The sequence below is a fragment of the Phlebotomus papatasi genome, chromosome 2 (assembly GCF_024763615.1).
Source record: "Phlebotomus papatasi isolate M1 chromosome 2, Ppap_2.1, whole genome shotgun sequence".
Lineage (NCBI taxonomy): Eukaryota > Metazoa > Arthropoda > Insecta > Diptera > Psychodidae > Phlebotomus > Phlebotomus papatasi.
The window spans coordinates 58,273,127-58,405,525 of record NC_077223.1 but is presented as its reverse complement, the minus strand read 5'-3'; the positions used below and the strand labels follow the sequence as shown (position 1 = coordinate 58,405,525).

Sequence of the window (132,399 nt, the reverse complement as noted above, 5' to 3'; positions counted from 1 at the left end):
GAACATTCTAGACTACTACAGAAGAGCATAGATTTTATAAAGAATTCTGTATTCTGCATGAATGTTTTATTTGATATCCTGAGTAAGCTCCGCCTAAAAGTGGAAAAGTATTTTTAGGCCACGCCTCTTTTTACTTTTCCATAAACATTGTTTTCCAGCGAGCACAGTTAGCTAAAAAAGGCAGTGTTTTCAGCAATAATACGCTAAAAATGCTGTCTTTTTAGCTAATTGTGCTAGCTGGGTTGTAACTTGATTAGGGGAAAGTGGGGCACCTTTGAAATTGGAATTTTTGACCTATTTTTAAATAAAATTGAGCTTTATCGTGATATAATTTAGCTGCACGAACAAATTGAGAAGCTAAATTATATTATGGCTCAGATCCACTTAAACATAGGAGAAAATTCCCAATTTCAAAGGTGCCCCACTTCACCCTATTTGTCGAGCACTTTTTGTGGTTTTACAAACATTTGTAAATGTACGTAAACATAAAGAAAAATGTTCGTAAAATTTTGTCATTAGTTCGTAAAGTTTTGTCAGATGAACAAAAATGTACTAACAAATGTTTGTAAAAGAATAAAAAAAATATATTCGTCAAGTGTTCATGATACGAACAATGTTTGAGAAAAATTACAAACTTTTACGAACTTTTTTTAGTGGGTTAGACGATTTACAAGCCTTTTATAAGTCTCCAGTAGGAATTCACAAATTACCAACAATTTTACAATTTTTTTTCCATTGTAGAGCAAAATGATCCAAAAAAAATTGTAGAGGCATAAATTTGCTTTCAAAATTAATTTATTGTCAAACGTCACGCATCACTGCATGGCGTTTGTAATAAATTCAAACACAAAGCAAATGCAGTTAGCACAGTTGCTGATCCAACCAATGATAAGTCAAATAATCATCTTAGAAAATGGCTTGAAAATCAGATTTCGAGATAAAGAAAAAAGGGCCTGGTGTAGATTTGTAGAGCGATGAATTTTCCATTAAAATGCCTTGATAAGAAATCTCCGAAGTCTTATGTAGCTCGTAAATAAAAAATAATTATTCGTTTTGTCACATATTGCCCCACGTCTTCTTAGCGTTATTTCACCCCTTTCACTCTATCCAACTGCTTCACAGTCGCCAGGTCCTGGATGAGGACAGCTGCCCCTGATTTTCTCAGTACTTTATACTGGGTTCTCCCGAAGACTGTTTGTAACTTGTTGCCTGGTTGAAGGTTTCCTGCCAACACTACATCTCCTATGACTATTTCCGACGTTTTGGCCTTACGCTTGGCGTCCTCTCTCTCTGTCCCTTTTTCTTTTCCGATCTGTCTTTATCACGATAATCTGTACTGGGTGGAGCAGTCTCAACATCCCCTAGTGATGGAATTTTTCCTCTGATCGTGCGACCATAACACAACTCTGTGGCTGTTTTTCCTGTAGTAGTGTGTGGAGTTGTGTAATACATCACTAGGTAGTCTTGCAGATCTTTCTTTCAATCGCGATTAAGATTGTGGCTGATTCCGATTCTTTTCAGGAGTGATCGGTTCTGCCTTTTCTACTTCTCCATTTTGTTGAGGCCAATAGGGAATTGAGTTATTCAGGAAGATTCCCTTTTCCCTACAATATTCCTCCAATTCGTTACTCACAAACTGCTTTGCATTGTCGAGTGTAATTGTTCTTACAGATATCCCATCCTCGTCGCCATTTTATGGTACTCACCAGTTCATTTAATTACTTTTTTCCAATACTTTATTCTCCCGACACTTCACTCTTCACCACAGCCACACAATACTACTACAGTCACTTCTTCTCTGTCACTCACTTTCCACCAGTTGGCGCCGTCATCGATTTGCGTACAACTTCATGTCTACCACAGCGTGGATGAGTGCATTGGCCGCCAGAGGTTTCTCCAGAACCCTCAGCGTTCTTTTCCTAACGATCTACAGTTCTGTCTCTTTATATGCACACTCTCTATATGCACAGCTTTTGTGTCGGTTGCATTCAAAATCAATTTGTTTACATTTTGACAAAGTAATAAAGAAAATTATTTTCTTGGTAACTAATTTTTCTCGTTTTTAATTATCTTAATTTTATTTTTTCTGTCTCATATTATAGTTAAAATAACACGGGGAATTCAAGAACAATAACAAAATAATAATGTTTTAAAAGAAAGAAAAAAACCGTTGGGAATTTCAAAAAAAGTTGTGCATATTCAGAGAGAGAACTGTCAAAAAAAGTACCCAAACTGTGCATATAGCGAGACAGCACTGTATTCCCTACGACGATCCAACATAAACTAACTCTCAAGATACTGATCGTTTCTATGATACCCCTCCCTACTGATACTTAGGAGAAATCGGCGCCGCCCTGAGAGACATCTATGATGTCAAATTCAAATACCAACGGGGGGTTTAACCGTTGCACAGTGGGGCCAAGACGGCCAAAACCTATTTTTTCAACCATTTTTATTCCAACCAAAATTATGTTTATTTCATTTAGTGATAAATGAAGAATATTTTCCCAAATTTTCATTAATATCTGCTTTAGAGATCGTTTAAGATTAGTATGTTTTAGAGATTATTTTAGGATTATATATGTGCATAAGAATTACTTCTATTAACGATTTTTCAAAGTATAGAAGTTTAAAAAAAAGCCCTAGAGAGCGTATTTCTTTACCGCATGGTATCATGTTTGGACTCGTGAGAAAGATTTTGGAATTTCTGACAAGCCTGAAGCGGTTTTAATCGGTTATGAACCGGTAATGAATCGATTCATAAATCACTCAAAAGATCCCCCAAATATAGTTTAAGAGTAATAGAATTGATTTTTGGACCAAAATTACTTATCGGGTATGAATCGGTTTATTACTAGTTCATAACCAATTGAAGTCGGTACAGGCTTGTCAAGAATTCCAAGGCCTTTCCAACAAGCCCAAACATGATACCATTCGGTTGAAAAATACGCTCTCTCGGGTCTTTTTCCCCTTTGACCTTGAAAAACCGTTATTGGGAATGACTCAAGGGTATTGTCGTTTAACAACGAAATGTCCGCCTGGGTAATCTCTAAAACATATCCAAAAATTAAAAAAAAAATCGTACCACATGTTTTCGAGCAATCACAAAAATACATGGTTTTGGAGGCGAAAGGGAGGAGTGGGGGGAAAATCGAAGGTATCATAACAGTCCTTGGGTCGCCTTATGGGGAGTCCTTCGAAGATTCCAAGTCTCTATCTCTAACCGTTTGCCTTACTAAATATGATTTGTTGGTGTTCGTGCGCCCTGTGTACGTGTTACCCCCCTTTCCCCTATGATTTTTAAATTTTTATGGTCAAAAATGAATTCAGGGACCCCAAATTACCCATATATGACCTTCTTGCCTCAGAGTTAGAGTTTTGGCCGCAATTTGTATGGAGTGGCTCCACTGTGCGTTGGGGAGAAGCTAGTGCTAACAATTTAAACAATAATGACTCGCCAAGGACGAGTTTCATTCACGAATTCTCTGAAATTTATACTATTTTGTTTTCTTCAAAATAAGCGACACCCACAAATTTCACCAGAAAGATACAAGTAAAGAGTAAAAGGGTCTTTTCCTGTTTAAGATTTGAGCCACTCCCCTTGAAATTTTTTTTATCCAAAAGATTGGATACTTCGGAATTATTAGTGTAAAATTTTACAACGGTGACATCTGTGCATGAAGAGAAGAAAATAATGCAGCTACGCCCCTTCTGTAAACCCGCCCATTTCTTTGACTATCCTCACCCAAAAGTCCGAATTTTTATCTCATCCCTCGTAAAATTTTATGAAATATTAAAATATGCAAAAATTTTCAAAGAATTTTTGTGAAATATCCACTATTTGTTCATGCAGGTGCTACACTGAGAAAAAAATAGGGGTGCGATTAACTTTTTTTCCTCATAACTTTAACACTTTTTAGGTGTAAAAATATATCAACATTTTTAATGTTAATTTTACACCTTGTTAAAGGTAGAATTAACATGAAAAAGGGTAACTTTAACCCATAATACACCTAAAAGGCATAATATTTACACCGATTTCGGATCAATAATGCAGGGTAAAATTAACATTTCCGGAATGTTATTTTAACTTTTTCGGATTTCTCTCAGTGTATAGGAGGAGGGGACTATCTTTTAGTGGGGCGTGACACTTAACAAATTAACAAGTGGTTTCTACAATACAATTGGACATGATCTCTGAAGAGGCGTGACTTAAAAACATATTTTCTTTGGAAGTTTAATATTGCCTACATGCAAAATTATGCTCTTCTGCAGTTTTTATCTAGAAGTCTAGCGAAATGCTCGAATTCTTGTTACTAAATTTTATCTCATCTCTTTACTTCATAACAATTGATTTTTATGCTCTACAGCTCTGTGTAAAGCCAGCTACTTTCGAGTTGAAACAGTTCACAATTCTTCTCGCTGAGATATGAAAATTACTTGATAAAAATAAACAAAAATAATAGTAATACTTTGGTGAAAATATCCGAGTAACTATCTTTTAAATCGCTTACTTGCATTTATTATTTATTAATATTGAGAAAGAAGGAACTCTCCGAAGGCAGAAGGGTTAATGGAAATTTTAAAAAGAAGAAAAAAAATCAGTAATAAAATTACGTAAAATTAAAAAAAAGAAAAAAAAATCTCAAAATATGAAATTACAAAGAAATATTTAAAGAGATTTTTCATAAATGGAGATTTTTATTTAAAAACAAAAATCTATCTAATTAGTTTTCTTTTAGTCTTTTAGAAGAGGAATAATTTTTGTAAATTTTCGTTGTTATCCCCCTTTTTTTATATTTTTTCTTCTTCATCCCATTCTCAAATTATTTTTCTTGTCTAAGTGTGTATAAATTTTTTTTTATTAAGGCAAAGAACTTGTTGAAAAATTTGTTAAATCATTTTTTATTATTAACTTTTTTTTAAAAAAAAACTGTATATTATTATTTTTTGCTTATTGAAAGTAGAAAACAAAAAGAAATACAAATTGGGAGGTATTGCAAAAAAGAAGAAAAAATCTTCTTTTATTAGTTTTTTTTTGTGTAAAAAGAATTACATAAGTAAAAAGATACAAGAAAAAATTGACTGATTCGTTTAATGAGAGGAAAGATTAAGAAAAAAAGTACACAATTAATTTAATTAATACAAAGAAGAAGAAGAAAGTCAAAGACATTTTTCTTAATTTGTTCATTTTTTTTATGTATAATTGGTCAGTACTCACAAGTTTTAATATTTCTTCTTTTTTTTTGTAAGAAAATAAGTGCGAGGGAAACGTATAAAAAAAATCTAGTATTTAGAAAAAAAAGAATACAAAAAAATATTTACGATAATTGTAACAAGCGGAAGCAGAAAAATGCCATTTTTAAGTGTTGCAACATTAATATTTAAGCAGGAGAAGAATAGAATGAAGAAATAAGCGAAGAAAATTTAGCTAAAATAGTGGGTTTTAAAGTAAATTGAACGGGGGAATGTGAGTTCTAATTAAAGAGAAAAAAAAGAAACAAGAATAAGAATGGGAGGGAGTGAAAGAGTTAAAAAAAAATAGTAAGTAAATGTAATCAATTATTAATGTATTTTCATATAACATAAAGGATAATATAAAATTAGACTGATTAATATACAAAAAAAATCGTCTTTTTATTTATTTTTTCAACTTTCACCAAAGGAAAATCTTGTTTTTCAGAAACTCTCCAGTTTTTCTTGCAAGCACAAACTTCTGAAGCATGAAGAGAAAGTTTTACACAATTCCGAATTTTGGTTCAAGGATATTTGAATTTAAAAAAAAATAAGAAAAGTGTTTCCACCTTCGAATAGCTTGGGAATAACAGCAGGTAAGTTATAAACATTTATAAACACTTTAAATATTTTTCTTAGCAGAAATATAAAACAAAATCAAATATAAAAAAGCATTAAAATATTTGAAGAATCAAAGTTTAAAATTTGATTCTATAATTCTATAATTCAAAATCGGAAATCTAGAATTTTTACACTAATAACCTCTGGTAGACCTTTTTTTAGACCAGGAAAATTTCATGAAGTCGAGATTAAAATAACTTTCTCATATGCTTTGCATATGTCTATGTCATTCTTTCGCACTCTTCTTCTTCTTTTAAACATTACTCCAAATTCAATTTAGCTCAATTGAATTTGGAATGCGAAAGAATGAAATAACTATTTGCAAAACGCGTGAGAAAGAAAGGGATGTGAATTATAATTTAACGAAATTTTCCTGATCTAAAAGATGCGTCGGAGCCATAAGCACTCTCTCAAATTGAACTGGACTAAATTAAATTTGTTGTGACGGTCAATAGAAGAAGAAGAGTGGGATAGACATATACAAAACTGGGAAAAGGAATTTGAATTTTATGAAATCAAAATTAGTAGGGGAAAGTACTCTCCCTTCGAACGTTCGTGCCTTCGAATATTGTGAATTTTCTTTTAGTTTTCCTAAGAGACTTACACATTTCTATTAAATATTAGTTTGCCTATCATCAATTGTTGATAATTCCGTGATAATTTAGTATAAATCTCTTACGAAAAACAAAAGAAATGCACATTATTCGAAGGCATGATCGTTCTAAAGGCCTCTACACATTGGGAGCAATTTTTGTCAAAAATTGCATTTTTGACAGAATTTTGACGTTTCTGCCTACAGCACTGCAGTCAATTTCCTTCAAAAAAGCAATTTTTGACAAAAATTGTGCTCAATGTGTAGACACCTTAAGGGAGAGCACTTTCCCCTACTAAAGAGTAACAACGTGACAAACAAAAGTGTTTGTCACGCGTTTTGTATTGTTTCCCATTCAATTTACTTCAATACAATTTTAAATGCAAAAAAAACGGGATAGACAAATGTATGAAAAACGTATTAAAAAGATGTGAATTTTGATTTCTTGAAATTTTCATGATCCATAACATTTTCTGTCCAAACACTGAGAAAAAAAGAGACTGCAATTAACTTTTTCCGTCATAACTTTAACACTTTTTGGGTGCAAAAATATATCAAAATTTTTTAATGTTAATTTTACACCTTTTAAGGGTAAAATCAACATGAAAGAAGGGTAACTTTAACCCATAATAAACCTAAAAAGGGTAATATTTACACCGTTTTCGGATCAATACTGCAGGGTAAAATTGATATTTCCGGAATGTTATTTTAACTTTTTCGGATTTCTCTCATCAGTGAAGGAGTGGCAAAGCGTCCGAGGATTTTCGAGCTGCTTGAACCTCGATATCTCTTATTCTTTTTCGTAATATTTTTAGGTGCATAGGATTAGATGGGATAATGCGGAATCATGTCTATTTTAGAATTTTGTGATTTTCTCACTATTTCATATGGTCAAAGTGGAAAAGAAGTACAAGACTTTATATTATTCAAGTGTAATTCTTCATTGTTTTTTTTTCCTTTTGCCATCTAAAATTCTTAGGAAAATTCAAAATTCCAAATTAGACATGATTCCGAATTACCTCATTTTTTTATTTTATAAGATTAATATAGGTTTAAATTTGTTTATAGATCATCATAAAAACAGCTTCACTGGTAAAAATGAATGGATCACCAGGGATCATTTCCAAAGAATCATGGCCTAAAAGGTTCATTTTCATCAAATCACTTGAATTGAATTGATTCTTTTTTAATGAATCACTTCAGTGATCCAAGTAAAGGATCACATTCAATGATACATTGAAAGGTTCCTCGAATCGATCATTTCAGAAAAATCAATGTTCAAGAATATTTTTCTGCCAACTAATAAAAGGAAAACAGCGAAAATTACTGTTTTAGGTTTAATAGGAATATGTAGTAAGGCAGAATGTGACATTTTTAAGATAACTATTTTCAATCTTCAGGATATTACGCCAAAAAATATCGAAAATATGGGATACATTCAAATGGATCAAATTTGATCATTTCAATTGGATCACTTTTGCGATTATTTTCCATGAATTTTCTTACTAAATAAAACCATTAAAACAGTAAAAACTGTGTTTACTGTATTTGCTCATATAAGGGGAACATGTCTAAACTAATAAATTGATAGCTTTAAAGTTTTAACCGTGATACTTCAGTGATTGAAAATTTGGTACGATATGTCAAAAGTGATACATTTGAATGGATCACTTGGATAATCACGCCACTTTTAGTGACGTCAGTGACAGTCACTGAGACTCTCTGAGCGCATAAATAAACGGAGGGCTCTTGTCGTGGAATTTGTGTCCTTTTAGATATTCAGTGGCGCTTTTCTACAAATTATAATGTTTAAGGTAAAAAAGGATTAAGTTTGGAGACTTAGACTTAGACTTAGATTTTCATTGTGTAAAATGTGTTTTTTTTTGTCTATGTTCTCGCTTCGGAAGATTTAGAAGCCCATATCTTGAAATATTTCATAGTTTTTCATTTTTTTTAGGGATCCATAAAAAAAGAGAATGTACAGAATATCGGTTGAAAAAAATCTTTTGAAAAATGGTTATAATTTCCAGAATTTCTATTTAAACTAAAAATATACGTCAATTTGAATTAAAATTTTTAAATAATTCAAATTTGCCAAATTAACTGAAAATATCAGTAACTTAATATTTAACAAAAAAAATCTCTTGTCAAAAATGTATTAACGAGTAAAAAAAATTGATGTAATAACTGTAAATGGTAAAAACATATAAGTATAAAAAATTCATTTGCAGGACAATAATAATATGTTTTTTTTTTTAATTTGTTTTGAAGGGCGAATGCATTACATTAAAAAAAAAGATTAAAAAGTCATCATTTTACAAGTTCCATTTCATCTATTTTAGAGTATCACATTGATTCATTGAAAAGCTCCTCAAAGTGAACCATTCAAAGTATTAAAATTTTATTCTTTTGCAATGGATCAAAATGATCTTTCAAAGAAGGATCGAAATGAAACATTTGAAATGATGGATCATATTTGATTCACCAAAAGGATCGCGAATGAATCAAAATGATCCACCTTTTTTTACCAGTGTTGAAATTAAAAGTTACTTAAGAAGAAGGAACGTAAAAAATTATTAACATTTTAATTTATCATACCAAATCGAATTAAAAATGATCGGTCTTTTGACCTTGAATACAGTAGACTCTTAAATTCGGGCATTTGGGACCGAAATGTCATCCGAATTAGAGAGAAATTCGGGCGACAAAGTTTTTGAAATGCAACGATTTTTTTATTCATCTTCACACTCATTAAGTTTACTTACTCATATTTATAGTAAATGTCATAAAAATCCCTTAATAATGCAAAATCACATCATAAGTAAGGCAAACCCATGCAAATTTAAGCATATTTCCTTCATTTAATTACCAAGATCAAACTTGAAAAATGTCAACAATTACTAGGGATGAAGCAATTTTTTAGACCTTCACCAAAGTATTTTAAAATGCTACTAGTATCCCTGTATCAAGTTGTGTTTCGAAAAAACGGAAAGTTTAATTACGTTCCGGTTTTGAAGAGCCCCAACGATAGCTGCTTCCGCATTTCTTGCAAAATATAACGACATTAAATTGTCACGTTTTAGTTCCATTACAGTTTAAAAAAGTTTTACAAAATATTATCGAAAATGCTTTCGTAAACTTTTAGCCAATAAAATGAACTACCACTATGCATAATATGAAACCGCTATCACAAGCGGTTTGACAGCTATGCGCTCTGAAAGTTGTTGCATTTTTTTCAGCCACCCTGTATTTTATTAGATATTAAATCCTTTCAACTTCAAATATAATTCTAATCTAGCATCTATAATTTATTTACTAACTTCCATTTCATTTTGGCGAAATTTGCATGACACTGCTTTAAAAGTAAAAAGTAAAAGTAGAAAATAAAAATAAATAAAATTTATTGCAAACAATAAATATTTCAAGCAAAATAAAAGTTCATTATTAATATTAATTAGGGAGAAGTGGGGCATCTTTGTAAACGTGTACTTTTTAAATTATGCCCTTTATTCTATTTTTAAAATTAATTGAAGCTTATCATGATGTTACGATTCACGTTACGGTTCACGATTAGTTTATTAAACTAAATTATATGATGGTATGGTCCAGATCCATGTAAAAATAGAAAAAAGTCCTATTTCAAAGGTACCCCAGTTTAAAGATGATCCATTTCCCCCTAAGAATATTTCTTTAATGTTAATTAAACTGTCTTGCAATGCAGATTTTCGTAATACCTTCTAAATTTTTCATAGACTTTATACTTTGACTAATTATGCTTCTTTACCTTCAAAAACATTAAATCATAAAAAGAAATTTCTACAGCCTGAAATTTTATTGCTTAAAAAATTTCAAAGAGACCGAAAGTTGTAAAATATATTATTGCAATTATCGAGCTTAACTTACCTGAGTTTTACCTGAGTTTTGCAGTACCTAATAGTGCTTTAAAACATCATGAAGAATAACAATAGCCCAGTCTTTAAAAAGAGTAATAAAATGAATTTCAATAATCAAAATCTACTAAGCTGTAGGGGAGACCGGGGTACTTTTAGCCAGCAAATGAAGCTTTTTTCGCGCGTGATTTGTGAAAAAATGATAAGGTTTGTGTAATGTTTTTATGTTTCATAAGTAGCATTAGCATATTGGCTGTATGAAACAGTGTAGTCCAAAGCTCTAAAATCCTTTCCTTTTTTTAGCGAGGATAATGAAAAAAGTATGACTCATTGGCTACACTTTCCCCGGCCTGGGTAGATATAGCCACTTTTGGGGTGCTAATTGCCACCAGTTTCCAGACGAAATTTTAAACTGGAGATACCAAATAATATTTCGCTTGATACACTGAAGCCCACTGATGCTAAATATGTCATTTACACCTAAGAAAAAGGCTTTAGCCGACTTTTTTTTATAACATTTTTGTAATTGCGGCAAAATTGATGTAAACATCCTGAAAAAGTCTATTTCTCAAGTTGCTCATCCAAATGGCAATATTGTTTGGAATATCAATAGTACTTTTTCGTCTAACAATTATCCATGTATTAGTGAAAAATCATTGATGGTTTTATCCCGCCACGGAAGAGTGACTACACGGTAAAAACTTTTGGACACTGACCAAAATATTGGAACAAGTTTTCCTTGGAACAAATTTCTTTGGAATCAATTTGTACCTAGAAAAGATATTTGTTTGTTCCAAAAAGTTTTCTTTACAGTTTCGTTACAAAATACAGTTACAATTTTGTTAGAGTTGTTTTTGGAACCGTTTTGATACAGTGGAATGTCTACAAATTTGAGTTGATTTCGTTTTATACAAATTTGTTCCCGAAATTTGGAACAGAATTTGTTGCATTCGGCTGTTTTGTTCCCACTGTCAGGAACAAATTGGTACATATTAGGTGAGATTCTTAACAATCTCACCTACTATAATCCTAACAAAATTTCATGTCGTCCGATCGACCTCAAATTTGGCCAAAATGTGTTTCGCCACTTCCTGATTCCGAATATATATGTGGCTAAGTTACGTCCCGGCCGGCCGGCCGGCCGGCCGGGAACGTAAATTAGCCACATATATATTCGTGATCAGGAAGTGCTGAAACACATTTTGGCCAAATTTGAGGTCGATCGGACGACATGAAATTTTGTTAGGATTATAGTAGGTGAGATTGTTAAGAATCTCACCTAATACAACAATTCTTTGATGTAGTTGAAGTTCAACAAATGAACACTTGGGGCACTCTGGATGAAAAAACGAGTTAAGAAACAAAAAACCTCGCTTATCTTGGCTTCTGAGCAATCGATGAGATCATGTTCTATGGGAAAATTATAGAGAACATTCTGGTCTACATTTCACCCATATAACACTTTTCTGTCAGTTCATCCAAATCCTTGACATTTTGGTTCAAATACAAAACTTGTATAATTTCACGAATTTGATTCAAGATAACTGAATGGCGTCTCCCTCCTTCAGCATCAAATCGAATATGCATGCACTCCGAGTTAGCTCACGTTAAGAATCTCACCTACATAAGCCGGTTAGGATTATCTGTCCCTTTTTTATAACAATATTATTCCTACATCTGTAACATATTTGTTCCAAAAATTTTCGATGTCCATGGACGAGGTAATTTTTGAAACGAAATTGTTACTCATATGGGGAATCTTTTTGTTCCCATTGTCGGGAACAAATCTGTGTAAGTGATTTCGCCTTACAGTTAAGGCCTATACTTCAGTCGAGATAGATTTCGGTAGCGAAAGTTCATAAGGAACATCAAATAAGAATCAACTTAAAAGTGTTTTATACAGACGCGTGCATGACGAAATCATATGCGAGTGCTGGCAGCAGGAGGGGAAGGGAATCTCGAATTTAAAAAGTGAAACCATGTAGCACGAAAATTGCCACAGATTTGGCGTCCTCTTCCCTTCGGTGACGGGTGACTGAGTGTGAGAGGAGGGATACGCTTTTATACTAGACGAGCCATTTATTGGAACAAATTCGTTACTAATATTGGGTATCTTTTTGTTCCTCCTAGAAGGTACAAATTTGTTCCAAAAATTTTCGGTGTCCGTGGACGAGCTACTTTTTGGAACAAATTCGTTACTAATATTGGGTATCTTTTTGTTCCTCCTAGAAGGTACAAATTTGTTCCAAAAATTATGGTGTCCGTGGACGAGCTACAATTTGGAACAAATTCATTACTAATATTGGGTATCTTTTTGAGTCTCATAAAATGAACAAGATTATGCCAAAAATTATGGTGTCCGTGGACGAGCTAATTTTTGGAACAAATACGTGCCGAAATTTTTTACCGTGTACAACTGCCCCGAGGGCTGTTTATCATCTTATATAAAAAAAATTGGATAATTATTATCCAAGTGAAAAATATTTTTTAATTAGGTTTATTAAACCAGAAACGAGGTAAAACTATGAAATCTTGACTAGAAACTCAGAAAACCAAATACTGGTCCAAAAACTGTAACATCAAAATTACAATTTTATACCCATTTTATAAAAATGCTTCTAAATTGTACGATAACAGGATTAGACTTATAAATATTTCTGGCAATATGGGGATGTGTTTCTACTTTCATTAAAAAAATACTTTGCTACATGTACATTTTAAGAAAAACGAGAAAAATCCACTGACTAATTCTACCCCTGGCTATAGGTACCCAGGTCTCCCCTACACATTTTTCTGAGTGCATATTTTTTGCTCAGCTAATTCTTTAACGCTTTGTATACAGTAAAACACTGCTCATTGACTCATAAAAACTGTGGAAGTATAGATAAGAAAATATTGAGACTTTTCGAAGTATTTTGTATTAAAAGTCTTGACAAAAATTCTCTCTGAATTCCTACATTGTTCAGTAAATTTGCAGAAATTGCATTCGCACAGAATTGTCCTAAATAGAAAAAAAATCCTACAGGAGAGCAATGAGTCATCGTCCTGATGACTCATTTGATTTGCGAGGGAAAATCATTGAGCTTTTAAGATCCTCCAGCTCCTCCCACCAATTTTCGCGCCAGAAAAAGCCCTCTCTCAGCAAGAGAGAAGCCCGAGAGAGTACACGAGAGATTGCGGAGCTTTCCGAGGGAACTTTTTGGTGGGCAAAACAGAGAGGAATCTCTCATCATAGTCTCAGTCTAATCATCAACATCCTCCTGATTGGAATTTTCTGCGACACTCTACTTTTTTTCTCTTGCTAAATCAAACAAGATTCTGTGTGGCAGGATAATTTGGAAATAGAATTCCCTTAAAGAAAAGCATCGTCTCGTGTGGAGCATTCTTAGAGGTGCGTGAGTGAATTTATTTCTTCTGAAAATCACTTTTTTTTGGAGGGCTTTTCTGCTATTGGAATTGTTTTTCTGGGAGAATCTCAATGGGAAGACGGGATAGTGCGAGACATTGGATCGATAAATTCATGCGCTTTCCCTCCAAAAAAAAAAGAATATCCCAAGAGATGAATTACACAAAGAATCCTGCACACAGCAATTTTCCATTGAGGAAGAGACTCTTGGAAAAGAAGAACAAAAGACGTGAAAATTGTGATATGAGTGACATCATGGCTAAAAATAATGAATTTGATGATGTGCGTGAAAAATTGATTTGGGGAACACTCCCTTTCAAATTCTCTTTTGCCCATAAATTGACTCAATGGATGCCCCAATTGGAGCCCCTCAGTAAATCTCAGAGGGGGACCCCCAATCACATAAATTCATCTTCAGCAATTGATCTCAAAAATGTTCAGTGATACAATAAATAAAATTTCAATGAAAAACTCATCAAGACCTACCCTCAATTTTGTCACACAAAAAAAAAACATTAACTGCGGGGAAAAGTAGAACATGCAAAAGTGGAGGGAAATATTCTCAGGAAAATTAATTATTAATGCAAAATAACAGTGCGACACACATTTTCCCTTATGATATTTCGATAAACAATCGGTTATTTTGTTGATGATTCAGGAAGAATTATATTATGTAATTTTGTTGAGTGAGAAAAAATCTCTTTGCATTTGCTAATACTCTCTAAATATTTCAGTGGCATCATTGAAAGCGTCAGAAGATACTCAAATCACTGTTTATATTCGCTAATTGTGAGTGAAGAACATTTTCAAGGGGCTTCTAAGTAATCACAAAGACTTTTTAAGCGGAATATTCTGACAAAATCTTTAGACAATGCAGTTCTGTAATCAATTAAGAGGCTACCAAGCAAACCCTTTACTAATAGAACTAGGAAACAGAATTTAAAGCGAAATCCTGAAATTATTATTTCCTTATTATCATTAACCCATTCAGTCAATGTACCAGAAATAATTGAGATAGAATGTTCATATTTTGGAATTAGATTCATACAGATTAATAGATGATTTTCTTGAAAAGAAAGAATGCGCGGGGAGCCCCTGTCAAACACACGTCTTAACGGTCACTGAATTTAAATTCTGTGTATTAATTCATTACATATTCTATTGCTTTAGATTAGATAGAGTAGCTATCTAAGAAAACAAATTGGCAACTAGAATTCCAATCAGAAAAGAGGAAAAAGACCAATTTTAACAAATTTGACGGGATGTCGAATTTTCCGTCCGCCATTTTGGACAAACATTTTGCATGACCTTCCGCGAAGCAAGAAAACAATAACAAAACGTATTTTCATCTCTGTCGAACTATTTTTCCCAAGTAATTAAGAAACTAAAGTTACTAAAAATTCATTTCCGATAGCAATTCGGATCGCAATTGCCCAGGAATAAATCAGCTAAAATCACTCAATTTGCGTATGATGTATAATACCATGGTAAGGAATGGGTTAACGATATTAATTAGAAAGAGTATGAAAGTTGCACGCAACACATGCAAACTTTTAGAAATTACTAATCGTATCTATTCTAAAAAAAAGGTTTTGTGAAAGTTTCTCAAAAGGATGTTCTTCCATAAAAATATAGGAATGTTTTGTCAATCGGAGGCCAATTGGATTTTGTTAAAAGTTTGTCAAAGGGTTGTTTTCTATAAAAAACATGAGAAAAAGTTTTGTCAAACTGGTAAACAACATCCTTTTGGCAAAATTTTAACAAGATTCACTTGTTTTGTTAACTTAATACTTTTTTTTATAGAAAAAGAATTGGACCTCATATTTTCAGGTAGTTAAAACTCAATTTAAACAAATAGGAATTTAATTCGTTTATTTGGAAAGGAAAACACATGAGAAACACTTTACTGCTTGAAACTGCCCCATACTCTCTTGTATTCTATTATTAAAACAAAAGCTTCGAAAATCGTTTAGGTAATGGGATAAACTTTTATTTTACTTTTACTTTAGGTTTTACTTAACCAATTCTATATACTAATTCTTATCATTAAACTATAACTAGGGGAGACTGGGGCAAAATTTGTCAAAACGAAAATTTCAATATTCACTATTTTCTAAAATAAAAGAGACTGAGGCTTGAAATTGTTATTATAGATAGCCTTCATGAACCTTCTTAAACTTACAAAGTTTCAAGAGATTCGAAGAAGGATTATGTAAAATAAAAAATGGTGAAATTTTGAGCCCTATTTTTGGAATATTTGACTTATAGAAAATATCAATACTGATTAGCTCAATTTAAGGACATTTCTTGTTAAAAAATATCTTCGACAAAGTTGTAGAGGAATAAATTTCCAATAAAAATATGTCTATTTGATATTTTTAACGTTTGCGAGAATAAAACGTCACAAATTATCCGAAGACTGACAAAATTTGCGCCAGCAATTTTGAGAATCTCCACAAAATCGACTTTTAGAAAATGATTCGAAAATCACATTTCTTTCGAGATAGAGGAAAATAGTCTTCTGCAATGTTGTAGAGCAGTAAATTTACTATAAGAATATGTTTATTATAAAACGTTTAAGTTTTCTCAGAGCTCGTGAAAGAATTAAATATGAGTATTGCCCCTACTTTGGGCACCAAGCCAAACAAAACAAAAAAATGATATTTCTTTGGCTTTCATAAATAACCGATCATCGAATATCTGTTCTTTTGAGGAAATTCCGACTATGAGTACTCGAAATACTTTTATTCGAATACTCTCTACGAATAGTTTCTTCTATTACACAGTATTTTTATGTTTTTCAATCTTTCGATATGAATCTAAGAAATATAATTTGGAAGAATTCCAAATTAATTCATGATTAAGTGATTATTCTTTCAAAGTGGACACATAAGGGATGAAGCACAAGAACACCCGATCTTTGATGGAAGTATTCCAAGATGCTTTTTTGTCACTTGAAATTTTCTGGAATTCAATTCTAGTATTCACTTAATTCCATTGGGATTGGAGTTGGAAATCCCAGCCGTGTGTAAGGAATAATAGCATTTCTTGTCCCCTGGAGTTATAATATTCAATACACAATTGGTGAAAAATCTTAGAAAATTGGTGTGATTGTGAATTAATCATACCTAAAGGTGTCTACACATTGAGAATAATTTTCGTCAAAAATTGCTTTTTTGAAGGAAATTGGCTGCAGTGCTGTAGGCAGAAACGTCAAAATGTGTAGAGGCCTTAAAGGCGTCTACACATTGGAAGCAATTTTCGTCAAAAATTGCGTTTTTGACAGAAATTTGACATTTCCCCCTACAACCCAGCAACGAAAGAGTTCCCTGTTCGACCTGTCGCGACGGTGGCGGCCTCCCAAATGTTCAGAAAGTGGTGGCCATCAAAGAGAACTATTGCTTCAACCGCGTTCACTTTTTCCCAGCCCGTAAGGATTTCCGAACGCGTTTGCTGAACGATGTTCAAACAGGGAACTTTCGTTGCTGGGAACGCTGCAAGGAATTTCCTTCAAAAAAGCAATTTTTGACAAAAATTGCTCCCAATGTGTAGAGGCCATAATACACATTTCGAAAAGGTTATTATGACATGTTTATGCAGATCTAATGAGCTTAGCGTATTTCCCTACCTCGTTTCAATCGTTTTGTCTAAACTATAATTCGATTGTATATGCAGGTTTTTTTGATTTTCGGATTTCAGATTAAAAAATTATTTAAATTGTTATATTTAACCGAAAAAATCCGATATTTTGCTTTATTTTCCAAAAATAAAAGCATAAATCTTGCAGCGTATAACAGCTCTGTCTCCGGAACCAAATATCTATAGGAAATTATCTAAATTTTATTTTTTTATTTTTACATATTTTTCTTTTGAGTTAAAAACTTTTAAAAGATTAAAAATAAGTTTAAAAATTTACGAAATAAAATACGATGAAAACTTTAAACCAAAAACTAAACCTAAATATCCAACTTAGAGCCTTAAATTGAGTTATTGCATAAATTAAGCTTATAAAATCATGCATAAAGGTACTTATCCGCCCCTCGTCTATCACGACCATCATGACACCTTTCCCCTTTCCCAATTTATTGATTTGCCAGTTAGAATTCCCTCCATTTTCCGCTCCTTTTTCCGCTTTTTAGACAGAATTAAGAGGTAAAAGTGAGGGTTAACCATGAAATGGACGTGGATGACAAGCCAAAAGTAGATTTAGGGCCCCCTTAATTCATTTCCACGCCCTGAAATTCAATTGCACGCGCGATAAAAGGCCTTCGGAAAGGTCAAGAATTACTGGTATAGGACACAATATCACTTTATCTATCGAGCGGAAGACATTGATAACACTGTGATAAGTAGAGAATTTTCTTTAAGTATGAAAATTGACCTCAATTCTGCACCTCTAGAATGTAATAATTGCAGAGCTTTTTGCTTCAAGCACGCAAGGAATAAATAGAAGGAATTGTCCTATTTCTGCATGAAAATCGATTTTTCCCTTTTTAATTGAATTGCCACATTTCTACCGGATCATTTTTCACAGTAATGAATGTTCATGCAAAAGAATAATTTCGTATTCTTCCACACTTCCACTAGTGAAATCATAAAAGGTTATTTTTAGAGCATGAGAGAGTGAGTTTAAATGACAGAAAAAAATCACATGGAAAAGACAGGATAGACCATAATTTTAACGCGAGAACATCATAAGAGACTTCATATGATTTTTTCACACGAAAGATCGACAATCATTTAGTTGTTAATTAATTGAAGTAGAATAAAATTCTTCTTTATATGACAATGAGACACGAAGTAATTTTCATTCCATGCAGAATAATCTTGCCTATCAACAAGTGTCTATCTCGTGTAACATTTTGAAGACGGAAAAAAAACAAACAGAGAAGTTCTATTTGAAGCGGTGCCAACCAATTTATCAATGAAAATATAGTAAAAATTTTATGATGTAAAGAAAAAGGCGGAAATTGTGGTAGGATAATTGAATAAATTGAATATATTGATTCGGAAGTGAATAGAAAGGACAAGGGAAAATAGAAAGAAAGGGGCGTAAAAACTTGGCGCCAAGTTGTTCTATTTACATTAGAACAATGTTGTCTTTATTCATTGGAAATTGTTCTGTCGGCAAATTGAAATGTCTTATTGAATCAATTGTGAAGAAATTAAATGTGGATAAAAGTACAAAGATTTAGAAGAAAAAGTTATTTCAATTCATTTTGAATAGTGTTTAGAACTTTTGGGATTAAAAAAATGACTAAACATCTCAACTTTGTGGAATACTCGAACTTTCTTTGCTACGGCATAAAAATTATGTCCATGAATAAGTTTTATAATAAGAACTTTAGTTGTAGTATTTTTTAGGAACTAAAAAATCTACTATAATATAGTTAAAGTAGTTTTTTTATAAAAACTATAAATAAAGGCAAATGTTCTTCCATGATACAATTAGTTTTTTAATTTTTTTTAATGTAATTATTTTGAAAAGCACAAAGTAAGACAAAAAGATTAATTCTTCTTAGAAGAAATTTGTTTTTGTTTATTTTTTATTCAAACTAGGTTGCATGAAGTACTGAAGAAATAATGTTTATATTTCAAAATTAGCTACAAACAGAATAATAATATATGATATCGTGAAAACAAAAAAAAACTTCTATTATGCCCAGCGCACAATAACATTTGTTTTGTAAATATGTTTCTACCATTTTAGTGAGAGAGAAAGAGATCTAAATCTAGTCATCTCGCTCACTCTCATAGAAAATTTTGAAAACATGTTTACAAAACAAAACTTATTGTGCGTTATGACCAGTGCACAATAACTTTTGTTTGTGAATATGTTTTCAAAATTTCCCATAAAAATGAGCGAGATGAATAGATTTATGTTTCATTCACTCTCATTGAAATGTCAAAAACATGTTTACAAACAAAAGTTATTGTGCGTTGGGCATTAGTCATTAAGGAGGTGCAGAGGGATATTATTATTATTAAGCGCCTGGCAAGTTGGCCTTTTTATATGGAGCTACTCGAAGCCAATTTCCTAAATTGATCTCGGACTCAGCTCACAGTGTTCCGAGGAAAAAATGTATTTAAACAAAAATTTAGTATATTATCGCTTCATACGGAAAGGTATCTTATAATACGGTAAAACTTCTCACTTCTCACTCATTTAAATTCTAAGTATGAGAAAGTGACTTCAAATTTCAGGCAACTTGCCAGGGGGTTGATTATTATTAATGATCAGTGACTTTATGTGTTTTTTTTTATTTTTAAACTCTCTCAAATAGCATTTATTTATGGGGGTAGCTATTTAATAAATTTGCTACTCAGAATACAAATTAGGAAAGAAAATGAAGAAAAATATTATCAAAATCGATGCAATGACAAAATTTCCGCATATCACTTCAAGCAAAATCTTTACATGACTTTTTGCGAAGCCAGTATTTGTACCTTTACCTGAATTTTTCCACGTCTTTTAAAAACTGAAGAACAATAAAAATCTTTTCCCGGTAGAGATTTGTAATTAGTATATTATTAATTGTGCGATATTATCAATATGCGATAGATACAATTGGTATCAAAAGTTTGTTGCGTAATGTATGTTTGAGAAACCAGGCGCAAAAATTATGGAATACTTTTTAAAAATTTTCCTTTTGAAAATGTATTGCCTGTATTTCGTAGATTCTATTTATGTGCTTAAAAAACATTTTTTTTTATACAAAAAATATTTATTTTCCAAGCAAAAGTTGATTATTATGCCCGATGCACAATAATTTTTGTTTTGTAAACATGTTTTTGACATTTCAATGAGAGTGAATGAAATCGAGATCTAGTCATCTCGCTCTCTCTCATATGAAATTTTGAAAACATGTTTACAAACAAAATTTATTGTGCGTTGGGCATTATTTGTCATGAGTCAAAAGTTTGTTGCTTCATTTTATAAATTACTCAAAATGCAAAACATACAACTAACTTAATGAAACTGACTGATACTTAATTGAAAACTTCAAAAATGTGCAAATCCACCATTTGCCTCCTAAAATTAAATACAGTGGGACCTCGATAGAGTCAACCCCTGATAGAGTCAATCTCCAATAAAGTCAACAGCTATTTTTTTTACTCTACGGACTCCAATAGAGTCAACTTGGACCCAAATTGATTCCGATGGAGTAAACTTTTCCATTATTATTGAACTAATAATATTGTGTGATTTTTTCGAAATTAAAATCAGTGTTTTGGTGTATCAATGTAACGTTTTTAACACAAGGAAAACAATATTATAATAAAATTCGTATATTAACCGTGTAATCAATTTACGACAAAATAATTTTCTTTTGGTGATTTTAATCGTTTTGACCGATTGAAAGTTCTCTTGCCTTTTCTCTCTTAAGATTTTTTAATGAAACCCTATGATCCCGTATGGCGTGTTTTCCTGTAATCACAAAAAAGAACGATTTTGGTGGTGAAACTGAGGGTAGGGAGGAAATGAGGGTCATAATAATAAACCCCAGGTTGACTCATTAGGGGGTGTCATCTGAAGACTCCAAGTAGATATCTCTAACCATTTAGCGCCCATTTTTCAGAATAAGAAGAAAACGAGAAAAATTAGTTTTATTACTCTTTTTATGAAGTTTAGAGCCATAGTTATGTCATAACGAAAAGAACAACTATCAATCTCTTCTTTCATAGAATAAAAAATTAAAAATTAAATTCTAATTAATAACGTTAATTGCATTAGAATTTTCAAAAATTAAATATCTACCGGAGCTCTTCTAAAAAAGTGAAAAAAGAAATCTTTAAGACACCATTTAATATTTTCAACATCGTGGGTGGACCTCAATATTATCACATGGATAGTAATTTTCACTTAAGATACTTACGAATAATGAAAATAGTCTATTAAATCATTCCTTAATCTCCAGTTTTTGCTCAAACATACTTTTATCAGATGGTGCAAAATTTATGGGTTAATTAAATAAAATATTGTACTATCGTGTTAAATTTATCAATTATCTTGTGCGAACATAAAATAATTCCCCATTTATATCAAAATTTCACATTTTAATTGATTTTTTCGGACTCCGATAGAGTCACCGAATGCAATGGAGTCAACAGGCCTGAAAATAATTAGTTGACTCTATCGAGGTCCCACTGTAATTTCAAATCGAATTACCAGAATAATCGGATTACATTAAGTTAGTTGGATATTTTTGACCATTTTGAGTAACTTTTTCAAATGAGGCAACAAACTTTTGACACGTCAAAAAATCAACTTTTGGAAAACAATTTATTTGTATATGAAAAAAAAGAATTATTTTTATTAAATGTATAAATAAGATCTACGGATAGGCAATGCATTTTTAAAAAGAAAAATTTTAAAAAGTACTTTTTCCTATCATTTTTTCCACCTGATTTCTTAAACATATATTACGAAACAGACTTTTGACACACACTGTATAAATGAGTTGAGTGACTCCAAAACAAGTGAAATTGGCTAAAAATATTTTTAAAATTGACTTAATTGTGATGTGAACCCCGCCGTATTAATGTCGATTCCTACTTCCAGGACCAAGCTATGGGAAACTTCCTTTGCCAATTTAGTATTTCTTCACCGTAAAAAATGAAACTTAAATCTATGCTAGTTGTCCTCCTCTGTATCATGTCGGTCTTTAAGAAAAGTTTTATCAAACTTAAATTTTCTTCCCAATCAGTCAAAACAGTCGAAATTCATTTGAAGAAAAATTATCAGCAGTTCAGGTTATCTTATCATAGTATTTTATGATGATTCTTCATACGATCATTAAGATTACCACCCAAAAATAAAACAATAAAGCTACAAAAATTCATTGCAGCCACTACACTCGCAAATTTTAATCAAAGAGCGATAAAAACGCGAATCCGCTCTAAACATTAATACAAACAGAACTTCCTCCACATAGAAAAAATCCATGACATCATCTCATTTGGATAAGAAGTTAAAGCAGTGTGGCTATTGCTAATTTTTTGCGAGTTTAATATGAATTTCTATACGAAAACCTCTTCTATACAGAAACCCATCCACGAATTTCGTTTCCATACCTCAAAACGCGACTGTAGTCAAGATCAGTTTGAAGAGGAACCCCAAAATTTCCCTCTCTTTGAATTCTCTATCTATAATCACCAAAACGATTCTCGGCTCTGCGCAGTTGTGGCCGCGAATGAGGAGAAAATAGATGCTGACTGGGGAGCAGTCGAGCAATCTGCCGGTCGGATTATTCCCAAGAAGATCAATTTTTCAGTAAATCTCAATGAACTGTGTGAAATAAAATACCGCAAGTCTGAAAAGTGATTTTTTGAAAAGAAATTCATCGAAATTTAAAGTGATCTTGACCCTCAAATTAACAGTGGTACATCTTAACTAAGAGATGAGAGTGACGTGATAATTGATCTGGTGGCGATCTATTTGCTCACACTGTTGATCTTAGTTGGTAATTCTGTGAAGTCACACATATTCCCTCCCAAACATTGCTCTTTGTCTTCCAAGATGTTCAGTCATGTTGCAATTTATAGGCAAGTTTTGTAATGAATTTTATTTAATGTAATAGTTTCTCATAAAAAGTGAAATTTTCCAATCAATTTGTTAAGCAAATATAATTCGAGAGAGCCTCTCAATAGCTTTCAATAGCTTTGCCGAACGTTGAAGCACATAAAAGCTTCGATGAACTATGGAAATTTCATGAAAATTTTATTGTTCGACCACTATTTATCGTGATAAGACAATCAAATTGTATTCTGATTCAGTATCTTCTAAAACTCAATTTTTAAAATATGCAATATTTTTTTTTTAACAGAGGAGTAACCATGTCGAAGGAAGAAAGTACCAAGGAAGCCTCAAAAGACGCGCCAACAGTAGAAATGGCGGCAATGGCACTTGAGGAGAATGGAAAGAATGGAAGTGCTCCAACGGGTGGCACTACCTTCAAGGAAGCCTTCAAGGCCTTCTCCAAGTTCGGAGACACCAAGAGCGATGGGAAGCACATCACACTGTCCCAGAGTGACAAGTGGATGAAGCAGGCAAAGGTGATTGACAAGAAGATCACAACCACGGACACTGCCATCCACTTCAAGAAGCTCAAGAGTCTCAAAGTCGGCCTCGAGGACTACAACAAGTTCCTAGACGATCTGGCCAAGACGAAAGGGGTCAGTGTGGAGGAGATTAAAGGAAAGATGAGCAATTGTGGTCAGCCAGGGGTAGCACAACTTACGGTGAGCTAATAAAAATAATTGTAAAGACTTTGGAAATCAAATAATTATTATGCAAAATTCACAAAAATTAATGTAAAACTTTATGAAAAGGATTATGATTTAATAATAATTAGGTTAAAAATTAATTTATTAAAAAAATATTAACTCTAATTTGTCAAAAATAAATACCCTAGCGCCAAAATTATTGAGTGAAATTATATTTAATTCCAGCTTAAAAACCTGTGATAAGCCCAGATAAGCTTATAGTAGCTGAAATTCTTTACAGGTGACCTCGAAATGCGTGAAACTTGGGATGCTTGCAACTCGGAATGCGTGAAAATTCGATTATGAATTAAATTTTGGGGGTAAAGAATCGCGTCGAGTAAACTGTTCTCGGCGATCGAAATAGATAAAATTGGTTCGATTAAAAATGGTTTCACGCATTTTGAGTTGCAAGCACACCGAGTTATACGCATTTCAAGGTCACCTGTAAAGAATCTCGGCTACCATAAGCTTATCTGGGCTTATCACTGGTCATTTTCTATTTTAAAAAGTCTGAGTGGGGAAGGCCTACACAAGAAAGAAAAGTTCATTGAAATCGGTTAATAAAAATTAGAAATAAACATTTGAATTTAGAAAGGGTCGGGGTACACAGTGGGTTGGAGTAGAGACAAATGGGATCCACCATTGGAAAGGTCTCGATTTTTAATATAATATACTAAAATTTTATCGAAATCGCTTCATAATGTCTCTGACACACCTTTTAGATCATGAAAAATTCAAGAAATCAAAATTCACACTCCTTTCTTTCTCAATGTTGCATATGTCTATCCCACTCTGTCACACTCTTCTTCTTTGTTTAGCATCACACCAAATTCAAATTTAGTTCAATCTAATTTGAGGATAGATTTGCTCAAAATGTTTGAGAAAGAAAATGATGTGAATTTTGATTTCATGAAATTTTCCTGATCTAAAAGGTATGCCTGAGCTATAAAACACTGAAAATTAAAAATTAAAATTTGAGATCGGTCAATGCCATAGGGGCGGAGCTATTGAGAAAACAAAATATTTGGGATACTCAAAATGACGGCAAAGGAGGGGGGTTTGATATCATCAACTTGTAGCGGGTCAACGACATTTAGCCTTTGCCGAAAACCGCTTGTTCATATCTCTCTCCGTTCTCTCTCCAGAAGTGGTTATACGACGGACGGACAGGACGTCCACGAAAAATCGATTTTTAGCGTATATGATATTCCTGATCTTGAAGTGTCACGAAGTCGGATTTCACCTCGGACAACAAAAGCTTAGATTGTAAAGAATCTTAGCTAAAACAATATTCTATTAATTCTAAAAATAATAAGACTAAAATGCCGATTTTTTATGTTGGTATGACAAGACATTATACTCTACGTTTTTTCTTTTATTTTTAGCTGAGATTCTTTACAATCTCAGCTTTTATGGTCACAGGTGAAATCTGACCTCGTCAGATCTGGCGCAAATTTCGGATTTACACTCACTCAGTCCCGGGATTATGCACATTTTCGGGATTAAAAAAATCTAAAAATCTAAAATCGATTTTCGTGGATGGTCCGGTCATCCCATCCCGTCCGTCGTATAACCACTTCTGGAGAGAGAACGGAGAGACATCTATAAGCTATTTTGGTTTTCTTCATCACTATAGGGGAAAGTGCCCATGCTTTACACAGTCCCAAGCTTTACAATAGCTCAATTTTTCGTATGTTTTTTAATAAATGTGGCTCATCTCTTCTATACAGTAGACTCTCGCAAATTCGGCTCTTTTAAGATCGGGCTACTTTTTAATTCGGGCAGCAGTTAAATTTGAAAAAAGTTTGTTGACATTTTTCAAGTTTGATTATGATTATCAAATGAAGCAAATATGCTCAAATTTGGCATGGTTTGACTTAGTTTTGATGTGTTTTTGCATTATTGAGGGATTTTCATGCAATTTACATTATATATGAGTGTGTAAACTCAATATCTATATGCACATGAATAAAAAATCGTTGCATTTCAAAAAGTTTGTCGCCCGAATTTCTGTCTAATTCGGCTGACATTTCGGTCCCATATGCCCGAATTTGAGAGAGTCTACTGTATCTTAAAAACTAGGGGAAAGTGTCTTATTTTTAAAATATATTGCAGAGTCGTATGTATTCAGAAACATAGAAGAAAATTAGTCATTGTAAAGCTTGAGACCGTGCAAAGCATGTACACTTTTCCCTACATCATATTCATCATGTTACACTCAGTCCTGGCATTATGCACTTCGGGATTATGCACATAAAATTCTTGAAATCGGAGCTTTGATTTCTAGTTCTTCTTAGTTGGGCTCAGGGAGGTCGGGGGTCTTAGGTTTTTTTTATTATAATCGGAAACTTTATAATGCCCATCTATAACATACTAAAATTTGAGCCCGATCGATGCCATAGGGCTCAAATTATTAAGAATACAAAAAAAGGAGGGTCTTCAAAATGGTGGAAGCACGGATGGGGGAGTGAAGGGTCAATCAAGCGGCCAGATTGGGAAGACCCCCATGGGGGTTAGCATTCCAACCATAAGGTCTATTCCTTCCTCCCAATTAGTCACAAATACACCCACAGACCCGCGATTATGCACATTTTTGGGACCGAAAAAAACACGCAAAATGGCTTTATGCATCGAGAAAATTTGCATAAACGCAGGCGAATTCTTTTGAATGAATCTTCCGTAGAACAAATTTTGCGCGAAGTAAAAGTAGTCAGAACAAAAATATTCAACTGTTTAAAAGAAATTCATCAACAAACAATACCTTTTGGTCAGAGTTCATCAATAAATTGTTAGAATATTTAAAATTTTTCTTTAATAAAAGAATTTGTGGTTTTATACTGAAAAAGAAGCATAGTGTTTTCAAATTTTCTGCGTCACAAAATAGTATACATTCAGGCGTATTTCAAAAATGATTTCACAAATTGATCCCCAATGGTAGGCAAATTTGCATAACTGTATGTATGTGCATAATTTCGTCAGGTGCATAATCCGGAAGTGTATAATGCCGGGACTGAGTGTACATCAGGGAGTCCCGGCTTAAGAGAAAACGGATTGAAAGAATTTGATATGAAGTGCCCCTACTATTGGGAGCTCATTTATAAAATATTTTTTGAAATGTCCTTAAATGTAGGGGAGACTGAGGCAAAAAGTCACAAAACGGATATTTAATTTTTTTACAAACTACTCGAATGCCTCAGAAATTTCTAATTAGCGCAGTTTTATAGGAAATTTAGCGCTATATAACTTTGTGAAAGTAATTTTTTTCTATTTTGTAAGGAAATACATTTATAGAGCCGTTTTATAAAACGTAATTTTGTGATCATTCTCAAAAATGCTGGGGCAAATAGTACCAGGTATAGGATATTATCATATTTTGATTCGCTTTGTTACGGGATTCCATGGGATTCCGTAAATTAAAAAAAATTTCTAGATAACATAATTTAATAGAAAATTTATTCCTCTACAAATTTGTTAAACACCGTTTTCTCTATCTGAACGATAAAAACGTTTTTCAAGCTATTTTAGAAGAAGAAAGGGATGGTAAAGCTTCCGAGGCTTTTGCGAGCTGCTCGAATTCCCGAGAAAGAGCTCTGCCTTATATACCTTTTCGCAAGCTTTCTGATGTATAGAAAATTATTGTCGAATTAAATTTGTCTATAAATCACCACAAAACCATCTTGAAGTTGAAAATTGTTCAAGAAGAGGGTTTCAAAAAATCATTAAGGTTTGAAAATTAAGCTTTGACCTTCAATAATTCAAGATGGCGAATTTTCCGGTGATAGGTGTCTAAGGACGATTGATTAATTATTTATTGTACTGGGCCTATTGGCCATTTTGTACAAGTTATTCTCGGTACATTTCAATAAGTTATTTCCTATTCCAAAGTTTGATATAAATCTTACTGAAATCTTTTTAAAAATCTTTCCAACATTTCAATTTCACATAACATAAAAAGAATACATTTCTTTTCTGCAACAACTGGTTCAGGATAAAATCATTGAGGGTCGTCACCGAAATGCGGGCCCTGCACTTCTTTGAGCCTCCCCTATGCTTTAATTTCCCAGAAAAGCTCCGAAAACGATGCACTGACGTCATCAGTTGGGAGTCCACCAGCATTTATATCCAATCCGCCGCAATATTCACTTCAGAAACAAGTTCTTCTCTGTACCAAACCAGAGTTCCGTTGGATTGATTGTTCTATAGAAAATTCTCTGCCAGCCATCAAATGATCCGTACCTCTCCTTTTCAGAAAACTACTCTAAACTGTATCTTAACTCTTTTCCAATGTCGAAAAAAAAATTCCAATATGTTTCCCCACTTCACGGAAAGGGGCTAACTCCTCTTCATCCAAGACGCCACGTACTGCCGGTAAGACGGTAAAATTTTGCGTCTTTGGTAAAACTTGAGTTTTCTCTCACTTTTTTCACGATATTATTTGTGCACTTGATTTTAAACCACTCAATACTGAAGGCATTGAGAGGTGAGGAGACAAAAGGCCGCTCCTCTGGCCGGGAAGCACAGCCCGCTCCCCTGGGCGACCACTCTGCTCGACGTCGAGAGAGAGAATGTGTCTAAGGACGAAATGTTCAGCTGGACTACCTCCAAAACATATCCAAAAATGAACGAAATCGTCAGGGCCAATTTTTTACAAAGTCAAAAAACATGTTTTTTTTTGGAGGGGTTAGAAGGGGTGGGGGTAATTTGGGTAAGTTAGTTATATAGAATGTATTGACTTGTGGGGGGTCACCGAAGACCGGAAGTCAATATCTCTTACCGTTTAGCAGCTAGGATGGTGAGAAGTTGAAAAAAAAGTCGATTGTGAAAACTGCTCTCTCTTGAAGTTCGAACAGTTAAAACACACAAAAGACTGCAAATCGTTTAACCAACGCAAACAACAAGCGGTGACACATGGCATTGATGTTTTTTTTTGCCGTGCAACATCATAAATTGTTTCGGTTTTTCTTACTTTTTGCTCCATACCTTTTGTTACTTTTTACCCCAAGTGGTCTTCTTAATAAAAAGATTTATTGAGAGAAGAATCTTTGTAAAATTCTAAAATAGATAGCGGCTTCGTATTCAAAGAATCCAAGTCATATAGGAAGTAATCATCAGTGCATAAATTTTGAATAATAAGTAGGTAATAATTGATATATTCTTCAAGGAAAATATTTCAAAAATAGGGCTAAAAATTTTGATAGTTTTTGTTTTCTAAATTCCTTGTTCGAATTCTAAGAAACATACAACATCGAAGAAGGTCTATGGAAGCTATCTATGGAAAAAAATTTAAGCCGTTATTTTATTTATCTTGGAAGATATTGAATTTTGAAATTTTCGATTTGTCACTTTTTGCCCCAGTCTCCCCTATGCAAATTTTTTTTTCACGCGGTAAACTTGAAATACAATTCTTATGAACCGTTGGTGCTAAAAAAAAATAGGCTGAAAATAGTAATAATAATTTATTTAACCCTTGCAAACTTGTGCTTTGAGTAATATGCCCTCTATACACTTAGAGGAAAATATGTCCATATTGAAGACTTTTTCCTACGCAAGCGTAGGGAATTTGCTTCAATATGGACATTAATTACTCTAGTGTGTAGAGGCCAATAGGCTGAAAAATTGGCGCCGAAAATTTTTGCATACATCACGGCGTTTCCGTTACTTATTCCAGTGGATTCTCCTGTGCGTATGCAATTTTTCTGTGTCACTGAAGTGAATTTGTGGGCTTTTTCTCGGTCCTGATAAATTCTTTGATAGCGGATCTCCCTGTACTTGGTTTAACCATATAAATTGGGCTAAGTGACTGGATATCATCAGCATAATATTGCACTCTTAGAAAAAATTAGTTCGTACAAGCTCATATGCAGTTATTAGAACTATAAAATATAGTAAATATAGACCCAACTATATATTTAGTTTGGGTAACTAAATGAAATAGTTGACCACAATTAGTTAAAGTATCCTTTTCATTTAGTTATCACAACTAAATCAAAATAGTAATGGGTACTATAACATATTAGTTCCAATTACTAAATAAATGGGGTTGATACCCATCTTATTGGCTGTAATAACTATATCATATTAGTTGTGGTTACTATATAGCATTCATTGTGATGCATATTTCTTATAAATTGCTTAAAATTCGAAAGAGCTTCAACGCATTACTAAAATAAAAACCACTCTTTACTATTGGAAAAGTAGTCATAACTTTATGAAAATATATAATACTATTTACATTGGTTGTGAGAACTAAAAGGAATTAGTGACCAATATTAGTTGGGATAATGATTTCATTTAATTAACACAAGCAAATATAATTGTATGAAAGCATCATGAAATAATGCCGCAACTTATCCACGTAAATATTGTCTTATATTCTCACTACTAATAAATTTATTATGAGTATAATGTTTTAAGAATATAAGAACTATTTTAAATAGATTTGATAATAATCGCCCGAACAACTAATTTTCATTAGTAATCACGTCTAAACTTTTCTAAGAGTGTGTTAAGAATCTCCCCTAATCTTTATTGGATTTGAAGACACCTCAAATATAATAAATCTAGCTTAGGCTTTCATGTTCTTAAATTTATCTGAGAAATTTTAACTGTTAAATTAACTATAGTATAGTTTTACATTGAGTAATTACAACCTTTCAATTAAATTTAAAAATAAAGTTTTTTTCCAACAATAAAACTTTTGTTAAAATTAAAAAGGAACTTTTTTTACAGCATGAAGAAAAGTTGATAAAAAGTCTTTTCTTTACCATTGAAATCTGTTTCCTAATTATATTATTGATAAAAAAAACATAAAAGTGGAAAATCGGAAGACAAATAGGGGAACTGGGGCACCAACAAACACGGGGTAGCACCAAACACTGCAATTTTTTAATATGATATTCGACTTCAGAGGACAAGACTTATACGATTTTTTAGGCATTATAGAGATGCTTGTTCACTGAAAAAATGGTCGAGATAGTCCAAATAGTTTAGAAATAAAAATTTGTGTTTAGTGCTACCCCGTGTTTGGTGGTGCCCCATTTTCCCCTAGATAAAAATTGTAAATTCAAAAAAAAATTTTAAATTGCACAATCCTGTATTTTTTCATTTTTGAGGAATGATTAACAATTGTTGCTTTTGCATTGTTGCAGGCTGGAAAAGCAGCTGCAACTGTAAATCGCCTCACGGACGTCTCAAAATACACAGGATCCCATCGGGAACGTTTCGATGAGTCCGGAAAGGGCAAAGGAATCGCCGGGAGGAAGGATCTACCAGATAAATCGGGATATGTGACTGGATATCAGCACAAAGACTCCTACAACAAGACCCATTGAAGCTCTTATGGCTAAACCTGGGTGGCCCCAAATTGAACCTCGAGTGACGGGAATGTGTTCATGAGACCCCCAAAGTTATCTGCCAGGGAGTCATTCTGATCACTCGGGAAGAAAAAGAAGATCCCCAGAGAAAAAAAATGATGCACAGAAAAAAGTGGACTCAAAAATGCTTATCGAGTAGAATTATCTTCTTGTTCTTTGATAAATGTGATGATTTCTTGGCATTTTAGGCTTGATATTTATGCATTTGATGACTCTCAGACTCCGTCAAAACATCCCTCATTCGTAGATTTGTACTTTTTTTCCGAGATCCACACAAGTACAAAATTCCGACAAAATCAAATGATAAAAAAATTATTTCTCAAATGATAAAAAAAATATCTTCCTTCATTTATCGTTGAGTTTATGTTTGAAAAATATGGTTAAAAACAATACGTATCAGTGTATGTTGATTTCCCACATATTATTGTCCATGGTTGGGCCATATAGTTATAAGAATATTTATTAATTTTTCATTCTCTGTACTTTTTTCTTAAGAAATAAAAGTATCTCCGTTTTGGATGAAGTAATAACCGTTAAATGTTTTTTAAATTTAAATCTGCAAGAATTTGTAGATAGTGGCGCACCATGTGGTGAGTATTGAAATTGAAAATTACAGCCGGCAGGGGAAACGTCAAAACAAAGCGCTTGAATAAAAGTTTCCGGGGAAGCATTTCTCGAGATTCTTGTGGCTTTTCCACAATTTTTGAACTTTTAACATTGCTAAAGGCAATTAGAGGTATTCAGGATGGTAAGTAGAGTGTGAAATATTAAGAAACTGCTTGAGAAATCCTTTTTCTGAAGGATTTCTCTGAGCGTGGGTCTTAGAGGTTATGTTTGGAGACACTTTTGTAATCGTTTTTCCCCTTTTTGCGCCCCCATACAGACGATCGGGAAGAACAATAAGATGATGCAGCACCTCAACTACCGTGTGAGGATAATTCTGCAGGATTCACGCACTTTTATAGGCACATTTAAAGCCTTTGACAAGCACATGAACCTCATCTTAGGAGACTGCGAAGAGTTCAGGAAGATTAGACCGAAAAACAGTAAACTTCCTGAAAAAGAGGAGAAGCGAGTTCTTGGATTTGTCCTCTTGCGAGGCGAGAATATAGTTTCACTGACAGTTGAGGGTCCTCCACCACCTGAAGAGGGCCTCCCTCGTGTTCCCATCCCAGGAGCTGCTCCAGGACCCGGCGTTGGACGTGCAGCCGGTCGTGGAATGCCTGCCAGTGTGGCAGCTGTGCCTGCAGGACTTCAGGGACCAGTTAGAGGTGTCGGGGGACCCTCACAGCAGCACATGGCACCAGCAGCTCGCGGGGGTCAAGTGGCTGCTCCTCCCATGAGACACATGCTCGCCGGTCCTCCACCCGGCCTTATGCCCGGTATTCCGCCCAATTTGGGACGTGGGGCACCAATTCGAGGACCACCGCCTGGAATGATGAGGGGAGCTCCAGCACCGCCTAGAGGACAAGGCGGCTACCAATAATTTTAAAACATTTCAAGAAATAAATCCCTTTCAAAATAAATTTTGAGTAAAAACTTAATAATTGAAATGCTTGAGTTTCAATGGAATTGGTTTAATTTAATCAGATTTTTGTATAAAAAAAATGATAGCAAAGCATTTCCAGCTTTGTGATCGAACGATCCAAGGGGGAGATATTAGGATGAAAATGTGTACACCACTTCCAGACACTTCCACAATTTATATGAAGGAGCACTTTACACTTTCAGCAATTCGGAAAACTCCTGAAAATGCTGTAATACTTCCAGCACTTCTTACACTTATACTAATCAATAATTTGTTTAATATTATGAAAAATATAATTGAGAAACTTAAAAAAATTCTTCAGTAATTTATTTTTACATGTATTAGGTGAGATTCTTAACAATCTCACCTACTATAATCCTAACAAAATTTCATGTCGTCCGATCGCGCTCAAACTTGGCCAAAATGTGTTTCGCCACTTCCTGATCACGAATATATGGGGGGCTAAGTTACGTTCCCGGCCGGCCGGCCGGCCGTCCGGCCGCTCTTTGGAGCTTAATAGCTCCTAAACTAAAAAAGATATCGACTTGCGGTTTTCGGCAAAGGTTAAATATCGTATGAAAATTGCAACTTGGTGCATTGACCCCCCACCCCCCACCCCTCCTTCCGCCATTTTGAAGACCCCCCTTTTTTTGTTTTCTCAATAGCTCCGCCCCTATGGCATCGAGCGGGCTCAAATTTTAGTATGTTATAGCTGGGCCTTAGAGCTTTCCATCAGTACCAAACTTAAGGTCCCCCGACCCCCCTGACCCGAGCTATAAGGGTCCAAAAAAATTTTCTTAAAATGGCCATAACTCCGGTTCTAATTGTCAGAATTTAAAAAATGAGGGCTTTTTGGAAAGCTCTCGTGAAATGCCACTTCCCCTTCTAACATCGCAAGTTCATAAAACCACCGCTAGGGGCGCTTTTTTTAAAAAGAAAATTTTTAAATCTTAAAAGTTAAATAACTCAAAAATTCCTTATGCAATCGGGCTGAAATTTTAGTATGTTGTAGCCGTTGATTATACCTATCAAACAAAAAAAACCTTAAGTCGATCCATAACCCCTGACCCGAGCTATAAGGGGTCAAAGTTCGAACATTGACCGGCCTCTATCTCCGGTTCTAATTAACATAGCGACCTAAATTTTACCTTTTTGGTTTCGTCTCGATGAGCACTTTCAGATGGAAGTTCAAAAAGTCACCACAGGTGGCGCTGTGATAGCGTCAAAATTCATCGAAATTCAAAGTCACTTTTCTCAAAAACGGCATTGTGCAAGTTAATGAAATTTTAGTATGTTGTAGTCCAGTCTAGGACGTTTCCAAAATGGTGCGTATGCGCGCTGTAGTTAAAACAGAACCGGAGATATGAGGGGTCAAAGTTCACAAAATTCAAAAAATCATATCTCCGGTTCTATGTGACCGATTTTGATGAATGAGGGCTTAAACGAAAGATCTCACCAAATGCTACAACTTTCTAGAATATTTGAACTTCGTGGGACCAACACCAGGGGCGCCACAGTCGAAAAACCAATTTCAATATCACATAACCTCAATTATCTCGACTGTCGCTGAACCGATTTTGATGATTACTTCGACATAATTGTAGAGGACATTTGTCTCTACATTTCGTCCATACATCATTTTCCACTCAGACTACGCTATCACTCCGATTTTGCCGTTTAAGTGTGAAAAAAATGATTTTTCCCATAATAACGCTTTGAAATCACTCAGATGCCAATTTGACTGCCTCTACTCCACCAAGACACTTAAAATAGGGGTTTAAATGGAAAGTCCCGCAAAATACAACAATTCTTTGATATAGTTGAAGTTCAACAAATGACTACTTGGGGAACTCTGGATGAAAAAACGAGTTAAGAAACAAAAAACCTCGCTTATCTTGGCTTCTGAGTAATCGATGAGATCATGTTCTATGAGAAAATTATAGAGAACATTCTGGTCTACATTTCACCCATATATCACTTTTCTGTCAGTTCATCCAAATCCTTGATATTTTGGTTTAAATACAAAATTTGTATAATTTCACGAATTTTATTCAAGATAACTGAATGGCGTCTCCCAACTTCAGCTCTAAATCGAATTTGCATGCACTCCGAGTTAGCTCACGTTAAGAATCTCACCTACATAAGCCGGTTAGGATTATCTGTCCCTTTTCTATATTTTTCTTAATATTAGGTGAGATTCTTAACAATCTCACCTACTATAATCCTAACAAAATTTCATGTCATCCGATCGACCTCAAACTTGGCCAAAATGTGTTTCGCCACTTCCTGATCACGAATATATGGGGGGCTAAGTTACGTTCCCGGCCGGCCGGCCGGCCGCTCTTTGGAGCTTAATAGCTCCTAAACTAAAAAAAGATATCGACTTGCGGTTTTCGGCAAAGGTTATATATCGCATGAAAATTGCAACTTGGTGCATTGACCCCCCACCCCCCACCGCTCCTTCCGCCATTTTGAATACCCCCCTTTTTTTTGTTTTCTTAATAGCTCCGCCCCTATGGCATCGATCGGGCTCAAATTTTAGTATGTTATAGCTGGGCCTTAGGGCTTTCCATCAATACCAAACTTAAGGTCCCCCGACCCCCCTGACCCGAGCTATAAGGGTTCAAAAAAAAATTCTTAAAATGGCCATAACTCCGGTTCTAATTGTCAGAATTTAAAAAAATGGGGGCTTTTTGGAAAGCTCTCGTGAAATGCCACTTCCTCTTCTAACATCGCAAGTTCATAAAACCACCGCTAGGGGCGCTATTATTAAAAAGAAAACTTTCAAATCTTAAAAGTTAAATAACTCAAAAATTCCTTATGCAATCGGGCTGAAATTTTAGTATGTTGTAGCCGTTGATTATACCAATGAAACAAAAAAAACCTTAAGTCGATCCATAACCCCTGACCCGAGCTATAAGGGGTCAAAGTTCGAACATTGACCGGCCTCTATCTCCGGTTCTAATTAACATATCGACATAAATTTTACCTTTTTGGTTTCGTCTCGATGAGCACTTTCAGATGGAAGTTCAAAAAGTCACCACAGGTGGCGCTGTGATAGCGTCAAAATTCATCGAAATTCAAAATCATTTTTCTCAAAAACGGCATTGTGCAAGTTAATCAAATTTTAGTATGTTGTAGTCCAGTCTAGGACATTTCCAAAATGGTGCGTATGTGCGCTGTGGTTTCAATAGAACCGGAGATATGAGGGGTCAAAGTTCACGAAATTCAAAAAATCATATCTCCGGTTCTATGTGACCGATTTTGATGAATGAGGGCTTAAACGAAAGATCTCACCAAATGCTACAGCTTTCTAGAATATTTGAACTTCGTGGGACCAACACCAGGGGCGCCACAGTCGAAAAACCAATTTCAATATCACATAACCTCAATTATCTCGACTGTCGCTGAACCGATTTTGATGATTACTTCGACATAATTGTAGAGGACATTTGTCTCTACATTTCGTCCATACATCATTTTCCGCTCAGACTACGCTATCACTCCGATTTTGCCGTTTAAGTGTGAAAAAATTGATTTTTCCAATAATAACGCTTTGAAATCACTCAGATGCCAATTTGACTGCCTCTACTCCACCAAGACACTTAAAATAGGGTTTTAAATGGAAAGTCCCACAAAATACAACAATTCTTTGATATAGTTGAAGTTCAACAAATGACTACTTGGGGCACTCTGGATGAAAAAACGAGTTAAGAAACAAAAAACCTCGATTATCTTGGCTTCTGAGTAATCGATGAGATAATTTTCGGTAGATTACTGACGGCAATTCATATACGAAGGTCAAGGAGATGAACTCCCTCCGGATGCGTCAGGGGGTGCAATCCTTTCAGGACAGGAAAACACAAAATTCTTTGCCAAAGCTTTCGACGCTTCAACGCGTCTTCCTCAGTGGTCAAATCTGTGATTTGTCTCTGAAATTTTGTCCGCACTGTCTGTCTACTACTCCAAATGAGGATTTACAGGGAAAATTGGGAATTCGTCGCGGGTACTCCTTATTGGACATTGATATGTGGCCAACATATCAATTGAGTTGGCCACATATCAATGTCCAATAAGGAGTACCCGCGACGAATTCCCAATTTTCCCTGTAAATCCTCATTTGGAGTAGTAGACAGACAGTGCGGACAAAATTTCAGAGACAAATCACAGATTTGACCACTAAGGAAGACGCGTTGAAGCGTCGAAAGCTTTGGCAAAGAATTTTGTGTTTTCCTGTCCTGAAAGGATTGCACCCCCTGACGCATCCGGAGGGAGTTCATCTCCTTGACCTTCGGCGATGAGATAATGTTCTATGGGAAAATTATAGAGAACATTCTGGTCTACATTTCACCCATATAACACTTTTCTGTCAGTTCATCCAAATCCTTGATATTTTGGTTTAAATGCAAAAGTTGTATAATTTCACGAATTTTATTCAAGATAACTGAATGGCGTCTCCCAACTTCAGCTCCAAATCGAATTTGCATGCACTCCGAGTTAGCTCACGTTAAGAATCTCACCTACATAAGCCGGTTAGGATTATCTGTCCCTTTTGATTTTCTAGCAGCAGATATTCTTGCATACTAACGATATTTTAATATTATCTATATTTTATGACCAGCAGAATTTCTTTCTATGGATTTTCTAATGGCCTCTACCTCTACATACTAGAAAAAAATATGTCCATATTTTAGAGCTTTTCCTACACAAGCGTAGGCAATTTGCTTCAATATGGACATAAATTTCTCTAGTGTGTAGAGGCCATAACAGACCAGTGAAGTTACTTCTGGAAAAGAGGTCTCAAAAAATGTATTGTCGTTTCTAATTTATTGAAATTGTTTTGGAAAGTCTGTAAGAGACCAAAAGTACGAGTGCAACAACTAATTTAGCACCTCAGAAGTACAGCATTGGCCAAATATTTCTTGACAAAGTTATATTCGAGAAATCTGGTGGAAAAATGATAAAAAACGCTTTTTAAAATTTTTCTTTTTGCAAATGAGCTGCCTGTAATCCATAAATGTTATTTATATGTATTTCAAAAAAAAATTATTTAAGATCGTATTATAAATAATTGTTTTCCAAAAATTGATCAATTTTATCGGCTAAAAGTTTCTTGTCACATTTGATAAAGTTATTTAACTCTTTCGTCTCCTTTGGGACCCTGGGTACCCATGGAAACAACAATTTTTTTAGACTATCTAGAATCGATAAAAATCCGATTCTTCTGGATAAGTACAAACTATAAGAATGTCCAAACCTACGATATTTTTTGCAGGATCCTAATTAACTCCTGAGCTTAGATATTTTTGGTCAAAAATCGTGAATTTTCGATTTTCTGCTTCCTTGCAGATATTGTGACTTTTTTGATATTTCTAGACCAGAATAAGGAAAAACCTCTCGTGGTCAATAAGTATGATAACTAACAATTACAGATTGCATAAATTCGAAAAATAATTTTTTCTTAAATTTTCAAAAAACTTTTAAAAACCCAAACTCAAAGGTACTCTCGTCCCCAAAAATTTAGAAGTCAAATGTAAGGTTATCCCGCCAATGCCCGCCACTTGCTTTTTGACACCAACCTGGTAAGAAAATTCCAAGCGGGAGCGACATTTTTACCAATATGGCCGATAATTTTGACTTTTGGCAGCGAGGGAAATTGCTTTCAGGGAAGTTTTTCCTATTCTTCCTGATTTTGGTGAATTCTGATTGTCCAGGAAGTGTCTTTTATGCTTTTAAGAAAACTTAATGTGTCTACAATCTACAATAACATCGTGTTGAATGAAATGTGTTAAGTGTTATTCTGTGAAATATTTTGAGGAATCTGTTGGCAAGCAGGAATTTGGTGTCTTCTTGACCACTTCCTGGACATCTCAGAAGATATTGGTCAATAATTCTTCTTGTTTTAGTAATCAACCTTGTAAAGGAGTTCTTTGACATGCACAAATAGTTTACAAAATCGATAATATTGGCTTTGGGAAAATTGAAGTTTGTATCCTTTTCGTTCTTTTGGGGACGAGAGTACCCATGAGTTTTCCAATTTCCCAGAGGAGGAAAAAATTCTTTCTCTGTAAAAGTATCATATTTGACCACTAAGACTTACAATAAAGTGAGTTTTACTGAAATTCGTTCGCTGGATATGTTGTGGTCCGGAAAGAGTTAATCAGATTTCTGTATAAAAAAACGATGGCAAAGCATTTCCAGCTTTGTGATCGAACGATCAATTTTATGGGAAAAGGATCATACTCAAAGTCGAAGTTTATATCACGTATAAATTTTGGATCAAAATTATCCGTTAGGGAGTATCTTTTGAATAAATTGGCCGTAGAACGAATTTCGCGCGGAGTAAAAGCAATCTAAACTCTAAACTTAAAAGATTTAACTTAACTGTTTTTAAAAGAAATGCATCAACAACTTTTTGGCCATAGTTTTTCAATAAATTGTTAGAATATTTAAAATTTTTACCTTATTAATAATAGATTAAATAAAGTTTTGTACTGAAGCATAGCATCTTCAAATTTCCCGCGTTACGAAATAGTATATATACATTCAGGCGTATTTAAAAAAATGATTTCATAAATTGACTCCCAAAAGTAGACTAACTTGCATAATTGTATATGAGCATAATCTCGTCAGGTGCATAGCATAATCCCGAAGTGCATAAAAATGCCGGGACTGAGTGTAGGCCACTTCTCTATACGTCCAAAATTAGATAGAAAATGCAAATCTTGGATCGAGTTATGGGAAGTTCCGTCGAAGACCCCAAGTCTCTTAACTCACTCGCCTGTAGCCCTGATAAAGGCGTGATGGCAGAAAAACGTGGTAGGGATAAGATAAGATAAGATTTTGCCAGGGGTCAGTTCTCCATTTCGGATATTCCGATGCATCCAGGCCACCAATTGGGCCCCTTATGCTTCCCCACTCCTATTCTATCTTATCCCCCGATACGGGTAGCCGCTCTATATCACAGCTCTGTGAGCAGTCCAGTGCCGTTACTATATCACAGCATCCCTTCTCAGTGTGTGTTTTGGGATCAGTGACAGCGAATATTTGTATCGACTGAAGTAACCGCTTTCATGTCGAAACTCGTTCTCGTACCAGCCTCTATTGTTTAGTTAGGCGGTTCACTTTTTTGTCAATATGCACCATTGGCATTACTATTCATTCATTCACTGGACGAATTCAAAGCCGATATGGCATGAGAAATCTTTTTCTGCTGCTGCTCAGCTTTGAACCCCAGACCTCGCAGTCATAGAGCTACTACTCTATCCACTGACCCACTCGAGGCCCGTGGTAGGGATAAGTGGGGCAGCTTTAAAATAGAGCTTTTTTATCCAATTTTTAAATGAATCTGGGCCTTACGATGATAGAGTACACGAGTACAGCTTTACAAACTATTGCGTTGCGAAGCCAAACTATATTATGATAAGGCTCAATTCCATTTTAAAAAAAATAGGAAGAAAGAGCTCACTTTCAAAACCCACTTTCACCTTCCTTTTTCTATAAACTTCAGATTTCTAAAATTTATTTAATAATCTATTGCAGGGGTGTGCAAGAACCGTTTGAAATCGAACAAACGTCAAAATAAGTTTGTTCAGGTCGTTAAACCATTGACGTACAAGTTTCATTTGACGTTTGTTCGGTTTCAAACGGTTCTTGGACACCTTGGGTCTGTCTGGATTGTCTGTACGGTGAAAACTTTTGGACACTGACCAAAATATTGGAATAAGTTTTCCTTGAAACAATTTTTTTTTGGAATCAATTTGTACCTAGAGAAGATATTTGTTTGTTCCAAAAAGTTTTCTTTACAGTTTTGTTACGAAATATAGTTACAATGTTGATAGAATTTTCTTTTGGAGCCGCTTTGATACGGTGGAATGTCTACAAATTTGAGTTGATTTCGTTTTATACAAATTTGTTCCTGAAAGTTGGATTAGAATTTGTTGCAGTCGGCTGTTTTGCTCCCACTGTCAGGAATAAATTGGTATATTTTTTCATAACAATATTATTCCTACATCTGTAACATATTTGTTCCAATCATTTTCGATGTCCATGGACGAACTACTTTTTGGAATAAATTCGTTACTAATATTGATTATCTTTTTGAGTCTCGTAAAATGAACAAGATTGTGCCAAAATTTATGATGTCCGTGGACGAGCTAATTTTTGGAACAAATGTGTGCCGAAATTTTTTACCGTGGGATGATCTGGACTCTGGACAAAGAAGTAGAATTCGAAATACATAGAAGAGGGATGGATGATACACATAATAAGCCTCTTTGTAGAGTGTAAAAAACCAAGGTATTATGAATCAAGTTTGCGCACTAATAAAAAAAAAGTAATAGAAAACCAAAAAAAAAACTAATAAAAAACAAAGCATTATAATCCTAGTTTATAGAAAGTAGAGTATCATTAAAAATCTTCTGTTAATGCAATTAGCGTTGACTGTGCTATTTGGTGTGAGCGACACAAATACAATATTGTGTCGCGCCGTAATCGACCAAAAGAGTCCTGTTCCTGTATGTAAAAAAAATAGGCCACACGGCACGCCCCCAATAAGACTTACGAGATAAAACTTAGAGTACGAAATAAAACTTATAAATAAATAATAAAACTTATAACCATTTTTTTATACATTCATATTTACTTAATTAGTCTGATTCAAAATTATTGGAAAATTCAAGACTGCAAATAAATGTAATCATAAATAATAATAATAGTCATCAATACATAGATAATAGGTACAAATCTAAATAGGGATAGTCGCTCTAAATCTAATGAAATAAAGTGATAAAGTGTATTAAAATGAATGAGTGTATAATGAAATAAAGTGATAAAGTAAATAAAGTGAATATACTAATAACTAATAGAATAGTATTATAAAACTATATATAAAGTAAATAAGTGAAATAAAATTCTATTCTATCTCTTATAGGCGATGAGAATTATTTTTGCTTTATAGATATATCTTTTCTTCTTTGACAAAAAGATAAAAATTCTGATATAGGGGGAAATGGGGTAGTTTTGAATTAGGGCAACTTTAAAATTGGACATTTTTAAATGGAAGTGAAACATATTGCGATATAATTTAGCAGCTATAGGGGAAACTGGGGCACCACCAAACACGGGGTACCACCAAACACTGCGATTTTTTAATCGGATATTGGATATCAGAGGATAAGACCGATAGGAATTTATAGGCACTATAGAGATGCTTGTCCACTGAAGGAATGGTCGAGATAGTCCAAGTAGTTTAAAAATAAAAATTATTGTTTGGTGGTACCCCGTGTTTGGTGGTGCCCCAGTTTCCCCTATTTTAGGCCCACAAACCTATTATGAAGGTAAATTACATTAAAATAAAGTTTAATTCATTTTAAAAACAGGAGAAAAATGTCCAATTTTAAAAGTATTCCAATTCAAAGGTGCCCCACTTTCGCCTAGATTAATTTTAATAAATTTTGGGGTCCCCAAAAGTATGTTTTCAAAATTTTTAGTGTGCATGAAATTTTCATATTTTTTTCGTAAAATACATACCGAATTTAAAAAGTAACTGTACCATATTTCGACGAGCTTGCAATTCCGGCCACTTTTTTTGTTCCTCAAATTTCCATGAATTTACTTCAAATTACTCCAAACATTATTATACAATGCAAAAAGTAACAAAAAATGTCGCTTATATAAACGAGATGATGCGGAAGAGACTTTGGAAGAATTCCAGACAGGCCAGGAAAAGAACCAAAGTGGCCGAAATATTACCCAAAGCTATATTTTTTAAATTTTAAAATGTATTAAAAATAATTTTAGAGAAACGATCAACTATATACAAGGTTCCAAGCAACACTCCTCAAAAACAAGTAAAAAAAAATGTATTAAAAGTATTTTTTTTCATTTTTCAGACTTTTTTCAGACCACATTTCAGACTTAAAACTATGGCGCTTGCATGCAACTATGCTGAAATTTGGTACAGTTGCCCTGGAGACAAGGGCAATTTTGATCATAAGCGTAAGGTTTTCAATAAGAAATTTCAAAATTTCAAGATTAATTGGCATTAAATGTTATTCACGGATAAATTGAGGGCCTATCTAAGAATAGTTTTAATTTTCATCAAGAAGCTGTATGAGTAAAACCTGATGCATTTTCCGTTACAAGCTCTTTAACATGTTGGGAACTTGGTCCCTAACACTCCTAACATTTTCAGGTTCATTTTTATTCAAAAATAGGAGAAAAGGCCCAATTTCAAAGCTGCCTCACTTCCCCCTATGGCTATTTTTCCCACGGTATTTAAGAACTAATAAATATTGCATACACCATAAATGCAAAATGAATGGATGAACTTACACTTACAGGTATGCCCGCATATTATAATTAAGATGTTTTACAGGCACCTTGGAAAACTTGGAACCTAGAATTCGTGCAAGTTTAATTGCGAGTTGAATTTAGGTTTTATCCATTGCGATCGTCGAGAACAGTTTGCTGGAAGCAATTCTATGCTCCCAAACTTAAACTCAGTCACAATCAAATTTGCAAACATTTCAAATTTTAGGGGAAAGTAGGGCTACATTGATATATGATTTTTTCGTCTATTTGTAAATGAGGCAGATCCTTACAATTATTTTATTTAGATCCACAATTGTTTTGTCTATCCAAATTGCGTTAAAACCCAGTTTCATTAGAATAATATGCGAAAAATCGTATAACAATGGGACCCTACAGCTCAAAGTAGCCTCATCTCCTCCTAAACACATGTTGGTTGTCTGAAGAGAAAAAAATATTATATTTATACACTTATCTGAGCTATTCACTGCTTTTTAGATCTTAATTAAATATTTTCTTCAAAACTTTTACATTTAAAGTCACTAAAAAACAATTTTATTATAAAGGACTCATGAATTCCAACATTTCTCCAAAAAAAAACTTATTAAGAGACTTCAGTGATGAATGCAAATCACAGGAAAGTCTGCAAAAAATGTCTTACTGTTGGAATTTCAATTTTCCCCATGGAAAATATCCTTGAAAAAAAATTCCATCTGTGTTCAATTTCATAGACCTGAGTTTTCCACATGATGGTTTTTAAGGACCAATATCCCGGTGTCTCGGTCTCGAGGATAGTGCATTCCAAAGAAAAAAAAACTTCTTTTACATCAAAAGATATATATAATATGAATTAAATTGGAAGAAGGAACTTTTCCCTATAGTTTTATTCATCTTTCTCGCATTTCCCACCTTTTCACAAAAGAGCGCACAAGAGGGAAAAGCCAACGAGAGTGCTCAGCCCGTTTTCCTCTTATAAATACCTTCGGGCACATCATCCACCAGCGTATTCGCAAACGGTCATCTGAAACGCGCACACGGTATTTTCCCGCTCAGAACAACATTTCGTGAAAAGCTTCTCTCCTGTGTGTTGGTTTATTTCCTAAATATACAAGTGAAATGTGAAAGGTGTTTTCCAGTTCAATTTTCACCCCACTTTTTGGGTTTCTGTTTATCTACAAAACAAAAATTGCGAGGGAAAAAAATTAAAAAATCGTCACAAATATGAAAACATTGCTGATTCTTGCAACTTTTTTCGCAACATTCACCTTTCTTCGGTCTTCTAGTAAGTTCAAACCTAGGAAAATTCTGTGGTACCTCCCAATATACAAAACAACTTATCATTAATTCAATGGTGACTCTCCTCACGTTTCTAGGGCTGTTAAATGTATCCCCTCATTGTATCATAAAAGAGTTAAAGTTCAGAATTTTAAACTGAGGAGAGAGGTCAAAAAGGCAAAACTGGTGCTTTTATTGCAAAACGAGATCAGTATCTCAATTTCCGAAATCATGATTTATTATATTACAATTTTTTCTTATTAAAAGAAAAACCATATAAAATTTACATCTTTATCGAAATCCAATAGTCTTCCACACCACACAGAACGGGAACATCAGTGAAATTGCCCAATTAAGGATATAAAGTGCTTTTCCTCTCACGGCCAAAATACTCCAATTTGAAAGATGAGCCTTACAAAATCCTTTCACGAAGGGCAATTCTTCCCGAAAATTACACGTTCCGCAACCGTGTCTTTGATGATTTAATTAAATTAGGGTTTTGCTCTTCTGGCACATTCTTGGTGTCTTTTTACCGTCTTTTGAAGCACACAAGCTTGTGATTTGCTTTTAGATAGTTAAATTAGAGAAATTCGTGGCAAATTGCATACTATTTTATACCTGCTAAGTTCATAAGTAATTGTCAAGTAAAAAGTTCTCCGGCAGCTTTATAATGTGCACCGCACGGTTTACAATACATTTATACAGTCGAGTACATATTTATAGAGCCAGTCAGAGAATTGTGCTTTAAATCTCAAATTTAGATTGGAAAAAAATAATTTAAACTATCCAGCAGTAATTTTATATTTGGATTTTAATGCTATTTTATTTGTCCACAAAATTTTCACACCCGTATTTCTCTCATGTCAGTGTAGCGTACATGTATCATCAAAAGGTTGTAGTTTCAGTAATAGTGAATAAAATGCAAACAAAGATATTTTACCAAAAAACGACTCCGTGAAAATGTTAACTGAAAGTCATAATTTCAAAAGAGATTTTAATCTAATCTAAATTTATTTGGCTAGCATAATGCATTTCGATTTTGTTATTTTTTATTGAAATACTATTTAGCACTTTATTCCTCGAAACGCGTGATCTATGTTCTCAAATGACATATAATGGTCATTCGAAGGCTTTATTAGAAAAGTATTTAAATAAAAATCATACAGAGAACTTAGGATTTGTTGAGTTTAATCCTTTACGATAATGCACTTTATTCAATTCAAATTCCATAGTCTTGTAGAAAGAAAATGATTTTTAGCGTTTTTATACTTTGATCCTACTGTTCCGATTTATTTAACTATATGTGTTATAACTTTTTTGCATTCAGAGAATATCATTAGCTATAGATTCCGACTAGTATGAATATTTGCGTTAGATATCAGTAAGACCCCGGCGGCTTTAAATTAAGGGAATATCAAACTCGAAGTGTTTTTGATACTTTACGAAGTATTAGAAGATGGCAGCATATATTTTTAAAGCTATTTGAAGCAGTAAAAATTGTAAGATTTCTGCAGTTTTAAACGAGAAAAATAAGAAAAAACCCTGGATCATTTAAGAAACACAAAAAAGTCAAAATGTAGGTAATTATGAAGATTTCCACTACAGTCAACAATGGTAAAAATAAAAGGATCAAATTGATCTAAATTTGATCCTTTTGCAAAAGATGGATCAAATTTCAAACGTTGAATGCTTATTTATCATAATAGAACATGTTAATTTGATCCATCCTTTGTAAACGGATCAAATTTCGATCAATTTGATCCTTTTATTTTTACCAGTGAATGCCCTCAAATTCGAACATATAATTAAGAGTATAAATGACGTCAATCTTCAAATTCAAACGTCATTTCCAAAAATAAATTCAGGAACTCCTACTACATAATATACTTAACTTAATATACTTTAAACATATTTAGAGATTATAGTGTATTTTTTCATCTGTATTGTTCTTCAGTTGTTTTTTTTTTAGCTTTTTGAGATTAAACCGCACGTTTCGCCACAGATCCTAGAGGTTCTCCTTTCTATAAATAGAGTTTATAGAAAGCCAAATTATCAGTAATATCAAGAAAACAGCAAAAAAAGAAAGGTTTCTTTAACCCTCTAACGGGTAAGACCGCCTCCAGGCGGTCTTCACAAAAATCACATTTACAGCGACAATAAAGGTTTTATTTATTTAAAAGTGCTATAGTGTCCTCGGTAATAGTCTTATAAACATCTCTTGAAAGTTTGAACTCATTTTGACTCTTCGTTTACTTGCTATTCCCTAATATTTGTGCAAAAAAACTGATTTCCAATTTCCATACCGATTTAAAGTTATCTGACTAAAATAAATTTATTTTTTACTGAAAGATATGTCATTCTACTTTGTATATTTTATTTAAAAAAAATTGAAAAAACTAAAAATGTGAATTTTAAAAGCAAAAAGAGTTTCAAATTTTCTTTTATATTTTCTCGCCTAGCGCCTAAACTAAAAAAGATAATGAAGAATGGATGATTTTTTCGACTTTATTGGATCATAATCCTAGAAAACATTGTTTTAGAACTTTTTTTCGCATATTAAAGAAAACACCGTTAGAGGGTTAACACATCGAATTTGAGGAAATTCATTATATTTGGCTGAGCTAGATTTTCGTTGGAGCTCAAACATCGGGACTTTAATTACATCTTATGCGAGTATTATTCTATCAAGCGCAAAAGAGATAGGGTAAAGTGGGATAAGTTGGACAGTGGTACAAGTTGGACAATGGTACAATTTGGACAGGGCTTTTTGTCTTGATAAATTTATTACTTCATTTTTATTTGTATATTTTTAATGCTTTAATTTTATAATTTGGTTCCTTGTGTTTTAAAACAAATTTTGTACTGTATTTATCAAGAAAAAAGCCATGTCCAACTTGTACGGGCGAATTGTCCAACTTGTAAAACTAATTCCAAATTATACACTTTACCCTAATATTGTTACGACTCCGTTCAGCTAAAGAGCCGAAAATAAGGAGAAGAGATTACTCCGAATCTTGTCAGACTATTTCCTTGCTGTGATGAGAATATTTCTGTGAATTTCGGGGAATTCATTCTCTAATCGTACTGACTCTCGGCTGTTTTCTCAGCCTCTAGTAACTTATCTTTCGAGCCACCAGACTTAAGGCAGTAATGACCCCTTGTGTATTCTACCGCAGGGGTGCTTCAAAGAAAGTTTTAAATTAATATCAGAAAAAAATTCCGGAACTCGCAGTTCGGCAAATAAATGCCTCTAGGTCTAGAACTCTAGAGAATAAATTCTTCAATACGAATTACGAATAGGATGCTAAAACACGCGATTATTCCGTGGTTACTGATATATTTCAAACTACAGCGTATCTATCGGTTTTATGAACTGCCATCGAATTGTTGGTCATTTAAAGATGAACAACCTTTTCTTTCTCTTAAATAATTAAATCGATTTTGTAGATTTAAATTCTGTAGACTTAAGTTTTGCAGTCATTTTCTAAAAGCTGCTTTTAGCGAGAAATATGTTTTTGGCTGGTATAAGACAGGAAAGGCGAATTATAGACTGGCATGAATATTTTTCACTCAAGTGAAATTTTTTGTCACTTTTTACCCCGGGTCATATTTTTAATAAAGGAATTTCTAGACAAGCCTCACAAAAGGTGAGAACAGATTCGGTTTCAGTGGATCCAAATTATTCTGGTGCAAGACTCTCGCTAATACGTTCTTAAGATTCAGCTACTTTTGAATTCGGATAGCCGTGAAATTAGAATAAAAAGTTTGTTTACTTTTCAAATTTTCTTATGATTAAATTAAGCAAATATGCCCAAATTAACTATGGTCTTTCTTAGTTTTTTTTGTTATTTTCCATATTTGAGTGTTTTTCACGAAATTTAGGATAAATGAGTATGTAAATTCGTTATGAGTATGTAGATTGAGCAAGACTTCGTTGAATTTCAAAGCATTTCATGTCCGAATTTCTCTGTAATTCTGATGACATATTCGATCCCAAAATACCAGAATTTAAGAGAGACTACTGTACAACACTAACTAATTTAATTTTAGAAAATAAAGTGGTTAAACTTGAAGTTTGAAAAATATAAAAAGAAGAATTCTGAAAATTTCAATGGTTCTCATTTTTCATATTCCACTCGAATCCATTTAAAATCTGTAAGTTTAATGAGACTAATGAAGGCAATTCGTGATAAAATTTTAAAGCCTTGGTTTTCTTTTTGTCTTGGAAGATATCAATTTAATTTTTGAATTTCTACATTTTGCAGTGGGTTTCCGTATTAATGAACACCGTCTGTACTAAGGTAAAGTGTCCTCAAGTCGACCGATTCCTCAATTCGACCGGTAGAGTTATTTATTCAATTTATTTATATTTGCACTAATATTTGGCGTATGATCTAACATTAATAGGTCAATTTTTCCATAAATAAATACGAATCAGTGACAATTTTATAGAAATGCACCATTAAAACATTCAAATATTGACCACCGGTCGACTCGAGGGCACTTTATCTTATTTAGTTTCAATACGAAAAAAATACATCCTTCAATTTTTTAATTCTAAATTTTATAAGTTTGTAAAATCTTACACATTTCGTCATCTATTTTCTCAACATTGATTGTCCCTATAAATATATCTGCGGCTGTTGTAGTCCAACGAGAAAACTTTAAAAGAGCTCTAGTTATTAAATTAGAAAGATTGTTAAATAATTACTCGCTTATCTTCCTACTTCAACTTAGTTTTAATGCTTCAAGGAGTAGTTAAATCTTATTGCACAATTTCCTCAACATTCTCTATCTCAAAATGTGAAACTCAAAAGGAGGAGAATATTAAATCACTTTTGAATTTCGTGATAATATTCAACCTCAAATGATAATTTTCTAGCTTAATATCATAAGACTACGAAAATTTTGCGCCAAATCTCTCCTTGGATCCTTTAATGAGAGACTGAGGTCAAATTAAAGTCCGAAGATTGACACGGAGGCTCAATTAGGGTGCCAATTAAATGTGAAAATTAATTTCAAACGAGAGCAAATCACCCCGAAGCTCAGCCCTAGAACCCCTTCCCCACACTAATTGAATTAAATTTTGAGTGTTGTACAATTTTGGTGTGGAGTTTTGCATGGACAAATTTGTCTTCTCCACACCCAGAATTTACATCAAATCGATTGGATAGATTCATATGCTCTCCCTTCACAAATGAAAATACTTATGATTCCTTGTGGAAATTCTCAAACGGATTCCAATCATTCTATCGTCCTCATTTCTATATCCCACCAAAGCTGATGACGACTTTTCAGCTTTCCATCCGCCCAAGCAACAAAATGGGAACGTGATGGAATTCCCTCAGCATCACTAAATTGTCCCTCGTCGTTGGGTTTCAAATGAAGAGACCCCAAAACACACCCTCCTCAAAACAGAATCGATAAATTTTTGCTTGCTTCATCTATCCTGCACAGAAATCCCAATGACGAAGCTCCATTCGCACCTTCTGGACTCTGACACCATGAAGATGAGCTGGCTGATTGATTGGCATGGCGAAGAAGTCTTCTTCCACGTAAAAAATGCCTTCCGAGGGGATGACAATTGGTTCTATTTGGGTTTCTCCAAACGCGGAGAAATGACCGAGGCAGATTTGTGCATCTTTCAACTCAAAAATACCCTTTTCAATCTCGCAACAGACACCTACATTAGTCAAGATGGGGGAACAATCTTCAAAGATGTTACACAGGACTGTGAACTCCTGAGAATCGATGATAATTCAGTGGCTTTCAAGAGACGTTTCAACACGTGTGACCCCCAGGATCTCAAAATGCACGTGAGTGGACTTTTGCAATTTTTCTTCTCTTTTTTTTGCTCCTCCTTCTTCAATTTCCGATTAAAGTCTCTGGCAATAGATAACCATTAAAAATTTAATTTTATGTAACATGTAATACTATACTCTGTCCAAAGTCCTATATGATACAACAGAAAAAAATCCATTAGGATTCAAATAAAAATTTATTAGAAACAAATAATTTTTTTCAAGCTTAAAATGTCTCAGTCAATTTTCTTTTTTTTTTCAAAGGGAACAATTTCATTGGAGAGTTCAATTGGTGCATTAATTTTGCACAGCGACTTTCAAGAGTCATTAATGTTTAGAATTGCTGTCGTTTTCCATTTAACGCAAAAAGAAAAGAGAATGAGAGACAATGCTGAATTATTGATGGGGAAATTTGATAAAGTTTTCTTCGGAGCTTAGACCTTTTATTGAGTTTTCCGCTCCGCAAATCGTTTATATGAGGTTTACAGGGAAGGATGAATAGGATAAAATGTTTTTCTCCATTGAGATTTTTCCGGTTTACACAAAAAAAATATTATAACCCAGACAATTCTCTTGAGAAAAATAAGATTGTTATATCCATAATATACTTTTTCTTAATGTTAATTTTCAACTTTTTTTTCGCCATGGGCAATATTATTCAAGTTTGTTTGTTATTTAAAAAAAGTAAAATTGCGGTGAAAAAGTTAATGAGAAATTCCTCAATCTTCTTCTCTTACATCATCATTTGTCTCCAGACCAAAATCATTTGTTTACCATGAATATTGTGGCTTTTGCTGAAGATTCAACCCTCATATATAAGAAGGGGGAGTAATTTCCTGTGACAGAGAGGAAATGTTGGCAATCGAGAAACTAATTTTACTGCTTCTGTCCCCATCAATAAATAATTCTTCCTGTCTGTGAGCTTTTTGGCTCTTATTTTATGATGAGAAATTTTCATGAGAGGCTAAATACGATGTTAGTTACGATGGACACAGTCTTCTGCATAAATCATAGACCATGTTTTCATGGAAAATCTCCTTGATGTTACGAAGAAAAAAAATCACAGCAAACTTTTGGATCCATGAGATTTGGAGTTGATTGAGATGGAATGTATTAAGACCTTAGATTCAGCCTTATGTGCGTACAAAAATAATCCGGCGTTCAAGAAATGCCAATCAACTTTATGAAACGTTATTCAATCGAATTTTTCTTTCATCTCCTGGGAAATTATTTGATGTGAAAAATTTTTATGTAACTTCAAATATCCATTTCCACCTCACTTGTCATGATACTTTTTCCCCCTGAGTGGATCAACTCTTTTTATGCTTTCAATGGACTTTTGCTTTGGACTTTGTTGTATTTGGCAAAAAGAAAACTTTCGACAGACTTCTGGACTTTTGACTTCCAGATGTTATTCATAATTCAAATTCTCTTGAATGCGCAAAGAAAGGTAAAATATGAAATTGTTCAGTATTATGTATAGGGTAGATATTCATTGCGGGAGTATTCTATTAAAGTTAAGATGTATAATTGCATTTTCAGTTCAAATACAAGCATATCTTTTAATATAAAGTTATGATAAATTGTTTAGACTTGAATACTGTTTATATTTTATTGAATCAATTCAAAGTGAAAGCAACATAATCTTTGGATTTTGAGTTATTTAGCCATTCAAAAGGATAATATTTTTGTGCTAGAATATCGGTAAAATAAATTTTTGGGAAATAGTCGTCCAATATGGGTATCTGCTTGTATAATGACCTTCACTATGGAAGTGAGATCAAACTATTAGTGACAGAAACTTGGGGTCATCGAGGGCCCCTTTCCTTAAGTCGATCTCCATATGCTTACCTTTACATTACGAAAATACATATGTTTCTTTTTCACTTTAATATATGTTTTGTAGGTTGTGTAGATCGATTTTTCATCTATATACGAAAATGCTCGTGAATTCCTAATAACGATTCTTAAGGTCATAGGTTAAACAAATCTAAAAAGCTTTTGCAATTTATCGGCAAAGGTTAAGGATCATTGGAAAATTTTTTAAACCTCAAAGAACTCAGAATCGAATAATGAACCGATCTTAGATATTTGGTTTTTGCTAAAAAAAAAAATCACTTTCTCAAAAAATCACCTATCTCAAAAATTGCAAAACTTATAAAGAAGATCTCAAATACTAGTTTCCTCTCTAATAAAACTAAAATACAGTGGTAAAGCGTCCTATCCTTTGCGGAATTCTCGAATGACTTAGATGCTATGCCTCAATTGTACTGTTACATCCGTTACATCCTTGCCATTTACCGAATTTAAACGGATTTGAACCGATTCGTAAATAACTCAAAGGATTCTCCAAAACAGTTTAAAAGTTTTATAATTAATTTATTGGACAAAAATTACTTATCGTTTCAAAACTGGTTGGAACTGGTTTAGACTTGATAAAAATTCCAAGACCTTTCAATAGTCCAAACATTATAAAAATTGGTATATAAAATTTGGTTGAGAAATATGCTCTAGACCTAGACAGACCCTACACCCTAGTCGGACAAACGGACAAACAGAGTGACGATATTTCTTAGAAATCGTCTGAAATACGAAGATATGTTGAGAAAAGTCGTCCCGGGAAGTGTAGGGTAGGAATTTTGGGGAGTAAAAATGTCGAGAGAACTCTTTCTCTGTGGAATCCAAGCAAACACAAAAATTCTTAAACTTTAAGGATAATCCACATGCAATTAAATATTTTAATACCATTAAATATTCTGATCACATGACGTGTCCTAATTATCCAGAGTTTTAAAAACCATTTAAACTTAGAACAATGAAATCAATCAAATTTTCTGCTGAAGCCCTTTGGAGAAGGCGTGTTACCTTCGGATGACTCAAGTTTCGGACATATAAATTTTTTCTATATTTTTAAGGAATTCCACCGATTCGACCGATTTGACCCATGAATCTTTCCAGGAAATTTGAGGAATTGGACTAACTATTAACCCTTTAATCCGTTCGCTTTCTGTTAATTTCGGTCATAAACAGTTTGGACACGCGACACGTGTTTGCCGCTATCCACTCCGCTTGATGAGCCTTGATCATATCTTCTAATATAATTGACTTCCTCATTTGTGAGGATAGTCCGACTACTGGTTCAGGTCCAACGAAGTCAACCCCTGCTCCCTCAACTGCAAGGCGGTCTGCTTCTTCGTTGCCTTCAATTCCTTGGTGTCCAGGTACCCAGTATAGATCAAACTAGCTATTAACCCTTTAAGGATTGGAAAACCGGTATCCCATAAACAAAATAATTTTTCCTCACTAAAGTTATTTTTTCTTATGTCTGTACATAATTGTAAAGTAGAAGATTGAAGGAATCTAGAATATTTTTTGCAAGTCTCTAGCTATTTGCTATGTAGTAAATATTTAATCTCAAAAATGGCAAATTTAAAATTCTCAAATTCATAATTGATTTTATTTATTTTTTGTACTTCCAATTTTTTTAAGCAAAACCCTTTTGGCAATAAAAACTACAATACTCATACGTAATGTTTTTCATTAAAACGAAAAATATTATTCATTGGTATTGGACTCTGTTGGGACTTCCCAAGTTTAGATGTAAGACTTATCATTGATTTTCTCAGTTTAATTTTTATTGTTGATTTTCAGCCCGTGAAAAGTGTCTCTCCGTGAAAGGGTTAAAGTAAATTATTGAAATTATTATAATGGGTCAAATTCAAGCGCCTGGCAAGTTGGCCTTTTTATATGGAGCTATTCGAAGCTAATTCCTAAATTGATCTCGGACTCAGCTCACAGTGCTCCAAGGAAAAAAAATTATTTAAACAAAAATTTAGTATATTTAACCCTCCATACGGAAAGGTATCTTATAATAGGGAAAAATTTCTCACTTTTTAAATATTTAGCATAACGATCACGAGTGCAGAAAAATTCCCATACGCATTTGTATGTGATAGTATGAAATTGGCTTCAACTTTGAAGGCCACTCGCCGGGGACTAGGTCAAATTTATTAAAATCATGTTGAAAAAGATATTCGAGAAAAATACATCAATTACGATTATCTAATCGATTTATTAACGATTGAGACTGATATAACTGGATAAGAAATTACAAAATTTTTCCAAAATAATCCAAATTTAACCAAATCAGTTTAAATGAGTTGTTCAAAGCTTGATAGTCGTCTGAAGGTAGCGCGCTATCCCCTACACATTAGAGGCAACTTTTTTAAATGGTTTTATAAAGAAAATTATCCTCATCATTGTAGGCAAACGTCAATTCTTTTTAAAACAATTTTTGACGAAAATTTCTTCAAAAGACGTCAGACGACGCCACAGAGAAAATGATGGAATCAAAATACTTTATATAAATAATTTTATTTAACCCATTCCTTACCATGGTATTATACATCATACGCAAATTGAGTGATTTTTGATGATTTATTTCTGGGCAATTTTTATCCGAATTGCTGTCGGGAATGGATTTTTAGTAACGTTAGTTATTCAATTACTTGGAAAAAATATTCCGACAGAGATAAAAATACATTTTGTTATTATTTTCTTGCTTCGCGGAAGGTCATGCAAAATTTTTGCTCAAAATGGCGGACGGAAAATACGACATCCCGTCGAATTTGTTAAAATTGGCCTCTTTCCTCTTTCCTGATTTGAATTCTAGTTCCCAATTGGTGTTCTTGGATAGTCACTCTATCTAAAGCAATAGAGTTTGTAATGAATTAATGCACAAAATTTAAATTCAGTGACCGTTAAGACGTGTGTCTGACAGAGGTTCCCCGCGCCCCCATAATGGATAAAAATTATTTCTTTTCAAAAAGTTCATCTATATTAATCTGTAGTAAACTAATCCCAAAATATGAACATTCTATCTCAAGTATTTCTGGTACATTGACTGAATGGGTTAATAAGATATATATAATGCGTTTAGAAGAATAATTTTTCAACAGAGAGACTGGGGATTAATTAACCAGAAAATTACATTTTTCTTTGCATAAGTTGTAGTAAAATTATAGTATAGATGATGATGATGAATAATTTTTATTTTTCCCTCTGCTAACTTGTGCTTAGGGAAATAAAATTATAGAATTAAACTGATCAATTTTCCAATGAATATGGAAATTTATGCACATTTCCTAATTTAGCCCCGATTTTACTTTATGGCAATAAATAAGACATACTTTTATCAGGAGGGAACAATGTACATCGCATGGGGACGTGGCCAGGATGATTTTGATCTCACAGAATCTATCGACAAGGATACTCTTCATCCACTGGCAAGTGGGGTAACAATGATTCAGCTTCTACGAGCAGATAAGATAGTTATACCTGAAAAAACGGTGTCAAATGTCGAAATTGTTCTCGATAAAGTAACAATACCCAATCAAGAAACTACATATTGGTGCCTCGTGCAAAAACTCCCAGAATTTCTGTGGCACAAAAAACATCATGTGGTGCAATTTGAACCCATTATTGCTGCCACAAGTCGACCATTTGTCCATCATATGGAGGTTTTTCATTGCGATACTGATCCCAGTGTAGAAGTCCCCACTTACAATGGAGATTGCTTGAATGCTCCGTCAGAAACAAAAGTATGCTCCAAGGTATCTTCTCTGTGGGCAATGGGTGCAAGCACATTCACATATCCTCCAGAAACTGGCCTACCAATTGGCGGAAAAGACTACAATCCCTATATGCGATTAGAAGTTCACTTTAACAATCCAGATCTTGTTAATGGAACAGTCGACAGTTCAGGAATGAGATTAAAGATTGTCTCAAAATTGAGAAAATTCGATGCTGCTGTGATGGAACTTGGATTGGAATATACAGATAAAATGGCAATACCACCTGGACAAGTGGGATTCCCTTTAAGTGGTTACTGCATCTCTGAATGCACAAAACTTGCTCTCCCACCTGAAGGAATTACAATTTTTGGTTCTCAGCTTCACACTCATCTGAGAGGAGTTCGTGTTATTACCAGGCATTTTCGAGGACTCAGAGAATTGAATGAAATTAATCGGGATGATTTCTACTCGCATCACTTTCAGGAGATTCGACAACTACGAAAGAAACCTGTTGTTAAACCAGGAGATGCTTTAGTAACAACTTGTTACTACAACACTCTTGAGTACAGAAACACAACTTTAGGCGGATTTTCAATCAGTGATGAGATGTGTGTTAACTACATCCACTACTATCCTGCCACTAAGCTAGAAGTCTGCAAAAGTGCGGTATCTGAGAGGACACTATCAGACTATTTCAGGTGAGCGAAATAAAGTATTTCCAAAAAATTCATATTTTTACTCATAAAAATTAGGGGTAGTAGGGCACCTTTCAAAGTGGGGCACCTTTGAAATTGGGATTTTTCACCTATAATTATGATTTCCGAGCGAAGAAATCAAAATGTTAAGAAATAAAGAAGACGTGTTGCTTCTTTCGATGTCCACTTTATTCTCTTTTTCTTTCTTTTGATACATGATATTTATATGATTGCTCTCCCTTCGATCTTCTTTGTCTTTTTTCAGATAATCTATTTTTAGAATTTTATGATCTTATGACGATTTGAATTTCGCAAGAAGTACATTCCTATTCAAGGTAATATAAACATTGTGGTTTTTTGTCAATTAAACATCAAAGAGTGATCTATATAAGTCGAAACTGTGAAAGATAAATATTCTCAGAAAAATGAATTCTCAGAAAAAATAATATAAACATTTTCACATTCTTATGTCGCGTCGATTCAAAAATGAGGACACTTAATATATGATTTATGATCGTGAGATCTAACTCTATGTTTAAGTAGAACTGAGCCATATCATAATGTAATTTAGCTTTTCAATCTATTTGTGCAGCTAAATTATATTACGATAAGACTCAATTTTGTTTAAAAATAGGTTAAAAAACTCCCAATTTCAAAGGTGCTCCACTTTCAAAAGTGCCCCACTTCCCCTTAAATGAATTAAGTGGTTGTTCGGGTTGGTCAGTAATGCAAGTGATCTGAATTTTATTTTCCTGTGAATGGTAAATTAAAGAACGGTATGAGGAGGTATCAGTAAGGGATACCTCCAGACAGGGGCATGACATTTCCTATGTTTCCCATTTCCCATATGTTTCTATCGCGCCGAAAAAACTTTTGGGTTTATTAGATGTTTTCTGTCAGTGTAAAATGAATTAGCAAAAAATATAAATTAAAAAAAAAGCCAATTTAATATTGAATAGGCAACCGAAAACCCCAAATCGGCAAACTACGTAGTTTTGGAGATATCTCGCGTAATGTGTACGAAAACATGGAAACATTTACGCTAAAATCGGTCGCATTCTTCAGAGCTAATGTCACCCTCCTGCCTCCAGAATGCTTTCAAGTTTCGCACACACTCTGGCTTCAAACACTTCATTTTTTCCCATATTCCTTTAATAAAATTTAACATATCTATGGCAATATATTTTATTCAAATCTTAAGTCACACTTCCTGAAAAAATAGGTCAGATTCATTGAAGCAATATGGAAAAATATGAAGAAGTGTTCCAATTCGAGTGTGTACGAATCCTAAAAACCTTCCCCTAGGTCTTTTCCGAACCTGACCTTCCCTGACCTTTCCGAATGTCATATATCAAATCCAATTAATGGAAAGTTTCAATGGTTTCAGCATTAGTAGGGGGAAATGGGGGACTCTTGACATGGGGTACTTTTGAAATTGCGCTTTTATCTCCTGAAAGAAATTAAGGCTTATCATGATACAATTTAGACAATCAAGTTCTATTTAAAAATAGTAAAGAAAAAGCTCGATTTCAAAAGTACCTCAATTCAAAGGTGCCCCACTTCCCCTAAGAATTTTGTTTCAAAGACAAGAAACCAGATTGTACAGTAGACTAAATACTAAAAGCTAAATATATATATGAGAAATAAACTGAGATTGTAAAGAATCTCAGCTAAAAGAAAATACAAAAATTGGTAGGCCATTAACATGTAGGGGGAAGTGGGGCACCTTTGAATTGGGGCAGCTTTGAAATTCGACTTCTTTCTCCTAGTTATTTTAAATTAAATTAAACCTTACCATGATATAATATAGCTTTACAAACTAATTACCTACAGTAGACTCTTCGATATCCGGCTGACTGGGGGACAAAATGACATTTAGGTTTTTTGAATGATCAACGGTTTTTCTATTTTGTGCAGTGTGAATTTATTTTCTGTCTGACAAAGAAAAAGAGAATTTTCTTCATGGTGTGCTTATGTTTCATTTTTTATCACAATTATGTATTAAAAACTTCGATACAATGTTAATAATACTTTAATTCACTCTGGACAAACTTCATGTTTAGTGAAAATAATTTTGAATATATCAACCGCCAGTGTTTGGCAGCTGTCACCCGGATATCGAAGTGCTGGATATCGAAGAGTCTACTGTACTTATTAGGTGGCTGGAACGTTCCTTTAAGCGACCGGGTCTCTCGCACTAACCTCCTCCGGTACCGGCGTCTCTTTGTCTGATCGGAGGCTCCATGCGAGTTTTCGAAACAATCTTGCTTTTACGGGGAGGAGTTGTTAGCCCCTCACCAAACCCTCTCTGGAAGAACCAGATCCCTTGTTCGTTAGCCTCAGGTTCGGACTTCCCAATGGGGTTGATTACCCGATCTTCTATGACTCACCTGAGTGTACTGAGGCCTACCAGGCACCCAGCCCGAGAATTATAATAATCATTTATGAAGACAGGAAAAAAAAAATTGTACTCTGTAAAGGCCTCTACACACTAGGAGCAATTTCTTAAAAAATGCCTTTTTAAAGAAAATTTCCCCTATACGTTTAGACAGAAACGTCAGAATTTTTTTAAAAAGGCAATTTTTGACGAAAATTGCTTCTAATGTGTAGACACCATAACTATGTACACGTAGAGTGCAGGCTAATTTTAGCTTTTGCAACAAAAATATGAATAAGCTTTTATGTTCACGATTAATAAAGCATATATTTCATTTCAAATGATATCTACACAAGAAACGATGCGGTATCCTATCTGAATTAATAATTAATATTTTGATGATATAAGACCAAATTGAAAGTCAGGTTTTGTTTTGAAAATGCTTTCATTAAGATTAAACTTTTAGGAGAAAGATGGGAATAGGATATAAAACAAATACAGCAATAAAAAGTTCAATACAATTTCAATAAAATAAATTAATGCGATGAAAATCAAACGTTAGCCTATACTCAGCCAGCTGACGCTCTCTTAGCAAAATATATTCACAAAACCACAGAATAATTGTTCAAAGCCAAGAATCCATATTTTAATTTTAACAAGAATAAGAAATGAAAATTATCTAAAAAATATATAAATTCGAAATAAAATTTCAAGCACCATATCACATAAAAGCACCCTGAATAACCTTTATGATTATTCTTTCCCTGATTTTTGGAAGATGCTAACAACACAAAGAGAAAATTTTATCCTCGAATCACCCACAATAAATATTCTCGTGACATTTTTATTGAAAATATTGTTGGAAAATTTATCACTAAATGATGGTTATCTCATGCGTCAAAACTTTACTGTATAAGCTTAAACCTTCTGGCCATATCCATTTGGCAGAGGAATCATGTGATATGAATATGATAATCATAACGTTTTATTGCCAAACATTTGAACAATCCCTAAAAGTCCCAACATTCCTCATAGATTTTGTTCTCTATAACAATGAGATATCATAAAATTTCAGCCCCTTCTTATATATACATACAAAATGTCTCATCCAGACTTTTTGTGTATATATAATTCCAGACAACAAAAAATTATAAGATTAAATTTCATGATGAAGATTCAAAACCAATCTCATGCTAATTTACCCACCAAGACATGTTTTTCCTTCTCATCCACGTGCTTTAAACTTCCAACAAAGAAAAAAAGAGTTATTGCGGAAGTAGCAGGTTTTCAAGAGATGTGAGTGGATGAGGCGGAGAATGAAAAATGAGTTTTTTAGTGTTGTGTATGCCAAAAGTTCAGCCACATTGAGTTATATTGTCAGAAAATTATTTCATGCAATTTTTGCTCACAATAATCCCAGAAATGAAGAAATGTCTAAAAAGTTTTTTTCTGAACATTATGTAGCCAAAAATGTGCGTTAAACTCCCATCTCACAGGAAATTCTGTTGTGTTCTTCATGAAAATAATGTGAATTAGCTGGAGGCTATGGAAAATATCCGCTCTTAAAAAATAAACACCCAGAAAATGGAAGTTTTTCTCAACTTTTTCTTTTCTTTTCCCTCAATCCTCAGCATACTCTTGTTCTTGGTCTCTCTCAGGGTATGGCTGTTTCCTCTCAAAGGGAAGCAAAGATAAACGAGAAATTTGTTGGTGTGGTATATATTAGAAAATTTTCCCGGAATTTTCACCTCAAACATTCCATAAAAACACCAAAATTATCATTATAGCATTTTCATGGTTAAAAAGTTGATCCTTTCCTCAGTGAAAATTTTAATCACATATTCATTTGCATACATATTAATTTGCTCCTTGATGAAAATCGATAACTTTTGACCAAAAAGCTGACATACACAACAACTTTTCCAACAGGTACATGAGGAAGCGTGAACATCAGAAAACTGATGTTAAGGGTGCTCGTTCAGATAACTATCGAGCTATCCAATGGACAAAGCCTCGAGTTGATATTCTGTACACGATGTACGTGAGGGAACCCTTGAGTATGCAATGCAATCAATCGGATGGACACCGTTTCGATGGATTTGACTGGGAGGATGCTCCTATAACTGCTGTCCCCTTTGAAATACCATACGTTCGAGATGGCTGTTCTTTCCGCGATTTCTGGACAAAACCCCTCGTTGAAGGAATGTGCGATCTACTTGGAGAATGTATCTACTGAGAACCAACCTACAGAACCAATAAGTACACATAAATTCTCTCAAATGTTGATATTTTTAGCCAATAAATGCGATACTGAGATACATTACATTATTAGAGTTGATTTATTCATGAGAGCTCCGAGGAAAATGATTAATTGGTAATTAAAGCGACCCAATTATTTCATAGAATTCTGAGGCGACTGAAAACCATATAAGGGTGTTTATGGTGAAATTAAGCAACATGTCTTTGATGTAAGGATTTATCACGACGACCGACGTTTAATTCGATGAACTTGGTTACTGTATAAAAGTTTTTAATGTTTCACAATAAATCTCTGCAAAATTAATTTGTACAAGATGAAAATATACTAAAGATAAAATTCCTTGAAGAGAGTTTGGTTACCAAGTTCATATAGAGAGTTATTTAGCAGAAAGCATGTTGATATTTTTTTCAATATAATTTTCGTATTTCATGAGTTTGGAGTATAACGTTCACTGAAACCGTAAAAAAGCTGCAAGTGAAAATCTAGAAAATTGTTCAAAGCACTCAAAGGAACCTGAAAATGACAATAGGTATTTTTCCGGTTCTTTTCACCAACGCTGTTCTTTTAGCAAGTCATTCAAATGCGCGGTTAGTTATAGCTTCTCTTTGAAAGAAAAATATTAAAATAAATTCAACGTTTGTAATTTCATAACCGCGTATAAGCAAAAGCTGAGGAATAAAAAAAAAAGTGCAGTGACGACTAAAAATTAATTACATTTTTGAGAATACACACTGCTAAGACCCAAATAGACACAGGTTGATCCTCGAGAATATTTAGCCCATATAAAATTTGGCGGTAAAGAATTAGGTAAGGTAAATTTATGCATGATTCTAAACTTTCAGCATGTGTAATAGTTTGCACCGATCCTTTACCGCCAAATTTGATTGAACTGCCCTCTAATGCTATTTTAGCATAAATACATACATTGAGAAAAATTATGAAAATTAACTAAATCTAAATCTATTTAAATTAAAATAAATCAAGTGCAGTATTGAATCAGTAATTTTTTGCTGAGATTCATTACAATCTCAACTTCTATGGTCACAGGTGAAATACGACCTCGTCAGATCGGGCCCAAATTTTGGATTTACACGTTTTGACACTCATAGATCACGAATATCATATGCCCCAATATCGATTTTCGGGGACATCCCGTCCCGTCCGTCCGTCCGTCCGTAGTATAACCACTTCTAGGAGAGAGAACGGAAAGAGATATCGACAAGCGGTTATCAGCAAAGGTTAAATGTCGATGGGCGGCTAGAAGTAGGTGATGTCAGATCCAGCCCCCACACTCTACTTCCGTCATTTTGAATTTCCAAATTTTATTTTCTCAATAACTCACTCCCTATGGCACCGATCGATCTCAAATTTTAGTACGTTATAGGTGGGCCTAAGAGCTTTAGATCAATACCAAACTTAAGGTCCCCCGATCCCCCTGACCCGAGCTAGATGGGGTCAAAAATTCAATTTTCAAATGGTCATATCTCTGCTTCTAATTATCGGATTTGGAAAACTTTCGGTGCTTTGGAGAGCTCTCGTGGAGTACTACAACCTTTATGACACTCCAATTTCAAAAGATTTAATCGAAGATCTGATTAATCGAAAAAAACGATTTTCGATTAATCGATCTTGAATATTTTGAAAATTAGACAATGCTTTTTCTTTAAATTTTAGTATGTTGTAGCTGAGGTCGAGACCTTTCCAATGGTGGGTCGCACTCGACTCGTTGCACTACTCCCTCGATGTTTCTTGGCCCGAGCTATAATCAAAAATGTCTTGACCTGACTGCATTTGCGGTGTTTAAGGTGCGATTTCGATGAAATTTTAGTATAATTGCATCGGAGATCGAGATCTTTCCAACGATAGGTCATGGGTCCCATCCGTTTCTACACCACCCACTGTACCCGGATCCTTTCTATTCAAATGGACCGGACTCTATATCTATTGTTTTTTATTAACCGATTTCAATGAACTTATTTTCTTTCGTTGGCCTACCCCACTCGGACTATTTAAAATAGAAAATGACCAGTAATAAGCCCAGATAAGCTTAAGGTAGCTGAGATTCTTTACAGGTGACCTCGAAATGCCTGCAACTCGGGGTGCTTGCAACTTGCAACACGGAATGCTTGAAAATTCGATTGTGAGTTGAATTTTGGGGGTAAAGAATTGCGACGAGCCAATTTTATCCATTTCGGTGTCCGAGAACCGTTTGCTCGACGCGATTCTTTACCTCCAAAATTCAACTCACAATCGAATTTTCACGCATTCAGAGTTGCATGCACCATGAGTTGCACGCATTTCGAGGTCACCTGTAAAGAATCTCAGCTACCATAAGCTTATCTAGGCTTATCACTGGTCATTTTTTTCTTTTTGGAAAGGCTAGCTATTGAAATATTTTGCAATAAATCAGGGGTGAGATGATAACTTTCGATGGTATCAACTGTCGATTCTGAAAAATTTAAACGATAGCTGCACTTTTTGTAGCTCATATAGAAATCTATCAACAGTCGCATTTTTTAAGATTGTTAAAATAAATGGTCCAACTATTCGTAAAAATTCGAGATTCACTTAGTCTAATAGACAGATTTACCCGATTTATCGGTACTATCGATTTGCTAGTATCGAAAAGTTGTCATTCCACCCCAGATTCATTAAGGAGTTACGTGGGTCAAGAAAAATAAAAACAATTTCTTTTCAGATTAATAAAAAAAAAAATCAAGCTGTTAAGTATATAAAAGTACAATGTTTAAATTAAACTATATTTTCTAAAACTTTCATTTAAAAATTTTAGTAATTCAGCCAGTATCACCTGACTTTTGGAGTTTGTCTTTGCTAAAAACCTACTTTTCTGTGGACAAGGGTTTTCAGTATAGGTTCATCTGAAATCAAAAACACAAATGTATCTTTTTAGCTGATGAATTAAATTAGTATTTGAACAAAAAATTTTGTTTATATAAGACGAAATCGAGTGCAGAATTCACTGAGTGCAAATTTCAAAAAGCAAACTTCGTGTTTAAACTTCATTTTTAAAAAAATACTTCGTTCAAAGACTACTTTAACTCTTCAGCTGTCAGGAAATATTTGTTTTTGAATATATATCTTGAATATATATATTTGTTTCTTGAACAACTAAAAATTTCTTATTTTTCGGACATAGATATTTAGGGATAAAATGTTTGTTCGATTATTGAAACTACTTTTAGAAAAACTCAAAGATTGTAGAGTTAATATATTCACTTATAGAGGTGGGGGTCGCCGATGACCGGACATGGATATCTCTTAAATATCTAAAAAAAAATTTAAAGCACTAGGAAATCCACAAGAAGATTGAATGAAACATATCGCTCAAGATTGATTTAGGCTGCCTAGCATCCCTAGCATAGTCACCGAAAAACAGAATTCGATATCTCTAACCGTTTTGTTTCTATCCATAATTAAGTTCATATCTAAAACACACAAAAAGTCTGTTGCCAGTTTTTTTATTCATTTTTTTTAAATAAATACTTACAATTTTGTTTTTTTTTTTTATTGAGAAGAAAGGTCCACAACTCAAAATTCATAAATTACAATATTTGTTCTTCCGATGAGTATCAAATTAAAACCACTTTAAGTTTCAATATATATTTAATCTATTTTCAATCACCAGTATATAGCCCAATTTCAAACTATCATCAAATACAGATGACAAATAATAATCCACATTACTCTACTTTAGCTCGTTAATTTAGAGATAGCGACTGAAATTCACCTAAATTGCAAACCGCAACGGCATGATTGAGTTTCTGCGGCTTCAGTTTTAGAGGCTTGCTTAGCTGAAAACCTCTTCTCAAACACAGTATAAATTGCTCTGTAAAATAAACTAAAAGTTCTTGTTGTAAGATGGAAATCTTGGGAAAGAGTGTTCTCATCACGGGTGGAGCCAATGGCATTGGACAAGCCATTGCTGAGAATTTGCTGGCTTCCGGAATTGAAAAACTCGCTATTGTGGATATCCGGATGATTGAGAAGGATGTCTTGAGTTTGTGGAGATCAGAATATCCCAAGTATTCTATGGAATTCTTCCCAGTGGATGTCACAGACATGGATAGCTTCAGAAAAGCCTTTCATGAAGGAATCGAAAAGTTCAAAAAGTTTGATATAGTGATCAATAGTGCTGGTATCTTCGATGAATTTGACTTCGAGAAGATGTTTAAAGTAAATGTCTGTGGTGTTGTAAACTCCTGCCTACTGGCCATTGAACACATGCGCCAGGATAAAGGTGGATCTGGAGGATGTGTACTCAACATCTCTTCAATAGCCGCCCTAAAACCCGTCCTGGCTGCTCCTCTATACTCTGCCACAAAACAAGCAGTTCTCACAATCACCTCGAGCTTTTCCGAAGCCTTCTTCTTCTCTCGCTTCGGCATCTACTTCCACACTCTCTGCCCAGGAGCCACAAACACCCGACTCTTCACCGATTCCTTCGATGCTCGCTGTCTTTTTCCCGAATTTGCTCCCGAATATCATGCTGCAATGGCCAAATACCCCATCCAGGATGTTCAGGCTGTGGCCAAAGCTGCTCTTGAGATACTCAAAGATCACAAGAATGGCAGTGTATTCGTCATTGACGATGGGAAAATTGATTCAAGACAGTGATTTTTATTCTACTCATTCTTCTTCCGCATGGCTTCTTCCCACTCTTGCGGATGCTTCCGCTTTTGGTGGGAATACCTGTTGGCATTACTATTAAACATCTTATCGCAGAAATTGCAATTATACAGTTGTTGCTGGCCAGTATGGGATGCCATATGCTCCTGGAAGGCACATATCAATTTCACCAGATATTCCAAAAAATATTGCATTTGATTGAATTAATAAAATGATCAAAATAAATAGTTTTCTATGATTTTTAAACGTTAGAATGATTAAGTGAATAATTTATGAAAAACATCAGAAATTTTTATATGGATCCCATATTCCAATAATTTCAAGTTAAATTCACGAAGTAATGCAAATTAACAGAAAGATACACTACCGTTCAAAACATTAAATACACCCTTCTTGGTGTCTGATTTGGACCGGGAAAACGCTGTGACTGTGTTATCACACTTGCACATTAAAATTTTAATATGATTCACATTAATTGTCGCTGATGAGAGTCCAAATGTGTAATTTGTGTGTTTGAATCATTTTATATTCAAAATTTGATCTATTTGTTGATAAAAAGGTAGACTTGGCCCGCAAAATTTGATATAAATTGATTTATAGCATTAATGCGAAAAATTAATACGATTTTCTCTTTAATTTTTTAATGTGAAAAATATTTATGCTTTAGGTAAATTTAAACATATTTTTGCAGGCCAAGTCCACTTCTTTATCAATAAATAGAAAAACCCCAAATATTAAGTGATTCAAAGACACAAATAATATATTTGCACGCTCACAAGCGACAATTAATGTGAATCACATTAAAATTTTAATGTGCAAGTGTGATAACGCCGTAATATCCAGTTCTATTGACTGAAATAGTTTCATATTATAAACCTAAGAACAGTTTTAAACAAGATTTGAGAAAATACATGGGCTAAAATTTTATAATTTGAGGTTCATTAAAAAATGAGCTTTCTGGACAAAAATTAAAAAATAGCCCCACATTCTAAAACTGATCTAATCTTTTAATAATCATTTAATATAAGCTAAATACTATTAGTAAATATTATTAAGAGTTATAAAAACTGAAAATTATGCCGAGAGAAAATTTTTGATAGGACCCTGAGTTTCTCTTTCTTAACAAGGAAACCTCTACAAAGCTTTGAGGAATGCATGGGATCGTTATCCTCTTAATAAACAAACCCACGCCCAATAAGCCGAATGCATTGGCCACCCCAGTCAACCGATTGTAGCCTCATTGCAATTCTCTGAGATTTTCTCGACCAGACGGTTCGAGAGAAGGAGGGTTGTTCGAGGAGAACTGAATTTGATGATTTTATTCATGTTTTTTTAAATAAAATAATGAAGTAAAAGAAATGAAATTGCAACAATAATAAAAAGTAATTTGAAAAATAATAAATAAATATATGAAAAAGTAGAATTTGGGCTGGAAATTTCAATGTTCAAAGAAGAAACCCCTTTCAGAACAAATCACACCGGAAACCGACCACAATCCGTACCAAAAATATTCCCTCGGCATAATTTTCAGTTTTTCTGACTCTTAATAATATTTACTAATAGTATTTAGCTTATATTAAATGATTATTAAAAGATTAGGTCAGTTTTAGAATGTGGGGCTATTTTTTTCATTTTTGTCCAGAAAGCTAATTTTTGAATGAACCTCAAATTATAATTTTTTTAGCCCATGTATTTTCTCAATTTTTTTTAAAACTGTTCTTAGGTTTATATATGAAACTATTTCAGTCAATAGAACTGGATATTACAGCGTTTTCCCGGTCCAAACCAGGCGTATTTAAATTATTTTGTGGGATCTTTTGAGTGATTTTGGGATCGGTTGAAATCTGTTGAGAACAGTTAAACGGTAAACGATGCGGAAATGCTTTTGAAGTATACATACATATGATCTAATTGAACTCTATAATACACTAGACTAGAGAAATTTATGTCCATATTGAAGCAAATTCCCTACGCTTACGTAAGAAAAACTCTTCAATTATTAGCATAAATTTTTGTAGTATGTAGAAGCCATAAGTCACGAGTTCACTTTGCAAAGCCTGGGGCGTTTTTCTACCTGTTTTTTTTTGTCAAAACAAAGCATTTTGAAGTGAATCTCGTCAAATCTATAAAAATCCAATGATGAAAACAAAAATAAAAATATACGCAAAATACTTATGCCCAGAGCACAATAACTTTTATTTTGTAAACATGTTTTTGACATTGCAATGAGAGTGAGTGAGATCTAGATCTAGTCATCTTGCTCACTCCTATAGAAAATTTTGAAAACATGTTTACAAACAAAATTTAGTGTGCGTTGGGCATTATGCCCAACGCACAATAACTTTTGTTTAGTAAACATTGTTCTAATTTTTCTATGAGAGTGAGATACATATTTCATATGACACGAAATCATATGCGTGTGCTGGCAGCAAGAGGGGAAGGGAATTTCGAATAAAAAAAGTGAAACCATGTAGCACGAAAATTGCCACAGATTTGGCGTACTCTTCAATTCGGTGACGGGTGACTGAGTGTGAGAGGAGGGATACGCTTTTATACTAGACGAGCTATTTATTGGAACAAATTCATTACTAATATTGGGTATCTTTTTGTTCCTCCTAGAAGGTACAAATTTGTTCCAAAAATTTTCGGTGTCCGTAAACGAGCTACATTTTGGAACAAATTCGTTACTAATATTGGGTATCTTTTTGAGTCTCATAAAATGAACAAGATTATGCCAAAAATTATGGCGTCCGTGGATGAGCTAATTTTTGGAACAAATACGTGCCGAAATTTTTTACCGTGTAGTCATCTCGCTCATTCTCATGGGAAATTTTGAAAACATGTTTACAAACAAAAATTATTGTGCGCTTGGCATTATGAAAACGCTACGAATTTTGACCAAAAAATCAAAATGGAGCGTTTTGAAGCAATCGTGCCAAGATATTTCACTTGTAGTAAAATTTCACACAAGACTATAAGACTTTTTTTTAACGAATTTTGATGATCCTAATGATGTAACTATTCCACTCCAAATTTTCAAATAACGTGAAAATTAATTTTCTTAATGGAAAAATTACTGACAACTAATTATATTAAAGTTAACAATTCTATACAAATATTTGTATCATTACCTTTAGATTAATTGGCCTCTTGAATTCCCTGTCGCAGAGATTACACTTCAGTGGCTGAGTCGTATGAACATACTTCTTGTGCATGTACAGTGCTCTCTTGGTTGTTGTTGTCCTGCTGCAAATGTCGCACTGGAAAGCCTGATTGGGATTTTTATGCCTGAGCATGTGCCTCGTCAGTCCCTGTCGGTGCTTAAACTTCTTTCCGCAGTATTCACATTGCATTTTAGGTGGTTTCTGTTCCATATGATTAACCTGATGGGCCACAAAGGCTTCCTTGGTCTTGAAGATCCTCGCACAGAACTCACAGACTTTCGTCTGGCACCTCTCATGGACAAGTTTGATATGGGAACGCATTACTGGGCCAGTGGAGAAGCCCTTATTGCACTGAGGGCAGACGTGCTCACGTTCCTCCGGTGGGACATGCGCCTTCTGATGGGCCGTAAGTCGATAGAGTTTTGTGTAACTTTTAGGACACTGATCACACTTAAATTGTCGCTGATCTGGCGGAATATGGATACTTAGATGCTTCTTAAGAAGACTACGGAACTTGAAAGTCCTCCCACATTCCTGACACTGGAAACTCTTGGGATCTACGTGAAAGGTAACGTGCGCAACAAGACGCTGGCGCCTCTCAAATCTCGTATTGCAGCACGTGACGTAGCCCACTTGACTGTGAGCATCGCAGTAATGCTGCTTGAGATCCTCGAAGACTGTGAAAGAAGCTGTGCACAGTTCACAATTTAAATTGACGAATTTGGCAATGATCTCATCCAGAACTTCTTTCTTGTTGGAATTGCCTTTGGTAATCCTTTTCCTTCTGGCCAACTTTTTAGTTGAAGATTTTCGACTCTTCAATGGAATATTCTTTGCACTTCCTGGTTCATCATCATACGCTCCAGTATCTTCTGGAGATTCTGTCGAACTCGCACATTCCTGTTTTATTTCCACCGCATCTTCTTTAATTGTATCCACTATTTCTATTTCACTGATTAAGAATTTCTTATCTTCATCTGCGAAATCTTCTGTCTGGGCTTCTATATGACCATAAATTCCCATGAGAGTCTCTTCCGAGGACTTGACAGTGCAGTAAAATCCATGGAATTCATTCAACTTCTCACAGCATGACATACACACGCTCTGGGGCCACCGATCATCCCTCAGCACCTACACGTTATACTAGACATCACCCTGGATCCCAGAAAACAAGTAAACGTCCAGAAACTCACCTGGGAATTGAACAGGAGACGAATTGTGTTGCTAATGTTCATCTCTTCGCCAATGGCACTAAAGATTTCTAGCCTATCAGCAGTTGATATGAGACACAATCGACACAGATCATTCACTTTACACTCCGCGGATAAACTAAAAGCATTCCCTGTTGCATTTTGTGTGAAAATAGCAGGATTTTGAGCCATTTTTAACTATTTTTAAAACAGGAAAAATGTTTGTTTTGGTTTTGGATTATACATTGAATGACAGTACGATTCTAGCGCCAGTGGGAATATATGAAAAGAAAATTCTTAAAATCCCGCCGGGTTTTTTTTAGGTTAGATTTAACCAATTCTGTTAAAGGTAAATTAATATTAATTAATAAAATTGTCCATTTAAAATTCTTTATAAATCACCATAAATTTATCTTGAAGTTAAAGATTGTTACAGAAGACAATACTCAAAATATCATTAATTAGGTGTCGAAGAACGAAATTTTCGGTTAAATTGCCGCCAAAACATATCCAAAAATGAACGAAATCGTCAGAGCCAATTTTTGCAAAGTCAAAAAAAAAACTTGTTTTCGGTAGTGATGAAGTAATGGGGGGTTATTTCAATAAGTTTGTTCAATAGAAAATGTAGACTTGGGGGGGTCACCGAAAACCGGAAGTCAATATCTCTTACCGTTTGGCAGCCAGGATGAAGAGAAGTTGAAAAAAAACACGATTGTTAAAACTGCTCTCTCTTGGAGTTCGAGAAGTTAAAAATACTAAATTTACAATTTATTTTGTTCTTTGTAAATCGAAAGCACTGTGGTTAGTACTGATTTCATTTATTCAGTAACCCAGCCCTCCCCAAAATACATATTATGCACTTTTTTTCATATCGTGCCGTACAATTTAATTTGAACAATTTAGAAAAAAAAGAAACAATAATTATGAAATATAGTAACAATAAATATTTACAATTTATAATTCATTAATGTAATTTAATTCATTAAAAAAATTAGCTACTTTAAGTGTATCCACCATCGAAAAATTAAGGAGATCTTTTGGACTTTTACTTCCAAAATGCTTTAGTCTTAAAGAGTTTAAATCCTCGCAGTATAAAAGGATATGTGGAATTGTGAGAAGATTAGAGCAATTGGGACAAATGGGTTGAGGTTCACGGGTCATTTTATAGGATTGAGTCAGTCGTGTATGACCGATTCTAAGGCGGCTAATAAGAGTGCATTCTCGGCGGGATAGAGATGGATCCAAAATAGGTTTTTTTGGTGTACTTGAAATTTCTTTGATAAAGCCAGCCACCTCATTATGGAACCATTCATTTTCTAATTTCATATAAAAAATTTTATTTAGTTTAAGTGCACTTCGTATTGAAATTGTAGGAGAGGGAATATTATAGGACAGGGCTGCAGTCTTGGCTTCTGTGTCTGCCTTTTCATTGCCTTCGATAGACCTATGACCAGGAACCCATAAAATGGTAACAATTCCAAGTTCAATTAGAAGGGAACGAATTTGTTTGATCACAGGATTTCTATTACCTAAATTTTGAATTGCTTGAACCACACTTAACCCATCGGTCGCTATGACCCAACTTTCATGAAAATCTTCGCCATTTTTTATATATAGGAGGGAACTTAGGATTGCTTTCGCTTCTAATTCAAAAGAAGATGTTGGAACAGAACATCTTTCATTCAGAATTGATCCGTGTAATGATGTTATGGCATATCCCGCATTATCTCCTTGTAGTGAACCATCACAGAAAATTACGAAGCTATTTGGATTAATTCTATTTATACATAAATCAACTTGATGATTAAGATCAGTACTTGTCATAGTTTTAAATGGGCATTTAGTAATGGAGGTATTAAGAAAATTTATATTGAGAAGCCAGGGAGCTAAATATTCTAGGAAATCTTGTTCCACTGTAAGACCATTTAGAATTTCTCTGATTGCTTGTCCTCCTATTGAAAAGAAGCTTTTTATATCTTTACGCGATGAGGAAGACATTAGATCAAAATGACCTGGAGTATCAGGTCTTGATAAAAGTCGGATAGCTGATCTACTAATTTGTGATTTAAATCTTTGAGGGAGGGGAGATACACCAGCCTCAGCCAATAAACTGTTCACAGGTGATGTCCGGAACGCCCCAGTACTTAGTCTATAGCCTGCGTTATATACAGGATTTAAGCTGTTTAATCTGGTTTTAGAAGAGGCAGGATAATAAATTTCACAACAGGCGAAAAATACTGTTAATAGCTATGAGGAATAAAGTTACTGAAAGCACCCCGCCCTGAGGTACCCCATTGTCCAGAGTTACTTCATTAGAAAAGAAGTCATTGATTTTAACTCGAACGTTTCGAGGATCTAAGTAAAACTCTATGAAAGACAGTAAATTTCCGTCAATTCCCCATTCTTTGATTTGCTTAACAACTGTACCCTTCCAAACACGATCGTAAGCCTTCTCGAGATCAAAAAATATTGCAGTAGTATGAGACTTGCTTTCGAATGAGTGGAAAATGTCTCCAGTTAGTTTAGCTAATGAGTTACAAGTAGATCGTCTAGAGCGAAAACCGACTTGATTTTCATCAAGCAAGTGATTATGTTCAAGGAACCAAATCAACCTAAAATTGACCATTCTTTCAAAAACTTTCAAGTCGCAAACACTAAGGGTGATAGGACGATAGTCTAATGGACTACTGCAAGGCTTTGGTATAGAGATAATATGAGCAGAATGCCATGAGGTAGGGTAGTAAGATTGAGTCCACATTTTGTTGTATAAATTTAGTAGGGTAGACCTATTAGAGAAGGAGAGATGTTTCAACATCCCATATGTTATTCTATTTGGCCCATGTGATTTTCCGGAACTTTTATGTAATGCTAGAGAAAGTTCGTCAGCTGTAAAATCATAGTTAAGTTCAGGACATCTTAAAGTAGCGTCAGCAATAGACTGAACGGAATTGTCTATTCTACTCTTAGCAAGAATTTCAGGTGGACTCAATGCGGCATTTGAAGAAGGATGAGTAAATTTCTTAATGAGGATATTTGGTATCTCAGTGGGATCGCTAGAGCTTCCCCAAGGACAATCAATCCGACGTATCGCATATGAAGAAAAACCACGAATCGCTTTTATTTTGTCCCACATTACTTTGGGAGGAGTATGGAGATTTATACTATTGGAAAACTGTTCCCATGAATCTTTTTTAGCTTTGCGGATACGTTCTTTCACTGTGGAAAGAAGGGACATATATGCCATCATATTTTCGTCTGACGGATGTCTCTTAAATTTATGAAGAGCTTTTTTTCTTTCGCGTATAAGATATCCAATTTCAGGGTCCCACCACGGAACTCTCCTTTTATTGCTCAGTTTTGGAGTTGAAGTTGGAATAGATTGTTCCGCTGCTAAAATAATGTCATTGCAAAAATTCTTGTAATCTTCTTCGACGGAAGATTCAGAATGAATAACTTTTAGATTTGCTTCTTCATAAAATTTACTCCAATTGGCTTCAGATTCAATCCATTTTTTAGGTTTGGGATAAAATGTAGAGGGAGAATTTAGATCAGTAATATAAATTGGGTAGTGGTCACTTCCATGTAGATCATTATCCACCTCCCATAGGAATCTAGCTCCCAACGAAATGTCAGTGAACGTAAGATCGACTGTATTAAAGGTACCGTGTGCCACCGAGAGATTAGTATGATTTCCATCATTAAGAAAAAGTAAATTTTCAGACATATGACCCCTATTATCATTCCTTGACCTACCCCAAATAGCATTACTAGCATTAAAATCGCCCATTAGAATAAAAGGCTGTGGAATTTGGTTAATAAGGTCTAAGAATTGTCGCTGTGGGATAAAGATCGATGGTTTAAGATAAATAGAAACTATAGTTATAGGAAAGTGCCAGCGAAGTTTAATGGCAATAGCTTCCAATTCAGTATTAAGTGGAATTAAATCAAATTCCCATCCATTTTGGACGAGAATAGATACTCCTCCACTCATTCTGGGATTGTCAGAAATATTTTCATGAACCGCATTATACCCTTTTATGCTAGGTTTGCTTGAGTCTTGAGGGTTTACTTTTAAGTGGGTTTCTTGTAAACAAATGGCAATTGGGTTTTTATCACAGGCAATTAATTCTATTTCGGATTTTCTAGGCCAAAAGCCATGACAGTTCCATTGCATAAATGAAATTGGTGGATTAGAGACTTGTTGAGACTGAGAAGTATTATTGGAAGAATCAGAGATGTAATAGGAAATAGGAATATTTTGTACTGCGTGCATTTGAGACATTATCATAATGATTAATAAAAACAAAATTTCGCCAAAGATGTTCAGGGGCTACGCCCACCCAAGGATCCATCAAGCAGGGGCAAAGCAAGACCAGAAGGAACGCATACATACTAGAACGCATGCATGCATATCCCAATGCACACCCTCCACCCCCACAAAGAACCAGGGACAGACATAGCCCCAAATCATCCCGGCGATCAGTCAGCTCAGGAGTTACCTCCTGAGGCAGAAGAAAATTGATCATTTTCATCATTATCTTCAGGATCAGACATTGGAATATCTGGAGTTAGTGATATTTCTTCTTCTGAACTGATAAGTTCCATAATATCAGGTGGCTTAGGGTCAGGATGGAGGGTGGAGGGAGAGGGGGAGGGAAGAGGGACGGATAGGTTGGATTGGGATGGGGAGGAGTGATAGGAATCGAATCCTTTGAACTGATTGTAATCATCAGAGGAGATTTTTTGGTTTGTTAATGAATAATTTAATTGTGAATTGCTTAGTAGATTTGTGGATGAGTGGTGTAATTGTTCTGAATTGTTTTGTTGCACAGGTGAAGGGATATTTTCTGTTTGAGAGATTGTAATGGCTTTCTCTGCGAGGGAGGCATTCATTTTTTCCTCCGAAACTTGCCTTTTGAATTCTTTTCGTGTGACTTTAGGTTTAAATACCTTATTTTTCGGTGTTGAGATACGCTTAGCAATTTTTTGCTGGACAATTGGAGATTGAGAATTTACGTTAGAATTTTGAGTTTTAAGAATATTAGAATATGATTTTCCTGACTGATTAATTGGGGAGGTGGGTTTCAGATGTGCTGCAGGTTTGATGAACTTTCGATTCTTTAGCTCCTCTCTGGCGAGTTTATACGGGATCCTCATAGTAACGCGGATGGCGTTGATTTCCTTTTCTTCGATGTATTTCGGACAAAGTCTGCTGGAACTTGGATGTTCTCCCAAGCAATTGATGCACTTGGCTGGTCCAGGACAGGGTTCCTCATTACCGTGGAAGGGTTTCGCACAATATCCACAGGTGTGCACGTTCTTTTTAGAATCACACCTTTTTTTTGTGTGACCCAGCCGCTGACAGATAACACATCGGAAAGGTGATGGAATATACAATTCCGTTTTGATGACGAGGCATCCTACATTTATTTCAGCAGGGCAAATTGGAGAATCAAAAGTGAGGATATGTGTGGCAGTATCTATCCAAGTGTTATTTTCTCGTCGTTTCAGTCTTTGCACATGAACCACATTTTGGTCACTTAATCCCTGACGAATTGTTTCCATATCAAGTTGCATTATCTCTCGGCAACGGATAATGGCTTGAGATTGATTTAGAGCACCGTTCTCAGAAATTGTAACGGGCTTTTTATTGGCGCCAAAACTGGTCAGTTTTTTTAGGGACTCAATTTGCCGGGTAGATGAAGTTTGAAGCAGCAAATCGCCACTGTTGAGCCTCGTGATGGTCTTGAATTTTTCAGAAGATATCAGCTTCAATCCACTGTGCACTTCAAATATGTTCAATTTTCTTATTTCTTCACCACCAATAACGAAATATTTCTCGTTATCGGATGGATGGGTGAAAAATGCAACTTTAAGAGCTTTATAATTCTTGTTCTGCGTCTGTTCCAGAGTGGGCATTTCACCTCTGTGGGTCACGTTGTAGAGATTAAATTCATCAGGGGGGCCCACAGGGCCCCCTGATGTAGCACTCATTGTGATTAACTTCTTAAAGTGAACTTTTTAACTTAACTTTCAAACAAAAAGAGGAAAGAACAAGAGAAAGTATTTAAAATACTCTATTGAAAAAAATTCCTCTCAAAAAGATTCACCAAAAAGCGCTCTGTGTAAATCCGTCTAGCTTCTACGAGATCTGACACAGTACTGTGGTTAGTACTGAAATTCAGAAATTATTTTATCTGTTCTTTCCAGTGACTTCTCTAAAGGCCTCTACACATTGGGAAAAATTTTCGTCAAAAAATCATTTTTGACAAAATTTTGATATATCTACCAGCAGCAGTGTGCAGACAATTTCCGTCAAATGACCAATTGATGACTAAAATTATACTCCCAAGGGCCTCAATAAAGAACCATATTAAAAATGATGGAACGTAATCAAATTAAAACCACTTTATGTTTCAATATTTAATCTATTTTCAATCACCAGTATAGCCCAATTTCAAACTATCATCAAATACAGATGACAAATAATATTCCACATTACTCTACTAGCTCGTTAATTTAGAGATAGCGACTGAAATTCACCTAAATTGCAAACCGCAACGGCATGATTGAGTTTCTGCGGCTTCAGTTTTAGAGGCTTGCTTAGCTGAAAACCTCTTCTCAAACACACTATAAATTGCTCTGTAAAATAAACTAAAAGTTCTTGTTGTAAGATGGAGATCTTGGGAAAGAGTGTTCTCATCACGGGTGGAGCCAATGGCATTGGACAGGCCATTGCTGAAAATTTGCTGGCTTCAGGAATTGAAAAACTTGCTATTGTGGACATCCGGATGATTGAGAAGGATGTCTTGAGTTTGTGGAGAACAGAATATCCCAAGTGTTCTATGGAATTCTTCCCAGTGGATGTCACAGACATGGATAGCTTCAGAAAAGCCTTTCATGAAGGAATCGAAAAGTTCAAAAAGTTTGATATAGTGATCAATAGTGCTGGAATCTTCGATGAATTTGACTTCGAGAAGATGTTTAAAGTAAATGTCTGTGGTGTTGTAAACTCCTGCCTACTGGCCATTGAACCCATGCGCCAGGATAAAGGTGGATCTGGAGGATGTGTACTCAACATCTCTTCAATAGCCGCCCTAAATCCCGTCCTGGCTGCTCCTCTATACTCTGCCACAAAACAAGCAGTTCTCACAATCACCTCGAGCTTTTCCGAAGCCTTCTTCTTCTCTCGCTTCGGCATCTACTTCCACACTCTCTGCCCAGGAGCCACAAACACCCGACTCTTCACCGATTCCTTCGATGCTCGCTGTCTTTTTCCCGAATTTGCTCCCGAATATCATGCTGCAATGGCCAAATACCCCATCCAGGATGTTCAGGCTGTGGCCATAGCTGCCCTAGAGATACTCAAAGATCACAGGAATGGCAGTGTATTCGTCATTGACGATGGGAAAATTGATTCAAGACAGTGATTTTTATTCTACTCATTCTTCTTCCGCATGGCTTCTTCCCACTCTTGCGGATGCTTCCGCTTTTGATGGGAATACCTGTTGGCATTACTATTAAACATCTTGTCGCAGAAATTGCAATTATACAGTTGTTGCTGGCCAGTATGGGATGCCATATGCTCCTGGAAGGCATATACCAATTTCACCAGATATTCCAAAAAATATTGCATTTGATTGAATTAATAAAATAATGAAAATAAATAGTTTTCTTTGATTTTTTAACGTTCACTGAGAGAAATCCGAAAATGTTAAAATAACATTCCGAAAATGTTAATTTTACCCTGCATTATTGATTCGAAATCGGTGTAAATATAACCCTTTTTAGGTGTATTAGGGGTTAAAGTTATCCTTTTTCATGTTAATTTTACCCTTAAAAAGGTGTAAAATTAACCTTAAAAAATGTTGATATATTTTTACACCTAAAGTGTTAAAATTATTAGGAAAAAAGTTAATCGAACCCTCGTTTCTTCACAGTGTTGGAATGGTTTAGTTTTAGTGAATATATTATTATTATTATTATTAAATTTTTAAGGCTTTGTTAATATTGCCTTTGGTTTTGTGTGCTCGCTGAATTCAGTGTGTTTCCTTTATTGTTTTTGTGCATGCAAATTTTTGTTTATTTTTGTTTGTATTTTTATTTGTATTTTTGTGAATATAAATTTACGAAAATTCTCCGGAATTCTTATATGGAGCCCATGCAATAATTTGAAGTTAAATTCGCGAAGTAATGCGAACTGACAGAAAGATGCGGGTAAAATATAGGTCAGGATGTCTTCTATAATTTTGCAAAGAAATTAATTATATCGAATACTCAAGACCCGAGATAATTGAGGATAGGGGAAACCGGGACAGAATTAGCCAGCAAAGGAAATTTTTGATTGCGTATAATTTGTAAAAAAAACGTTAGTATCTGGTTAATTAATTATCCTAATACTGTAAAGTTTCTACAAAATCACGATCATCAAAATTGGATAAAAAAGGGGTGGAAAAACGTCCCAGGCTTTGTGAAGTGTTCGAGCTCGTGAACCTCAAAAATACTTTCGCATCATTTGCTGTTTACCGGTTCTCAACTGATTTAACCCTTTAAGGACGATTGGGTCACTGGTGACCTAAAAATGAAATCTTTCCTGCGGTCATCTAAAGTTGTGTTTTGCACTATAAAGTCAGAAAAATTAGTTTTATGACCCCCAATTTTTGACCCTCTCGTCTTTAAAGGGTTAAACTGATTCATAAATCACTCAAAATAGTTTTAAGAGTAATAATTGATAATCAGGCGAAAATTAATTTATCGGTTCAAAACTGGTCAATTACCGATTTAAACCGATTTATATATCACTCAAAACATTGCCCAAAATACGCCTCAGAAGGAGCAATATCATTGAATTTCGAATAACTCTTCGTATTTTTAGAAATTTGATGGTAAAACTCAAGAAAGAAATGTTCCTCCAAAAGATGCATTCGATTTTCCACTAGAAAAATACTCTTCCTTCGCATTTTTGGAAATTTTTTCACCAAACTTCATTCATTTATTTATTATATCCCGGAATTTCCACAAATATATTTCTCCCTGTTTTAGGCAGTTAAAATACGAATTTTCATTAAAACAATCGAAGAGTACGATAATTGGGAATAGGGTGGTGTCACCACTTTTTGCCAGTGACCCACTTCTCGCCACCTATAGTTAAATCGAAGAAAAATCATATAATACGAGTAATAAAAAGGATATCAGGAAGAAAAAGCAACGCTTAATATATTTTTTAATAATATTGTCCAAAATAATTTAGTTTGGGCCTTTTCAAGTAGGTGGCGAGAAGTGGTTATTTTTGAATTTTTAATAATAATATATTTTTTAAGTAATCCACCGTTACATTGAGGGGATATTAGTTTGATATATCTATAGACAACATATCTAAGTAACTTTGTGTCAAATTTAAGCTACTTTATAATAAGGATTTAAAAATTATAATTAAATTAATTTCAGTTTTTCCTAAAAGTGGCGATAAGAGGTTACTCCATCCAAAGTGACAAACTGTCAAAATTTTTTAAAGTAAAATAAACCCAAATTTAGGTATTTTTCTTCAAAATTTCCTTCAAAAATTGTAATTTTATTTCAAATACTTTTTAAATAATTTTTGATGGAATCAGATCGAGTGTGTAGACACCTTAAAAATGATACAATTTGACGAAATAACAACATCAAAATCTATAAAAACGCTCCGAATTTTAAGTTTTTACTGCTCGAAGTCCACAAAGAAAGAAGTATATAAAACTTTTTAACCAATTTTGACGACCCTAATGACCGTAATAAAGCAACTTTACTCGAAATTTTCCGAATAAATATGTTTTTAAAGTTAACAATTCTATATGTACACTGAGAAAAAAAAGGCTGCGATTAACTTTTTTCTCTCATAACTTTAACACTTTTCAGGTGTAAAAATACACCTACATTTTTTAGAGTTAATTTTTTACTCCTTTTTAAGGGTAAAATTAACATGAAAAAGGGTAACTTTAACCCCCAATACACCTAAAAAGGGTAATATTTACACCGATTTCGGATCAATACTGCAGAGTGAAATTAACATTTCCGGAATGTTATTTTAACTTTTTCGGATTTCTCTCACAATCAGTGTATGTTTGTACCATTACCTTTAGATTAATTGGCCTCTTGAATTCCCTGTCGCAGAGATTACACTTCAGTGGCTGAGTCGTATGAACATACTTCTTGTGCATGTACAGTGCTCTCTTGGTTGTTGTTGTCCTGCTGCAAATGTCGCACTGGAAAGCCTGATTGGGATTTTTGTGCCTAAGCATGTGCCTGAGGAGTCCAGGTCGCTGCTTGAACTTCTTTCCGCAATACTCACATTGCACTTTGGGAGGTTTCTGTTCCATGTGATTAATCTGATGGGCCACAAAGGCTTCCTTGGTCTTGAAGATCCTCGCACAGAACTCACAGACTTTCGTCTGGCATCTCTCATGGACAATTTTGATATGGGAACGCATTACTGAGCCAGTGGAAAAGGCCTTATTGCACTGAGGGCAGATGTGCTCACGTTCCTCCGGAGGGACATGCACCTTCTGATGGGCCGTAAGCCGACAGAGTTTTGTGTAACTTTTAGGACACTGATCACACTTAAATTGTCGCTGATCTGGCGGAATATGAATACTTAGATGTTCCTGAAGGTGATTACGAAACTTAAAAGCCTTCCCACATTCCTGACACTCAAAACTCTTGGGATCTACGTGAAAGTGAACATGCTCAACAAGACGCTGGCGCCTCTCAAATCTCGTATTGCAGCATCTGACGTAGCCCACTTGACTGTGAGCATCGCAGTAATGCTGCTTGAGATCCTCGAAGACTGTGAAAGAAGCTGTGCACAGTTCACAATTTAAATTGACGAACTTGGCAATGATCTCATCGAGAACTTCTTTCTTGGTTGAATTGCCCCTTGTAATCTTTTTCTTCCTTGGCACCTTCTTATCTGGAGATTTTCGACTCTTCAAGGGAGTATCTTCTTCACTTTCTGGTTCATCATCATACGCTCCAGTATCTTCTGGAGATTCTGTTTCAGATTCCTGTTTTACTTCTACCGCGCCTTCACCAATTTTTTCCACTGTTTCTACTTCATTGATGAAGAATTTCTCATCTTCACCTGCGAAATCTTCTGTCTGGGTGGTCTGGACTTCTATATGACCACAAATTCCCATGAGAGTCTCTTCCGAGGACTTGACAGTGCAGTAAAATCCATGGAATTCATTCAACTTCTCACAGCATGACATACAAACGCTCTGGGGCCACCGATCATCCCTCAGCACCTACACGATATGCTAGACATCAGCCTGGATCCCAGAAAACAAGGAAACGTCCAGACACTCACCTGGGAATTGAACAGGAGACGAATTGTGTTGCTAATGTTCATCTCTTCGCCAATGGCACTAAAGATTTCTAGCCTATCAGCAGTTGATATGAGGCACAATCGACACAGATCATTCACTTTACACTCCGCGGATAAACTAAAAGCATTCCCTGTTGCATTTTGTGTGAAAATAGCAGGATTTTGAGACATTTTTAACTATTTTTAAAACAGGAAAAATGTTTGTTTTGGTTTTGGATTCACATATTTTGTATTGCATGACAGTAACGATTCTAGCGCCAGTGGGAATATATGAAAGCAAATTTTGAAGATTCCGGGAGAGGACAGCCATAAGAAGAGATATTTGAGGTTAGATTTAATAACGGAGCAATTTTATTAGAAGCCATTACAAATAAACGCATAAAATTCAGTCAAATTTGCTTATTAAAGAAAAATATCTGTGTTGCATAATTGTATTAAATAAAATATATATATAGAAAAATTTTACAAAACTTGCACTTACCAGTTTGCAAATGAATTACTGATTTTTAATATTTTTCCGGAAAAATTGATTTCTTATATACAGAAAAAGTCTTACACTTTAAACTTTAAAGTACACTTTTCAGACTAAAATCGATTATTTTCTAATGAAATTGAAAAAAAATCAAGAGAAAAATTTTCTGTCTGGCTTGAAACAAACATGGCGGCATCGCCTACTTACATTTTAAAAGCGCCTTTATAAATGATCGAATCTTGTTTACCGCCAAAATAAAAAATAGGTTATAAATAAAATGAGCGAAAAAAATCAAAAACCCATTGTAAGAATTTTTTATTCCCTGTCACCAAGATCAAAACAAAAGTCACATAAATACTTTGAAGCCTTTGAAGAGATTTTCTTTACAAAAAAGCCCCCAGAGAAATCTTCGGTAGATTTACGAGCTTTTGGGCCTTTAAAAATCCACGTCACCAGCTCTAGGAGGCTCATGATGCAAAAAAAACCTTTCCGGTCACACATCTATTAGTTTGCAATCTTCCTTTAGTATTTCAAAACTAGGAGAAGTGGAAGATTCAACAGAACCAATAATCCAGGCATCATTGAAGGTTTTATCTTTGAATTCCCTGCAAAAGTTATTAGCAGAATCCTTTGGAAGGGCAATAAGGAGACCCCCAGAAGTCTCAACAGCTTCTCCGGCAAGTAATTTTTGTTCACGGCCTAAAATTTTAGCCATACGCTGCACATTTTCAATTATGGGCAGGGTATGGATGAGAAATTTGAGAGTTTTCGTTTGGAACTTGAGGAGATTGATAGCATGGCCAGAAAGACCAAAGCCAGTCACATCTGTGGCTGCATGGGCAGAATGTTTGTGCATCAATTCAGCGGCAGATTTGTTAAGAAATGCCATAGAATTAACAGCTTTGAGATAAGTTTTGCGAACATCATCCTCTGTGAGATGTTCTTTGAGCTTCTGCCAGCTTTCGGCTCCATCCAACATCCAATGGTAGGCATTAGTGGCTAGTTGAGTTCCAAGAGGCTTAGTCAAAACCAAGACGTCGCCTGGCGAGGCATTAATTGGCCTAAGAAATAGATTTTTTTCAGGGTAATTATAATTTTTTTTGTTTAAATGTAATTTCCCGAAATTCCCTTACAGAATTATTTCTCCTGGGGTGCAAATTGATGTGGCTTCTCCACCTAAAATGCACCAAGGATTCACAGCAATCCCACCCACTGAAACCTGGCATCCAGCCTCTTGGGCAGCATTTTTAAAGCCTCTGATCAACAATGGAATAATTACATCCCGCTCCTTCTCACTGAACTTATCTGGACAGCTGCAAATCATTGTGACCTTGTCCAGTGTAACCACACCCGTTGCATACACATCACTAGCCATATTAGCAAAAGCTATCTTGCCCATCATAATCGGATCATCAATTAAAGGATAGAAAAAATCAACAGATTGAACAATAGACAAATTGTGACGCTCCAGCGGAATGACAGCTGAATCCATACCGGCCTCTGGATAGAATGCATTCTCATAAGTCTTTTTTCGCGAAAATCCAAGGAAAAAACTCACCAATTCTGCCTTCAGGGAGATCTTTGCCGGCAACTAAATCTACTCCCACAAGAAGTTTGGTTAAAACTTCTTGTGGGACTTTACAACCTCATCCTCGCAGTGTTGAGTACCTCGTGAGGCGGAAGTCCCTCTCGAGGTCATAATCCTCGGGGTTGAACATAATTAATAACTTATTTTCCACCAGAAGTGGCTGGAAATGTTATTTCTTCTATAATCCAGAAAACACTTCAATCGCTACAATCACCTGACTATTTTTATGATTTTATTATCCCAGCTGACCAAAGTTAACAACCAACAGCTCTTGTACCAGAATGTTAACAGCGTTATGGTAACAGTTTTGAGCCAGTGGAAAGTAGCACTGAGTTGGCCTGAAACTGTTACCGCAGCACTGGCAAGTTTTTAAGGTACAGCACACGAGTAGCACAGCGGCGAGTTTCAAAACTAAAACGTGTCTTTTCTTGAGGATGACAGCTGGACATTTTCCACCGCGGAAAATGTATAAAATTTAGTTTTTTGTCGTGTGTTTGTGGAAAACTTTTCTTCTCAAGGTAAGTTTAAGTCTTATGGTTTTTATTATTGATTTTTTCTTTGTTTTCCTCAAGAAAATCTCTCCCAATTCCCTGAAATTGCATGGATTCGTAGTTTCTACGATTTTTCGCTTTTCCACGTCCTTCTGGTCTGAGATCGGCCAGAATCTTTTAAATATCGTATTCATAGCTTTCACTGATGAACTTCCATATCGATTTTCCACTTCCGACTAGAGATTTCCGCTCGAAAATTTCCCACAAATTGTGTCAGTGCACGACCTTCCATATTTTAACGTGTTTTTCACGTCCTGCTTGCCTGAGATTAGCCAGAATCCTTTAGAAGTATCAGTCATATCCTTCACTGATGTGATATATCTTCTACCCGATTTTCCACTTCCGGGCAGAGATTTCTGTCGAAAACTAAAAAAATGCCACAAATTATGCAAGTGCGCGTCCTTCTAGATTTGAAAAAAAATTGAAAATTTTCCAGAAATTGTGTGGTGCGCGAGCTCGTTGATCTTAACATATTTTTCACATTCTGCTCGCCAAAGTTTAGCTTAAATCATTTGGATTTCCCATCCATAGTCTTCACTGATATACCCTTTTCACGACTTTCCAGTTCCGGTCAAAAATTCCTGCCCCAAAAACGAGAAAATATTTAAGAATTTATGCAAGTGTCCGCACTCCGGAAGTTGCACTTTTTCCCATCATACTAGCCAGAGATGATCAAAATCACTTGGATGTATATCCACAATCCTCAATTGACATACTTTATTCACGATCTGCTACCTCCGGCTAGCAATTTCTTCCAAAAAAAAAAAAAAAAAAAACAGAAATTGTCATTGTGGTAAGAGATTCCTAAAAATGTGTTATTCATATTAGTTAGTGGCATATTTTCTTCAGGATCTTCAACTTCCGTTCAGGCATTTCTGCTTAGAAGACTAAAAATTAGACTAATAATTTTTCTTTTTGTTTTATCTTACATGATCCTGGGGATGAATCAAGATTGCCGAAAACGAATTTGGGGAAGTGCAACACAGAGGAAATATTTTTGAATTATATTGTGATTTTTTAAATTTTTTTTTAATAAAATGTAATCTTACTAAAAAAATGTTTTACAGTAGACTCTCGCTTATCCGTGAGAGCGGTACCGGTACCAAAATGTCACACGGATTTTGAGAGTGATACCCATCAAATTGTTTGAAATCCAACGATTTTTTTGTTTGCGTTGAAAATTTATAGAGTGAATCCTGACCTGACTGAATCGACATTCTCTTTAAACATGCGTACTGTCCAAAAAAGTTACAGTGAGTAAGAATTACAGTAGATAGAGCACATTTGCTTAACAAAAAAAAAACCCAAAACGGGAACAATGTGTCATCAAAATTTTGAAAATTCAACTGTCTCACGGATTTTTTCATGTCACCCGGAAAAAGAGTCCACGGATAAGCGAGAGTTTTCTGTATTATTATAAAAATAAAGTAAAAAACGATTTTGAAAAATTATTGTTAACACAGAAGTAACACTAGTGTTAACAGAATGGTAACTGTGGTTTCTGGTAACAGAGTGTTAACAGCGGCAGCCAAAAATTTAGCTATACAGTAGACTCTCTCTCAATCGGGAATATGGGGCGAAATGTCATCCGGTTTAGCGATAGAATTGAGCGTCAAAGCCTTTGTAAATTCCACAAAAAGCGCTCAATTATAAAGAATCACGATAAAATAGGAAGAACTACAGCGATTTTGAGCGAATTAGCTTCATAATTGAGCGTGAAAATTGTCAACAAAATTTGACGCCCGATTGAAAAAGAGCCGATTGAGTGAGAGTCTACTGTAGTTCCACTAGTATCCACCACGAACGCTGAACTGTAACATTTAGGAACAAAAAGTGAGATGTTTTTGTTAGGAGACCAAAGTTGTTAACAGATAGTCAGCTATTTGCCAACTGTTAACACCTGGTCAGCCGGGATACCTCGTGACTAGTAGAGCCAGTGGATAAAATTGTAACTAATCTGGCATTCAAATGCAACATAACCTCAATTGCGTAGGTGTTTTGTTTTTGTGTCCTCACATTTTCTTGCATTTTTCATCCTTTTTATCAAATATCCTTTCAAAATGACCTCTAAAACTGCATCATCCAGCAAAGGAACCTTTCAGCCAGTAAGTTAAAGCATTCTAGTCCTTTAGAAATATATAATTTTCTCAAATTTCCTTTTTTAGGATTCAGATGTTCATATTACATTTGAGGATCAACAGAAGATAAACATCTTCGCGAAGCACAATGCTAAGCTCGAGGATCTCAAGGAAGAGTTGAAAGTTAAGCAGAACGATCTGAAGAATCTTGAGGAGGCAAGTGATGAGATAGAACTGTTCGATGAAGATGAACAAATCCCATTTTTATTGGGTGAAGTCTTCATCTCGCACAATCTGCCCAAAACCCAGGAACTCCTCACGGAAGCCAAGGAGAAGAAGAAGAAAGAGATCAAAGAGATCGAGTCCAAGTGTAAAGAGTTGGGTGATATCATTGGGGACTTAAAATCTCAGCTATATGGCAGATTTGGGAGTCACATTTACTTGGAGAATGACGAAGATTGAGGCACTTGCGAAGGATTCCGGAAGAGAAATACAATGTCATCGGCTGAATGGCTGAGGCAGAGTTCCTGGTGAGATAGATGCATTGAGAGTGTCTGAAAAATGAATAAATTATTGGAGCTTACCTCAAGAAGTTTTTCTTTTATTGGTCGAGAATGATGTTCCCATTGCATCAGGTCACTCATTTGCAGAGAAATTCCATGTTCCTGGGGCTCAGGGATACTTCCAGCTCCACCACAGGGACACTGAAGAGCCTCATGGGTTAGACAAACTTCACTCCCTGGTGCTAGAGCAAAAAGATCTCTGAGTTCTGCATCGGAAAAATTGACACTGTCCCTGGATTCACTGACAAAGCCACTTAGGGAATTTTTGCTAATTTGCCTCTGGAAGATTCTCTCTTCGATGGTTCCAGCTGTTACCAATCGATAGATTACGACATTTCTGGTCTGCCCATCTCGCCAGATTCTTGACATTGCTTGAAGATCTGTCGCTGGATTCCAGTCAGCATCGAATAGCACAAGTCTGGAAGCTCCAATGAGATTCAGGCCTGTTCCACCGGCTTTTGCCGATAGCAAAAAAATAAATTCATCCCCGGAATGACTGTTGAATCTATCCACAATTTTTTGCCTCTCTGAGGAATTTGTGGAACCGTCTAGGCGGCAACTTGGGAACTCAAAATGCTGACAGAGTCCTTCAATGAGATCCAGAGCCTTTGTCGAGTGACTAACTACCACAATTCTCTCCCCAGTCTCTTGTAAACTCTTCAAAATTCCCTCCAGGATTACTAGCTTCCCGGAATCTTTAGCTCCCAACTCTCCAGCAGAGGGAAGATGTTCAGACATCCTCTCCATGAGGCCATCTTCATCTTCCACAGCGGCCAAAAGTGCTGGATGGTTGCAAATCTTCCTCAGGAGAGAGATCATCTTCAGAGGAGAAACACTTCCCTCACTTTCGTCATACAGCTCAAGAAGGCGCTCCTGCAGAAAATCCTGAACTTCCGAAGGACGACAGAAGACAACAACTTCTTCTTTTTCCGGCAAATATTCCTGATTGATGGCTTGTGTCCTCCTGAGGATCACTTTTGCTGTAATCTCATTCAATTCCTGAACTTTCTCCTCTCCCAGGGCTCGAAAAGTGGAAGATGCCGAAGGAGCTTGGGAATTGACTATTGGAATCTCATACTTGGTCCTATACTGAGCATAAGTTCCTAGAATATCCGGCTGGACAAAATTTACCAAGCAGAAAAATTCATGGAGATCATTCTGGATGGGTGTTCCCGTCAGGATGATCCTCCTTTTGCAATCCAATCCATTCAGGAGCTGAACAATTTTAGTGTCACTATTTTTCAGCCTGTGACCCTCGTCGCAGACCATAACATCAAACATCATCCCTCCGAGATGCTGAAGCTGCGTTGAGACCATCTCGTATGAGAGGATAATGAATGGCATCGTGGAGGAGACACTGAAATCCTTAACTTTGTGCTTCCCATCTACGCAAAAAGCAAAGATTCTCTCTTCTCCCAGCCATTTGTTCACTTCCCGACTCCAATTCTCCACCAAACTACTGGGACAGACAATCTAGGAAGCAAAAGAATTACACGATTGTCAGGAGTATATCCTCCACTTTGTGAGAGAAGATTTTACGCGAGATTCTCTCCGTGACATTTTCTCATATTTTTCCCACCTGCCTGCTCGCCGTATTCACGAATATAGGAGAGAATCAGGTGAGATTTTCGTGCGGAACTCTTTGTGGAAATCGTTTTTTAACATTCCGCGCGCTGTTTTTGGTCGGAAAAAATTGAATACTGAAGTAATTATACATTCAATGATTGAATAAACAAATTAAATAACATTGTTATTAGCTTTGATTTATTCGTCGCGACTTCTCTTAACACTTAAATAACTGCAACGGAATTTTTGCGAAATTTCTCTTTTTAAATTTTCTCTTTTTACAGTAAAACTTAAAAAAAACCCTTTGCATTTGCACTAAATTCAATTATAAATACGTATTTATACGTATAAAGATTTTCTCATTTCCTTGTGGTTTTGTATAAATTTTCTGAAAATTGTCAAATAATGCTAAAGTGAATTTTCAGAGATTTTTGTAACAAAAAACCAATTTCCATTGAATTTTTCTTTTTTTTAAGCAATTTGACAAGGATTATAGGATTCATATCAATATATATTTTTCTGTAAAATTTAAAAATTCTCATTTATAATTTGTGCTTTTTTATGAAAATAATAAGTAAAATTCAAACAGAAATTCGGAAAAGAAAAAAGGTGTAAAGTTAATTTTCATCTTATTTTTCTCTGAAATATTATTCTATGCGACAATTATTATTTATTTTTTCAATATTTTCATATTCTCTTGATTTTTTTTTGTGATTTTTCAAACCAATTTTGAAGAGATGAGGTATATTAACTCCTCCTATTAGTACTAGTATATTAACGCTCCTTGGAAATTACAAGGGGTCAACTCACTTTTTTGCGATTTTCAGATTCTAATGCACTTAGAAAGACAATTAAATAAATTTTCAGATGATTTGAGTCAATAAATTTCGTTATTAGAAAAGTTTTTCAAAATTTTACTCTTTTTATGATTGCTTGCGCGGTGTTGTTTGAAGTCAAGGGGCACAAAATAAATTTATCGTTCAAATTTTTGTGAAACAGGGGACTAACTCAAGCAAGTTGATCCCTTGTCATTCTATTTCAGCTAAATTTGCACATCATTTAGAATGACAAGGAGATAACTCATTAAAAAACATATTTTGAAAGGTAAAAATATAAAAGTTTCGATGTTTATATTAGTGCTCATACAAATAGAAAAGAAATAAATATTGAGATACTGATTTACACAAAGTTGAATCTTTCATGCTGTCTCCTGAAAAAATGGCCGAAAACTAGTTGACCCCTTGTAATTTCCAAGGAGCGAAATGTTAAGAGGTTACGAGATTTCAAAAAGAAAAGTTTTCTTAGTCGCTAATTTTGTATTGTTTTCGGATTTGACGAATATTTTTGTAACATTTTTGCAATACTGGAGAACCTAGACAAATATTCATGATATTTTCGCAATGTTTGATAAACAATTCGCACTTCCGCTATTTTAATGGCAGTTTGAGGTTTTTTTGATTTTTCGATTATTACAGAATTAGATAGAGAATTTTATTTCCCTTTCTGAATCCGGTTTTATCTCTATATATAAGAATTATAGTCAATTTGAGAAAAATAGAAAGATCGTTGAAAATTTTAAATTTATTTAGAAGATACTGATATTACATACAATCTCACTCAAGAGTAAAATTCAAAATTGATATATTTTTCGCGGAAAATTCTAGACATTAGCCGTTTTCTTTTCTATTTTACGTGGAGTATTTGAAATAATTTTCTCGAATAAAGACTTTATTAGCCTAAGAAAAGCGTTTCAAGCATTGTATAAATTGTTTTTCAATAGAGAAGTTACAATTTTTCTTAGATTATATGTCAAATAAAAAAGGATAAGATGCGAATATCAAGAATCTCACTCAATATATATTTCTTCTAATTTAATGAAGAACACGTAACTACATGATTTTTAAGTACTTGTTCAAGTATTATCTATTTATAATTTAATAATAAGTGGTACAAGGGGTAACTCATATTGAGAATCCCTCGTCAATTGTCCGAGAAACGCTTCGCGAAACCCGAGAAACCCACTTTTTGCATCGAGAAACCCGAGGAATCCAAGAATTGCATCGCGAAACCCGAGAAACCCAAAAATTGCACCGCGAAACCCGAGAAACCCAGTGTCTGCATCGCGAAACCCGAGAAACCCAATTTCTGCATCGCGAAACCCGAGAAACCAGAAACCCTTGTCAGAAAAAATGGGAATGAGTTACCCCTTGAAGTGGTATTATGTCACTGCTTAAAATATTGTTTTGTTGGTTCTTGAGATCTAACAATTTCTCCTTACTAAAAAAGAACCTTTTCTCGATAATCTCCCTATAAATTATGCGATCTTTTTTCTCCGGTTTTAGTTAAAACAAAAATCAAGTTTTATGGCCTCTACACATTGGGAGAAATTTTTGTCAAAAATTACTTTTTTGAAGGAAATTCCCTACAGCGTTGTAGGGGGAAACGTCAAATTTCTGTCAAAAACGCAATTTTTGACGAAAAGTGCTCCCAATGTGTAGACGCCTTTAAAGAGTTCGCGGGCCAAGTAAACTGCTAAAAATCTATTTAATTTCGTGTTTATTAAGAATGTAAATAATGTTAATCAAAGATCTTATCATTAAATGGCCACAACCGTTTTCTTATTTACGAGAGCTGAAACAAAATAATATTAAAATAATAAAGAATTTTGAAAATGATTGGTATCAAACTCAAAAAATTAGAAAAATAATAAGAGATAATAAGAAAAAAGTTCGAAATTCCCGCAGAGTTTATTAAGAAAAAAACTTCATTGAAATTTATTATAAATATACGGAAATTATATTTATTAAGTGAAATAATCATTTAAAAACAATTTAAAACTTTAAAAACGCGATATTTTTATTTATTTGCTTATTTTATGTAAATTAATCAAACTCTCACCGGGAATATTACTCGAGAATTCTCTCCGATTTTTGATGAGAAAAATTCCAATCGAAAATTTCGTGGATACCAAATAGGCGAGTTCCACACGGAGAGTTGGTTTTTCTCACAAAATCAAACTCTCACATCTGGAGGATACGACCCGATACTCAGCAGAGGACTCACCAAAATTTTCCTGGCAATACTCCTTCCATATGGGCCTTGTCTCAAGAGGGTGTAGCATGTGGCAATAACCTGGAGTGACTTCCCGAGCCCCATTTCATCAGCAAGAATAGCCCCATGGTACTCAGCCTCGGGATTGTGAAATCCCATTAGAGATTCATAGAGAAAGAAAACTCCTTCCTTCTGGTGCGTTCTCAAATGCTTTGCCACAGATTCTACAACCCTCACAGGATTCACAGCTTTACCATCCCTGTTAAACACCATCTGATGTTCATTTGGAGGACTGGGAAGTATCAATCCTCCAGTACTTTCTCCTTTCCGGACACTGCTTAAGCTCAGGGGTTTCACGATATTTCTGGGTTTTTGCACGACTTCCTCTTCTTTTTGCACTTCTTCATCAAGTCTCTCTACAATTTCCACTTCTTTGGAACCAATTGTAAGCCTCATACCATCCTCAAACTCCACGCCTTTGGCTGAGATTGGCATCGAAGAGATGACTGTCCCATCGACATTTCTCAAATACACAGTATTCTCTGTTAATTCGAGAGTTCCATCGCCTTCCCAGGTTTTGTGTTTTTTGTTGTTTGGACGATTCCACAGAACGGCATACTTAGCCCTTACTGCAGCATTCTGTACTGGAACTGGAGCATCGGGATCATTTTGTTGATGGCTTTGAGGCTGAAATTCCCTCAGAGGGCCTGCACTCACACGTTCTGACAGCTTCAAACATTTGCTGGGGTTACCAATTTCACTTCCACGAACACTAGAAGAACTTCCCAATTGTCTTTTAATTGACGGAGCTTGTGATCTTCTCATTTTTTTCTGACCAAAATATTGAAAATCCGTCAACAAGAAAAGCCCGCGGACTACTTAACCTCACTTTTTGCTGAGAGTGCAGCGCCAAGAAATAACATTGTAGGCAGTAGGAGAACTAAAGAGCCTTCTGAAGCCAAAAAAAGCCAAAGGTCAGCATTTCCTGGAATCCCGGCAATAAAACACACACGAAAAGGCAGATCAGTGATATTATTGAATCTCTTCAGTAGATTTTTGATAAGGACTGTAATATGTCCAGTGAGGACAAGTCAAGTGGCAGCACATCACCGACTTCATCGAAAGATGTAAGAAAAAGAACTATAATTATTTTTCCAGAGCTAAATATTAAGCATTCCTTGCAGTAGGGGGAGGCTTTGATGTTTCGCACATACGCTACCATCGGACACTTCGAATTTCTCCGGTATTACTTTATAACTTTCACTGATGGCTATATATTTTAGTAGCTAGTCTTAAATCACACCTTTCCTGAAAAAATTGGGAGTCTAATCCTTTTCCCCTAGTTTTAGGAAACAAAAATTAAAAACAGGTCCAAAACTGTAATTTTGCTGTGCAATATTTCATACGATTGTGCACAATTAATATCACTTTTCTGAAAAACTACTATCACACAGGGTAGAAGGGTTATTAGGAATCAGATTTAAGTAAAAATCTTTTAGGCTGAACAGGCACTTTTTGTGGGTGGAACAAAATTCACAAACTTGACTCAGATTCATCGATCGCACATAGAAGACATGGCTTCTCTCACATTTTCCAAGAAACTTCATTTTAGATGCGATCCCTCATATTCACATCTATTGTAATCTACCGATTTGATCCACCACTAAAAAGGAAAACTTAAAAATCGTAAAGTTGATAAACAAGAAGTAATTTGACTCAAATAGGTTGCAGTTGAGTAATTATTAAGCAATTTTGCATTTCTTTGATATAAAAATATTTTTCAAGCTTGCACAAACTGAATGTGCAATGAAAGAATCACATCTACAATAAGCTCACACAGTTTACAACTGGTTTTTGACAATCTTTGACATAACCTCACTATTGTGTTGTTTTTCATGTCAAAGAAAAGAAATTGTCCGTAAGAAGATGTTTTGTGAAAATTTTAGCTTGTTCACCTGCTGAAGCTCAATATCTGTGCTAAATCCCGATTCCTGCAGCTGCAGGAACAGGGAAATCTTCAATGATGCGCATTCAAAGGTTTTTGTGCATATCCGGCTCCGTGGAGGAATGGTGGAATCTTGTGTGGTCTTCTCGCTTGCAAAGTTTTAGTCAATTTTTAGCTTTAAAAACTTATTGATTCGTGTAAATTTGGTGATATTTGGACTTTTCAAGAAAGTATTCATCAGATTTAACCGTTTCCGGAGTGAAATTCTCGTAGAATCAAGCAAAAAAATGGTTTTTAATGTCAATAAAACATCTCTCATAAAAGTTCCAAAAAAGTGATATTAAAATGTTTTATTCCTTATAAAAATGGTTTAATCAAGTAGATTAGAGTTCCCTTTAAACAATGATGTGCAACTTTTAGTGTCCGGTGCAAAATTTACGGTGAAAATGGGGTGTTCAATGATGGCGTGAATCGTGTGCGATAATAGAAACTTGATTCATCTATCGGACAAATCGCCATTCAATTTTCATTTTCCTCTGGAGGAAAATCTAAGGATTTCCTGGGATTTTGTTTGGTGGGATTATGAACCTTATAAGTAAGACATTTTTTTGGCATAGTTGGAGAATCCATACGGTTTGCATGGTAGTCAGAAAAAATCACTGAACTTGAACATCATTTTTGTGTGCGAAAGTTCAAAGCCTCCCCCTACGTGTCTCAATTGATCAACCCCTACAGCTCCTCAGATACTCAGGATTTGGATTCATCGCGCCGACAGGCGTATGCTCGCGTAAAGTTCCTGCTGTACGTGGAAATAGGAGAGGATAGCCTTCAGCTGGAGAATCACATGAAGAGACTCCAGAATTTGAGGAAGGAGCTATCTTACATCAAAAAGACAGAGTGGCAGTATGATCCGATAGACAAACTCATAGGGCAGGCTTAAATCATTGTCAATTTGTTGTGTTAAAAGTAGTTTTTGTTGTTGGTGAACTCTGTAAAAAGGTTTTGTTTGAAGAGAGCATGAATACCTTAGAGATGGTGTTGGATTTGGCTTTCCTGCGATTCTCTAAGAATCGCAGGGAAGTGAAGGAGAAGGAGCTGGAAAAGGTCCTCAAGAGACTTGAAGATAAAAATGAGGTAGCCGAGAAGAATGATGAAGAAGCCAAAGAGAGAGAATATCTGGAAGAGTTGAAGCGTTCTGGAGAATGTGTCAAAAAAGCCGGTTGGATTACCAAGCTTCTGCCAACGTATGGCATAATTGACGATCGCTATCGGTTTGAGATAAATCTCACTGAGGAATTTACGAACCTGGCTGAGGGATGTCGTGTGAGCTACTTGGCCTATAAGCAAAAGGACGGAATTATAAAGGTGGTGAAAATTGAGATGGTGCTCCAGGAAGCTTGGGATTGCAATGGAGCCAGGTCAAATGAAAAATCCCTCGATCAAGCCATTGAGGAGTACTTTGGAACGCACCTGAGAAAAGTTAATGGCACTGTTAAGAGCATAGCAGCAACTCAGACCAGTTCAATTGTTACCATCGAGACGGAAGTGGACAGGGAAGTATCTGTGGATATATCCACCATTGAGATCCAATTCAATCCAGCTGTCGGAGATAAAATTGTTCTAACGTGCAAAGTCCAGACAGATGATACTTTCCTGGATTTCTCAGGGGCCGTCCTCGATTTTGTTGCAATCAATCCCGTTAGGACGATGATTGATGTGGGAACTGTGACGAGGGTGAATCCCTCTGGAGATGGTGGACGGATCAATAGGAACATTGCCTTCAGAAAGGCAGCATTGGAGGCAGAATATGTCCCAAATCAGGGCGACATTGTGGCCTTTGATGCCATCGAGAATGAGAAGGATGACTGCCTTTGGCGTTGCTTGAAAGTTGTCCTGACCAAACGATCTGAGCTTCCTCATGATGAGCCAACCCAGCCACATGAAACAGTGATAAACGAGAGGGGAATTGTTGTAGAGGAAATTCCACCAATTTTCTTGCCAGATATCGGACAGAAAGTCAATTTGGACATTGTGATCAAGAATACAAGCAACAGGACTCACAAACTCTTCCGCACCATCATCCCAGTTGCCAGGAAAATGAGCCAGCTGGAGTTACTGTCTCCACACATCGATGACTCATTCAATTTGGAGCCTGGTGCTCAGCAGACCTTCAAATTGCTCGTCCACGGACGATTCTGTGGACTGTCAGCTGAGCAGATTGTGTGGAAATTTGGCGGAGGATGGCACGTTAAGCGCAGAATTGAGATTCAGGTGGGCAATGATGATACAATTGTGACGATTGAACCTCCTAGGAACCCCAAGTCTCGATACAACTCCAATGGCTATGATCGACAGTTTGCCCGGAAAGATGCTGATGTGATCCGTGGAGGGGCTCTGATGAAGAGCACGGGGATCATCTCGAAGGTTATTGGGCAGTTTTTGGTGCCGGACAACATGAAAAAACTTGTATTGGGCGCAAATACCAAAATGGACGCAGAGGATAGTGTTGTAAGGAATTATCCTGGACTGAGACATCAACTTGAGCCCAAAAACTACAGCCATAATTTCCACAATCTTCTGTTCTTGGAGGAAATTCAACTATGGAGTGACTTCAGGATTTACGATCGCACGGAGGTGTTCTTTAAGAGACCAAACAGGGATTACCTCTCCCTAGACATTGACAACGTAGCTGAGACTAGGCCATCGCTAATCTTAGGTAAGTTTCTGTAAGATTGAATTACCCAGAACATAAATTTCATTTTCACCGATCGCAATTCATACACTGAGAAAAAAGAGGCTACGATTAACTTTTTTTCCTCATAACTTTAACACTTTTTAGGTGTAAAAATATATCAACATTTTTTAATGTTAATTTTACACCTTTTTAGGGGTAAAATTAACATGAAAAAGGGTAACTTTAACCCCCAATACACCTAAAAAGGGTAATATTTACACCAATTTTGGATCAATACTGCAGGGTAAAATTAACATTCCCGGAATGTTATTTTAACTTTTTTGTATTTCTCTCAGTGTAACTACCGGCCAAATTTTACTTATAAAATATTAAGCTCCACCCATAAATATAAGCCACACCCCTTTTTAAAGCTATATTTCGACTAAGTTTATTTCAACTTAAAAAGACATTACAATTAAACGTAATGAACGTAATTAAAGCAAGTCGCCTTGTTAGAAAATTTCTGCTATCCCCAATACTATATATCGCTCTTTGGAAATTACAAGGAACCAACTCAATCTGAGCCATTCTTCAGGAGACAGCATGAAAGATTCAAGTTTGTATAAATAATTATCTCAATTAAGTATGTTAATAAAAACAATTTATTTCTTTTCTATTTGTATGAGCATTATTATAAACATCGAAACATACATAGTTTTACCTTTCAAAATATGTTTTTTATGAATTAGCTCTTTGTCATTCTAAATTATGCGCAAATTTTCATGAAATTAGAATGACACGGGATCAACTTGCTTGAGTTAGTCCCCTGTTTCACAAAAATTTAAACGATAAATCAACTTTGTGCCCCTTGACTGCGCAAGGTTTGACTTGCTTCAAACAAAACCGCGCAAGCAATCATAAAGAGTAAAATTTTGAAAAAATTTTTTAATTACGAAATTTAATGATTCATATCATCTGAAATTTTATTAAATTCTCTGTTTGAGTGCATTAAAATTTCAAAATCGCCGAAAAGTGAGTTGGCCCCTTGTAATTTCCAAGGAGCGATATGAAAATTTAGGACCAGCCCATAATTGTTAATCTTGTATTAGACAATGGGGCGGGGTGGCAAATTATTAGTTGTATATTTTTGCAGTGAACAGAAAATAGCCATATGAAATGGAAATAATCGTTCTTACACTGAGAAAAAAAAGAGGCTACGATTAACTTTTTTTCGTCATAACTTTAACACTTTTCGGGTGTAAAAATATATCAACATTTTTTAATGTTAATTTTACACATTTTAAAGGTAAAATCAACATGAAAAAGGGTAACTTTAACCCATAATACACCTAAAAAGGGTAATATTTACACCGATTTCGGATCAATACTTCAGGGTAAAATAAACATTTCCGGAATGTTATTTTAACTTTTTCGGATTTCTCTCATGGTAAGTATAATTTTGGGATTTTATCAAAATCGTCTAAGCATAAATAAATTTTGTATAATTTTTTTTCATTATAAAATACCATTTCTCACTTAATAGGTATTGCAAAACCTTGCAAATAAATTCGTATTTGCCTCAATCGGTTGAGAAATACGTTCTATAAAGCTGTTAAACAAGTGACCTTCAACAAGGAACATTAGAATTGATTCAGAGTTATAAATATTGTATCAGGCCATTTTAATGATAAGAACGTCGACTTATGTTATGATCCCCCAAAGATGTTGCTATCTCTAACCGTTTGGCCTCTAGGTTTGGTGACTGCGCAATTTAAAAAATCTAATTCGGGATTTTGGCTTTTGGGTTTTTGTATTTCAGGATTTTGGTGTTGAGAATTTTAGTTTTCGGGGTTTCGGCCCATTTCGGATTTTATCTCTGCGGGATGTCTTTCGGAGGAATTTTGTCTCTTTGGGATTTTGTCTCTTCGAGATTTTGGTTTTACGGGATCTTAGCCTTTTGGGATTTTGGTTTTCAAGATTTTAGCTTTCGGGGTTTTGGTCTTATTGGGGTTTAGGTGTTCAGAATTTTGGTTTTCGGAATTTTTGTCTTTCGGATTTTCGACCCATTTCGGATTTTGTCTTCAGGAATGTCACTTCAAGATTTTTCCTTTTCGGGATTTTGCCTTTTGGGATTTTGGCTTTCTGGGATTTTGACTTTCGGATGACTCATTCCAGATTTTGTTCTTCAGGACTTTGAGATTTTGGCGTTAGGGATTTTAGCATTCAGTATTTTGTCCGGCACCGAAGCATTATAAATTAAATTTCACTATGCAAAAGACGAATTATGGAGGGAGTTGTCCCCAAAGACCAGAAGCCTCTATCTTTAACCGTCTCGTCTACATCTCCAGTAATCATACTAACGGCATGAGAAACGGCTGAATTATTTTAACTTCGGAAAACGTCAATTTTACAAAATTCAAAATAATAAAAGACACCCACAGTATGATAAGCGTTAATTTGGAATCATTCAAATACAGAGAAATTATTTATTGAATATTTTATTGTCTTTACCGAGTTGAAGTGAGGGATGACACTGCATGTGTTTATGTTATCCCTCGGCTTCGGCTAATCCTTTGATTCACTGAGAGAAATCCGAAAAAGTTAAAATTCCGGAAATGTTTATTTTACCCTGCAGTATTAATCCGAAATCGGTGTAAATATTATGCTTTTTAGATGTATTAGGGGTTAAAATTACCCTTTTTCGTGTTGATTTTACCCCTAAAAAGGTATAAAATTAATATTAAAAAATGTTGATATATTTTTACATCTAAAAAGTGTTAACTCTTTCGTCTCTTTTGGGACTGTAGTACCCAAAGAAGCATATGCATATTCTATGAAAAACAATGTTTTTTAATTATTCAGAACTGATAAAAATCCGATTCTTGTGGATGATTACAAACTATAAGGATGTTCAAACGTAAGATATTTTTTGTAGGACCTCAATTAATTCCTGAGCTTGGATATTTTTGATTAAAAATTGTGAAATTGGCTTGCAGCATATGCTGCGGTCCGGAAAGAGTTAAGGTTATGAGGAAAAAAAGTTAATCGCACCCCCGTTTTTTCTCAGTGTTTGTACTGAAATGACTGTCACCTGAGGTCAATATAGAAGAGCGTAAAGCGAATTCACAGACTATACACTGAGAAAAAACGGGGGTGCGATTAACTTTTTTTCCTCGTAACTTTAACACTTTTTAGGTGTAAAAATATATCAACATTTTTTTAATGTTAATTTTATACCTTTCTAAGGGTAAAATTGACATGAAAAAGGATAATTTTAACCCCCAATACACCTAAAAAGCATAATATTTACACCGATTTCTGATTAATACTGCAGTGAAAAATAAACATTTCCGGAATGTTATTTTAAGTTTTTCGGATTTCTCTCAGTGTAGGTCTTGTCTAGTTCCCAAAGGTCTCAAGATTTTTAAGATTATGATAAAATCTATGTATCAGCCTAAGTGTAAGTACAAATATCACCTGTTAAGAAATTTTGAATCCTTACCAGGTGATATCATCCGCGTAATAAGTCCATGGAATGATCGACGTGTCTACGAAGGACATGTTCATAAGATTCAGCAAAATCGGGTTCTTGTGAAATTCGAAAAGAATTTCCAGAATTCCTACAATGGCGAATTGTACAATGTGCAGTTTCAGTACACGAGAGGCAATTTCCGGAAATTGCATCATGCTGTGGGTAAGATCCTGGATCAAATGGAGCAGAGTGTCATCTTTCCCACGAGAGTTGATCCAAAGCCACCACAAGTGGATGTTGAGATTGTAAATGGGGAAATGTTGGATCAGAAATCCGGAAAAGTACTAAAGTGGTTCAATGGGATGCTCAATGAAGCCCAGAAGAGAGCCATTAAGAATGTGTTACGGGGTGAAGCTCGTCCAATGCCGTACATAATCTTTGGACCACCAGGCACTGGGAAGACCTATACAGTGCTTGAGGCCATTCTGCAAATTGCCACAAATGTGCCTCATTCGAGGATTCTGGTGTGTGCTTCGTCCAATAGTGCAGCAAATCTCATTACTGAACGTCTCATCAGCTGCAGATATTTCTTCCAAGGGGACTTTATTCGTATTGTGGGACTTAGTGCGATTGACAGGAATAGCATTCCAGAGCACCTTCATCCCTATTGTGCTCTCTGTGACATCTCCATCGATGGAACCACCAGCAATGAGATCAAAGAGAGTGAAACTGGACTCAAGATGCAGTGCAATTCAAAATATTTGGCCGAAAAGAAGGTCATAATTGGGACTTGTCAGGCTCTTGGATCCTTCATGACATTGAATCTCAGGGTAAGTGATTTTTTTTGTCATGATACAATTTTCATATTGTCTGATTGGGCTGAAACCTTATCAAAGGGTTAGCTGGAGCTCTTCAAGATCATGAATATATACGATTAATCTTGGTGCTCGAAGAATTAAAGACAAAAACGATTAGTTTGTTCAAAAGAAGAAAAAAAATATTAATTAAATAATTATATTTAAAAAAATATTAAGAAAAAAGATCAAAGCTGAGACGAACCCGGGATACCCCTATAAGGCCTACTCTGCTAGTTTATTGTGCCATCATTGCTTATGCTGACTAGAAATTTTCTTCATTTTCAATTACTTTTTACGTTTTTTTTTTTAAAAATTTATTCTATCAGAAAAAAAACGTATTTTGAGTGTGATACACTTTTATTGTACCTCGTCGCGCCCCTATAAACTTTTTGATTTTTTTTGCTGAGATTTTTTACAATTTCAGCTTTTGTGGTCACAAATTTTATTTTCTCAATAATTCAGCCTCTATAATGGCATGGATCAGTCTCAAATTTTAGTATGTTATAGCTGAACCTAAGACCTATCGATTAACCCTTTAAGGACGATAGGGTGAAAAACTGAAGCTTAGCAAAAATATCTGACTTTTTGGATCAAAACTTAACATAAGATGACCGTAGGAAAAATTTTGTTTTAAGTGACCGGTGACCCAATCGTCCTTAAAGGGTTAAAAATAACTTAGTTTTCTCGGTTCTAATTGTCAGAATAAAAAAATCTTTGGTAATTTAGAAAGCTTTCGTTAAATGCTACAACTCTTCTCTGTAGGGGAATTCTGTAACACTCTGGCAATGTCATATGACAAATTGCGTTCGAACCTCAGAAGGGCTTTTTCGAAAATGTGATTCTGTAGCCGTGACACATTTCATTAAAAAAAAATCAACCATGACAGACTGTATTTGCATTTTAAGTTTTTGTTACGGCGTTATCACACTTGCACATTAACATTTTAATGTGATTCACATTAATTGTCGCTTGTGAGGTCCAAATATGTTATTTGTGTCTTTGAGTCACTTAATATTTGGGGTTTTTCTATTTATTGATAAAGAAGTGGACTTGGCCTGCAAAAATAAGTTTAAATTTACCTAAAGCATAAATATTTTTCACATTAAAAAATTAAAGAGAAAATCGCATTAATTTTTCGCATTAATGCTATAAATCAATTTATATCAAATTTTGCGGGCCAAGTCTACCTTTTTATCAACAAATAGATCAAATTTTGAATATAAATTGATTCAAACACACAAATTATACATTTGGACTCTCACCAGCGACAATTAATGTGAATCTTATTAAAATTTTAATGTGCAAGTGTGATAACACAGTAAGACTGCTAGTGATCTGTCACATTTTTTGTAATACTCTTTCCACACTGAGTTTTTACAACGCAATTTAAATTCAAATTACAGTAGACTCTCGCTAATTCGGCTCCTTTAATATCGGGCTAGTATTTAATTCGGGCAGCAGTTAAATTTGAAAAGAGTTTGTTGACATTTTTGAAGTTCGATTGTGATTATCCAATGAAGCAAATATTCTCAAATTTGCCATGCTTTGCCTCAGTTGTGATGTGATTTTGCATTATTAAGGGTCTTTCATAAAATTTACAATTAATATGAGCATGTATATTTAATATGAGTACGCGGGTAAACAAAAATCGTTGCATTTGAAAAAAATTCATGCCCGAATTTCTCTCTAATTCGGGTGACATTTCGGTCCCAAATGCCTGAATTTGAGAGAGTCTACTGTATACCTAAAATGTAACGGTCTTTATGTTAATACATCCTAAAATGAATAAATATTTAAAAGGAAAATGAATTCATTGATTCGAAGATAATATACATAATTTTAATTAATTATTTCCATGGGCCGAAATTACACTCAAAGTGGCCGAAATTAGAAGCTGGCCGAAATTTGGCACACTTCCCCTAAATTAACGAAATACGGTGAGCATTTTACTGTCAATGTGATTCTGCCCTAATGCCTCGGGTACACCTTTTAGATCAGTAAAATTTCATGAAATCAAAATTTGCGTCTCGTTTAATTTGGTGTGATATTCAAAGGAAGAAGAGGAGTGCGAAAGAGTAGAATGGATAGACTTATGCAAACAAATCTGAGAATGAAAAGGGTCTGTTTCTATTTCATCAAATTTCCTTGATCTTAAATTAAAAGGTGTGCCAGCGCCATTATCCTCAAAAGTCAGCTATCAATCGAATTTGCACACATTCCGAGTTGCAACCACTCTGGAGATCGCCTGTAAAGAATCTCAGCTACCGTAAGCTTATTTGGGCTTTTCTAAAATTATTGAAAAAAATTAATTGTTAATGCGTAATATATTTTGTTTGCAAGTAGGTTACAAGAAAATAGTATTTTTTTAGTAACTGGGTCCTCAAATTTCTGTCTGTTCTTCCGATATTCTCTCTATTCTTTCTTTCTTTCTATTGATAATATGGTTTTCATAATGATTTCTCTTCCTTCGGTATTCTTTGTCTTATACTGGATCTCTATTTTAGAGAATTTATGATCTTATGCTCATAGGAATTTCGCAAGATACACATTTTTGATTAAATTAATAAACATTGTCATTTTTTGTCAATTAGGCAAAAAGTCATCCATACACTGAGAAAAAAAAGAGGCTACGATTAGTTTTTTTTCGTCATAACTTTACACTTCGGTTGTAAAAATATATCAACATATTTTAATGTTAATTTTACACCTTTTGAGGGCAAAATCAACATGAAAAAGGGTAACTTTAACCCCTAATACACCTAAAAAGGGCAATATTTACACCGATTTCGAATCAATGCAGGGTAAAATTAACATTATCGGAATGTTATTTTAACTTTTTCGGATTTATCTCTCAGTGTATAAACTGATAGATATACTTTGAGAGATAAGAGAGATAGATATACTTTGTGAGATTCTTAACATGAGCTAACTTGGAATGCATGCAAATTCAATTTAGAGCTGAAGTTGGGGGACGCCATTCAGTTATTTTGAATCAAAATCGTGAAATTATACAAATTTTATATTTAAACCAAAATATCAAAGATTTGGATGAACTGACAGAAAAGTGATATATGGGTGAAATGTAGACCAGAATGTTATCTATAATTTTGCTGTAGAATTTGATCTCATCGATTAATCAGAAGCCGAGATAATCGACATTGTTTGTTTCTGAACTCGTTTTTTCGACCAGAGCGCTCCAAGTGTTCATTTGATGAACTTCAACTATATTAAAGAATTGTTGTATTTTGTGAGACTTTTCATTTCAAACCCTATTTTAAGTGCCTTGGTCGAGTAGAAGCACTCAAATTGGCATCTGAGTGGTTTCAAAGCGTTATTATGGGAAAAATCAATTTTTTCACACTTAAACGGCACAATCGGACAGATTGAATTATCTGATCGAAAAATGATGTATGGACGAATTGTAAACACAAATGTCCTCTACAATTATGTCTAAGTAATCATCAAAATCGGTTAAGCACGTGTCGAGATAATTGAGGTTATGTCATATTGAAATTGGTTTTTCGACTGTAGCGCCTCTGGTGTTGGTCCCACGAAGTTCAAATGTTCTAGAAAGTTGTAGAATTTTGTGAGGTCTTTCGTTTGAGCCCTCACCCATCAAAATAGGTCAAATAGAACCGGAGATATATTTTTTTAATTTTGTGAACTTTGACCCCTCATATCTCCGGTTCTATTACAACCACAGCGCACTTGCGCCCCATTTTGGAAACGCTCTTGACTGGACTATACCACTCTAAAATTTCATTAACTTGCACAAAGGAATTTTTGAGAAAAATGAGTTTGAATTTCGATGAATTTTGACGCTATCGCAGCGCTACCTGTGGTGACTTTTTGAACTTCCATCTCAAAGTGCTCATCGAGACGAAACCAAAAAGCCAAAATTTAGGTCAATATGTTAATTTAGAACCGGAGATAGAGGCCGATATGGAATGATCCATATATTCGTGATCAGGAAGTGTCAAAACACATTCTGGCAAAGTTTGGGGCCGATCGGAGGACATGAGATTTTGTTAGGATTATAGTAGGTGAGATTGTTAAGAATCTCACCTAATATTCCCAGTCAAATTGATATAAACATTTTTTCATAATCTTCCGTCGATTCAAAAATGTGGACAATGACTCATCAAGGCATGAGCGCAAGATCTAAATAAATGTAAGCAAGAGCATGTTTCTTTCCAGAATAAAAATCACTTCACTCATGCTATTATCGATGAAGCTGGTCAGTGCAGTGAGCCAGAATCTGTAATTCCCTTGACCCTACTCCATCCGGATATGGGTCAGATTATCCTAGCTGGAGATCCTCGACAGCTAGGTCCTCAAATTCTCAGTTCAATTGCCAAAAATCATGGTCTGGGAGTTTCGCTGCTGGATCGCTTACTTGAGAGATTTCCCTACGAAAAGAACTACGATCGGCATGCATACGGTTTCGACGAGCGCCTTGTGACTAAATTGATCTACAACTACCGCAGTATTCCCAGTGTCCTCAAGCTCTACAGTGATCTGTTTTATGATGAAAAGCTTGTCCCTACGGTACGTTTTGAAGGCTTTCACTGCCATATTTCAGGATTGATTGATTAATTTTGGGTTACAGATCTCGGAGGAGGATTCAGAGGAGATTGCTTTCCTGGAAAAGTACAAATCAATTCTTCCGGATACATTAAATCCCAAGCATGGGGTTTTCTTCTTCTCGGTGATTGGGGAAAATCGTCAGGATATTGATAGTCCTTCGTGGTACAATCCAGTTGAGGCGAAAAATGTGAGTTACAGATGGAATTTATTAAGGAGAAAAATTACACAAACCTTTGTATTAATTCCAGATCTTCATTTTCTGCACGAAACTCTACAAATTGGGCATCAAGCATTCGGACATTGGGATCATAACACCCTACAAAGCTCAAGTACAGCGTATCCGTCAATTTATGCATCAAATTGACGAAGATAAAATCCCAAAGGTGGGCAGTGTTGAGGAATTTCAGGGACAAGAGAGGAACATCATCATTCTGTCGACTGTGAGATCATCCAAGAGCTTCCTGGCTCAGGATTTTAAGCACTCAATGGGCTTTGTGCAGAACAACAAACGCCTCAATGTGGCCATTTCGCGTGCCAAAAGCCTCCTGATCATCTTCGGGAATGCCAATCTTCTGGCCACAGATCCCAATTGGTGCAAAGTAATTCGCTATGCTGCTGACCAAAGTGCCTTCTTTGGGGACCTTCCCTTACAGCTTGGCTCTCAAACATACTAAAAAAAAAATATTCTATTTCTATTCTCATCATTTTTCTTTATTATTTCCATCAATTAAAAATTTGAAATACTCTTGAAAAAAAAGTTGCATTTAATTGTAGTACTTCCAATTGTTATCGCCGCTGTCAGTATTCTTAGCCCGATGCTTTCTCTCAACCAGAGTAGTCAAAGCTTCGGAGCGCACGCACAGTGAATCCACTTTCTCCACCAGCTGCTGATAGGGACTCAAGGGAGGAGTTCCCATCACCACATGACCCAATTTTGAGTCAATCTTGGCATCCAAACGAGCATTGCGAATGAGATTGACGATCCAGCATTCAGCCTCATCTGCCTTCATGTTCAACTTGTCGGCGAGCATGCTGGAAAAAAATCAGGTTTAGCTTTTTACGCCTATCATAGTGTAATGCCCTAGACACAGTTACGACTTAAACCGTCTCTCAACTTAAGTCATAAGTATGTCTAGAGCATAACATTAAAATTTAAGACTATGTTAATTTGAGCTTTGATTTATTCAAAGGCTAACCCTTAAGATTATTTAGCCCGTAAGATTTCGTGGTAGAAAATAAGAAGATCAATCCATAAATTGTCTGACATGAAGGGTTTAGGATCACGGAATAGAGGTTCTTTGCATAAGTTTCCTTAAAATATTCAAATTATTATGCAAACTATGCAAAATATTACTAGGGTAAATTAAGCTAATTCAAAACCTGCTCCAAGTGGAAATTTTTCGCTACTCCAAATGGAAACGTCATTGTTTGCATAATAAATACAAATACAATACTAAAATCACTAAAATATTATATTTATGTAGGGGAGACCGGGGAGATTTGGGACAGGGGTACTGTGGGAGAAGGCGATTTTTTCATTATTTTTTTTTTAAATAAATGGGATTTAACCACTACTCAATCGTAGGCAATACTAAGATGTATCTTGACTAAAAGAATGGATATCCTCAGTTTTATTGTTTTAACCACACATTTTATCAAAATCTTGACTATATTGTAAAAGTAAATATTCGAAACTTGACTTTTTATATAAAAAATGTCATTTGTATATAGAGTACAAAGAGATCTGAAGAAATGAAATGGATTCATGGACAAATAAAAAGAAATATAAATAAAATACACAACTTTTCATTATTTATCTTTAATTTCAATGGGTCTATGATTTTTAAAATTAATTTATGTTCGAACAACAAAAGAAATATTGTTGAAATCCAATAAAAAATAATTCTATTAAAATTTAAATTACTACACAAGTGGCGTATCTCAAAATCCTTGTCTGGATTTTTAGTATTACAGTGACGTATAATTTTGGCAATTTTGCCACATAAGTGTAAAAGTGACGGATCATTTTTTAATTTTTTAAATAACTACATTTTTGGGTAATAACAGTCCAATATTTCGAGTTCCACATATGTGCTCTATCCAGTGGAATCATATACAAACAATCTTTAAAATTTGTAAATGAATATAAGAAAATATTATGAAATTTAGTTTTTGAGGCCGTCTCCTGAAAAATGCTGAAATCTGACATCCGCCTGAACATCTGAAATCCTATGAATCAAACACACAATTTTACCAGAGCTTTCGACACAAATCGTGTCTTCCTCAGTGGTTATTGGTTGGTCTTTTCTTTAGGATTTTTGTCACTAATTCCTCTATTTTCTTATGCATCAGTTTTGAAGTTGGTTAGGAGCTAATTTTCTTCTTTCTTTTTTGCACAGCGAACGGACTGGTACTTGACGCTGTGCAAAAAAGAAAGAAGAAAATTAGTTCCTAACCAACTTCAAAACTGATGCATAAGAAAATAGAGGAATTAGTGACAAAAATCCTAAAGAAAAGACCAAACAATAACCACTGAGGAAGACACGATAAGTGTCGAAAGCTCTGGTAAAATTGTGTGTTTGATTCATAGGATTTGATCAACAAATTCCGACGCTCACCGGAAGGACAGATTTTCCTGAAAAACCTAACTCAGTTACACCACCGTTGGCTATCCCTTTAAACCACTATTTTTATAAAAGTTTCAGAGATTATACGCTCTTGTTTTTTACATAAAGGTTTTAAATACGAAAACTACACGCGGGGATGTTTGGGACACCTGAATGGGGATGAATGGGACGTTAATTTTCGACAAGATTGTAGGTGGTATGCAATTGTTTATTGTCAAAATGAAGAGTAACGCCCAGTTTCTACTGAAAATCTCCCCATTGTGCAAATTTTACTAGTGAAGCAGAATTCTCTAACTAGAGGGACAATTAAACCATCAATGTCTTGGGAATCAATAATTCCTTCTCAGAGGATATTCGATCTTTGCCCAATCTCGTTAAAAACTCTTTTCTCGAGAATTTCTCGAACAATATCATCTACAATTCTCACAAGTTCTCCAGAAAAGGCAAGGCGAGAGCTAATTCAATGAAATAAGGAAAAAACAGGTACCATTGAAGTTGTCGTTAAATCAAACAGGAATCCGCCAATGAGTTCAAAACTAAAAGTGTTAAGGTAATCTACTCGCCTGAGGAATTTGATGATCATGATTGCAATATTTAGAATAAGGGCAGAATCACATTGACAGTAAAATGCTCACCGTCACCGTTAAAGCCCTCACCGTATTTCGTTGATTTACGTGTTTTCATTGTAATTTTTACGCAAATTGTCAATTTACCGTGTTACATTATCTCATACTCGGTGGCACTAGGTGAAAATAATCTAAGAAAATTGAAGAAATAAAACGAAAATGCGAGAAACGGTGAGCAAAAAAACTACGAAAAACTGTAGCAAAAAAATCCTACAGTTTTTTTTGCTTACCGTTTATCGCATTTTCGCTTTATTTATTCAATTTTCTTATACTATTTTCACCTAGTGCCACCGAGTATGAGACAAGGTAATATCGTAATGGAAAATTTGCGTAAGAAAGAATTGCAATGAAAATGCGTAAATCAACGAAATACGATGAGGACTTTGACGGTGACGATGAGCATTTTACTGTCAATGTGAGTCTGCCCTAAAAAAAGCAAAAAAAGGTAAATGGAAAATAAGAAGAAAATACTTTAAATAATTGATTGACAATAAATGACTCTACTGTACAAATAAAATTGATATTAATTTCTAAGTACGAAATAAGAGATGAAACATTTTTATTTCTATTAGAAATATTTTTAATCTAGTATTTAAAATTAATTAACTTGCTCCAATAACGCAAATTATGCGAGAAAAAATGCGTCCCAAACATCCCCTTTGCGTCCCATACTGCCCCAAATCGGGGAGGTTTGGGACAAAGCGTCAAGTTAAATGTTTTATCTTCTCCAAGAAAACTAATTTGTTTTCCAATTTCTATCGAGTACTTTTTTAAAGTCAATACCCATAAGTATCCTATAGACCGCATAAAATTATGATACGCTATCGTGATTTTTTGGAATAGTGTCTCATAGTCAAAACATGAAAAAGTGTCCCAAATCTCCCCGGTCTCCCCTATATTTTGCCATTTTCTTTCGCTTTGTTACGAGTTCTCGTGAATGAATGAAATATCTAATTGAAATATTTTGATAGGAAATTTTTTCCTTTATAACTTTATCCAGAACATTTTTTTATTATCTAAACGAGAAAAGCGCTTTTCAAGGTATTTTCCAAACACTGTTTTTGGCAAGAAAATTCTCTTCGCTGGTTTTGAAATGGAAGAAGGGCGAATTGGGCAAGTTGGACCGAACGAAGTTTGCCGAGTAAATGGCACATAGCAAAACAGGGGAAGAAAGGTGGAGGAGAGTGTTTTGCGTTTATTGATCTTCAGAAAAATTCAAGCCTTAAAAACACCTTTGTGTTTTTGGGAATTCCCCCAAAAATCCTTTAATCTCTTCCTGTTGGAATTGTTTTGCAGCATAAATCATCTGCAGTCTCCTCAGAACCAGTGACTGATTGGTCCTATTCGCCGCCCGTGTGGAACATTCGGCATTCTTCGTTTTTTTTTGACAATATTTGCCCCATGCCTTCTAACAAATTTTACCCCGTGTTCATTTTTAGTAAAACTACTTCTGGAGAAAAATCAGTTTGGAAGATTCACAAAACGAAAAACAGATTCATGTTCAGCAAATCCCAATTATTCAGCAAGCACACACTAATGCAAAAATTTTGGAAAGTAAGTCGATAAAAATTGATATCTCTTGAAGGGCAAATATTTTAAAAACGGCTCAAAATTTCAATATTTTTTTATCTTGCTCGAATTCTTCAAAACCTTTGACGTTCACGAAAGCAATCTATGATAAAAGAGATGGCAAAGCGTCCCAGCTTTGCGAAATGCTCGAACTCACGAGACAGAGCTCACGGTGAATTAGCTTTTTGCATAATCTTTTGGAATCACTGATCTACTAGAGATCAAATTAATTCATAAATCACAAGAGCATTTGCAAATCAAAAAATCGGTTCTTAACCGATTCATTACCGATGAAGACCGATGCAGCCGGGTTCTAATTTGCAATACTTTTCTAAAAAATCAAATTTTAAGCAAAAAGAAAAATTAGCCTTCCAAAGTGGTTGACCTTCATCAATAATTCAAAATGGCGATTTTTCCAGTCATAGGTATGTTTGGGCGAAATATTCGCCAGGACCAGCTCTAAAACATACCCAAAAATCATTGAAAAAGCTTGGGCCAATTTTGAGAAAAATCGAAAAAACTTTACTTTTAGGGAATATCAATTATTAGGGATATAAAATTATTCAAAAATCTGTACTTAACCGGTTCATTACCGATGAAGACCGATGCAGCCGGGTTCGACATTGCAGTACCTTTCCAAAAAATCCAAATTTAACTAAATTGGTTGAAAAATGAGCCTTCCAAAGTGGTTGAACTTTGACCTTCAATAATTCAAAATGGCGAATTTTCCGGCCATAGGTAAGTTTGGGCGAAATGTTCGCCAGGACTAGCTCTAAGACATATCCAAAAATCATTGAAAAAGCTTGGGCCAATTTTTTGCAAAATTGGAAAAACCTCATTTTTGACCTATTTTTGAGGGATAGGGAACGTACGAAAGGGGAGGGGGGAAAAGTAAAGAGGTTGGGTACGAGATTATGTCATTTGAGGAGGGGTCATCGAAGACTGGAAGTCGATATCTCTTACCGTTTAAGCTCCAGAACAGTGAGAAGTTGAAAAAAAGTCGATTATATAACTGCTCTCTCTTTGAGTTCGAGCAGTAAAAATTGAAGTCTCGGTCTCTTTTATTTTGGAAGATATTGAATTTTAAAATTTTCGATTTGACAAATTTTGTTCCAGTCTCCCCTACCATATCTGGACTTTAAACGAACGGAGGTTTTTCGTTCTTTTTCGAAAATGATCTTCGACAAAGTTGACGAGGATTAATTATAAATTTTTCAATATTTTCCCCATCATTTTCCACAAAATGAATTTTTATGATTCTGGGCACATCTTTTCATAATTTTCATAAGGAAAATTTCATAAAGTCAATGTTCACTTCTCTTTCTTCCCCAAAAGATGTGTATTAGTCTATCCCACTCTTTCGGTCTCAAAATTGGACTGAACTAAATTAAATTTTGTGTGATGTCCAAAAGAAGAAGAAGAGTGTGAAAGAGTAGGATAGACAAACAATTTGAGAAGGAAAATTATGTGAATTTCGATTTCATGAAATTTTCTTGATCTAAAAGGTGTGCTATTTTCTATTTCTATTTTTTTTATATTATTCTAAAATATTATATTTCTAAAAGCCCATTTGAAATTTGACAAATTTTTAGATCGATAAATTTCCCGTATGAAAAAAATATGAATATATGTTACATTTTGCCCCAGGCTCCCCTATTGTAATACTTTCATAAAGTGATAAAATGGAACTTTTAATTTTTAATGCGGTAGGAAATTTGACTTACCTGATGGTGATGCACTGATGAATTCTGCAGAAAGTCTCAAAGATCATCAATCGGGCATTGTCCACAAATTCAGTCAAGCATCCAATGATGAAGAAGTCATTGATGATGACGGTCTGGCATTCGTGCAACTTCATTCGAGCACTTTCGAAATCAAAGTTCACGTAGAGATGCTCCAAGAATTCGGTAATGGGATCGCGATAGGTATATGACTCCTGCTGAATCACCTTGATCAGATCCTTCAGGGCATTCCTGTGGCCCCTGTTGATGATGACGGCCGTGGCCAGGTAGCGCAGGATGTGCGGACACATGGTTTGGATTGCATTGAGGTACAGGGGCTTGTACAGAAACATGTCAATGATGAGATCTCGCCCCTTGGAGTGATTGAAGAACACCAGGACACTCCAGTGGATGAGCCAGGTGCGCTGCTGAAGAGCCTGGACATTGGTGAAATTGCTGGAATCTATGAATTCCCTCAGACGATTGAGATCCTCAAGGGCTGATGACCAGTTGAGGGTGAGAATCTCAGCTGCTAATTTTCCCCAAAGGACATTCAAGTAGTTCTTGTCATTGGTCTGCATGACCAGGAGGCAGAAGTAGAGATAGGAAATGGAATCGATGTAATTTCCACACTCGTACAGATACTTTGCCAATTTATAGACACTATCCAGCATCTCAATTTTGAACTGAAAGACAGAAAGGCGGAAGGTTACTCCTCGTGAGGCTTTTCTAAAGTATTCCGGAAACTTACATTAAAGTCCTTCTGCAGGACATTCAGGAGAGTCTTAGAGTCCTTCATGGTGTCCGTATTCTTTAGCTCTTCCATGATTTTCATCAATGGAGCAATCTCATTCTGCAGCTCCTTGAGTTTTGAGAGAACTTTTGCGCGTCTCTGAGCCAATTCCTGCGAAATAAAACCATTGCAGATGGTCAGAAAAGTCCCGGGAACCCAAATTGATTATCGTAAACTCACCTCAGGCATTGATTCTCCCAGTTTCAGACGCTTCCTCGTGTCCATTGTGTAATCAATCATGTTGGTCTTTCCCACGGTTTCCAGGATGTACTCCAGGAGCACATCTTTGTCGTAAATCTAGAAAAAAGTATCAAAATATCATCCAGATTCTTGAATAAACGTCGAAATGAGGTTATGTCACAATCTCCACGTATTTTCCCAGATTATTCTCAACATTTAAACAAAAGTTTATTAGATATTGTTTTATGAGGACACTCTGATCACTCCTGGCATAAAAATACACAGTAAAGCACAGAAACCCGTGAAATGTGGAAAAAATGCCCAGCCTTCCCGGAACAACTTACATTCTTGTCGCAGAGGAATTCCAACAGCGGAAATGTTAAGTGCCTATCTAAGAACTGACAATTGCGCGAAGTTAGATCAAACTTGGCCATTTTTGCACTTTCTAATCACGGAAAAGCAGGAATTTTCGTGGAAATTAAAATCTCGCATGTGGGATTGCGACGTCCGCAAAAATATATGGAGGCTTGCCAGCACCAATTCATCATAAAGCGGACAATGAGAGAAACACAATATGTGAGGTTAGGAATTTTGTTTATATTTTGAGAAAAAAAAACGCTAAATTATTTTATGCCTGCCCTATAAGTTTATCAATTGGATCATATTGCCATTCTGTCTTCTTGATGTAGAATAGCTCCTTTCTCAAGTTGTGCAGTCTCTTCATGTGGTTCTCCAGCTGGAGGCTATCTTCTCCAATTTCCACGTACAGCAGGAACTTCACGCGAGCATACGCCTGTCGGCGGGATGAATCTAAATCTTGAGTATCCGAAGAGCTGTATGGACTGATCAATTGAGCCACGTACTGGAAATAAGGAATCTGTATTTTCCCTGACCCAACTTTCACAGCTGTCATAAACTCACGTCTTTGGATGAATTTGCTGGTGTTTTGCTACCAGACTGACCTTCACTGGACATTATTGCTATCCTTAAAGTTATTCCTAAAAGTAATTGCCGTCAAAACTCTTACAATTTTCTATAACTGGGATTTAATAAATTTCAGGATAAACACCACACAGATTCAATGACCTTATTTTTTCTTTAGGTTTTTAGTACAGCTACAGACCGCTCGATATTCTTATGGCGTTTCACTCTGGATTTTCCAAGAAAGTGAGGTTAGGGCTCATAAGTCGTTTTCTCGTGCCAGACGCTGGAGGTGCTCCGTGATTTTTAGCAAGAAAACCCAGTGAAAAGTCTCGTGAATTCCTGAAAAACTGTAAAAATGGAGCAATTAGTGCTAAATCTTCTTAGTGGAGACAATGATGTCATGAAAAAGGTAATTTTTGTGCATTTTTCCGAGACAAATTTGTCCCCGTACCACATGAAACACGTGTCCGGAAGGGGAGTTTTCGCATTTATACCCACTTCCACCCACGTTTTTTGCAAATTTCCTACAAGACCACCTCAATTGGATCCCATTGGAAACAAATTGGGGCTGAGATGTGGTGAAATGCACCTTGAAATTGTTGATAATTGCAGGTTTTCTGCGATATCGCGTGCCGGTCGCCATAGTGGGCGATTTTTTTCTGCCCAAATGTAGCATCATTTGGCCGAACAATGCGAATCTTTTAGCCGTGAATAATGCTACTCTCTGTACCTTTTTCGGGGTCTCTCTATCACAATACCACAATCATCAGACATTCCATGATCTATTTTTAGACAGCTGCTGAAAAATCCACACACTTGTGCGCTGAAAAAAAATAAAATCATGAACTTCCGTTCGTTTCTCACTCCTCTTCTGACCTGTTTCTCTTGCTCTCTCACATGCCACGCATTGGTCAGAAGGTTCCCAGTTCGGTGGGCAATTATACCGGGCGGGAGTGTAGTATGGGTGCAAATTGGAGTTGTGGGAATGCATGTAAATTGGCATGGTTTTTTTTTTCTTGTTGAATTTTCAGGCAACTCATGATCTTCAGGAAGCTTTTAAGCGTCCGGAAACTGTTCCAGCGTTCTGTGATCTTATTGTGTCATCGGCCAATCCCCAGGTTCGTCAGTATTCAGCTGTATTGCTGAGGAAACGCCTGGCAAAGCTGAGAAATTGGCAGGTGTTGCCTCAGGAAACGAGAGAGATGTAGGTTTTTTTTCTTCCTCTTTTGTGTCCCTGCGCGTAAAATCCCTTTCATTCATTCGAGCCTGTCGAATTTAGGATCAAAAAGGGCATCCTAGGGCGCGTTGTCATGGAACCTGAACGTGCCGTGAGGAATTCCATTGTGCAGTTTATCGGGGTGATTGTTCGCCATGAGTTCGCCAAGCAGGATCCATGGATGAATGATGTCCTGAAGTTTATCTATGACAATTGCTCAGCCAATGATGCGAATCTCAGTGAAATCGGTGCCAATACACTGAATGTATTGACGGACGTGGCTCCAGATCAATTTGTACCTCATCTTGAAGCCATCAGTGGCATGTTTTCAGCCGCTTTGGCTGCAAATGAGAGTTCTGGCACGCTGGCAAGTCCCGTTATCTTCAATATCCTCGTGGCTCTGGGGAATCTTGTGTCGTGCTCCCTTGAGAATGGTCAATCGAAAAATGTCTACCAGAATCTTGTGCCCAATATCACAAAAGCTCTTCATGCTTTCCAGTCGGATCCGGATCAGGTGAGTCCGAGAATATTTTTGATCTTCTCATAAGTGTCAGAAGAAATATTTTATCGTAATTCTCAATCTCCATTGAAGGCTGTGTGTGTGCTAAATCAATTAGTTGAACAATGAAATTTTTAATTACGGCTTTAATTGGTGCTGTTATTCATGTTATTCGGTCTGAAATTTATTTCTCCAGCAATTGGGAGAAAATTTGTTGTGAAAATCAAACTTCTTCAATTGGTTATATTTTACAAATTGGGTGTGATGCTCAATAATTTCACCTATTTATAACTCAGGCAAGGCAGATAAGAATTAGAAATGGAATTAATAGCCATAGAAAAGGTCTCCTCTATTCATATTGATGCTCTTGTAGAATTTTGAATTGGAAGCAGGCAATAAAATCAATGATAAAGCAGATTTGTTTACGATATGCGAGATTCTAAATGTGTAATTCTGTTTTCAGGTTTCTCAACCGATTCATAAATCACGTAAAAGATCCCGTAAAATAGTTTTAAGAGTAAAAGAATTCATTTTACCAAAAAATAAATTATCGGTTCATACCCGGTGCATTAACGGTTCACAACTGATTTGAACCAATTTATTTAATGATTGCAAAAGTTCGTAGGACTTTTTCATGCAGGTCGTTAAGGGGTATCCCGTAGCTTACCTACACCATTCATGTTTACTTTTTGCGTGTATTCGAAAGATTATAGTGTCTTACGTTACTCTAATGTCAAGTATCCTTGACATTAGAGACATTTCCATATTATCCTTGATATTTCTATAATGTGGAACAAAAAGGTGTAGGTATGTCATTTTCTTTTTAAAGAATATTGTCTCATAAGGCGTAAAAAATATCAAATTATTGCAAAAATTGGTTTGGTGCCGCAATTTTTTGATTCTTTTTTTCACGTGTAAAAAAGCAATGACCATGTTGAAAAGCCCAGTCTGTTCGCTGTGATTTAGGATTTTTAGGACGGCTCCACACGCCCCCATAATAGACAAAAAAATATTAATCTGAAAAAATATATTTCCAAAATATTATATGAACATTCTATCTCAAGTATTTCTAGTACATTGACTGAATGGGTTAAGACAGTTATTATTTTACTGCTCGAACTCTACGGAGAGAGTAGTATATATAATCCCTCAATTTTGTCACCCCCTCAAATTTCCACCTTCCACGCTGCGGAGACCACTTTTCTCAACAAATCTTCACATTTCAGACTATTTCTGAGAAAAGTCGTCACGCTGTTTGTCGGTCTGTCCGTCCGGCTGTCGCCCCAGCTCTAGAGGCCAAACGGTTAGAGATAGAGACTTGGGACCTTCGGGGGAACCCCCATAAGTTGACGCAAGGATCGTTAACATGCCCCTAATTCCCCCCACCCCTCCCTTCCAATTTTAAATATGATAAAAAATCATTCTGTGATTCGGAAAAAAATATTTTTCAATAGTTTTTACTATCAGCCAGAGCTAATTATTGAACTTGCTTTTAAGTTTACTTATCGCGATTTAATTATATATTTTTCTTATCGGGATAGAACACTTTTGAAACAACATTTAATAACTTAAAAATATCTGAGAACTAGGGTAAATTAAGCTAATTCAAAACCTGTTCCAAATGGAAACTTTTCGCTACTCCAAATGGAGACATCAATTTTTCCCATGATAAATGCAGTATTAAATTTTTATTTATGTATTTTCTATACTTCAGTTTCATTAGGGGGAACTGGGGCAGTAGTAAACTGGGGTAGTTGTAAACACTGTGATTTTTTTCATTAATTTTAAGACTCCAGAGGATAAAACCCATAAGCATTCATAGATACCATGGGGATGTATGTCCACAGATGAATTGGTCAATAAAATCCTAATACTTTAAAAATAAAAATCATTTTTCCTGAAAATGTTGATATTTCGATTATTTTGGTCATTTGGATTTCCAGCTGGAAATTAAAAACTGTGTAAAATAATCGAAATGTAGCAATAACAGTTCATTCCTACATCTTTTAGGATTATATTTATGCATTTACTAGACAAATTGAGATTCTCATTATTTCAAAAGAATTAATAATTGGTCAGAAAACAGCATTTGGGGTAGATGTAATCAGGCAATTTCAATTTCACAAAATGAGTAGGTAAAAGAGCGGGAAATTGACCTTCATGCGAAATATCTATAATTCATAGATTACGAAAAAAATTGGTGGCGCTGTGTTCAATAAAAAGTCACATGATGTCAAAATATGGGAAAAATCCATTGAAAAATGTCTTTGATATGCATGCTTTTAGTTTTTTTGCTATTTTAATTATTCTTTGTGAAAAGTGTAGTGATTTTTTGAAAAATATACAGTTTTTATATATCTCTTAAGTAATTAAAATAATCGAAAGTGGTGCAAAGTTAATTTCAAGGGTGGAAAAAAGGGTGTTTACATCCTCCCCAGAAAGTGGTTACTTCTACCCCAGGTATTTTGTGAAAAGAGAAAAATGCACAGTGACACAAATTTTATTTTTATGGAAAACTCAATTGTTTTCCAGCATCGCATTACCCTCGACGAATTGCCTATACCCAAGGGTAAAACATGAGCTAAGAAAGATTTTCCAAAAAATCACGGTGTCCTTGGAAAATCACCTCAAATTCGCATCTATCGAAAATGGTTACATGTGCCCCAGTCTCCCCTATATAGTTAATTTTACTCCAAATAAAGCGAAAATCAATTCATTTAATTTATAAATTTCTCAGAAAAATTAAAAGTGTATCTTTTCACCATCGAATTTTTCATCCATCAACCATGTTTTCTAATGAAAAACACAATTAGTTTGATTGTTCTTTATTCGTTTTTTCTTACATTTGTGTAATATTTTTGCCAGAATTATGTGAAATTAAGTGTTAATCTATATTGTTAACGGTAACGTGAAGTTTTCAAATGAAATAATTACCTATTTCGTGAACATAAAGGGTTTTTCTGATGTGTTTGCAAATGCTTCATTAGGAAACACCAGAAATATAATTTTTTGGAGAGATTTTCTTATTGTTTTAGATGGGAAAGGAGAAAAGACCAAGAATAAGAACAAATCCTGCACTCAAGAGCAACTCAACAGGGTTTTGGAAGCCTTTCGTTGCGGTTTCATTTACACTGTTTGTCTCCAATTAGAAACTTTCCCTTTTCTCCATTTGGATCAATTTGTTTCCAATAGGAGCATTTTACACTCGTGTATTTTTCTTGTATTTAAGAAGTTTTCAAATTATATCTAAAGAATTTTCACTAAACAGTAACATTCTAGAAGAGTCAAGGAGTAAATTTATGTAATTCTCTTAAGAAAAAAAAATATGAACTTTATGTGTTGAATCTTCTGTCAAAGTTAAAGCGTCTGGAAATGGTTTTGAATTAGGACATTTACCCTATTTGTAGCATTTAATGTTAGGCGAATTTTGGAAAGGTTGAAGTGATGGACTTCCACAGAAAAATATTTTGGGCGTTTATTTGGATTACGTTCTTGCTCTTTAGAATGATTAAAAGATGTTTTGGAAAATTGCAAAAGGGATTTTTTCTTCGAAACGTGGACTCCATTTTAAACGGCCTCTAACATTGATGGTAATATTGTGAGTATCCTAGTGGAAGAAAATTTGTGGATAAAAATTGAATAGATTGTTACGATATTGGACAACAATAATTCGATCGTATTTCGCTATTTCAAAAAGCTTTGAAACGTTTAAAAGCTCTATACTTGGGTGCCACATGATAAAAAATTATTGTATAATTCGGGAGCATTTTTCAATTGTTTGTATCAGCCAGAGCTAATTATTGAACTTGCTTTTAAGTTTACTTATCGCGATTTAAATATATATATTTCTTATCGGGATAGAACACTTTTGAAATAACATTTAATAACTTGAAATCTTTGTGAACTACCCTCCCCCTAGGTCGGTAGGAACCGCTTTTTTTTTAAGAACCTATATAAGAAATGTTTTTTTTTGGGATTGCTCTAAAACTCGTCGTGCGATTCTTTAAATTAATTTCGTCCATATGCGAAAATCCCCTTAAATCATTCAAGGTTTTTCAAGGTCAAAAAAGGTTAAAAAGACTGCACAGAGTCTAAGAATTCCCGGGGAGTCTAAACCGGTTCCAATCGATTATGAACCGGGAATGAAGTAATAAGTAGTTTTTCCTTGTAAATCGATTTTTTTTACCTTAAGCTATTTTGGAGGATCTTTTGAGTGATTTATGAATCGGTTCAAATCGGTTGAGAACCGGTAAACGGTAAATGATGCGAGAGTACCTACTTTTGGGGTACATTAAAATGAGGTACATTGAGGTATCTTTAAAATTTTGTAAAGGTTCAAGAACTCTGCAATTTTTTATAACATTGCAAGTTCTATCTGTCCGACTTTATTTTACAAATTATTACACACGACTCGGCATCCGACTTCGACCGCTACTGACGACTAAATACTAACGATTACAATATTTAGGTCTTAGCTTAAATAGCAGAATGGAAAAGTCGGAAATGTATGATAAATTGGGGGAATATAGGAAATATGGCAAATGGAACAATGTATTAGAATCTGGAACAGGCTGAGCAAAAGTCAGGTAAAAGAGGGGTTGTGATGAGGTCACAACAAGATTACCTCAAAAGTTACTAGGGTAAGTGTGCCAAATTTCGGCATAGTTGCATGCAAGCGTCAAAGTCTCAAGTTTGAAATGTAATATTTTAAATTAAAATTTATTTTTTTTTATTCTTTCTTCTGAAAGAGTGTTGCTTGGAACCTTGTAAAGAGTTTACCGTCTTTATTTACTCTAAAATCATTCTTAATACATTTTAAAATGAATAAAAATATAGACATAGCTTTGGTGCCCTATTTCGGCCACCTTCATTCTCATAGTTCCTTGCCCTTCGGGAATTCTTCCAATATCTTTTTCACGTCATCTCGTTTGTCGAAGCTACATTTTTTGTTATTCTTTTGCATTGTATAATCTCTAGAGTATGTAAAAACTAAAAATTCATGAAAATCCGAGGAACAAAAAAGGTGGCCGGAATTGCAAGCTTGCCGGAATTTGGCACACTTACCCTATACCTATCCAATCTATTTCATTCTGAAATAGCTCTGGCTTTATTATACACCTAATTTACAGGTGTGACTAGACAAAAATATTAATTGGTTACTATTACAATTCAGAGAAATGTCTGAATCAGAAATTTAGCCATGCAGCCTGTTTTAAACCAAAAAGAAGCGAAATTATGGTAGGGCAGACTGAGGCAGAATTAGTCAGCAAATTAAATTTTTCTTTGCCTTATGTGTAGGAACAGAGTCAATTACTTGAAATAGTAGTCTGATGAATATTATTTATAAGGCAAATTATGACACATTACTGTCTAATTCTACCCCTGACTTATTCTGAATTTTAAAAAGAATTTTTTAATTAAATTTTAAAAGGGATAAAAGTAAAGTTAACTTTTTTTTATCATACACTGAGAGTAATCCGAAAAAGTCAAAATAACATTCTGGAAATGTTTATTTTACCCTGCAGTATTGATTCGAAATCGGTGTAAATATTACCCTTTTTAGGTGTATTATGGGTTAAAGTTACCCTTTTTTCATGTTGATTTTACCCTCGAAAGGTGTAAAATTAACATTAAAAAATGTTGATATATTTTTACACCTAAAAAGTGTTAAGGTTATGAGGAAACAAAGTTAATCGAACCCCCGTTTTTTTTTCTCAGTGTAACTATTGCACTTTTTAGATGTAAAAATATATGAACATACTTCGGTGCTACTTAGGCAATTTATTGGGGGTATTTTTTTATAAGGGTTACTATAATCCCTACTACACATAAAAGGTAAAATTTACACCACATCGGATCATTATCAGGGGTAAAATCAACATTATTGGATTTGGCTTAGTGTATAAATCAATCAGGAAAAATAAAATAGAAATATTGATCGATCTAGAGAGAATCTTATTTACATAGATTTATACCACATAACTCCTTAAAGCTTTTGAATCTTCTGAATGTATCGATATCCATGAATTGCATCCCTTTCCCTTTCAGTTTGTCAGAGCTTTTGAGATTCTTGAGAATATTGCTGAGTCTATGCCCAGTGTTTTGAGTGCCCACTTAAAACTGCTGCTGGACTACTCTCTGATGGTGGCCAGCAGTCAGCCATTGGATGAGAGTGTCCGTGTGCAGGGTATAACATTCCTGGGTATGATTGTGAGGCTGAAGAAGAAGGCAGTGATTAAGATGAAGATGATTGAGCCCATCATTCAGGTTCTATTCCATTTGATGGCTTCTACGCCAGCTGGTGAAGATGATGAAGAGGAGTATTTTGTGGGATCAACAGAATTATCTAGTCCCATGACATGTGCTACACAAACAATGGATATATTAGCATTGAATGTGCCAGCAGAGAAATTGATTCCTCCTCTGTTGGCTCTCCTTGAGCCAGCTTTGGCTGGAAGTGAACCATTGCCCAAGAAGGCAGCTTATCTCTGTATTGCAGTGATTGCTGAGGGATGTGCAGAGACAATTTGTAACAAATACTTGCCACCCCTTTTAGGCTGTGTCAAGCAGGGTATCACAGATGGGAATCCATTGGTGAGGAATGCAGCTCTATTTGCTCTTGGGCAATTTGCTGAGCATCTTCAGCCGGAAATTAGCAAGTACGGCGATGAGATTTTGCCCATTCTGTTTGAATTTCTGCATCAACTCTGTGCACAGTTGAGAGTTGAGGGGAAGGAACCTCAACACATTGATAGAATGTTTTATGCCCTTGAGACATTCTGTGAGAATCTCGAGGATGCCATTGTGCCACATCTTCCATTGCTCATGGAGCGTCTGTTTGAATCCCTCAATCCTAGCTATTCGGTTCATCTCAGGGAACTTTCTCTGAGTGCCATTTCTGCAGCTGCAACAGCTGCTAAATCCGAAATGTTGCCGTATTTCCAGCAAATCATTCAGATTCTCAAGCCCTATTTGGTCAAAACAGACGATGAAGATATAAAGGCTCTTAGACCTCAAGCCATTGATACATTGGCTGCACTTGCACGCACAATTGGCAAGGAAAATTTCTTGCCACTGTCGTCAGATGCCATGAACTTTGGTCTGGCTCTGCTTGAAGATTGCAAAGAGCCAGATCTCAAGAGGGCTTGCTACAATTTATTTGCTTCCCTGGCTGAAGTTCTGAATCAGGATGTGGCTCAGGCTCTTCCACAAATTATCACAGCTATGATTGAGAGTGTCAAGAGTACAGAGGGATTAGTGCCAGATTTTGATGATGATGACGAAGAAAATGGAGATATTTACAATGTTGAGAATGAGATTGAGGAGAAGGATGATGATATCGATATTGAGACGTCAGATAATGAGGAGGATGATGATGATGTAGCCATTGCAGTTGAAAATGCATTCATGGATGAGAAGGAGGAGGCAATTATAGCTCTAAGAGAGCTCGCTCTTCACTCTGGGTGAGTTTCATTATTATTATTAATTTTTCCTTTAAGATAACCTCATAAAAATGTAGCTTTCAGTTAAGAGGTATAGGAACATAACATTATTTTGGACTTTATTTAAAAACTAAGGATTATTTGAAATGGCGGCCATAACTCTTAAATTTTCCGTTCTGTCTAAAGTTCTTTGAGACACTTAACATTTAAATTTTAAATACAAAATATTTGTTATTCTTACTTTAATTAATTAACCAAAATATTAAAAACAAAAATCCAGAAAGTCAAAATCCGGAACTTTAGAATTCCGTAAAGGCTAAAATCCCGAAAAGCCAAAATCGCGAAAGTTAAAATACTAAAAGCCAAAATCTCGAACGGCATATTCCCGAAAACTAAAATACCCAAAAACCAAAAACTTGAACGCTAAAATTCCAAAAGCTAAAACCTCGAACGTCAAAATTCGCAAAGCCAAAACCTCGAACGTCAAAATCTCGAAAGTCAAAATTCGGAACTTCGGATTCAAGTAAAGGCTAAAATTCCGAAAAGCCAAAATCGCGAAAGCTAAAATACTAAAAGTCAAAATCTCCAACGCCATATTCCCGAAAACTAAAATCCCAAAAAACCAAAATCTTGAACGCTAAAATTACGAAAGTCAAAACTTCGAACGTCAAAATATCGAAAGCTAAAATCTCTAAAGTCAAAATTTGGAACTTCGGAGTCCAGTAAGGTCGAAAATTCCGAAAAGCCAAAATCGCGAAAGTTAAATACTAAAAACCAAAATCTCGAACGCCATATTCCCGAAAACTAAAATCTCAAAAACCAAAATATTGAACGTTGAAATTCCGAAAGCTAAAACCTCAAACGTCAAAATCTCGAAAGCCAAAATTTCGAATGTCAAAATTCGAAACTTCGGAGTCCAGTAAAGGCTAAAATTCCGAAAAGCCAAAATCGCGAAAGCAAAAATTCTAAAAGCCAAGATCTCGAACGCCATATTCCCGAAAACTAAAATCTCAAAAACCAAAACCTCGAACGTCAAAATCCGGAAAGCCAAAACCTCGAACGTCAAAATCTCGAAAGCCAAAATTTCGAATGTCAAAATTCGAAATTTCGGAGTCCAGTAAAAGCTAAAATCTCGAAAAGCCAAAATCTCGAAAGCTAAAATCCCAAAAGCCAAAATTTCGAACAACAAAATCTTGAAAACCAAAATCCCAAAATCCAAAACCTTGAACGCCAAAAATCCCGAAAGTAAAAATCTGGAACTCTAGAATCCCGTAAAGTCTAAAATCCAGAATTCTTAAAAGTTACATATGTAGGTTCTCTCATGATTGTAGCCGCGTTTGCTGGAGGTAAAGAAAAATCTTCTGTGTTTTGAGAAATTATTCCACACATATTATTCTTTCTATAATTTTATCCTTACGTGATTTTGGCTTGCCGAATTTCGGCTTTTGGCTTTCGGGATTTTGGCGTTTGGGATTTTGACGTTCAGGATCTTGGTCGGCACAGCTATTAAAAAATATTAAATATTTAAAGATATTTAAAATATTAAATTAAAAATTTTAAAATATTAAATATTTAATGATATTAAAAATTCAAATAGGACAAGTTATAAAAATTCAGATGAGCCGCATTTATTTTTAAAAATTAGCCCTTTTTGAAGGAATTTGAGTAACTCTAAATATATATGTATTTTTTTAAAAATATTTTTGAATTCTTTGAAATCTTTTAATTTTTATAATAAAGATTATTACATCTTAAGTTTCAAATGATTTATTAGCGAAAATCAAGTTATGAAACCCAATTGGATTATTAAATGTTTTAGTATTTCTATTTAGTGTCGTCAATACGAAAAATTACCAATTTTTAATTTGAAAAATTTTTACTGTTGATTTATTTACTGTTTTTTTTTTGTTTTAGAGAAACAAGCCTTAAAAAAAAACAATAATTAAAGCTTGCTTCATAGTAAATTTATTATATTTGGTTGTACCAAGATTTCCTTTAGATTTTGAGGTTAGGCTAAACTTAACCTCACAATTCCTGCACACAGAAAATTGAAGAATGTTATAAAAGAATAACAAACACATTTTTGCGTAAATAAAACTTTATAATCTAAAAGGGAACTACCAACTATGATTTATTTTTACAATTTCATTTGTTGGCTAAGTCCTGGATCTCTCCCCTAACCTCAAAATTAATTAACGAGAGTTACATATTTTTGTGTGTAATACATAAACTACATAATTGAAATGCAGACCAATTTACCTTGATCTCCTTAAAGGCCTCTACACATTGGGAGCAATTTTCGTCAAAAATCGCATTTTTGACAAAATTTTGACGTTTCTACCTGCAACACTGCAGACGATTTCCTTCAAAAGAGCAATTTTTGATGAAAACTGCTAACAATGTGTAGACACCATAAGACTTGACGTAACAAAAATTTAAGGTTATGCAAAAATTGTCTTTAGTAAACATAATCAAAAAATCATTTCTCCTTTTCGAACGGGGTTTCTGGATATTTAGATAGGAAAATGTTGAAACTTTGTGTAACAATAATATGCCCTTTCGAGTTTTTTTTAACATTGGATTTTTGAATGAAAATAAAATCTAAAATAACTCAACTTTTAAATCTAACCTTACATTCTGAAAGACTACGAGAAAAAGAAAATTTCCAGTTTTGTGAGGTTTAAAAAAAATTATTCATAAATTTACCACACAGAAAAAAATATTTTGTAAAATTGTTCGTAAATGTTTGTGTAATCCTATGGTAGACTTACGAAATGCTCGTGAATCGTATAACCCACAAACAAGTTCGTAAAATTTTGTACTTTATCACAAAAATTCTTTATAACATGATCACTTAACGAGCATTTTACTTTTACAAACATTTGTTCGTAAATGTTCGTAAACACACAAAAAAAAATGTTCGTAAAATTTTGTCATTTGTTCGTATTTGTTCGTAAATTTTTGTTTGTTTGGCAAACAATTACGAACAAATACAAACAAATGACAAAATTTTACAAACATTTTTTGTGTGTTTACGAACAAATGTTTGTAAAAGTACAAAAAATGTTCATTAAATGATAATTTTACGAACAATGTTTGTGAAAAAAAGTACAAAATTTTACGAACTTGTTTGTGGGTTTTACGATTCACAAGCATTTCGCAAGTCTGCCATAGGATTTCACAAACATTTACGAACAATTTTACAAATTTTTTTTTCTGTGCAGAGCGGCCTTTGGTCCTTACCTCCAAGCAGCTTTTGAAGAGGTGTATAAGCTCATCAACTACCCTCAAGATGATATTCGTCGTGTCTCCGTTGAAGCTCTCACTCAGTTTACAGTGAGTTTCTATCAGATGAAAAATGCTGATGCTGTGAGGACTTCTGTAACGATTCTCATTCCCAAATTGAGCGAGATCATTCGTACGGATGAGGAAAGGAATGTCGTTATGGCAGCTCTAGAGGCTTTCAATGAGTTGCTGGACAAACTGAAGGGTGATACATTCAGCCTGGATGATCAGAAGGATGCCATCTTTGAGTGTGTGATGGATGTGATGCTGGGCAAGGTGGCTTGTCAGTTTGATGAGGTGTCAAATGATGATGAAGAGGGTGACAGTGAATTCGATGAGGCCATCATTGAGACGGCTGGAGAAATTGTTCCGCGCTTCGGCAAAGCCCTGCGTCCGGAAGAATTTGCTCCATATTTCGGAAGGGCATACACTCATTTGCTGGAGAAGCTGGAGAAGGCCAAACGGAAGGAGGAGGCTGATCTGGAGAGGGCATATGTCATTGGTGTTTTGGCAGAATGTTTTGAGGGTCTGCAGAAGCATACAAACACCTGGATGGCTTCCTTGATGCCACTCCTGATGTCTGGGGCTCAGGAGAGAAATGATCAGATCCGAAATAATTCTGTCTTTGGTCTTGGGGAGCTCGTTTTGGCCGCTGGAGAATTTGCCTATGATTTCTATCCGCAAATTCTGCAACTTTTGTCAGCAGCTGTGGCCAAGGAACAAGATTCCAACACTCTGGACAATATCTGTGGAGCCTTGGCGCGTCTGATTATTGCCAATAGCTCATTGGTGCCCCTTAAGGATGTCCTACCAGTTTTTGTGCAGTATCTGCCACTGAGGACGGACTTTGATGAGAACCTGGCTGTCTTCAAGTGCCTTAATGTGGCCTATCATCAGGGTCAGCAGGTTCTTGTGGATCTTATGGAACATATTGCCTTCGTGGCCCTCCAAGTGCTTCAGAAGAAGGAATACAGCAGTGATGGTGAGTTTAAAAAATATTTGTTTTTAAATATTTTATGAATTATTGTGGACATCTTTATTTAAGGGAAAGTGCTCATGATTGATACCATGGAAAGCTTCGTAATGACTAAATTTTCTAAGTTTCACAATATACATGTGACTCATCGCAACCATATTTTAAAAACTATGGGAAAGTGGCCAGTTTTTAAAATTTATTGCGAAGTCACGTTTATTGAGAAACATAGGAAAAATTTAGTCATTACGAAGCTTCCAATCATTGAGAGAAATCCGAAAAAATTTAAAACAACATTCCGGAAATGTTAATTTTACCCTGCAGTATTTATCCGAAATCGGTGTAAATATTATGCTTTTTAAGTGTATTGGGGGTTAAAGTTACCCTTTTTGATGTAAATTTTACACTTAAAAAGGTGTAAAATTAACATTAAAAAATGTTGATATATTTTTACACCTAAAAAGTGTTAAAGTTACAAGGAAAAAAAGTTAATCGCACCCTCTTTTTTTTCTCAGTGATGGTATTAAGTATGGGCATTTTCCCCTAAATAGAAAATTGACTGGATTATGAAAAAAAACTGAAATGGGGCCCAGACCCAAACCCAAAAAAGTTTTTTCCTCATAATTTTAACACTTTTTAGGTGTAAAAATATACCTACATTTTTAATGTTAATTTTACACCTTTTTAAGGGTAAAATTAAAATGAAAAAGGGTATACTTAAAATATTAAATATTAGTTAGCTTACCATCAATTGTTGATAATTCCGTGATAATTTAGTGTAAATCTCTTACGAAAAATAAATTAAATTCACATTATTCGAAAGCATAAACGTTTGAAGGAAGAGCACTTTCCCCTAATTATTTCCAGGCCTGTTGACTAGGGGAAAGTACTCTAGGTTGGACCAGAAATATGAAGTTCAAACTTGATGAATTTTTTTCTGGGAAAATCGAAAATGAATCCCAATTTTTATTACACTGAAAAAATCTCTAGTTTATTGAGACCCCATGCTTATCACAATTACCATTCAAAATCCCTTAGTTTCTTTTAATGAGGTAAATAAAAATACTACGTCGATTTGCTCCAAGGCATGGTACAATTTTTGCCTTCAAATGTGACGGTACATGCCTTTGAATCTAGAATTTTCTCAGAAAATATTTCTATCGAAACACTAAACGATCTATTATTGATTAGCCAGAGATCTAATACACTCACTTCACTCACTGAAACTATCACTGCAGTAAAAAACGCTAACAAAAAGAATCTTTTCCAATTTTTCTGAAATACTGCTATTCCAATAGGAATAAATTGTTGGAATAGCCATAATATCGATATGACAACTCTAAAATACGACTGTAAAAAGGGTGATACTTTATGCCATTTTGAAGTTAATAAACTGAGGTTATTTTGTTTCCGAAAAGAAATAGAAACAAAATATTGGAAATTGTTTCCTAAATGATATCAACCAAATGTCTTGTCTTTTTGTGATCGTGCATGATCACCATGGTGAGCAATGAAATAACTCTAGCAATGTACCGACTTGAAGACTTAAACATCTTCATCAGACCATCATTTTCGGACTCTCAGAAAAACAACACACCACACAATCACCATTCCGATTGGGGTGAAATGAAAGTAAAGCTGCGAAATTTGCTATTTTCCTCACGATACATGGAATAATCCTACTTTTAAGCAAATAGCGCAATGTGAAGTAAAACATACAAAAATGTGAGGTTGTGGAATAACCAAATAATCAAATGGCGGTAGTGTTACTAGATAAGCATTCGAAGGCATGAAATTCTTAAATTCGAAGGCAAGGTATGGGTGGTTTTGCAAGTTATCCACCACCCACAAATATGGTATCCTTCTTGAGAAAAACTATGATGACGATAATGAACCTTAATTAACTTTTTATCATTCACACTAGGGGAAAGTGCTCTTCCTTCGAACGTTCATGCTTTCGAATAATGGGAATTTAATTTGTTTTTCGTAAGAGGTTTACACTAAATTATCACGGAATTATCAATTGATGATAAGCTAACTAATATTTAATAGAAATGTATAAGTCTCACAGGAAAACTAAAAGAAAATTTATATTATTCGAAGGCATGAATGTTCGAAGGGAGCGTACTTTCCCCTAGTCACTTTTTTCCAAAAATCATTTTAAATAGAAAAAAAAACACACGTAAAATTCAATATTAAAATGAAGCTTTGAGTCCATTTTCAATTTTTCTTATAAAAGCATAAAAACGAATCACTAGGCGCTCTATTTTTGGAGGAAACTCGTAATTGATAATAAGCTGACTAATATTTGATAGAAATGTGTAAATCTTTTAGAAAAATCAAAAGAAATTCACATTATTCGAAGGCATGAACGTTCGAAGGGAGAGTACTTAGAAAGAAGATGAGCACGTTACTGCTCGAACTCCACAGAGAGAGCAGTATAATAATCCCTCGATTTTTTCACCCCTCCCAAATTTCCACCTTCTACCCCCGGAGCCCGGAGACCACCGTCCGGCTGTCGCCAGCTCTATAGAGGCCAAACGGTTAGAGATAGCGACCAGGGGCCTAAGGGGGATCCCCACATAAGTCGACCAAAGGGTCGTTAACATGGCCCTCATTTTCCCCCCACCCACGTATTTTTTTCGTGCGATTTGTCATTTTTGGATATGTTTTAGAGATTACCCAGGCGGACAATTGACCATGTGTGAAAATACCGTTGTATCATTCCTAATATCGGTTTTTCAAGGTCAAAAGTTAAAAAAGGTTCTAGAGACCGCTTTTATCCGGCGATTGGAGTTATGTTTGGGCTCGTTGGAAAGGTTTTGGAATTTCCGATAAAACTGAACCGGTTCCTATCGGTTTTGAATCGGTAATGAACCAGTTCATAACCCATAACTAATTTTAATTCGAAATTCAATTATATCAGTTCTAGTTATTTTGGGCAATGTTTTATGGTCATTTATGGTGCTATTCCAATAAAAAAATGAGCATGGTTTTTTTTAGCACATTACTGTTCTCAAGTACTAAAAAGACTCATGGTCTTTTTAGTTTGTTCTCATATGTTATTTCAATTAATGTCAGATGGCATTTAGATCGGGGGTGAAAGCTGCTTCCTCGGCGGGAATATTCGAATTCGAATTTCGGTTGGGAAATCGACAAGATTAATTTAATGTTTTCACTTTCATAGTATTTTCTACATTTTTTTATCACGATTGACAAGATGTAAGGTTCTTCTTTCTACACAAAAACTTCATATTTTCTCCAGTCCTCGTCATGTTTTAAAATCACGAAATAGTCATGACAACATGACATGAAAAGTTCAACCGAAATCCGAATTCGAATATTTTCCCTCCGAACAAGCTTTCTTCTTCTTCTTCTTTTGTTTTACGTTTTGGCTGTCGAACTCAATTAGGTCCATATAGCCATTTCGTTCGCTCACTTTAAATTTTAATTTTTTTTTCATTTATCACTTTATTTTATTTTTTAACGTTCACTGTTTTTTTTAATTATTATATGCTCACTTTTTATTTATTTAATGAATTAAAATATGTCTTCTTTCTTTTTTGATATACTTTTCCATGAAGTTTTTATGCTCACTTCTTTCTTTTTTTTTATTCCATTATATCATTTACTCGTCTCTGACTAAATGCTTTGCACTGATTCTAAGCTCCACGTTAATCTTTTTTCACCGTCATATTCCCTATTTTGTGATCTTCTTGAGTTCTTCTATTTAATGTTTGAAGGCTTCCTCTGGTCTTGGTCACCAAGATTTTCCTTCCGGTCTAAATAACTTTGTGCTCCCAGTTTATTGCTTCCTCTAATATCTAGTTCTTTTCCAATATCATCTGGTTGTTCCCACATTGAAAAATTTGCAACACTTCTCGCCGGTGGAGGTTTTTCTGCTTGCTTTTGCATGAATTCATTGGGGACGCCGTCGGATTTAACCTCAAATTTTATTTCTCTTACTGATTTCACTCTGAATCTAATTTCCTTATAAAATTTCTACTCAAATTTAATCATTGTGATTTTAACTTTAATTTGGGCACTCATTTTATATGATATAGCACTAATTTTTATCAAGATCATAATTTTCTTTATGCTCTGGATTCAATATGGACTTATCGTCGCGCTCTTTTTTTGGAACAAGCTTTCACCCAATCATAATGCCATCTGACATTCAGTCAGTGTGGAGTAATCTGTCATGTCCGCTTGGTGGCGTGATGCAGTTGGATGGCCGGGAGTTGGCAACTTTAGCCTCAACCGCGAGTTTTCGCAGGTTTTCCATGAGTTTTCCGTGAATTCTCAGTGGTGAAAAGTCGGCGAGCATCATTAATATTTTTTACTCATTATTTTCCTTGAAATGACGTATAGGAACAGACGCGTGGTCTTTTTTAGTACTTGGGAACAGTAATGTACTAAAAAACATTGTCACTTTTTCATTGGAATAGCACGATTAAATTCGTTCACATCAATTGTGAACCGGTGGTAATCAACCGGTTATGAACCGATAAGTAATTTTCGAGTGATTTACATATCGGCTTAAATCGGTTGAGAACCGGTAAACGGTAAATGCTGCGAAAGTACTTTAATTTACGAGTTCGAGCACTTCGCAAAGCCGGAACGCTTTGCCACCCCTTTTTTCTTTTTATTATTTGTTTAATAATAACACGTTTCACAAACAATTAATAAAATGATTTTATTGAATGTGATCTTGAGATTACCTCTTGAGTTTGAGGCGATGAATGAACAATATCTACATTATTTTTCTTTAGTGCAGATATTTTTAGTTGATGCTTCATTGTTTTATTTGCAGAAACCCGCGATTACATCTTCAATTTTGTTCAGCAAATCCGACGGGATTTTCCGGAACAATATGGCAAGGTGGTGACGAATAATCCCGAAATAGCAGCCTTTGCGGCAACGTTTTAGTTAAGGTACCAGTTTAATTATTCTCAATTGTATTTAATAGATTTAAAAAGAATGAAAAAAAGTGAATAAGTTGATGAGACGGAGATTTATATTATACTATTAAAAAAAGAACACCAAGAATATTATTTTCAAATGATGATTTTTCTTTTTCACAATTTATAGATAAAATATACTTTTGCGAATGAGATATTTTTAGTTTTAATGATTTATATTTAAATAGAAGAGTAAGAAACAAGAATCCTTGAGTTGCGGTTCTCGTGCATTTTTTCTTGAGAAAATAATTCCATAAATTTATTTAAATCTTCTGTTTTCCTTTCTTTATTTTCTTGTGGGGTGTTATTTATCACAATTTTTTGGGGTGGAAATTTAGAATAATATTTCTGACCTCATTTTTTTGGCCAATTGACCAAAATATGTGGTGTTTGTGCTGCAGTAAAGAATATTGATTACAAAATGAGGTAAAGGAAGGTGAGTGATTGCGGGTGGAAGTAATTGCTATAAAGAACAAAAATTGGGGTTTATGGGGAATAATTAAGTTTTTTTTTCCTTTGTTAAGGAATTGCAAATGAATTTTTCTCAGTTATTTTTTTTTAATAATTCCTCAAACGGAAACTGTTGATTTTTATTTGCCTTATTCATTTCCCTCTT

At 35.0% G+C, this 132,399-nt stretch overlaps 13 protein-coding genes across 14 annotated transcripts; 9 read left to right on the top strand and 4 right to left on the bottom strand.

Annotated features, from left to right (window-relative positions):
* Nucleotides 1–13,569: 13,569 nt before the first annotated feature.
* LOC129801905 (tubulin polymerization-promoting protein homolog) lies at nt 13,570–31,921 on the top strand. 2 transcript variants are annotated; one of them, XM_055847341.1, is made up of 3 exons: nt 13,570–13,729; nt 23,572–23,986; nt 31,159–31,921. In XM_055847341.1, exons 2-3 carry the CDS (start codon nt 23,582–23,584, stop codon nt 31,339–31,341), a joined length of 588 nt encoding a protein of 195 aa, XP_055703316.1. In that variant the 5' UTR covers nt 13,570–13,729; nt 23,572–23,581; the 3' UTR covers nt 31,342–31,921. The 2 variants fall into 2 exon arrangements, with proteins under 2 accessions (XP_055703316.1, XP_055703315.1); XM_055847340.1 differs by lacking the exon at nt 13,570–13,729 and adding an exon at nt 22,823–23,290.
* A 77-nt stretch (nt 31,922–31,998) lies between these two features.
* LOC129801906 (small nuclear ribonucleoprotein-associated protein B) lies at nt 31,999–32,936 on the top strand. Its single transcript, XM_055847343.1, has 2 exons — nt 31,999–32,131; nt 32,267–32,936. Exons 1-2 carry the CDS (start codon nt 32,129–32,131, stop codon nt 32,867–32,869), a joined length of 606 nt encoding a protein of 201 aa, XP_055703318.1. The 5' UTR covers nt 31,999–32,128; the 3' UTR covers nt 32,870–32,936.
* An 11,286-nt stretch (nt 32,937–44,222) lies between these two features.
* LOC129801894 (tyramine beta-hydroxylase) lies at nt 44,223–61,269 on the top strand. The gene is made up of 4 exons (XM_055847329.1): nt 44,223–44,504; nt 49,955–50,313; nt 55,497–56,569; nt 60,873–61,269. The coding sequence occupies exons 1-4, from the start codon at nt 44,444–44,446 to the stop codon at nt 61,177–61,179; spliced, it is 1,800 nt and encodes a 599-aa protein (XP_055703304.1). The 5' UTR covers nt 44,223–44,443; the 3' UTR covers nt 61,180–61,269.
* A 2,056-nt stretch (nt 61,270–63,325) lies between these two features.
* Nucleotides 63,326–65,838, top strand: LOC129801903 (15-hydroxyprostaglandin dehydrogenase [NAD(+)]-like). Its single transcript, XM_055847338.1, has 2 exons — nt 63,326–63,343; nt 65,101–65,838. The coding sequence occupies exons 1-2, from the start codon at nt 63,326–63,328 to the stop codon at nt 65,836–65,838; spliced, it is 756 nt and encodes a 251-aa protein (XP_055703313.1).
* On the bottom strand, nt 64,809–81,804 carry LOC129800997 (uncharacterized). The gene is made up of 8 exons (XM_055845747.1): nt 81,546–81,804; nt 80,317–81,483; nt 77,647–77,792; nt 77,358–77,506; nt 75,155–76,182; nt 70,208–70,402; nt 68,982–70,145; nt 64,809–65,996 (listed from the first exon to the last, which is right to left on the bottom strand). Exons 1-8 carry the CDS (start codon nt 81,732–81,734, stop codon nt 65,847–65,849), a joined length of 4,188 nt encoding a protein of 1,395 aa, XP_055701722.1. The 5' UTR covers nt 81,735–81,804; the 3' UTR covers nt 64,809–65,846.
* On the top strand, nt 76,534–77,871 carry LOC129801901 (15-hydroxyprostaglandin dehydrogenase [NAD(+)]-like). The gene has a single exon (XM_055847337.1). It carries the CDS (start codon nt 76,879–76,881, stop codon nt 77,632–77,634), a length of 756 nt encoding a protein of 251 aa, XP_055703312.1. The 5' UTR covers nt 76,534–76,878; the 3' UTR covers nt 77,635–77,871.
* A 529-nt stretch (nt 81,805–82,333) lies between the features above and the next one.
* Nucleotides 82,334–83,885, bottom strand: LOC129801899 (inactive selenide, water dikinase-like protein). Its single transcript, XM_055847335.1, has 3 exons — nt 83,594–83,885; nt 83,169–83,535; nt 82,334–83,096 (listed from the first exon to the last, which is right to left on the bottom strand). The coding sequence occupies exons 1-3, from the start codon at nt 83,751–83,753 to the stop codon at nt 82,529–82,531; spliced, it is 1,095 nt and encodes a 364-aa protein (XP_055703310.1). The 5' UTR covers nt 83,754–83,885; the 3' UTR covers nt 82,334–82,528.
* A 2,234-nt stretch (nt 83,886–86,119) lies between these two features.
* Nucleotides 86,120–86,841, top strand: LOC129801908 (probable prefoldin subunit 4). Its single transcript, XM_055847345.1, has 2 exons — nt 86,120–86,279; nt 86,340–86,841. Exons 1-2 carry the CDS (start codon nt 86,235–86,237, stop codon nt 86,712–86,714), a joined length of 420 nt encoding a protein of 139 aa, XP_055703320.1. The 5' UTR covers nt 86,120–86,234; the 3' UTR covers nt 86,715–86,841.
* Nucleotides 86,299–92,331, bottom strand: LOC129801891 (DNA repair and recombination protein RAD54B-like). The gene is made up of 3 exons (XM_055847325.1): nt 91,445–92,331; nt 86,837–88,288; nt 86,299–86,779 (listed from the first exon to the last, which is right to left on the bottom strand). The coding sequence occupies exons 1-3, from the start codon at nt 92,255–92,257 to the stop codon at nt 86,690–86,692; spliced, it is 2,355 nt and encodes a 784-aa protein (XP_055703300.1). The 5' UTR covers nt 92,258–92,331; the 3' UTR covers nt 86,299–86,689.
* A 98-nt stretch (nt 92,332–92,429) lies between these two features.
* LOC129801909 (uncharacterized) lies at nt 92,430–94,317 on the top strand. Its single transcript, XM_055847346.1, has 2 exons — nt 92,430–92,559; nt 94,084–94,317. The coding sequence occupies exons 1-2, from the start codon at nt 92,506–92,508 to the stop codon at nt 94,315–94,317; spliced, it is 288 nt and encodes a 95-aa protein (XP_055703321.1). The 5' UTR covers nt 92,430–92,505.
* Nucleotides 94,318–94,394: 77 nt separating this feature from the next.
* LOC129801889 (probable RNA helicase armi) lies at nt 94,395–105,724 on the top strand. Its single transcript, XM_055847323.1, has 5 exons — nt 94,395–96,093; nt 99,557–100,353; nt 104,578–104,928; nt 104,990–105,154; nt 105,216–105,724. The coding sequence occupies exons 1-5, from the start codon at nt 94,395–94,397 to the stop codon at nt 105,639–105,641; spliced, it is 3,438 nt and encodes a 1,145-aa protein (XP_055703298.1). The 3' UTR covers nt 105,642–105,724.
* On the bottom strand, nt 105,657–113,049 carry LOC129801897 (eukaryotic translation initiation factor 3 subunit E). Its single transcript, XM_055847332.1, has 5 exons — nt 112,828–113,049; nt 112,484–112,600; nt 112,262–112,414; nt 111,514–112,196; nt 105,657–105,999 (listed from the first exon to the last, which is right to left on the bottom strand). The coding sequence occupies exons 1-5, from the start codon at nt 112,915–112,917 to the stop codon at nt 105,732–105,734; spliced, it is 1,311 nt and encodes a 436-aa protein (XP_055703307.1). The 5' UTR covers nt 112,918–113,049; the 3' UTR covers nt 105,657–105,731.
* Nucleotides 113,050–113,627: 578 nt separating this feature from the next.
* LOC129801890 (importin-4-like) lies at nt 113,628–131,938 on the top strand. The gene is made up of 6 exons (XM_055847324.1): nt 113,628–113,816; nt 114,439–114,611; nt 114,687–115,137; nt 121,171–122,585; nt 125,789–126,831; nt 131,636–131,938. Exons 1-6 carry the CDS (start codon nt 113,763–113,765, stop codon nt 131,749–131,751), a joined length of 3,252 nt encoding a protein of 1,083 aa, XP_055703299.1. The 5' UTR covers nt 113,628–113,762; the 3' UTR covers nt 131,752–131,938.
* The last annotated feature ends 461 nt before the right edge of the window (nt 131,939–132,399 follow it).

Bases quoted from the DNA above. Each gene is read 5' to 3' on its own strand.
- LOC129801908 (XM_055847345.1), top strand. From the start codon at position 86,235: ATGACCTCTAAAACTGCATCATCCAGCAAAGGAACCTTTCAGCCA. The intron at 86,280-86,339 runs GTAAGTTAAAGC...TTCCTTTTTTAG, and splicing joins GCAAAGGAACCTTTCAGCCA to GATTCAGATGTTCATATTAC.
- LOC129801901 (XM_055847337.1), top strand. From the start codon at position 76,879: ATGGAGATCTTGGGAAAGAGTGTTCTCATCACGGGTGGAGCCAATGGC.
- LOC129801905 (XM_055847340.1), top strand. From the start codon at position 23,265: ATGTTCAGTCATGTTGCAATTTATAG. The intron at 23,291-23,571 runs GCAAGTTTTGTA...TTTTTTTAACAG, and splicing joins AGTCATGTTGCAATTTATAG to AGGAGTAACCATGTCGAAGG. The intron at 23,987-31,158 runs GTGAGCTAATAA...GCATTGTTGCAG, and splicing joins CAGGGGTAGCACAACTTACG to GCTGGAAAAGCAGCTGCAAC.
- LOC129801891 (XM_055847325.1), bottom strand. From the start codon at position 92,257: ATGAGAAGATCACAAGCTCCGTCAATTAAAAGACAATTGGGAAGTTCT. The intron at 88,289-91,444 runs GTGAGTCCTCTG...TTTGCTTCCTAG, and splicing joins GTATTGCCAGGAAAATTTTG to ATTGTCTGTCCCAGTAGTTT. The intron at 86,780-86,836 runs GTAAGCTCCAAT...CTATCTCACCAG, and splicing joins TAAAAGAAAAACTTCTTGAG to GAACTCTGCCTCAGCCATTC.
- LOC129801897 (XM_055847332.1), bottom strand. From the start codon at position 112,917: ATGGCCAAGTTTGATCTAACTTCGCGCAATTGTCAGTTCTTAGATAGG. The intron at 112,601-112,827 runs GTAAGTTGTTCC...ACTTTTTTCTAG, and splicing joins AATTCCTCTGCGACAAGAAT to ATTTACGACAAAGATGTGCT. The intron at 112,197-112,261 runs GTAAGTTTCCGG...TCTGTCTTTCAG, and splicing joins TCCTGCAGAAGGACTTTAAT to TTCAAAATTGAGATGCTGGA.
- LOC129801890 (XM_055847324.1), top strand. From the start codon at position 113,763: ATGGAGCAATTAGTGCTAAATCTTCTTAGTGGAGACAATGATGTCATG. The intron at 113,817-114,438 runs GTAATTTTTGTG...TTGAATTTTCAG, and splicing joins ACAATGATGTCATGAAAAAG to GCAACTCATGATCTTCAGGA. The intron at 114,612-114,686 runs GTAGGTTTTTTT...TGTCGAATTTAG, and splicing joins CCTCAGGAAACGAGAGAGAT to GATCAAAAAGGGCATCCTAG.
- LOC129800997 (XM_055845747.1), bottom strand. From the start codon at position 81,734: ATGTCTCAAAATCCTGCTATTTTCACACAAAATGCAACAGGGAATGCT. The intron at 77,507-77,646 runs GTAGAATAAAAA...TGGCCATTGCAG, and splicing joins GCCATGCGGAAGAAGAATGA to CATGATATTCGGGAGCAAAT. The intron at 76,183-77,357 runs GTGAGAACTGCT...GTGCTACATCAG, and splicing joins CGGAAAAGCTCGAGGTGATT to GGGGCCCTGTGGGCCCCCCT.
- LOC129801894 (XM_055847329.1), top strand. From the start codon at position 44,444: ATGAAAACATTGCTGATTCTTGCAACTTTTTTCGCAACATTCACCTTT. The intron at 50,314-55,496 runs GTGAGTGGACTT...TACTTTTATCAG, and splicing joins CCCAGGATCTCAAAATGCAC to GAGGGAACAATGTACATCGC. The intron at 56,570-60,872 runs GTGAGCGAAATA...CTTTTCCAACAG, and splicing joins ACACTATCAGACTATTTCAG to GTACATGAGGAAGCGTGAAC.
- LOC129801889 (XM_055847323.1), top strand. From the start codon at position 94,395: ATGAATACCTTAGAGATGGTGTTGGATTTGGCTTTCCTGCGATTCTCT. The intron at 96,094-99,556 runs GTAAGTTTCTGT...AATCCTTACCAG, and splicing joins TAGGCCATCGCTAATCTTAG to GTGATATCATCCGCGTAATA. The intron at 105,155-105,215 runs GTGAGTTACAGA...TATTAATTCCAG, and splicing joins ATCCAGTTGAGGCGAAAAAT to ATCTTCATTTTCTGCACGAA.
- LOC129801909 (XM_055847346.1), top strand. From the start codon at position 92,506: ATGTCCAGTGAGGACAAGTCAAGTGGCAGCACATCACCGACTTCATCG. The intron at 92,560-94,083 runs GTAAGAAAAAGA...AAAGCCTCCCCC, and splicing joins CACCGACTTCATCGAAAGAT to TACGTGTCTCAATTGATCAA.